This window comes from Schistocerca cancellata, chromosome 5, assembly GCF_023864275.1.
Source record: "Schistocerca cancellata isolate TAMUIC-IGC-003103 chromosome 5, iqSchCanc2.1, whole genome shotgun sequence".
Classification (NCBI taxonomy): Eukaryota; Metazoa; Arthropoda; class Insecta; order Orthoptera; family Acrididae; genus Schistocerca; species Schistocerca cancellata.
Window position 1 is genome coordinate 837,521,075 of NC_064630.1, and position 144,179 is coordinate 837,665,253.

The window sequence follows — 144,179 nt, forward strand, 5'->3', positions numbered from 1 at the left end:
TAATAATACCACCATTCATTTTTACATTTAGTATTTGAGCAAGATGGTCATTAAAAGCTGCATTGAAAATTTTTAGTGAAGTGTTATTTACACTTTTCTCAACTAGAAAGTGATCTAAAGTTGTCTCACAAGTTTCTGTTACTCAGCTAGCAGCTTTTATTTCGGTCATTGAATTGTAGGATGTTGCAAGGTTCAGAAGGTCCTCTATGTTTCTACTGTCCGTGAGGAAATCAATATTGAAGTCGCCACAGATTATCAACTCTCAATCCATTTTATTTACGTTATTTAGCAACGACTCCATTTTTTAAAAAAAAAGTTCAAAATTTTCAAGTGGTGATTGGTAAGCTGTCTAACTACATACAACAGAATGATGCAACGTGCTCAACAGTCTGGCATCCTTGTTTAAGTTCCACATGGCCACAACAATTATCAGGAGGTTCTGTGACTGTGACTCTGTGTGTGTGTGTGTGTGTGTGTGTGTGTGTGTGTGTGTGTGTGTGTGTGTGTGTGAGAGAGAGAGAGAGAGAGAGAGAGAGAGAGAGAGAGAGAGAGAGAAGGGGGGCATTAGTTTTGAGAGACATCAAAGTATCTCAAGACTATGCATCACAAAAGAAAAGGAATTTTTGTCATGTGCTACTGCAGTGACATAGTTGACAAGCCAAAATAAATGCTGAGAGGCTCATTTATTTCACTCAGTGTCCCTTCCTACTTAAAACGTAATTGTTCTCAATCACTGAACCTCACAGAACTGTACAAATTAACTGAAATTACCAGTCAGTCACGCAAAATGTCATTACTACATATTTGCAATAATAGCAATAGCACCAATATTTACTTAAAATAACAGGAATAAGAGGATTTTGGTTAGGGATGGGTTATGTACCGATTCCGATTCCACAATTCCAAGAATCGTGGGGTTCTCTAGGCATTCTTAGTATCAGAATAAAACTATTCCAATGTCTCAGGCATCAGTTCTTTGTGTGTGTGTTTTTACAGCAAGTTAGAATGTTAGTACAAGAGAAACAGGCTTCTCTCGTTTCCTATCATTCTTAGAAACAGAACAAGTGTAAAAATTTATGAACTTTTAATACCAGTAGTACATTGCAGAAGCAAAAACTTTTTAAGAGTACTTTTTTTTATAAATGCCCAGATTTTGGGCATTTAAAACTACTTTGGGCAAATTCCCAACAATTGCCCATTTATAAATGTCATGCTCAACTCACATCATTAGCGAAGACTGAGGCTAGGAGGATCACACCCTCCAATTGTGCTGCCTTTTTCTGTCCTCTTCCCCACACCCACCTCCACCCCAATCTACACTCATTCTGCATTCATTCTTCCTTCTACTCAATCTCCCTCTCCCAATCCACTCTTCTATGCCACTGTGTACTGCACACATCTGACACTGCCTTTGACCAGAACAAGCTCACTGCTTCTAGGCACTTACCCCATGTGCCTGCTAGTGCCCCCCCCCCCCCCTCCCCAGCTGTTATCGATCTTTCCCTAACCCTCCCTTACTCTTACTCTCCTCACCACCTTTCCCCTTCACCTACTCCACCAGATACAATCCCACATCTTAGCCAAGCTGCAGAGCTGTTACAATGTAATGAGTTGGGACAATGTATGCGAGTGTCATGTGCTCTATAGCTCTGAAGGACGATTAGTTGAAAAGCTTGCAATATTCTCAGTATTGTTAATGTGGTTACCGGTGACTCGGCACCTGAACTGTTCAGCGAGTTGTTACCTTTGCTTCCTAAATTATGAAGTTAAGTACTGTCAGACAAACAGGTAAAAATCCAATCTGCAAGGGTAAACAGTCTCGCCGACTTCATTTTCACAGTATGCTCAGTGTAACAAACACAGCCGTGTACCGCAAGTCTCTAGAGGAACAGAAGGTTCCAAATGATTGGAAAAGAGCACAGGTAGTCCCAGTCTTCAAGAAGGGTCGTCGAGCAGATGCGCAAAACTATAGACCTATCTCTCTGACGTCGATCTGTTGTAGAATTTTAGAACATGTCTTTTGCTCGAGTATCATGTCGTTTTTGGAAACTCAGAATCTACTATGTAGGAATCAACATGGATTCCGGAAACAGCGATCGTGTGAAACCCAACTCGCATTATTTGTTCATGAAACCCAGAAAATATTAGATACAGGCTCCCAGGTAGATGCCATTTTCCTTGACTTCCGGAAGGCGTTCGATACAGTTCCGCACTGTCGTCTGATAAACAAAGTAAGAGCCTACGGAATATCAGACCAGCTGTGTGGCTGGATTGAAGAGTTTTTAGCAAACAGAACACAGCATGTTGTTCTCAATGGAGAGACATCTACAGACGTTAAAGTAACCTCTGGCGTGCCACAGGGGAGTGTTATGGGACCATTGCTTTTCACAATATATATAAATGACCTAGTAGATAGTGTCGGAAGTTCCATGCGGCTTTTCGCGGATGATGCTGTAGTATACAGAGAAGTTGCAGCATTAGAAAATTGTAGCGAAATGCAGGAAGATCTGCAGCGGATAGGCACTTGGTGCAGGGAGTGGCAACTGACCCTTAACATAGACAAATGTAATGTATTGCGAATACATAGAAAGAAGGATCCTTTATTGTATGATTATATGATAGCGGAACAAACACTGGTAGCAGTTACTTCTGTAAAATATCTGGGAGTATGCGTGCGGAACGATTTGAAGTGGAATGATCATATAAAATTAATTGTTGGTAAGGCGGGTACCAGGTTGAGATTCATTGGGAGAGTCCTTAGAAAATGTAGTCCATCAACAAAGGAGGTGGCTTACAAAACACTCGTTCGACCTATACTTGAGTATTGCTCATCAGTGTGGGATCCGTACCAGATCGGGTTGACGGAGGAGATAGAGAAGATCCAAAGAAGAGCGGCGCGTTTCGTCACAGGGTTATTTGGTAACCGTTATAGCGTTACGGAGATGTTTAACAAACTCAAGTGGCAGACTCTGCAAGAGAGGCGCTCTGCATCGCGGTGTAGCTTGCTCGCCAGGTTTCGAGAGGGTGCGTTTCTGGATGAGGTATCGAATATATTGCTTCCCCCTACTTATACCTCCCGAGGAGATCACGAATGTAAAATTAGAGAGATTAGAGCGCGCACAGAGGCTTTCAGACAGTCGTTCTTCCCGCGAACCATACGCGACTGGAACAGGAAAGGGAGATAATGACAGTGGCACGTAAAGTGCCCTCCGCCACACACCGTGGGTGGCTTGCGGAGTATAAATGTAGATGTAGATGTAGATGAAGATCAGAGATTAAGTGTTCTTTTGACATAAAAAGTAAGCCATATGACAATGTAATAAAAGTAAGAAATAAAAGGATAATAATTAATGTCATCTTCAACTTTTGTAGTCCTGTCTTCCTCAGTTGCGTGTAATATCACGGTATATTGATAATTTTTACTTATGGACCGTCTGACAGCACTAAAATAGTGCTTTATTCAGTTGCTGTCAGACAGTCCATAAGTAAAAATTATCAATATACTGCGATAATTAATGTCTCTTAAGCTACTACAGAGCTGCAATCAGATGTGACCGTCGACAACAAAAAGTTTAGTTTACTCTTCATGAAAAACTTAAGCAGCTAAAAAATACTGCCGCATCTTCAACAACTGTAAAACAAATCACAAATATTTCAACTGTGTGCAATCAATGGGGCTTGATAATGTATCATAAAATAAAATTTTCCTTTTTAGCAAATTATTAACTTTATTTTGGTGCCTGTGTACAATGTGTATTAACAGTGACATTCTTACTATACAAATACTGATTACCTAGTGTGTTACAAGTCACATAATGTAACAAGTCTCCTACTCTCGGGCACTTCTCGGCAGTTCACCACAAATATCATTTCCAACAGATCTTGCTTTATTCTTTGCTTCATCAGCAGTCAACGCCTCTTCAGGACTTGGCTCTAGAGGGTTTCCGGAGGAGTCCAATTTTCCATTTTTGAAGTCCTCTACTATTTTCCTGCGATACACTGCATCAAATAGGTCACGGGCTGTGAACTCCGACTGTATGACATCCGGAGCAGCATAAGACACGTAAGGTTTTAACTGTGAAAAACTGAATCGAGTTATCTTTCAACTTTCTTTGTAATGTTTTTTAAATTATACTAGTTTTTGGAGTTTAGTAGCTACTGTAGCATAGCTTTATAAAGTTGACTCATTGTTTTCACACATCAATAAATCGTCAGCTCCAACAGTTAATAATGTAAAACAGGTCTTACTTAGCTAAATGGTGAGAGTTGTAAAAAATTAAATAATGTTTAAAAAAATTTATGCTAAAACTCCATCACTAACATTTAGCATACTTTACGGACTACAAGATGCACTTTTTTCTTTGAAAAATTGCCTCCAAAATTGAGATGTGTGTTAGGCTCGGAATGAATGTAAAAATTTCCGGTGTTTGGTTTAAAATTCCCACCAGCCTTAAAAATGGCCATATGTTTGATGTTGCGGAAAACTCATCTCTATCTGGCAACATTGTATCCAACAGCAGTGCACTGATGTGATGAACATGAGTTTTGAGGATTCACAAGCTTGCTAACAATGCCTCCCTCCCACCTCGCCATCACAAACCGTGAACACAGTCTAGCCGATGACGTGTCACTGCAGCAAATGGAGCTAGTGAACTTTAATTGAAAGTCAAGATTTTAAACATGGCTGCAACAGCAACTCTTGAAATTCTTCACGATAAAGGATGACGGCCAAATCAGTTGCAGGATAAAAATTTATTAAAATTCTTGACCAAGGTTTCGATATATATAAATATAGCTTCATCAGAAGTAAAAAATCCTGAACAGGAAGACACTTTCATTAGAAAAACCTTAGCATCGGAAGTGAGAAACACAAAATCTTAAGTAACAGTGAAATTACCAGAGTAATACAGGCACAAAATCTTTTAGTTACTTACTAAAATTACATCATGCAATGGAGATTAATAAAACACCTACGCTTAGAAGTCAGTTTAAGGTACACAAAAGTTAACACCCAATTCGTCCCATCGTTAACGGAATAAAGAGTCGACATCATAAATTATCGAGATTCTTACACACTAAAATTAAAGAAGCCTTTGTTTTTGGAAACAATTATTCTGTTAAAAATAGTGCTGAGGTAATAAACAAGCCAAAATCGATAGAGATCACTTCTTCCTCTCGTTTGGTTTCTTTTGACGTCGTAAGTTTATACACTAATGTTCCAGTGGATATCACTCTTAGGATTATCGAAGATAACATTCGACAACATAGAACTTAAGTGAGTTGCAATTGTCAGAACTTATGTCACTACTGCAGGTTGTACTAGATTACAATTACTTTCAGTTTAATGGCAAAATGTATGAGCAACAATTCGGCTTAGTCATGGGTTGCTCGTTAGCTGGTATCTTAGCTGACATCTTTGTGAATGCGTTAGAAGAAAATTTCTTCAAAAGTAATCCTGCGTTGGGTAATATGATTCCTTTCTATGCTCGATATGTTGATGATATACTCATAATATTTCAAGGGAGTGACCAAGATCTACAACAACTGTTTCATGTTTCTAACAGTTTTCACGAGAAAATGAAATTCACAAAAGAGATACAAAATAATGAGAGAGAACTCCATTTCCTTGACTTGAAAGTTAAGTTATCTGGTAACACTATCAGCTTCGACATTTTTTGTAAAGAAACTTTTTGTGATAATATTATCCCAGTAGATTCTTGTCATCCTCAAACTCACAAAATCGCCTTTTTTCATTCTGCAGTTCATCGTGCTGTGAGCACACCTTTAGGACAGAATTCTTTAGAAAAAGAAATATCTTTATTAAAATTAATGACTACTAACAATGGATACAATCCTAAATTAATTGACCAAATTGTTAAGAAAAAAACAGCTGTAAAATATTCAACTTTAGGAGATAACAGGACGGAAAAGAATGAGTGTAGTAACTTTATTTCTATTCCATTTTTGGGGAACGTTTCATATAAGATAAGAAGACTTTTACAGAAACAATACAGTTACAGAGTTGCCTTTTCCGTAAATAACAGCCTGAAACAAAGAGTAATTCATACTATTGGAGCACGGGAAGAACTCGGCACTAAATCTGGTGTATACAAAATTACTTGTAATGACTGCCCAAACTATTACATTGGACAGACAGGTAGACTCATTAAAGTAAGGTATAAAGAGCAGATGCTAGGTAAAAATGGGGAAAACGTACATAATTCCATGATTGCCGAACATCTATGGCTCTTACAGCATACGCCACACGAACTGGACGATGTAGAGTTGCTTCATGAAGCGAATAAGGGTTACAAACTGGACTTGCTCGAAGAATTAAGATTTTCAAGCATCTGTCTCTAAAAGATGGTTTTGTTCTTAATGAACAGGTGCAGCTTAGAAACAAAAAATTTTTTCAGACAGTTTCAAACCACTCCTTGCCTTAATGTAATATAGTCTGGCTGACTAGAAGTTAGTTTTCTTGCTTGTTGATGCCAGTGAAATGTGCTTTTCGTTTCTTGTTGGGATTTTACGTATTTTTAATGTTTGCTGTTTGTGATTTTCAATGTGTATGTGTGGTTAATTGACTAGTGTGTTTTTATTCACAACGACAGATTGTTTCGTTTTATTGTAACATTTTGGTTCTTTTCGCTAGTATGTATTTCACCGCCTACGTTACGTGAGATTCTCGCGCATTACACTAGTGCCCTCTCTCGTTAGATGTGCTCCATAGCGCAAGCTTCATCTGTTTGACACTAGGACACAGGTAAATTGGTTCCATATTTTCTATTTTACATAAATGTTTTTAAATGGTCTGATAAATAAGTAGGTATGCATGGATTTTAATATGAGCGAGTGTCTGGCACATACCACAAGTGCCCTCTCTCGGCGAAACCATCTGCCCTAGTGCTTTCACAGTCTTGTCTCGATAGTTCATAGGCGAAGTACTGGTGCTAAACTGTTCTCATTGACCCTGTGCACATAGTCATGTTGTACAAATGGAGAAGATGTCTTAATTATTGACAACGCCTTTGGCACAATTGTTTTATTAATCTCCATTGCATGATGTAATTTTAGTAAGTAACTAAAAGGTGGTGGTGGTTAGTGTTTAACGTCCCGTCGACAACGAGGTCATTAGAGACGGAGCGCAAGCTCGGGTTAGGGAAGGAAATCGGCCGTGCCCTTTCAAAGGAACCATCCCGGCATTTGCCTGAAACGATTTAGGGAAATCACGGAAAACCTAAATCAGGATGGCCGGAGACGGGATTGAACCGTCGTCCTCCCGAATGCGAAAGGTAACTAAAAGATTTTGTGCCTGGTAATTTCACTGTTACTTAAGATTTTGTGTTTCTCACTTCCGATGCTAAGGTTTTTCTAATGAAAGTGTTTTCCTGTAAAGGATTTTTTACTTCTGATGAAGGTATATTTATATATACCGAAACCTTGGTCAAGAATTTTAATAAATTTTTATCTTGCAACTGATTTGGCTGTCGTCCTTTATCGTGATTGATTGAAAGTGATTTGTGTTATCAGTAACAATATCTTTGTTAGTAGCTAGTTTTTGTAATGGAAAAAAAATAAAAGGTATTCATACCCTGTGGGCTATTAATTGAAAGTAAGAGCACATGCAGAAGAACAGGGAAACAGAGCATCTCAGTAGCATTGAAATGCTAAGAGCACATGCAGAACAGGGAAACAGAGCATCTCAGTAGCATTTCAGGCCTCTACCAACAGGGGGAAAAAATTGTAATTGGTGAGTTGGTACAGACTGAGAAAAATGAGGAAGACTATATGTGCATATAGAGGAGTGAATGCAAAATGATCATAACAAGGAGATGACGTACTGAAATGGATTCAAGAACACCGTCAAAACGGCACTGGAATTAATACAAAAATGATTCAAATACATGCTCATAGGCTAGCGCTACAGTGGAACATCACAGATTTTATGGGTGGAGTTGGTTCGTGCTACAGTTTTACAAAGCATCATGGACTTACCATGCGAACCAAAATATCTCACAAAATACCACAAGAGTATGAAGAGAAAATATTTTCTTCACATCGCCATATTATTCCACATTGGGGAGGGGTGGGGGCGAACAGTGTGGAACTAAGCCAAAGCGAAAATGGGTGAAACTCCTCTGACATCCAATGTGCCACGTAACACAACTGTTGCTATGAAAGGTGCTAACTAGAACTACAAAAACAAGTGGTCATGAAAAAATGCACTACACTGTTGGCCTTTCATGTTGTGCCGATAGTACTAAACTTAATGCAATGATTTTTTCAAGTGCAAAACAATACTAAAACCATCTGAAATACTGCCAGATGGTGGTGTTCACAAACATAACAAGAGTTGGATGGACAAGGCTAGTATGATATTACAGATTAACAGAGGGTGGGAGAGAAGGAATTGCGCTTTACTAAAGAAGAGTTCTGTCCTTGTTCTAGATCATTTAAGTAGTCACTTGAAAAATTCTGTGAAAGAGAAACTGAGACAGGGAAATACAAAGATCGCTGTTATTCTGGGAGAACTTACTTTACAACTGCAACCTCTTGATGTCTTGATAAATAAACCACTTGAAGTGTATATGAGAGAGGAATGGAACAAATGGATGATAAATGAAACCGAACATGAATTATTCCAAAAGGATCCTTAAAAAGACCTACAATCAAGTTTTTAGTGGACAAAACAGTCATTGTTTAGAGTGAGAGAAGACATTACTGTTAAATCACTCAAAAAGAGCAGCATGACGGCAGTGAAGGTCATCTTATATGGAAAGGACAAGGATGGCAATGAAGAAGAAGAAGAAGAAGAAGAAGAAGAAGAAGGTCAGATTATTTTCAGGGATTTTAAAAGTCAGTTCAGTTTTATGAACTGAGAATTTTTTTAGTCTGGCTTTGCAATCTAATAGTAAAAATAGAAAAAAATGTTATATTCTACAAAAGGAGTCCCTAATTTCTTATAGTCTGTAAAATATGGAATTTCAGAAACTGTCTTTCACATTATGCACATTAACACAGTTCCAGGGGGAGGGGGATCAGCCTTGACAGCAAATGCAAAGCAAGGGGCTAAAAATATATGATATTAGTACATAATGATGGGCACCTACCCTACCTAAAGAATGTCTTGGTATTTAATGTAACAGTGTAACAATATAGAACATGTAAAATGTGCACTTTCATGGCCGGAAATTCACAATTAATAAAATGCTCCAGGCTATTATACTGTGGTCAAGTAGATTTCACCTTAAAATGCAATGTTTCGTCCTCACTTATGACATTTTCAATGGGTATCGAAGGTCCAATTCACAGCATGGCCTCGCTACTGACTACAGCAAAATTCCACTTCCGCATGCTTCCGCGCAGTCGCGTAATGTCATGTTTCGAACATGCAAGTGCTCCTGGCCGTTGTTCACAGCCATCATCATCCTCTGCAGCTATCACCCCATAGTGGAAGACATACACATCTTCCTCAGCACAAGGATCCAGATGTCATTCAATTTCATGCCCTCTTTCCTATTGAAATTCCTGGAGCTCTCGAAACCGAACAGGAAACCAAATATTTGATTCCAGTACGCGGATGATTGTTTTGTGGTGGCATGGCAGGGAGGAACTGGATCATTTTCACAAACATCTGACGGGGATCAATCCAAAGATCAAGTTTACCATGGAGGAGGAGGCAGGCAGAAGATTGAACTTTCCTGATGTGCTGACTTCAAAGAAAGAAGCTTGGGCCACACGGTTTGCCAAAAACCAACGCACACAGAACATTACCTACACCGGGATTTGAACCACCATTAACAATAAAATTGAGGCATCATAAAAACATTGGCGGATAGAGCAAGGAAAATCTGCGAACCAGAGCCACTTGATGCTGAATTAAAACATCTCACCAATGTATTGCTCAAGAATGGTTCTTCTTCCACTGAGGTGAAAAGAGCATTAAGACCAGCACATAGAAATCATAGCAATGCTAAAGTTCCAGTGAAGAAAGTTACTGACCACACAGGAAAAAACTTGAAAAAGCGGAACATCACCATAATCTACAAACCCACCTGGAAGATACAAGAACACCTAAAATCAGTCAAGGATTCTTGTCAACCACTGGGAAAAGCAGGAATTTATAGGATTCCATGTAGCTGTGAGGAGGCATACATGGGGATTACAAAAAGAACAGTAAAAAAAACAACTAGACCAGCACATGGGCAATTGCAGAAGAGGGGAGACTGACAGATCAGCTGTTGTGGAACATGTTCTGCAGCCAGGAGACAACCACATTCAAAATGTGATGTCACACCACTGTGCGGAAGTGGAATTTTGCTGTAATCAGTAGTGAGTCAGGGTGTGAATCGGACATTCAAAGAAGCTACTATCTCCCTTGAAAATGCCCTCCGGGGACAAAATGTTGGATTTTAAGGTGCAATCCATTCGAACGTGGAATAACAGCCTGGAACATATTAGTAACGCAGAACATAAAATCAACAGAGGCAGTACGTATTGATACCCCAATAATATTTCATGTATACAGAATCTCTTAAATAAATAATACAAGCTTGTAACATGAAAATTCCTGGCAGATTAACTCTGTGCCGGACCGAGACTCGAACTCGGGACCTTTGTGTCCGCAAGAGGCACTCTACCAACTGAGATATTCAAGGTAGGAGATGAGGTACTGACAGAAGTAAAGCTGCGAGGATGGCTTGTGAGTCACAACTCAGTTGGTAGAGCACTTGCCCATGAAAGCAAAGGTCTTGTGTCTGAGTCTCGATCCAGCACACAGTTTTAATCTGCAAGAAAGTTTCATACCAGTGCACATGCTGCAGCTTAAAACAAGTTACGCAGAATAAATTTTCTTATTAGCACACACAGCATTTAATTACTTACTGTTCAGAATGTTTAAGCACATTCACAAATAACTGTCACAATAGGGCACAGAGAGAGAATAAGAAATGTGTTTTCTGTCTCTCATGTTTATCAGTTGCAACAGATTTATTTTTTATATTTTATCTATAATTTACATAAGTCATTGATACATTTATGAAACAGCTGACTCCCTATTGATAGTCTGTTTATGATAGTACAGGAGAGGAAATAGGATCCCAACATTAAAGAGTTACTTGCCACAGTTGCTCAAATAATTCCACTGCAAAACTTGTAAGAACCAGCCTACGAAGAAAATGAGACAAGAAGAGAAGAGATCTGTCACTGTATTTCAGCACTTTTACATTTACTATGAAACTGGACTGCATCATTTGATTTGTTCAAGCCCAGAAATCATATATTTTGTTTCCACATAGACGGGGGATCATAAACGATACATAATAACTACAAATATTTTGATACATATAAGTAATTTAAACACACAACATAAACTTAGATAGTGTAACAATAATGGAAATTCCTTAATGGAATAATATGTAAAAAGGCAACCACTCAACAGAGTACAGCACTACACTAGCTTTCAAGTTCTTTAGCATATGCACCCTCTATCTCTACCTCTACACCCACTCCCCCCCCCCCCCCTCTCTCTCTCTCTCTCTCTCTCTCACACACACACACACACACACACACACACACACACACACACACAAACCACCACCACCACCACCACCACCACCACCACCAGCTGTTGAGTGTTTTCATGCACCACACATCACTCAACCGTAGATGAGTGGTCGCCTTTATTTTATGTATTAAACTTAGACAGCACATAATAAATAAATATGTAGCACTGTAACATATTTCCATGTATTCCCTCACAGAGTAAATACAACTATAGGGATTGTACAAATGACTGTGTCCTGAATAGCTAAACCTATATGGAATAGACCATTCTGATTCACTCTGATATTTGTATGAAAGTCGAGTTTGGTTTTATGGTCATGGACATCACTGATCGTCTTAAATGCTGTGAAGCCAAGTTTATGTGACTCCCTTATTTCACTTCCAATTATTATTCTAATCGTCTTCTTTCGGATTTTGAACGTACTTAATACTGCTGGTTTCACAGCTCTTACGACATAACAACCTTGACTTAACTTCCCGTTAACATAAGCTGTGTATCTAACATGACTGACCCACAGACATGTCATGTCATGTCAAAATTATGGGCAATTTAAGAAGGAAGATGAAGGTTTAATTGTTCCAGTGAAGCTGACTTCATAAGTGAAGCTGACTTCATAAGTGTCAGAACACATGCTCTGAGAAACAAAACCAGAACCACACCCAGCATTTGAATTAAGCCATTTAGGAAAATCACTGGAAACCCAAATCCGTATAGGTCAACAAATCTGAATGCTGCTTCTTTTGAAACAGGAATCCAGGAACCTAAAGATTCTGCCACAAGGGTAAGTCTAGCCTGTCAAAAAGAATTTACAAGTCATGGAGGATAATTGGACAGTATGAAGAATTGATAAGCTACGAACAAAAACTGCAGACAGAGAGGGTCAACACCCCGCAAACCGAAGGTGAAAAATTGGAATGTAAAGCTTGTACAGCAGAATACTTTATATCTGCAGAAGGACCGATAAACATGTCTGTTATAGAACCAGTGGGAGTCACTCTATTCATGTATCCAAGTGAAATCAGCAAAGCTATACAAAATACGATGTAAAAACAAAATCAAAAGTAGGAACGACAAATGGAAGACTTAAAATCTGACAGGGAAGCTCTGGAAAAGTTGAGTTTCAGTGTAAAAGACACAATATGCAAAATGCTAGTGTGACTGAATCTAGAGTTTGGATTCCTTATCAAGTAGGATGGTCTGCACATATGTTTCAAATTCAGATGTACACAAGTGGAATCCTAGCATGTCAGTACAGCCCATACAAAGTAATACAGGTGCTCAAAGAACTTAAATGAAATCTTAGAAAAAATTTAGGGAACTCATGTTAGCTGAAGTGAGAGCAACAATTCCACTGCTTGCTTAGAGATAAGAAGAATAATTAATTAACTTATTGATTGATTGATTAACTGAGAGAGTATGGGACCAAATGGTAAGGTCATCAGCCCTGCAATTACAAAGTGGGTTACAGAAGAATGAGGGTCTGCTAAAAGTGGCCGGATTCAGTCAGAGTAATCAAACTATAAAAGAATGAACATCAAACACACACAGTAAAAGCATAAAAGGTGAGACCAAATCTAAAAACTGGAAAAAAGGAGGGTAGTCATGGGCTCACAGACCGTGAAGACTGCAAAAGGAGTCCCAACCACAACCAACCCACCCCTGCTCCAAGACTAAAGGAGAACCTGGAAATAAAAACCACTTTCACGGAGGAAACCGAGGACCAGGTCAATCATCTGTGGATTGTCTGCTAATATTAAATTTAAGAAAGCAGGAAGACCATACTTAGCATGAAGGGTCGAAAGAAGGGGACATTCCACCAATATGTGAGATATCGTCAGTCTGGCGCCACAACCACATTGTGGGGGTGGATCGTTACGTAGGAGGAAACATTGGGTGAGCCGGGTGCCGGGTGTGGCTAACGCGTAAGCGGCATAAAACAGTGGACTCCTTCCGAGGGGGGCAGAAATAAGTGCCCCAAGTTGCAGTAGACTCCTTGATTGTGCAGAGTTTATTACTAGGACCAGTAGCACTCCAGATGGCATTCAACTATTTGGCAAAAAGAGATTTGATATAGATCCACATATCTGCAGCTTGAATCGTCAAAGGAAATGAGGTAAGTATCTATTTCTCTACCCAAACGGTTAGCCAATTCATTGCCTGGGATTCCCACATGGCTTGGGAACCAGAGAAAGATGACTGAACAGGCGGCACACTCAAGGGCAGAGAACAAGGGGTGACGAGAGTAGCATCGATCAATAGCCTGCAAGCTGCTCATTGAATCATAACAAATTAAAACACTATGGAGGGAGGCCTGAGAAACAAAAACGAGGGGCCTGTGAATGGCTAGAAGCTCTGCTGTAAATACCCTACATGATCCAGGCAACAAGGTGCTCGAAGCCGGTAGGAGACGTGTAAGCGTATTCCATCGTATCAGTAGTCTTAGAACCATCAGTGTAAAAGATGGTGGCACCCCGGAACTCTGCAAGGATGGCACAGACAGGATGCCGGTAAACCATTGGAGCAACAGGGACCTTGGAAGAGATCGGCCATAATCGGTGGTCAAGGCGCCGACCAAGGCGGGATATGGAAAAAAAGACACAGGGGTTGGTTGGTTGGCTGGTTTGAAGAGAGAGAATGAACCAAACTACTGGGTCATCAGTCCCTTGTTCATAATAAAACAATGCCACAAGGGTGAGAGTAAGATGGACGAAACACATAACACAAAACGAAAAGAAAGGATAAGCCGCAAGAATGAAGGGAAGGCAACGAATAATAAAAGGAACAAAAGAGGACAAGAAAACAAGAGAGGCACTAGAAACAGAAGGGAGTAAAACATGAAAGCAGATTAAAATGGCTGGCCACTCACGAGAATAAAAAGGGAAAGCCAGCCACGCTGCAACACATTAAAACCTCCACCCTAAAAGCACTACAGTGGAGGATACAGAGGGACAAAGGACATGCGCTAAAACATACATAGAAGTATAAAACCCACTCTCATGGACAAAACGTAAAACTGAAGCTGCTGTGGAGGCATTGTCACCCAACACCGAAAGCAGGGTGTCGGGAAAGTTAAAAGTCTGTCGCAGTCCGGCAAGAGGTGGACGACTGTCATTTGGGAGCCACAGCGACACTGAGGTGGGTCCTCGCGACAGAGTAGGTAACCACGTGTTAGCCACGTATGGCCAATGCGGAGCCGGCAGAGGACAACTGAACCCCTACAAGAGACCTGCATGGAAGACTTCTACACATTCATAGTCTCCTTAATGACACGCAGTTTGTTGTGTGTGCTGTTATGCCATTCCATCTCCCAAAGCTAGAAAACCCTGCAGTGTAAGAAAGAATGCAGGTCAGCTTTGGAGATGCCTATCTCCAGAATCAGTTTCTGCGTCGCCTGTTTGGCCAGCCTGTTGGCAAGTTCGCTGCCGGGCATTCAGGTATGTCCTGGGGTCCACACAAACACCACGGAATGGCTGGACTGTTCCAGGGCACAGATGGACGCTACCAGAGGGTGGCGAGGGTAGCACTGGTCGACAGCTTGCAGGCTGCTCAATGAGTCAGTACACAGGAGAAATGACTCGCCAGGGCATGAGCAGACGTACTCAAGAGCACGAGATATAGCCGCCAGCTCTGCAGTGAAAACACTGTAGCCAACTAGCAAGGAGTGCTGTTCAACATGTCCTCCATGAACATATGTGAAGCCTACATGACCATCAGCCTTTGAGCTGTCGCTGTAAACCACTTCAGAGCCCCAGAACACGTCAAGAATTGAGAGGAAGTAACAGCGGAAAGTGGTGGGGTTAACGGAGTCCTTAGGGCCATGCGAAAGGTCTAGATGAAGCTGCAGCCAAGGCGTACACTATGGAGGTGCATGTAAACGGACTACAAGTAGAAGTGATAAAGGGAAGGACTCCAGATCGGAGAGAAGAGTCTGCACACGAACTGCAATCATTAGCCCTGATCTGGGCCGCCGATGGGGGAGATGTGCAGTCGGGAAAAGGAGATGGTAATTCGGATGCTCAGGGGAACTATGAATGTGTGCTGTGTAACTGGCGAGCAGTTGCGCACATCTGATCTGCAGTGGAGGGACACCAGCCTCCACCAGTATGCTAGTCACCGGACTCATCCTAAAAGCTCCTATCACTAATCGAACCCCACAGTGGTGCACAGGGTCAAGTAAATGCAATGCTGAAGGCGCTGCCGAACCATAAACCACACGCCTAGTCAACTTGGGATTGGACAAGCCCCTGGCAGAATCCACCCTGACATGGAGCCAGCAAGCAACGTTGGTTGGTTGTTTGAGGTTTAAGGAACCAAACAGCAAGGTCGTCAGTCTCTTGTTTCAAATAGGCTCCATTCCACTAATGGGACATCTCAGGAAAGTCAGAACAATAAAAGGGAAGAAGGTAAAAACGTAAAAAGGCAGTCATGTTGTCATTGGTAGAAAACAAAATGAGGGAAGTCGGCAAGAGAACGAACCCAACACTATGCTGAAGCAGCATAGGCAAGACCACCTGTGACGTAAAAGGTACAACTGCTAGAATGTAGAAAGTACATATGGGAAGAGAAAGACTAACCAAGCCTTTAAAAAAAAGGGTAAAAACAGAGTAAAAGGGGAAGAAAAGAGGATTTCGGTCAGGGAGGGGAATCGGGAATATCCGAACACTGCTTACAGTGGGAGACACCCAAACACTCACCGCCCTGCCCCAACACCAGAGAGAGATTAAAAACCTTAAAACTGAGAATAAAAACCACTTTTCCGGAGGAAACCGAGAACCAGAGAGACCATCCGGGAATCGTCAGCCAACATCAAAGGTAAAGTGCGGGGGAGTCCGTACTTAGCATGCAGAGCCAAAAGAAGGGGGCATTCAAACAAAATGTGGGCTACTGACTGGAAGGCTCCACAACCACATAGTGGGGGTGGCTCATCACGCAAAAGAAAACCATGGGTCAGCCTGGTATGCGGAGACGACACAATGTGGTCGAGTCCTTTCGGGAGAGGCGAAAGGAAGAACTTCACGGGCCTGGTGTCACCTTAATTGCACGAAGTTTATTAGACAGGGGAGTAGCCTCCCAAGAATTGGCCCATGACTGTGCGAAGCGGGATTTGATGTGAAGCCATAAATCCGCTGCAGGAGGGATTACAGAAAATGGGGGGTAAGTGACTGCTCCCCCAGCCAAACGATCAGCGAACTCATTACCAGGGATACCCACATGGCCAGGGACCCAAAGGAAGTCAATGGAACAAGCAGCACGGTGAATATCAGCGAGATGGTCATGGATGGCAGAGACCAAGGGATGGTGCGAAAAACACCGGTCAATAGCAAGACTCATCGAGTCCGTACATAACAAAACGTGGTTGTGTTGGGACTGTTTAATAAAGGTAAGGGCCTGGGAAATTGCCATCAATTCCACAGTAAACACCCCACATGTAGGTGGCAGCAGATGATTTTCCATTCCGACAGAGGACGTGAAGGCATACCCCACATGATCAGCAGATTTAGAGCCATCAGTGTAGGAAACAACAGCATCCCGAAACTCCCATAAAATTTGGCGGAAAAAGGAACGGAACACCACCGGGGGGATGGAATCTTTCAGACCTCGCCGGAGAGCCATCCAAATTCGAGGCCGAGGAACTAACCAAGGAGGGGTAGAGGGGAGGGAGCGAGGAAGACAGGACAAAGAAGGAAGCTGAAAATCACGGCAAAGAGACGCAAGGCGCAGCCCAACTGGTAAACCCGCCCGAGGGCGGGAGTCGGGTGGGCGACGTCCATGGTCTGGGAACAGGATAGAATAGGTAGGAAGGATGAGTGGGAGAGGAACGGATACTGAGTGCATAAGACACCAGAAGCTGGGACCGCCGAACAGAAAGGGGGGGGAGGGGGGATCCCAGCTTCAACCAGGAGACTATCAACAGGGCTAGTAGGGAAGGCACCGGTGGCCAAATGGATACCACGATGGTGGACTGGATCCAGCACGTGCAGTGTGGAAGGAGCAGCTGAACCATAAACTTGACAACTATAGTCCAAGCGAGACAGAACTAGAGCACGATAAAGACGGAGGAGGAGGGAACGGTCCACACCCCAAGAGGAGTGGGCAAGGAAGCGAAGGACATTGAGTTTACGGAAACATCCTACCTTCAGGAGTCTGATATGGGGCAGCCAAGTGAGCTTGTTGTCGAAAAGAAGATCCAGGAAACGAAACTGTGGGACCACAGGCAATCTTTGTGCAGCGAGATAGAGCTCTGGATCAGGGTGGATCGTAGTACGGCGACAGAAGTGGACCACTCGCGATTTTAAAGGAGAGAATTGAAACCTGTGTGAGAGGGTCCATGCAGAGGCACGCCGTATAGCTACCTGGAGCTGCCGTTCTGCAGATGCCATCGAGGAGGAACTAACCCAAATGCAGAAATAATCCACATACAGGGCAGGGGCGACCAAGGGACCGACAGAGGCCACAAGTCCATCGATAGCAATGAGGAAAAGAAGGACACTTAAGACAGAACCCTGTGGGATGCTCGTCTCCTGGGTCTGTGGAGAACTAAAAGCAGTACCAACTCGGACTCTGAATGACCGATGGATCAGGAACTGGCGGATAAAAATCGGGAGTGGGCCCCGAAGACCCCACTGATGAAGGGTAAGTAAGATGTGATGGCGCCAGGCCGTGTCATAGGCCTTGCGAAGGTCAAAAAACACTGCAACCAAATGGCGGCGCTGGGAAAAAGCCTGCCGGACTGCGGATTCCAAGCAGAGTAAATGATCGATTGGAGACCGTCCCTCTCGAAAGCCACACTGGTAAGGGGACAATAGATCCCGAGATTCGAGGACCCAATTGAGCCGATGGGCTACCATCCGTTCAAGTAACTTACAAACAACATTGGTCAAACGAATTGGCCGATAGCTGTCAACAGATAGGGGGTTCTTACCAGACTTAAGGACAGGAACCACAATGCTATCCCTCCACTGAGAAGGGAGGTCACCCTGGAGCCAGATACGGTTAAACATCCGAAGAAGATGTTGCCGTTGTGGAGTACTGAGATGTTGAAGCAGTTGGTTATGAATGGAGTCTGGGCCAGGGGCCGTATCATGAGAAGAAGATAGAGCAGAAAGAAATTCCCATTCAGTAAAAGGTTCGTTGTAAGATTCTGACTCACAAGGGGTGAAACATAAGGTGGAAGCTTCAGCCCACTGCTTTTGATGAAGGAAAGCAGCTGGATAGGAGGCTGACGCTGATGCCACTGCAAAATGGTTCGCTAGATGTTCTGCAAGAACTAATGGGTCCGTACAAATGCCATCTGGGAGGTGAAGGCCTGCGAGGGTGGACTGCCGATGGCAACCTTTGAGAGAGCGAAGAGTAGCCCATACCCGTGACAGAGGGACAGTAGAACCAAGGGAAGAAACGAATCGTTCCCAACATATCCGCTTGCTCTGTTTGATTAAATAACGGGCTTTAGCGCAAAGGCGTTTAAAGGTAGTAAAGCTGGCTACGGATGGGTGCCTCTTGAAGTGTTGCAAAGCTCGACGGCGATCACGGATGGCAGTGGCAATAGCCGTACTCCACCACGGGACTTGCCGGCGACAAAACAGTCCAGATGAGCGCGGGACAGCAAGGCTAGCAGCGCGAACAATCGCGTCAGACACGTCACGTAGGACGTCATCAATACAACCCGACAAAGAGGGAGAAAACGCGACCTGTGCAGTGTATAGAGGCCAATCGGCGTGTTGGAAAGACCAACGAGGCAAACTGTCCATCGGGGAGCGGGAAGGGAGCGTGATAATCAACGGGAAATGGTCACTATCACAAAGGTCGTCGTGTGGCGACCAGTGTAATGAAGGGAGGAGAGAGGGAGAAGAAAGAGAAAGATCAATGGCAGAAAAGGTACCATGACCGGCACTGAAATGAGTAGGGGAGCCATCATTAAGAAGGCACAGGACGTGGTCTGCAATAAATTGGTCAATAAGAAGACCTCGTCTAGATGGAAAGGCACTGCCCCACAAAGGATGATGAGCATTAAAATCCCCGAGGAGGAGGAAGGGAGGAGGAAGTTGCTGAAGAAGGGCGGTTAAGGTAGCAGGTGTAAGAGTCCTGTCAGGAGGGAGATAAAGATTGCAAACTGTGATTGCAGAGTCGAAGTGGACCCTAACAGCAACCGCTTCCAGTGAAGTTTGAAGAGGAATCCACATGCTAGCAATGTCTGTGCGGACCAATGTACAAACGCCACCAGAAGCCCGCAGGGGTCCAACCCGATTTCGACAGAAAACACGGAAACCACGGAGGGTCGGTGAGTGAGCATCAGTAAAATGAGATTCCTGGAGAACCACACAAGCTGCCGAGTAGGACGAAAGAAGGGATTTCAATTCCGGAAGGTGGCGATAGTATCCATTACAATTCCATTGGAGAACCACAGAACGATGGTTTAAATAGGGGCTGAACACTTTAAATCCAGTCACACCGCCGGGTCCCCACCCGTCACCGACAAGGAGGGGGTGACATCCATGAACGACAGGTCAGAATCCAGTTGTGAAGTTGGGGAAGGGACCTCCGGTGACACCAGAGGCTCTTTGTCCCGGGACTTATGTTTCTTCTTCCCTTCAAGCTGAGATCGAGGAGGGCTGTGTGGCATGAAGGAGCCAGCTGCAGCAAGATCAGGAACAGAAAGAGACCGGGCGATCTGGGGGCCGACAGACCGCGGCTCTCGCGGTCGTCGCGCGGCAGCAGACCTTTGGCCTGGTAGGTGCCGGGAAGGGGCATCCCGGGAGAGGCGCCCTTGACCGGCAGACGCCGAAGGAGTGGGACACTTCTCCGGCTGGGGAGGGGGAGCAGCACCCAGAGGAGAAGGCGTGGGAGCCGCAGGGGAGGGGGGGAGGAGAGGGGTCTGGGATGGAGGTAAGGAAGGGGGAGGAAGGGGGAGGAAGGGGTGAAGATGTAACCAAGGCGTAACTAGATGTCATGGACACAGGGTGGAGTCGTGCATATTTCTTACGGGCCTCTGTGTAGGTTAAACGATCGAGTGACTTATACTCCTGCATCTTTTTTCCTTCTTATATACTGGGCAATCTGGTGAACGTGGAGAATGACTACCATGACAATTTACACAGACAGGAGGGGGAACACAGGGTCTCCCCTCATGGAGTGGATGTCCACAGTCACCACAGAGAGGGGCCTGTGAACAGTGGGAAGACGTGTCCAAAACGCAAGCACTTAAAACACCTCATAGGAGGTGGGATGTACGGCTTCACGTCACAGCAATAGACCATAATCTTAACTTTCTCAGGGAGGGTATCCCCTTCAAAGGCCAGGATAAAGGCACCAGTATCAATATGATTGTCCTTAGGACCCTTCTGAACACACCGAACAAAGTGAACACCCCGCCGTTCGAGATTGTCCCGAAGTTCCTCATCAGTTTGAAGGATGATGTCCCTGTGAAAAATCACACCTTGTACCATATTTAGAGACTGGTGGGGGGTAATGGACACAGGTATTGTGCCGAGATGGGTACAGGCACGAAGGGCCGCAGATTGGGCAGCGGAAGCAGTTTTTATCAGCAACGAACCTGACCGCATCTTGCTCAGGGAGTCCACTTCGCCAAACTTGTCTTCAATGTGTTCCACAAAGAATAAAGGTTTGGTATTGGTGAAAGTATCTCCATCAGTCCTGGTGCAAACTAGGTAACGGGGGAAAGGTTTTGCCCCTAGCCGACGGGCCTGACCCTCTTCCCAGGGGGTAGCCACGGAAGGGAAGGCCGAAGGGGCAAGAGAAGCAGCACTTGAGGAATCAGTTCCACGCAGAGAGACGGCCGCAGAAGAACAGCCAGAGTTCTGGACCCATATGCGGTTCATTTGCATAGTGTCTGCCCTGATACCACCCACTCCGATCAGGGGCTCTCCTCATGGGCGCCACCCAGCCACAGCGAGGGCCGTCTGGCACGGCGGCCATTGCCGGGAGTTCCGATGCGCCAGGATGACGAGCAACCACTCCGAGGCATGCATGAGGAGGTCACAGCTCAGGTATCAGAAGTGTGGTCCCTGTGTGTGCAGGGGGCTCAACCAAAAGGGTACATAGCGACCCCACCACACGGGCTGGCTACCGTGCTGGCTATGCACCCTAGCATCAGACAACGACGTGAAAGAAAAGATGGAATGTACTTGGAGGGCGCACGTCGGAGACACTAGGTAAGGTGCTCTTCCCCAAATGGCTCACACTACGGAGGAGAAATTTTGTAATGGAGGTCAAACCCCAGAGGGGGACCAAGGAATGCCGAAAGGAGGAGATGATTATGCAACAAAGCCGAATTAGAAAACCAACAGAACCAGGAGGATAGCGGGGCCAACATAAGCAAGGACACCAAGAGAGGGAGAGGAGAGGGCGAGGGGAAAGGAGCAAGGAAGGGAAAGGAGGGGAAGGGAAAGGAAATGCAGCCCTGGAGAGAAAGAAGGCTGCAATGGCTCAGGGCCCCGTGCTCGCCACGCACGTATCCACAAAAGAGTTGTGGACCCCCTGGGGGGAGCAAGCAACGTGACTCCAGGACCCAACCCAACCGTCGACATACCATACGTTCCAGCAGCTTACAAAGAACGTTGGTGAGGCTGATTGGCCAATAGCTATCCACATCAAGCGGGTTTTTACCAGGTTTGAGCACCGGAATGATGATGCTCTCCTGCCATATAATGAAAAGACGCCATCACACCAGACCCGGTTGAAGATGACGAGAAGATGTCGCTTGTAGTCAGATTAGAGATGTTTAACCATCTGGCTGTGGATGCGATAGGGCCCAGGAGCTGTGTCGGGGCAATGTGCAAGGGCACTGAGGAGCTCCCACTCGGTAAATGGGGCGTTATAGGATTCACTGCAGCGTGTAGTGAATCGGAGGATGTCCCCTTCCAGCCGCTGTTTGAGTGTGCAAAAGGCTGGGGGTAATTCTCTGACACAGAGGCTCAAGCAAAGTGCTCGGCAATAGCGTTTGCGTCGGTACATATCTCGCCATTTATGCTAACACCGGACAGTTGTGGGGGCCTGGTACCCGAAAAGACATTTGATCTTTGCCCAGACTTGGGAAGGTGATGTTAGGAACCCAATGGTGGAGACATATCTCTCCCAACACTCCTTCTTCCATTGGTTGATAAGGTAGCGAACAAGGGCACGGAGCTGTTTAAAAGCTATGAGGTGTTCCAGAGAAGGGTGCCGCTTATGCCGCTGTAGAGCTCGCCGACACTCCTTAATTGCTTCAACGACTCCCAGTGGCCACCAAGGATCTGCCTTACGCCTTGCGCACTCGACAGAGTGAGGGATCGTGTTTTCTGCCACAGAAACAATTGTGCTAGTCACCTGCTCAACCATCACATCGATGTTACAGTGTGGGGGAGATTCGGCAGTGACAGCAGAGGTGAAAGTTCCCCAGTCCGCCTTGTTCAAAGCCCATCTAGGCAGGAGTCCACGTGCCTGACGCTGGGGCCGTGACACGACGATGGGGCAGTGGTCACTAGCACACAGGTCATCATGTGCTATCCAGTGGATAGATGGGAGAAGTCCTGGGCTGCAAATTGATAAATCAATGGCCGAGTAACTACCATGTGCCACACTGAAATGTCTGGCGGCCCCAGTATTTAAGAGGCACAGGTCGAATTGCGTCAGTGAAGTTTCGACATCTCTGCCTCGGCCAGTAAGCATGGTACCACCCCACAAGGGGGTATGGGCATTAAAATCTCCCAGAAGTAGGAAAGGTTTAGGGAGTTGATCAATCAGTGCAGCTAATACATTCAGGGGTACTGCACCATCTGGAGGAAGATACACATTGCAGACAGTTATTTCCAGCATTGTCCTTATTCTGACAGCCACAGCTTCAAGTGGGGTTTGAAGGGGCACATGTTCACGACAGACCAAGTTTAGGACATAAACGCAAACTCCATCTGACACTTGATTATAGTCGCTACGGTTCCTGTAATGTCCCTTATACCCGCAGAGTGCAGGGGTCTACATTGCTGTGAACTAGGTTTCCTGGAGGGCAATGCAGATAGCAGGTGTAAAGCTTAATAGTTGCCGTAGCTCAGCCAAGCAGTGGATAAAACCGCCGCAATTCCACTGGAGGATGACATCGTGAGACTGGGAAGGCATGGAACAGTCAATGAGGCAGTTTACGCCTCAGAGTCACCTGTTGCCACTGATTTATTGCCTGAGCAGTCTATATCCATTGTGTCTGAGGGTCTGGCGAGATCTAGGTCCTTAGCAGACGCCAAAATCTGAACCCCATCCTCAGCCGCAGAGCTTGTAGGTAGTGGTGGTGTGGGTGCCACCACGATATCCTTGGTCTTAGGGATTTTCTTTTTGGATTTCTCTCACTGCTCCTTGTGTTTCCCTGGCTGGGAAGACTTCACTGGCTCAGTCTACGGGACTGAGGATGAGTATGAAGCCACACGACCAGCTGCTTTTGGGATCTTCAGCCACTAGTGGGTGTCATCTCTCCCACTAGAAGAAACCTGGGAAGGGAGTGACCCAAGGAACACCTTCCCAGAGAGAGAAGCTGAAGACAACTTATGCTTCTCCAGCTTAGAAGTGGGGACGGACGTCCCCGATGGTTGGGAGGGGGGCTTGCTCCTGAAGTAGGTGGTGCAGGAGCAACAGGGAGGGAAATGCCCCCCACCATCAATGAGGCAGGTGTAGTCTTCCGGCTCTGAGGGGTGACCTGGGTTGGCGGAGCTGATGGTGCCAGAATTGTTGTAGTGGCGGCGTAAGACGATGTCATACGCACAGGGTGCAGGCGATCGAATTTTCTCTTAGCCTTGGTGTAGGTCAGTCTGTCCACGGTATTGTACTCCATGATTTTCCTTTCTTTCTGGAGAGTCCTACAGTCAAGCGAGCAAGGCGAATGGTGCTCTCCGCAGCTGACACAGATGGGAGGTGGGGCACATGGAGTATTGGGATGTGATGGGCATCCGCAATCTCGGCATGTGACGCTGGAAGTACAGTGGGAAGACGTGGCCGGACTTCCAGCACTTAAGGCACTGCATCAGGGGAGGGATATAGGGCTTTACATCACACTGGTACACCATCACCTTGACCTTCTCGGGTCATGTATCACCCTCAAAGGCCAAGATGAAGGCACCGGTGGCAACCTGATTATCCTTCGGACCCCGGTGGACACACCGGACGAAACGTACAACTCGCCATTCTAAATTGGTGCGCAGCTCATCGTCAGACTGCAAAAGAAGGTCTCTGTGAAATATGATACCCTGGACCATGTTTAAGTGATGGTTACAGAAATATCCCCCAGTTTGAGCTATTTTGATCAAGACTGACCCAGATCTCATTTTGGACAAGCCCTCCACCTCCCCGAACTTGTCCTCTAAATGCTCAACAAAAAACTGAGGCTTTATCATCATGAAACATTCCCCATCAGCTCTCAAACATACAAGGTACCGGGGCGAATATGATCTGCTGCAATCCTTAGCCTGATGTTCCTCCTCCCACAGTGTGGGCAGGGAGGGGAATGATTTGGGGTTGTACTTCTGTGCGTTGAATTGAGCTCGTTCTCACTTAGATACTGCTGGTGTTTCACCACCAGCAAGAGATGATGGACTACACTTCATTGCATGTCATCTGCCCTGATGCCACCCACTCTGACCAGGGGCCCTCCCCATGGGTGTCACCCAGCCGCAGCAAGAGCCACCTGGCAGGATGGCCGTTGCTGGGAGTCCTGATGCCCCAGGGGGATGGGCATCTACCCCTTGGCATACATGGGGAGTTAACAGCACAGGCATCAACAGAGCGATCCCTGTGTGGTCAGGGGGCTACAACCAACAGGGTACATAGCAGCCCCACCACAACAGACTGGCTACCATGCTGGATATCAGGTGCAAAGAAGTCCATGGTCATAGTCGACGTAGAAATCAGCACTGCATAGTGCATGGTGGAAAACGCACCCACGAGATGGAGAATGGGCAGGACTGCAATGTGATGATGAGAAAGTGGGCTAAAGATCTCAATGCACGATTAACACAATGCGTCTTGAAAGGTGCCCTTCCCCAATTGGCTTGCTGTTAGGTAAAATTTCGAAGAATGGAGGTCAGACCCTACAAGGGACCGTCACATACAGGCTGAAACGTGCGAAACTCCTTTTAGTCACCTCATACGACAGGCAGGAATACATCAGGCCTATTCTAACCCCCGGACCCACAGGGGGGGAGACACGGGGCACAGTCCCGGGAGTGCAGATGGAGATCCCAGCAGAGGGTAGTGAGATGCATGCCAACCGGCAATCCCACCTGTGGGCGGGTGTTAGGAGGCAGACATCCCTCAATGGCAAGGAGCACAGGGTACAGTGGATGCTCAGGGAATTGGTGAATGGCGACTGCATAAAAAACAAGGAGTTGGCTCTGTCGGATGTGCAGAGGGGGAATCCCTGCTTCTGTGAGGAGACTGTCAACAGGACTAGTGCAAAAGGCACCAATAGCCAGACGCATCCGACAATGATGGACAGGGTCAAACAGTTTCAAAGTGGAAGGAGCTGCTGAGCCATAAACCTGACTATCATAATCGAGTCTGGACAAGACCAGAGCACGGTAAAAATAAAGAAGAGTGGAACGGTCTGCACCCCAAGATGTGTGGGCCAGGAGGCGGAGGGCATTAAGCTTCTGCATGCATGTGGTCTTTAGGTGGCGAATGTGGGGAAGCCATGTCAGTTGTTATCTAAAAATAAGGACCAAGAAATGGGACCGTGCTACAACATCGAGCAGCTGGTTGCCTAAATAAAGTTCTGGGTCAGGGTGTACTGCGGGTCAACAACAAAAATACATACCCCACATTTTGGAGGGGGAAAACTGGAAGCCATGGGCAGTGGCCCATGCAGAGGGCTGTCGGATGATGCCTTGGAGCGGGCTCTCGGCAGACGCCACAGAGTGGGAGCTGCATCACACGCAAAAATCGAAAAATCGTCAACATACAATGCCGGGGTAACCAGAGGCCCAACAGAGGTCACAAGCCCATTTGTGGCAATGAGGAAGAGTGTGACACTTAGCAAAGAACCCTGTGAGATACCATTCTCCTGAATCTGAGGGGTGCTGAGTGAAGTGCCAACTCAAACCCGGAAGAGCTGGTTAGATAATAACTTGCGGATAAAAATCAGAAGGGGACCACAGAAGCCCCAGTCATGGTAGGTAACTAAAGTATGATGGTGCCAAGCCATGTCATACATCTTATGTAGGTCAAAGAAAACTGCAACGGGGTGCCGGCAGTAAGTAAAAGCCTTTTGGATGGCCGATTCCAATTGGAGTAAGTGGTCAGTTGGAGATCGCCCTGCCTGGAAGCCACACTGATACGGTGACAAAAGGCCCCGAGATTCAAGTACCCAACATAATCTGAAGTTGACCATCCATTTGAGCAGTTTACAAAGCACATTTGTCAGACTAATGGGGCAGTAGCTGTCTAGAGACATTGGGTTTTTCCCGGCCTTAAGGACGGGGATAACTATACTGTCTTGCCAATGTGACGGAAAAGCACCCGTGAGCCAGATGAAATCGAAGACTCTGAGGAGCTGTTGCCTCTGGGGAACATCGAAGTGTTGAATCATCTGATTGTTAAATGGAGTCTGGCCTTGTGGTTGTGTCTCGTGAAGAGCTAAGATCCTGCGCCAATTCCCGTTCAGTGAAAGGGCTTAACGTGGTGCAGGATGAAATGGAGGGGGGGGGGGGGGGGTGTCTGTTCTGCTGGAGAAAGGTAGGAGGATAGGAAGCAGACAATGATGCCATCACAAAGAGTGTCGCAAGGTGTTCCACGAGGACCAATGGATCAGTACACAGAGGTCCCTGGACGTTAAGACCCTGGACAGGTGTCTGTTACTGGTGGCCCAGAACGCTACAGAGCTTTGACCAAACCTGCAATAAAGAGGCATATGTCCCCAGGGAGGAAACATAGCGCTCCCAGCATTAGTTTTTACTCCGCTCAAAAAGGGAACGAGCCTTAGCACGAAGACGCTTAAAAGTGAGAAGGTTGATCTGGGCAGGGTGTCACTTAAATCGTTGCAGCGCCTGTCAGCGGTCCTGGACAGTGACTGCGGGTCCTTGGTCCAGCACGGTACTGGCCCATGATGAGGGGGCCTTGTGGATGGGGAGACAGCAGTGCCAGCAGCATGAAGAAGAGTGGCAGTGATGCCTTGCATGACTATATCAATGGAATTCAAGAGGGAGGTGTCAAAGTGGACTGCAGATATGTATAAAGGCCAATTTGCCCTGCAGAATGTCCAACATGGGGCTTGTCTGCCTGGCGGCAGCAGGGGAACGATGCTGTCATTGGAAAGTGGTCACTGTTACAAAGGTCATCATGGGATGACCAATTTAGGGAAGCCACGAGGGCAGGGGATGAGATTGTGAGATCGATAGCAGAGAAGGTGCCATGAGCGGCACTGTAGTGGGTAGGGGAACCATCGTTGAGGAGACACAAATCGAAGTCCGTGATAAGTTGATCGGTTAGGATACCCCGACCTGTTGATGTGACACCCACCCACAGTGGATAGTGGGCATTGAAATCCCCAAGGAGGAGAAACGGGGGCAGGAGTTGCTGGATTAAGGGATATAGTGCAACATAAGCAAGTTGCCTACCTGGAAGGAGGTAGACATTGCAAATGGTGATTGCCTGAGTCGTTTGCACTCTAACTGTTATCACTTCCAAGGTGGTACGTAGGGGATCCAGTCACTAAGGACATCGGAGTGAACCAAAGTGCAGACCCCACCAGATGTTATCCCAGGGCCAGCACAGTTCCGACAGAATTCTCAATAACCACATAAAGTTGGAGAGTGGTCATCACGGAAATGCGTTTCTTGGAAAAAGAGACAGAACGCAGAATAAGAGGAGAGAAGATGTTGCATTTCAGGTAGGTGATGATAGTATCTGTTGCAGTTCCACTGGATGAGAGTGTGGCATGAGTCCAAGGTAGGCATGAAGGAGCCGAGGAGGTCAGGTCACCGACAATGATGGGATGACATCCATACATAAGATGTCAGACTCAGGTTGTGAGGGGGGGAGTTGGATTTATGTTTCTTCTTCTTCTCTTTCCGATGTGGAGGACGGCAGGACACGGGGAGTACAGGCATCTCCAAGATCAGGAACCGAAAGAGAGTGGGCGACCTTGGGGATGCACAGATGGTACACCTTGAGGCCGAGTGGTGGTGAGAATCTTCTGGCCTGAGAAACACCACGTAGAGGTTTCCTGAGAGGGAGCCCGATCACCGGCAGATGCCGAAGAAGGGGGTTATTTGGCCAGGGAGGGGAGGCGAGGTCATGGGAACTGCAAGGGAGGTGGAGGGGTGAGAGGAGCGGGGCTGGGGCGAGGACGAGGGGGGGGGGGGAGGAGGAGGAGGAGGAGGAGGAGGAGGAGGAGGAAAGGAAGTAACAGAGGCAAAAGTTGGAGTCTCTCATACTTTTGGCGAGCCTCAGCATAAGACAAGCTATCCAGGGACTTGTATTCTTGTATCTTCTTTTCTCTCTTGTAAGCCAGGAAATCCAGCAATCAAGGGGAGAGGCGGTCAGCACAAGTGACACACACAGGTGGCGGAACACAAGGGCTTCCATCATGGACGGGGTGGCCACAGTCAGCACACACAGAGTCTGCCATAGAGCAGGAGAGTCTGCCATAGAGCAGGAAGACATATGCCCAAAATGCAAGCACTGCATAGGTGGAGGTTCAAAAGGTTCAAATGGCTCTGAGCACTATGGGACTTAACATCTGAGGTCATCAGTCCCCTAGAACTTAGAACTACTGAAACCTAACTAACCTAAGGACATCACACACATCCATGCCCGAGGCAGGATTCGAACCTGTGACCGTGGCGGTCGCACAGTTCCAGAATGAAGCGCCTAGAACCTCTCGGCCACAACGGCCGGCATACGTGGAGGGATGTATGGCTTTACATCACATCTGTAGCACATAGCCTTGGCCTTCTCTGGGAGTATATCCCTCTCAAAAGCCACAATGAAGGCACCAGTATTGGTGCGCTTGTCTCTGCGACCCTTCTGCACATGCCGAACAAAATGAACACCACGCCGCTCCAGATTAGCCCAGAGTTCCTCATCAGTTTGCAGGATGAGGTCCCTCTGAACAATGACTCCCTGGACTACATTCAGAGATTGGTGAGGAGTGATACACTGGGGCATTGCCAAGACAATCATAGGCACGAAGAGCTGCGGATTGGGTGGCAGAAGAAGCTTTGATCAACAGGGAGCCCGACCGCATCTTACTAATAGACTCCATTCCCCAAACTTGTCCTCGATATTTTCCGCGAAAAACAATGGCTTTGTGGTGGTGAATGCGTCCCCATCCGTCCTAGAACAGACGAGGTAACAGTGAAAGGGTTTCAGCCCAAGACAGCAAGCCTGACCGTCCTCCCATGGTGTAGCCAGGGAAGAGAAGCCTGCCAGGTCATACGAGGCAGCATTTAAGTATCCTTCACCATTTTGACAAGACGTCTGTGCGAGAACGGCCAGATTTTTGCAGCTTGATATTCTTCATGTGCCAAGCATCCGCCGATACCACCCACTCCGACCAGGGGCTCTCCCCATGGGCACCACCCAGTCACAGCAAGGGCCGTCTGGCACAGCGGCCGTTGCCGGGAGTTCCAATGCTCCAAGAAGGCAAGCAACCACACACTAGCATACACGGGGAGAGAACAGCTCAGGTATCAGTAGTGTGATCCCTGTGTTGTCAGGTGGCTCAGCCATATGAGTACATAACAGCCCCACCACACAGACTGGCTACACATGCTGGTGACCTAGCAGGGTGGAAGGGGGCTACAGTGGGGAAGGGAGAGGGGAGAGGAACCCACACCGTAAATGCTAGGGAGGGAGTTCTTCACCATATGGCTCACACTAAAAACAGGAAATTTTGAAGTGGAGGTCAAACCTTAAGTGGGGACCAAAACGCCAAAAGGGTGAAAGAACAGAGAAAAGGAACAAAATTCCAACCAATACAGGAAACCAGCGGAATAGCCAGGTTGACATAAATCAGAACACCAAGAGAGGGGAAGGAGCAGGGATATGGAGGGAGGGGGCAGGGAGAAGGAAATGCAGCTAGGGAAGGAAGAATGAGCTGCAATAGCTCGGGGCCCCGTGTGCGCCACACACAAACTCACGAAAGAACCATGAGCCCCTGAGGGAATCTGAAGAATATACTACAATTAGGAAGATCATGATACAAGCCAAAGAACACAGTCGTTATTCCTCATTCCAAATGCCTCCAACTCCATCACAACATATACACTAAACTTTTCATAAACTGCTTTCTTGGTTGTTTGAAAACTTATTCTTTTATTAATTTTTTAGGTCACCCATCTAGCAAGTGTCTTGTAGTATCATTTTAAAAATGTTAACTGGCCTGTTCTGCAACCTGTACACAGACAGTGCAGTTTTTTTGTACCTACTTAAGCATTTCAATGTTTTACATGGAACTATTTTAGAGACTGATTTTTAGCTGCACAGATCTATTTAACACAAAGAAAAAGACCGTGTGAGATCCAGGATTACAGTTTTCAGCAACTGACACAAACATTTTATGCGCATATAAAAAATGGATGATCATTGTAAAATTACACTATAATTACTTTGTTGCTCCCCTCATTTTGAACAACGTTACCTTGAAGTTGGTTAAATCTGGAACTATAAGTTCTGGAATCATTTCGGGCACCATAATAAATCTGTCGTCTTTCTTATATCCAATGGGGCGTACACCATAATCTGGAGGGGGAAAAAAAAAGAAAGATGGAATCATCACTTCAAAACAGCAAGTGAAACTAAGTAAAAGGTACACAGGAAAACAGTTTTCCACTCTGTTGGACAATGAGAACTTTATGAGATATTGTCAGGATAACCCAGAAAATTCTGGGGATCATTTCTTATTTGTATTTTAAAAGAGGACACAAAACCACTAGACTAAAAAGGTATGAAAGTCTTCATTCATGATTATAAACAGCAACCAACAAAAATTTTACATTAATGCAGACAATGTTTTGTTTACTATGAACTCTGTAAATCTCAACACACACACACACACACACACACACACACACACACACACACACACACACACACACACACCTAAAAAAGTATGTTTTACAAAACAGTATAGTCCACTATCCCTGAATTAATAAAGACAAAGAAAAGATTTTAATTTCAATTTCTTTCAGTCTATTACAAGCAATATTTTGAAGAGATTTAGTTGTGAGGTCAGTAAGTTGTTCCCGAGTTTGAGAGTATTGTGTGCTGAACCAGCTATAATTTAATTCATCCCAACCTTACCAATTAAACTCACTCAACCAAAGACCAATGTTGAACTCTGTCTGACTCAGTTCACTCCTCCATCCAACTGTGATACACCCCCACTGCCCCCAAATCACCCCGTTAACTTTCCAGAATTTCTGGACCTCGAATCTTGCCTCGCCATCATTCCCAAAATCCGCCAACATGCAAATTAACTCTACATCTGCTGAAAGAACTGCATTCCACCGCCTAAAAACTGATCCCAACCTTATAATCCTACCAGCTGACTAAGATTCCACCTGTCAGATACATCCACCAACAAACCCTGCCACTCCATTCCAGAAATCCAGCAGGATCTCCTGAAATGCTTCGGCACATAACAGAACTCTCTCCCTGGAGCCTCTCTCTCCAATCAACTCTAAACCCCCCCCCCCCCCCCCACACACACACACAAACACACACACTCCTACCTTCTACAGGCTTCCTAAAGTCCTTACCGTGCCTCCATAGACAGAATCTCTGCTCTCATAGACCAACACCTTCAGTCAGTTACCTGCAACCTACTCTACTATATAAAAGATACCAACCATTTTCTCCATCCACACTCTACAGCTCCTGTTCCTTTACCACATGATGCACTACTTGTCACTATTGATGCCACTTCCCTTTACACTAACATCCCAAATGCCCATAGCATTACCACTATTGAACATTACATCTACATCTTCATGGGTACTCTGCAAATCCCATTTAAGTGCCTGGCAGAGGGTTCATTGAACCACCTTCACAATTCTCTATTATTCCAATCTCGTGTAGTGCGTGAGAAGAATGAACACCTATATCTTTCCATATGAGCTCTGATTTCCTTTATTTTATCTTGGTGATCATTCCTCCCTATGTAAGTCGGTGTCAACAAAATATTTTCGCATTCAGAGGAGAAAGTTGGTGATTGGAATTTCGTGAGAATATTCCGTCGCAACAAAAAATGCCTTTCTTCTAATGATGTCCATCCCAAATTCTGTATCATTTCTGACACACTCTCTCCCATATTTCGCGATAATACAAAACGTGCTGCCTTTCTTTGAACTTTTTCGATGTACTCAGTCAGTCCTATCTGGTAAGGATCCCACACCACACAACAGTATTCTGAAAGTGGACGGACAAGCGTAGTGTAGGCAGTCTCCTTAGTAGGTCTGTTACATTTTCTAAGCGTCCTGCCAATAAAATGCAGTCTTCGGTTAGCCTTCCCCACAAGATTTTGTGTGTGTTCCTTTCAATTCAAATTGTTCGTAACTGTAATACCTAGGTATTTAGTTGAATTTACGGATATTAGATTAAACTGATTTATCGTGAAACTGAAGTTTAATGCGCTCCTTTTAGCACTCATGTGGATGACCTCACACTTTTCGTTATTTAAGGTCAACTGCCACTTTTCACACCATTCCAATATTTCTTCTAAATCGTTCTTCTGATGACTTTATTAGTCAATAAACGACAGCGTCATCTGCAAACAATCGAAGACGGCTGCTCAGATTGTCTTCCAAATCGTTTATACAGATAAGAAACAGCAAAGGGCCTATAACACTACCTTGGGGAACGCCAGAAATCACTTCTGTTTTACTCTATGACTTTCCGTCAATTACAACGAACTGAGACCTCTCTGACAGGAAATCACCTTTCCCAACACCTGATGGATTCCAGGCCTACAACCTCCTCCTTAGTCACCAGGACCAATTATATCCTCACCCACAATTAGTTCTTTTTAGAAGGCATTACCTACACACAAATGTAGGATATGGCTATGGGCACCTGCATAGCACCATCCTATGCCAACTTATTCATGGGTCCTCTGCAGGATCCTTCCTCAACACCCAAAATCGTGTTTCAGGTTGATGATGTCTTTGTGATCTAGATCGAGGATGAGGACACCCTATCCACACTCCTCCAGAACCTCAGCATCTTCTCCAATAGTTTCACCTGATCCTATTCAACTCAAGAAACCACCTTCCTTGTTGACCTCCACCTCAAAAATGGCTACATCAGTACCTCCATCCATATCAAAGCTACCAACCACCAGTTGCCACCAGCTGACACCCATCCCAGACCATGAAGTCCCTTCCATACAGCCTCGTCACCTGAGGCCTTCACATTTGTAGTGATGAGCGGTCCCTCTTGAAATATACCAAGTGTCTCACTGAGGCCTTCACAGACTATGATTACTGTCCTAACCTAGCACAAAAACAAATCTCATGTGCCTTATATGTCCAGTCACCCACCTCCTCCTCCTCCTAAATGCCCACCATTTCGCCACAGAGGACCATTTCCCTCATGAATCAATACCACCCAGGACTCAAGCAACTGAATCACATTCTCCATCAGGGTTTCAACTATCTCTCATCGTGCCCTCCCACAGTGCTATTCCACTGCCCAATATCCTTGTCCATCTGTACACAACCCCTTGCCTCATATCCCTGTAATAGACCTCGATGCAAGACCTATACCACACAGCCTCCCACCACCACCTACTTCAATCCAGTCACAAGTGTCACCTATCCCATCAAAGCAGGTCTACCTGTAAAACCAGTCACATTATCTTCGAGCTACGCTGCAACCACTCTGGGGCACGACAACCAACAAGCTGACTGTCCACATGAATGGCCACTGACAAATTGTGAGCAAGGAACAGCTGGACCACCCAGCTGCTGAGCACACTGGCCAACATGATATTCTTCATTTCAATCACTTCTTCACCGCTTGTGCCATATGGATCCTTCCCACAAATACCAGCTTTTTTGAATTGCGTAGGTGGGAAATCTCCTTGCAATATCTATTACGTTCCCGTAACCCCTCTTCGTCAGTCATTGTCCTTATCCATCTAGCCGCTTCCCTGTTCCCATTCCAGCTCTACACAGCCCTCTATTCCATCAATGCACACACAGTCTTTTTACTTCTCTCCTTTTCCACTAACTCCTGCCCCCCACCCCACCCTTGCCCTCCCCCTAACCTCCGGACAGCAACTAGCTGCCCTACCCTCTCTCGTCCCTGTATGTGCCCACAAACAGACAATCTACTGCCCCTCACCCCTACCCTCCTATCCTTTCCCCTCCACACCCCAGCCCCCTCCTTAACCTCGCCACCCAGTGGTCCTTTTGATTTCAAGTTCAAGATACATTGTTGGTTCTTTGTCAACTGTAATATCAAAGTTTTTCTTCAGTTTTTGCTGGAAATTTTTCATTTGATAGATGTCTTCTCCAAATAGAATCCTAGCCTCAATATGTACAATTTTCTTCTCAGTTTCCGATTTCAGTTGGCTGAATTGTTCATTCTTAAGAAACTCATTCAGTTTCTTGTTCCATTAAAAAGTAGCTCATTTCACACCATACAGTGCTTTTTTGAGCATGCAAATTTTCCCATGTGCCTTATATCCCTATGGAACTTCCACAAAAGTTTTTTTTTTCTTTTGGATCACCATTAAGATACGCTGTTTTGACATTAAATGTCATAATTATCGAATCATCTTGTGCAGGAAGTGCAAACAGGAATCTCAAGGAATTAGTTTGTACAAAAGAACTACACATGTCTTTAAAATACAGTTTTGATTTACTCTGTTGACATCCTCTTGCAGTTAGCCTAGATTTGTAGTTCATTTTCCTGTAATAATTTATTTCCCATGAGCAATTTCTTTATCCTTCAGAGTCCATGTCTCATTTGTCTTTGACGAGTCTCTCTCTCTTCATTACAATCTTTATCCAGTTTTCTTGTCTTCAACTTCAATGCAGTTCTTGTAAGTGAGCATCATGATCATCATATCTCTTTGGCAAATGTATTTAACATTTTTTTTTATATATTTTTTTATCTGCTTCTGGAGTTTCTCTTTTTCTTCTCCTGGATCTACTCTTCTTTACTCTTCTTCTTCAAAAATTTGGTCTTCTGCAGTTTCTGCAGATAGACTAAAAAAGAGGAAACCAAAGAAGAAATAATTCTTCTTTGGCTTCCTCTTTTTTGGTTTTCATACCGATGAGTAAACTCAACATCTTTTATTTTAGAAAATTTCCCAGTCTTAGGATGCCATATGACATAACCAATGTCTGTATATCTTACAAGAACATCTCTTTCACTCAATTTTTTTTTAAAAAAACTCAAGTTCTTTGAGAACAGCACAGCACCAAAAATAACTAATCTCGACAAATTTGGTCTTCTACTACAACACATTTACCCTGGAGTCACATCCTCTGCTGTAGTAGGACTTACGTTCATGTGAGAAGCTGCACCAAAACAGCATACCTTCACATTTTGTTTCCAATTTTTTAATCAAACAACATGGTTCTTACTTTGTTCATGGAAGTAAGATTTATTCTTTCTGTTTTACCATTAAGTTAAGGTAACTCTTTAATACTGCACTCAATCACTATACCTTTCTTTTTTGGGCCATTCTTTGAAGTTAGTACTTCTGTACCCTTCTCCAGCATTTTTTTGTCTTAAAACAAATAAGCTTCACTTTCACTTACATATTCCTTGATATGGTCTTTTGTTTCTTCTTTTGTGTGCAGAAGATAACCTTGACGAAATGTGTATAATCATCAAGACACATTAAAGAAAGTGAAACATACAAAACAGGAGGAGGAAGCTAGAAAAACTTTAAATGTTGGATGCAAGCACTGGGAAGGGTGTCATAAAGCCTCTCTTGAGGTGAGCTGGCCAATAACTGGTGTAACTGGCACTGCATATTGGCACTAGCACAGAGTTGATGTCTGATCTGGCCCCACAAGTTATATGAGGGGCAGATCAGGGGGATCTTGTTGGACACACACGTGCTGGGCGTAGACGAGCTCTACAATACTGGCGAATTAGAGATAGCACATGAGGATGCCAAATGTGCACGATTATCATTTTGCTATCAGATTTCACTTAATGATTACCAGCCATGACCTGAAGTTATAGCCGGTGGCTCCCCATGCCTTGACGTTAAGAGTAACATTACTGTGCCTCTCCAAAAAATTAGAGTCCTCCCCAGGTTGCCACCATATTCACCAATGGTCTTCTGAGGTAATGTAAAACTGCAATTCATCACTAACATAACACACTGTCATTCATCAGCGGTCAATGCTTCCCAGACACAGCATCACTCCAAACACAGCTGTTTTTGTGGTAAAGAGTCCATAGAGTATAACATAAGCTACAACTTTTTTTTTCCTTTTTTCTTTTTTTGAAACATCAATGTAATTTTTTTTGCGCATCATTTATTGATTCTTGGACAACATTTTTCACTTTTTTTTTAAAAAGAAATTCAATCATTAAGCCCCACCATTTGAGAAGTTTGAAGTTGCTATGTCCCAAATGAGGTGTTTCCATGACGGAAATCCAGCAGTCTGCAAATGTTATCTGAAATAAAAAAGCAATCAACTTTCTTAACCTATATAATATGGCCCATGGAGCAATAACACAGTTTTTTGAAATCTGAATAAATAATGTAATGGCTGACATTTGAAACAAGGATTCTGTTCTGTCATGTCCTTTGGTCACTTTTTTCAGTAATAAAATTTGCCCATTACTCCTTGTGGACATGCCCCATGAGTAATTCAGCCAAATTGAAGAAACATATCTTCATTAGTGTGCATGAAGTTCATACCATAAGTTTGAAATATGCTGTATCTCAAGTGGACAGAATAAATTGTGGACACACTAATGCACACTTCTTTCTGAAATTCAGCTGCATTACTCCTCATGCAGGTCCACAAGAAGTAATGGGATACCTTTTTATTTTAATTTATTTATTAGTTAGTGCAAAAAGAGAGACCAAAAACACATGACAAAACTATATCTTTGTTTCAAAGTCAGCCACTGTATTATTTTTTCAGAATTCAAAAAACTGTTTAATTATTCTGTGTGCAATACCCTATAGATTAAGAAAATAGTTTGTTTTTTGATTTCAGATAAGATTTACAGACTGCAGCATTTCCATAATGGACACACCTCATTTTGGACAAAGAAATTTTAACTCATCAGACTGAGGGGAGGAGGCTTAATGTTGAATGAGTGTCCACCTGATTAGCTGGGTGGTAACGTGCTCGCCTCCCGTGCAAGTGGGCCAGGGTTCAATTCCAGGACAGGTTGGAGATTTTCTCCGCTTGTGGACTGGGTGTCATGTTGTCCTATCATCATTTAATCCTCATCACCAGCACACAAGTTGCCCAATGTGAAGTCGACTGAAATAAGACTTGCAGTCGGCGCCTGAACTTCCCCAGATGGGGCCTCACGGCCAATGATGCCATATGCTCATTTTCATTGTTTTTTTCTTAAAAACATTGACCAAGAACCTATCAATAATACATAGCGGGTGCAAGTGTGAAGGAGCTAAAACGTGCTTGATGCAATATAAGACAATCGTCCCTTGTGGTGGTCAGAACCTTGACAATGAGTATGCCTGCCACCGTGATCCCATCTTTGGATCACTATTACATCAGAATACCCTATACTCTGGATATTGCACAATTCTATCAACCAACCAAATAGAGAACAATGAGGTCAATTTTAGACTGTCAGATGCTGATAACACTGTCTTGTTTGAGTATGTGGCATTTCCATGACATTCACAGAGATACTCAATGTCTGATGCTGTCCACACCTCTTGAACACCCCACCAGATCTGGTAAAAACAAACATAACCAACATTAATGCACTCTTATTGCCACTCTACTTGTCACAGAGAATTGCAACTTTAAATCATTTATATGCCCGCTGATGGTGTGTATGTGTACAAAATTATACCAATATTGAACCGTGTCTTCTGGGTGTTTCAATATTTTGGTCAGGCAGTGTATCATGCAAATATGGATCACATCCTTACCACCATCAGTGAGTGTGACCAGTTTTGATTTCGCTGCTGTATAATTGCTTGTACTATTCAGTGATGCAACTAATTTCACAGCATCTGTAAGTCATATCGTAAGTTCAACCAGGGTCATGTACTATTGAGGATACATACTGTCAACATCATACCTCTGTAAATATGTGGTATGATGTAATCAATACTTGATTCATCAGGCCTGTTGTCTTGCATAAGCAATGTGAGACTTCCTGCAAAATGAGAGTTGGGGTCTCCCAGCACTTTGAGATGCCAGTGGCAGATCATGTGAACCTTTATGTGTGTGAGAGCTTAATCTACTTTTAAATGTGTGTGTGCCATTCAGCACACAACCTCTGTGATGAATAACAATGTATCGTAATTCATACTGTCATTATTCCTTATTGGGTTAACAGACTTAACTAAGCACAAGATTTTAATGATCTTGCCTTTGCTTAGTTATATTAGTAGCAAGAGTCCATATAATTACATTTTAAAAAATCTAAATGTGATGTAACACTGATGCAACGCTAAGATTGATGGGTTGGTTGGTTTGGGGTAGATAGGGGCCAAACTACAGAGTCATCAGTCCCTTTCTCCTGATGCACGCAAGGCTCAAGGTAAAAACACCCAAAGCATATTTGAGAAAGTAAAATGGGGAAAAGGAATGGGGAACCACACCTAAAAAGAAAACAAAGAGAATGAACAAAAAACAGGGAAAACATACACCACAATGAAAAGCACAGGAAGGTATTAAAATCATAGAGCAGTTGGGTTGGGCTGGCTGATCATATGAATAAAAGAGGATGAGCCGGCCACTCTGCAATCCACTAAAATGTCTACCCCAAAAAGACAAGGCAAGATGAACACATGTAGGGAAAAGACTAACACCAAGACAAACAAATGCAAAGAAAAGGTGATGGAGAGTTAAAATGGGGGGGGGGGGGGGGTGTAGGCCTTTGAGAGAAGTCCAAATGCCCACCCTTAGATGGTAAAATAAAGAAACTTCACTAATTAAACGTTAAACTAGATCTGCTGTTGATGCACTGTCTCCCAACACCAAAGGTAGGGTGCTGGGAAGGTTAAAAGTTCACCGCAGAGCGGCTGTGACAGAGGAGGTAACCATGTGTTAGCTGTTAGCCACATATGGCCAATGCGGAGCCAGCAGAGAACCACAGAGTCCCTGCGCAAGGCCCGCACGGGTTCTTCCACACATTCATATTCTCCTTAATGACACGCAGTTTGTTGTGCGTACAGTTCTGCCATTCCTTCCCCCAAAGCTGAAAAACCTTTGCAGCGTAAATAATGAACGAAGGTCAATTCAGGAATGCTGATCTCCATAAGTGGTTTCTGTGAACCCTGTTTTGGCCAGCCTGTCAGCAAGGTCCAGACATACACCACTGAATGACTGGACCGTACCAGGGCATACATGGACTCCTGGATGGCTGCTACCAAAGAGTGGTGAGGGTAGAGTTGGACGATAGTGTGTAGGCTGCTCAAGGAGTCAGTACAGAGAAGACACAACTTGCCAGGGCACGAGCGGATGTGCTCGAGAGCACGAGATATGGCCACCAGCTCTGCAGTGGAAACACTGCAGCCATCTGGCAAGGAGTGCTGTTCAATATGTCCTCTGTGAACAAATGCAAAGCCAACTACATGACCATCAGCCATCGAGCCGTTGGTGTAAACAATTTCAGAGCCCCGGAACATGGCAAGAATCGAGAGGAGGTGACACCAGAGAGCCACAGGAGTGAGTCCTTAGGACCATGCGAAAGGTCAGGACAAAGCCGCAGCCTAGGTATACACCATGGAGGAATATGCAGATGAACACGGAGGGGAGGTGGTAAAGGAGAGGATTCCAGTTCAGACAGAAAGGACTGGACGCAAACTACAATTGTACGCCTAATGTGGGTCGCCAATGTGGGAGGTGAACTGCCATGGTTGGGGAAAGGAGACGATAATTCAGATGCTCAGGAGAACTATGAATGTGTGCAACGTAGCTGGAAAGCAGTTGTGCACATCTAACCTTCAATAGGGGGACTCTGGCCTCCACGAGGATGGTAGTCACCGGTCTCATCCTAAAAGCTCCTGTCACTAGTCTAACACCACAGTGGTGTACCGGGTTGAGTAAACGCAATGCTGAGGGCACTGCCGAACCATAAACCAGACTGCCATAGTCAAGACGGGATTGAGTTGCAGCAGCCTAGAGCGATCTGCACCCCACTGGTGTAGCTCAGGCAGCGGGGGGTATTGAGGTGCTGCCAGCACTTCTCCTTAAGCTGACAAAGGTGAGGAAGCCAAGTCAAACCAGTCAAAAACCAGTCCTAAGAATGAATATGTCTCCACTACAGTGAGTGGATCGCCATTAAGGTAAAGTTCTAGTTCCAGATGAATGGTACAACACCGACAGAAGTGCAGGACTAAAAACTGGAAGCCGTGTCTACAGCCCATGACTGCGCCTTGTGGATGGTTCTCTGTAGGCGCAGCCCAGCAACATCAACACTGGAGGAGCAGTACGAAATGCAGAAGTCGTCTGCGTACAGAGAAGGTGAGACAGACAGTCCTACAGCTGCTGATAGACCGTTAATGCCACTAAAAATAGAGATACACTCAATACAGAGCCCTGTAGGACCCCATTCTCTTGGATATTTGGATATGGGGGGGGGGGGGGAGGGAGGGGAGGAGGGGAGGGGACTACGGGAAGCGCCAACTTCGACAGGGAAAGTACGGAGCAACAGGAAATTTTGGATAAAAATCTGGAGCAGGCCCCAGAGACCCCACTCATATAACGTGGCAAGGATACGATGTCACCAGGTCACGTCGCAAGTTTTTCATAAATGAAAAAAGACAGCAACCAGGTGTTGGCATCTGGAAAAGGCTGTTCAGATGGCAGATTTGAGGAACACAAGATTATCAGTGGTAGACCAACCCTGGTGGAAACTGCCCTGGCATGGAGCCAGTAGGCCACGTGACTCCAGGACCCGAAACAACCGCCGACTCATCATACATTCTAGCAGCTTACAAAGAACGTTAGTGAAGCTGATGGGCTGCTTGAAGATGATGAGGAGATATCACTCGTAGTCAGATGAGAGATGTTTAATCAACTGACTGTGGATCCGATCTGGCCCAGGAGCTGTGTCGGGGCAATGTGCAAGGGCAATGAGGAGCTCCACTCTGTAAATGGGGCGTTATAGGGTTCCTGTGGTGTGTAGTTAAGGAGAGGACTTCGCCGGGGGCACTCTTAGGAACAAGGATCGTGTTTTCTGCCACAGAAACAATTGTTCTGGTGACTCACTCAACCACCACATCGATGTTACCGTGTGTGGGGGGGGGGGGGGGGGGGGGGGGGGTTCAACGGTGACAGCAGAGGTGAAAACTTCCCCATCTGCCTTGTTTAAAGCCCATCTGGTTAGGCGTCTGTGGGTATGACACCAGGGGACTGACAGGAAGGTGGGGAAGTAGTCACTGTAACACAAGCCATTGTGGGCTCTCCAGTGGACAGACAGGAGAAGTCCTGGGCTGTAAAATGATAAATCAATGGCCAAGTAAGTACCATGAGCCACACTGAAATGTGTGGGGCCCCAGTATTTAAGAGGCAGAGGTCGAGTTGAGACAGTAAATTTTCAACATCTCTACCTAGGTTAGTAAGCATGGTGCCACCCCACAAAGGGTTATGGAAGTTAAACTCTCCCTAAAGTAGGAAAGGTTTAGGGAGTAGTTGAATCATTTCAGCCAAACGATTCAAGGGTACTGCACTGTCTGGAGGAATATATACGTTACAGTTGGTTATTTCCTGTGTCGTCCTTATCCTGACAGCGACGGCTTCAAGAAGAGTTTGAAGGGGCACAGGTTCACTGCACACTGAGTTCACGACATAGAAGCAAACTCCACTTGACACTATTATATTCTCTATGGTTCTTGTAATATCCCCTATAGCTACGGAGGGCAGGGGTCTGCATTTCCGGGAACCAGGTTTCCTGTAAGGCAATGCAGAAAGCACGTGTAAAGCTTAACAGTTGCCACAGCTCATCCAGGTGGTGGAAAAAACCGCAGCAATTCCACTGAAGGATGACATTATCATGAGGCTGGGAAGGCATAAAGCACGCAAGGAGGCAGATTACGCTCAGGGTCACCTGCTACCACCGATTGAGTATGTATATCCATTCCTATTGCGGATGAGGCACCAGTGAGATCCAGGTTCTCAGGGGACACTAAGATCTCCACCTTATCCTCACACACAGAGCTGGTAGGGAGTGGCGGTGTTGGGGCCACTGGAGGGTCCTGTTTATGTTTAGCTGCTTGGTAAGTCAACCGGTCCACCATGATTTTCTGCTCCTTTTGGAGTACTGTGCTGTCTGGTGAGCAGGGAGAATGGTACTCTCCACAGTTTATGCAAGTGGGAGGAGGCGCAAATGGAGTATCTGGATGCAGTGGACGTCCACAATCTTGACATGTGGCACTGGAAGTGCAGCAGGAAGACATGTGCCCAAAGTTCCAGCACTTAAGCACTGCATAGAGGGAGTGATGTATAGTTTAATGTCACAGTGGTAAACCATCACCTTGACCTTTTCAGGCAATGAATCATCCTAAAGGGCCAAGATGAAGGCACCAGTAGCAACCGTGTTGTCTTTGGGTCCCCTGTAAACGTGCAGGATGAAATGAACACCCTGCCGTTCTAAATTAGTGCGGAGCTCGTCGTCAGACTGCAAGAGGAGGTCGCGATGGAAAATAATCCCCTGGGACATGTTGAGGCTTTTATGGTGAGTGATAAAACAGGAATATCACCAAGCTGGACACAGGCGAGTAACACCCGGGATTGGGCTGGGGATGCTGTCTGAAGCAAGATGGATTGGTTTTATTAAAAGAGGTGGAAAGGGACCAAACTATGAGGTTCTCAGTCCCTTGTTCCGAATAAAACAATGCCGCAAGTGTGAGAATAAAACAAACGAGACTGACAACTCAAAATGGAATGAAAGAAAAATCAAGAATGATGAAGGACAACAAACAAATAAATGGACAAAAGCAGACAAGAAAACCACAGAAATGCAAGAAACGAGATGAAGAGATTAAAACAACAAACATAACCATGGCTGGCTGAGCATGAGAATAAGAAAAAAAGGAGAAGCCAGCCACTCTGCAACACATTAAAACCTCCACCCTAGAAGCGCTATGGTGGAGGCACAGAGGGACAAAGGACATGCGCTAAAACTTAGATCAAATGATAAAACCCACGCTCACAAATAAAATTTAAAACTAAATCATCCGATGAGGCGTTGTCAGATAAAATTAGTGGCAATGAGTCTGGTAACCCAAGATTTCGTCGCTGGGCAGTCAAAGTGGGACAGTGCACCAGAATATGGGCCACTGTCAACCGGGCGCCACACTGACACTCAGGCGCGTCTTTATGGTGCAGGAGGTAACCGTGGGTCACACAAGCGTGGCCAATGTGGAGCCGGCAGAGGGCAACTGAGGCCCGCACAGAAGACTTCCACACATTCACAGTCTCCTTAATGACACGCAGTTTGTTGTGTGTACTGTTATGCCATTCCGCCTCCCAAAGCCAAAAAACCCTATAGCGTCAGTCAGAACTCAGATCAGGTTCAGAGATGCCCATCTCCAGAAGTGGTTTCCACGTAGCCTGTTTGGTCACCGTGTCGGAAAGTTCATTGCCTCGGATGCCGTCATGTCCAGGGGTCCACACAAACACCACTGAACGACGGGACCGGTCTGGGGTATAGATGGACTCCTGCGTGGACACTACCAAAGGATGGAGAGGGTAGCACCGGTTGATAGCTTGTAGGCTGCTCAAGGAGTCAGTATGCAGAAGAAACGATTCCCCGGGGCAGGAGTAACTGAGTCCTTAAGGTCATGTGAAAAGTCCAGACGAATCTGCAGCCTAGGTGTATACCGTGGAGGTGTATACAGATGGACCTGGATGGGAGGTGGTAAAGGGAAGGACTCCAGTTCAGACAGAAGGGATCGCACAGGAACCGCAATCGTTAGCCCTGATTTGGGCTGCCAATGCGGGAGACGAACTGCCGCAGGTGGAAAAAGGAGACTGTAATTTGGATGCTCAGGAGAACTACGTATGTGTGCAACGTAACTGGCAAGCAGTTGTGCACATCGGATCTGCAATGGAGGGACTCCAGCCTCCCCAAGGACAGTGGTCACTGCACTCATTCTAAAAGCATCCACTGCTAGGCAAACACCACAGTGGTGCACTGGGTCTAATACTCTGTAAGATGAGGAAATAGTGATTGGTTGGTTGGTTTGGGGGGGATTAAAGGGACCAGACTGCGACGGTCATCGGTCCCTTTTTCCAAAAAAAAGTAAAACCACCCAAAGAGAATAAAAAACGAACAACAGGAAAGACGTCAGACGACACAGGACAAGAAATACCCCTACAGAGATCAGACGAAACAAATTAAAATCACACAGAGTGTGACAGTGGTTAGCCGACCATAGAGATAAAAAGGAAAAGCCAACCACCGAGAACACATTAAAAACTCAGCGTAAAATCGTAGGCCAATGGCCAGAATCAACACAAAAGAAGAGAACAAACACTCAGAGTAAATAATAAAAACCCCCTGCCCGAATAAAACGGAAAACTAAGTCAGCCATACCACGGTCATCACATAAGAGGGCAGGGAGCGTATCAGGCAGCGCAAATGTCTGCCTGACCACAGCTAAAAGGGGGCAGGCCAACAAAATGTGGGCCACTGTCAAAGCCGCCCCGCAGCGACATACAGGAGGGTCCTCCCGGCGCAGTAAATAACTGTGTATCAGGTGGGAGTGGCCAATGCGGAGCCGACAAAGGACGACAGAGTCCCTGCGGTTGGCTCGCAGGGATGACCGCCACACAGTCGTCGTCTCCTTGATGGCACGGAGTTTATTGGGCATGATCCGATTGCGCCATTCAGCGTCCCAAAGCGCAAAAACTTTTCGGCGGAGGACTGCCCGCAAATCAGTCTCTGGGAGGCCAACGTCCAGAGACTGTTTACTCGTGGCCTCTTTCGCCAGGCGGTCAACATGTTCATTGCCCGGGATACCGACATGACCGGGGGTCCACACAAAGACCACAGAGCGGCCGCAACGCGCAAGAGTATGCAGGGACTCATGGAGAGCCATCACCAGACGAGAACGAGGAAAACACTGGTCGAGAGCTCGTAAACCGCTCAGGGAATCGCTACAGATAACGAAGGACTCACCTGAGCAGGAGCGGATATACTCTAGGGCACGAAAGATGGCGACTAGCTCAGCAGTGTAAACGCTGCAGCCAGCCGCCAAGGACCGTTGTTCGGAATGGTCCCCTAGACTTAGCGCATACCCGACACGACCAGCAACCATCGAACCGTCGGTGTAAACAATTCCAGAGCCCTGATACGTGGCCAGGATGGAATAAAAGCGGCGGCGGAAGGCCTCTGGAGGGACCGAGTCCTTCGAGCCCTGTGCCAAGTCGAGCCGAAGGCAAGGGCGAGGAACACACCACGGGGGTGTACGCAGAGGCGCCCGGAAAGGAGGTGGAACTGGGAAAAACCCAAGCCCGCAGAGAAGCTCCTTGATGCGTACGGCGATCGGACAACCCGACCGGGGCCGACGGTCTGGCAGATGGACGACTGACTGCGGGAACAGGACACGATAATTTGGATGCCCGGGCAAGCTAAAAACATGGGCAGCATAAGCGGCCAGCAAACGTTGGCATCGGAACCGCAGTGGAGGTACACCTGCCTCCACTAGGACGCTGTCCACAGGGCTGGTGCGGAAAGCACCAGTGGCAAGGCGTATCCCGCTGTGGAGAATTGGGTCCAGCACCCGCAACGCAGATGGGGATGCTGAGCCATAAGCTAGGCACCCATAATCCAGGCGAGACTGGATTAACGCCTGGTAGAGCCGCAACAGGGTAGATCGGTCGGCGCCCCAGCGGGTGTGGCTCAAACAACGCAGGGCGTTGAGATGCCGCCAACACGCTTGTTTAAGCTGCCGGATATGAGGCAGCCAAGTCAACCGGGCATCAAAAAGGACACCCAAAAACCTGTGGGTCTCCACCACAGCAAGAAGTTCGTCTGCAAGATAAAGCCGCGGCTCAGGATGGACCGTTCGGCGCCGGCAGAAATGCATAACGCGGGTCTTGGCAGCCGAAAACTGAAAACCACGCGCTACAGCCCAAGACTGCGCCTTGCGGATTGCGCCCTGTAGCTGACGTTCAGCTGCTGCAATGCTAATAGAACTATAGTAAAGACAGAAGTCGTCAGCATACAGGGAAGTGGAGACAGAATTTCCTACTGCCGCAGCGAGACCGTTTATTGCAATTAAAAACAGGCAGACACTGAGGACAGAGCCCTGGGGTACCCCGTTCTCCTGGACGAGGGAGGAACTATACGAGGCCGCGACTTGCACGCGGAAGGTACGATACGACAGAAAATTTCTGATAAAGATCGGCAGAGGGCCCCGAAGACCCCATCCATGAAGCGTAGAAAGGATGTGATGACGCCATGTCGTATCGTACGCCTTCCGCATGTCGAAAAAGACAGCGACCAGGTGCTGACGGCGGGCCAAGGCTGTACGGATGGCCGACTCAAGGCTCACCAGATTGTCGGTGGCGGAGCAGCCTTTACGGAACCCACCCTGAGACGGAGCCAGAAGGCCCCGAACTCCAGCACCCAATTTAAGCGCCGGCTCACCATCCGTTCAAGCAACTTGCAAAGAACGTTGGTGAGACTAATGGGACGGTAGCTGTCCACCTCCAGAGGGTTCTTTCCAGGTTTCAAAATGGGGATGACAATACTTTCCTGCCATTGCGACGGAAACTCACCCTCGACCCAGAGACGGTTGTAAAGGTCGAGGAGGCGTCGCTTGCAGTCCACTGAAAGGTGTTTCAGCATCTGACAGTGGATGCGATCTGGCCCGGGAGCGGTATCAGGGCAAGCGGCAAGGGCACTCTGAAATTCCCACTCACTGAATGGAGCGTTGTAGGGTTCAGAAGCGTTGGTGCGAAAAGAAAGGCTCCGATGTTCCATCCGCTCTTTAATGGAGCGGAAGGCCTGGGGGTAATTCGCAGAAGCGGAACTCATAGCAAAATGCTCTGCTAAGCGGTTTTCAATGACGTCGGAGTCAGTACAAACTGCTCCATTCAGTGAGAGCGCAGGGACGCTGGCAGGGGTCCGATAGCCGAAGACCCGTCGAATCTTGGCCCAGACCTGCGATGGAGTGACATGAAGTCCAATGGTGGACACATACCGCTCCCAGCACTCCTCCTTGCCTTGGCGGATAAGGAGGCGGGCCCGCGCACGCAGCCGTTTGAAGGCGATAAGGTGGTCCATGGAGGGATGTCGCTTGTGACGCTGGAGCGCCCGCCGGCGATCCTTAATCGCTTCAGCGATCTCAGGCGACCACCAAGGCACAGCCCTCCGCCGAGGGGACCCAGAAGAACGGGGAATGGCAGACTCGGCGGCAGTGACGATGCCGGCGGTGACCGATGTAACCACCACATCAATGGCATCAGTTGAGAGAGGCTCAATAGCGGCAGTGGAGGAGAACAAGTCCCAGTCAGCCTTATTCATAGCCCATCTGCTAGGGCGCCCAGAAGAGTGACGCTGTGGTAGTGACAGAAAAATCGGAAAGTGGTCACTACCACACAGGTCGTCATGCACACTCCAGTGGACAGATGGTAAGAGGCTAGGGCTACAGATTGAAAGGTCAATGGCGGAGTAGGTGCCATGCGCCACACTGAAGTGTGTGGAGGCACCATCATTCAAAATCGAGAGATCGAGCTGCGACAATAAATGCTCAACGGTGGCGCCTCAACCTGTTGCCACTGACCCACCCCACAGAGGGTTATGGGCATTAAAGTCGCCCAGTAATAAGAAAGGTGGCGGCAATTGGGCTATCAGCGCAGCCAGGACATGCTGAGCGACATCACCCTCCGGTGGAAGGTAAAGACTGCAGACGGTAAGAGCCTGCGGCGTCCACACCCTAACAGCAACAGCCTCTAAAGCTGTTTGGAGAGGGACAGACTCGCTGTGAAGAGAGTTACGGACATAGATGCAGACGCCAACAGACACCCTTTCATAAGCTGCTCGGTTCTTATAATAACCCCGATAGCCACGGAGGGCGGGGGTGCGCATTGCTGGAAACCAAGTTTCCTGCAGAGCAATGCAGAGGAAAGGGTGAAGGCTGATAAGTTGGCGGAGCTCAGCTAGATGGTGGAAGAAACCGCTGCAGTTCCACTGGAGGATGGTTTTGTCCATGGCTGAGAAAGGCGTGCCGGGACTGGGACGGCAGATTACGCTGCTGGGTCACCTGCTGCCTCCGATTGAGCACCCGTGCTAGTGCTATTGCTATTCACGGCGTCTGAGGGACCGGCGAGATCGAGGTCCTCAGCGGACGCCAGAATCTCCACCTCGTCCTCAGACACAAAGCTAGAAGGTAGCGATGGGGTGGCTACCACCGCGCGTTCCTTGGGCTTAGAGCTGCTCTTCTTTGATTTCTCACGCTGCTCCTTGGGTTTAACTGGCTGGGAGGGCTTCACCGATTCAGTCTCCGGGACTGAGGAGGATCGGGAAGCCCTTCGACCTGCAGATTGTGGGCACTTACGCCACTGTCGATCGTCAGCCTTCCCGCCGGTGGAAACCTGGGAAGGGAGGGACCCAAGGGACCCCTTGCGAGCGTGAGAAGCCGAAGAAGTTGGACACTTCTCCGGCTTAGAAGCGGGGACCGACGTCCCCGATGGGGGGGATGGTGTTGCTCCTGAGGTAGGTGGCACAGGAGCAATCGGGTGGGTAGAGCCCCCCACTGGCAAGGGGGCAGGAGGAGTTGTACCACTCGTCGATCCGGCCGAAAGGCGCGAAACTGATGGGGCTAGCACAGGTGTTGTAGCAGCGGCGTAGGAAGTTGTCATTCTCACTGGATGTAATCGGTCGTATTTCCGTTTGGCCTCAGTATAAGTCAGTCGGTCCAGGGTCTTATATTCCATGATTTTGCACTCTTTCTGGAATATTCTGCAGTCTGGCGAGCAAGGTGAATGGTGCTCCCCGCAGTTGACGCAGATGGGAGGCGGGGCACATGGAGTATCGGGATGAGATGGGCGTCCGCAATCTCGACATGTGAGGCTGGAAGTGCAGCGGGAAGACATATGGCCGAACTTCCAGCACTTGAAGCACCGCATCGGGGGAGGGATATAGGGCTTGACGTCACATCGGTAGACCATCACCTTGACCTTTTCCGGTAACGTATCACCCTCGAAGGCCAAGATGAAGGCACCGGTAGCAACCTGATTGTCCCTCGGACCCCGATGAACGCGCCGGACGAAATGAACACCTCTACATTCTAAGTTGGCGCGCAGCTCGTCATCAGACTGCAAAAGGAGGTCCCTATGGAAAATAACACCCTGGACCATATTTAAACTCTTATGTGGAGTAATAGTAACGTTAACATCCCCCAACTTGTCACAAGCAAGTAACCTGCGTGACTGGGCGGAGGATGCCGTTTGTATCAGTACTGAGCCAGAGCGCATTTTAGACAAGCCCTCCACCTCCCCAAACTTGTCCTCTAAATGCTCGACGAAGAACTGAGGCTTTGTGGAGAGAAAAGACTCCCCATCAGCTCTCGTGCAAACTAAGAATCGGGGCGAATAACTGTTACCTCCATCCTGGGACTTACGCTCTTCCCACGGCGTGGCCAGGGAGGGGAACGTTTTCGGATCGTACTTCTGAGCATTAAATTGAGCCCGAGAACGCTTAGAGACTGCTGGCGGCTGGCCGCCAGCGAGAGATGATGTACCACGCTTCATTGCGGGTCATCCGCCCTGATGCCACCTACTCCGACCAAGGGCCCTCCCCACGGGCGCCACCCAGCCACAGCAAAGGCCACCTGGCAGGATGGCCGTTGCCGGGAGTCCTGATACCCCAGGAGGATAGGCATCTACTCCTTGGCATACGTGGGGAGTTAACGGCGCAGGCATCAGTAGAGCGATCCCTGTGTTGTCAGGGGGCTACAACCAAGAGGGTACATGGCGGCCCCACCACAACGGACTGGCTACCGTGCTGGATCTTAGGTGCAAAACTGTCCAAGGTCGTCGTCGCAGTTAAAAGAAACACTGCAGAGGGCAGCGTGGTAATCACACCCAGGGACATATCCCCGCCCTAAAGATCGAAAACGAGCGGGACACCATTGCAACGACGTGAAAGCCGGCTAAAGGTCTAATTGCACGACGGATACAGTGCACCATGTAAGGCGCCCTTCCCCAATTGGCTCGCTCTTCGGAATAATTTAGAAAGATGGAGGTCAAACCCGAGAGGGGACCATCACATAAGGCCAAAACATGTGAGACTCCTTTTAGTCGCCTCTTACGACAGGCAGGAATACCGCGGGCCTATTCTAACCCCCGAACCCGCAGGGGGTGGAAATAGTGAGCTAATTTCGGTTCGAACATATCGTGACTGGACTTACCAACATTTTAATGAATGTGTGGTGGTTCTAAATTAAATAGTTTGAGAGATATGAGCAGGTGAACTTTCTGGTCATAGTAACAACGCCATGTAGCGTGTTTCGTGCTCTGTTCGGAATACTTTGGTGAGCGTTTCTTACGAAGAAGACCACTGACCACAAACGACCAAATGTTTAACTCACGAATAGTTATGGGTCTGTGACTGGTAGAACTTGAAAATTAGTTGGGTCGGACTTGCTAAAATTCTGGTTGCTTTTCGAGTGAAAATTTGTTGTGTAGACAGTGATCTTCCAAGGATAATGTTTCACGTATTAAATACAGACTTGGAAGCCATCTGACATTCAACTAGAGTTATGCGGCCGCTGTATGGTAGGTATTAGGTGGTGGTTTCATCAACGCTGCTTTACACTGCCTAGCACATATCTGCTACCACAGAGTGAAGGGACATCGACAAGAATCCTATCGAGGTAGGTGAACTGAACGATAGCATTAACAAAAACGCTTCAAAAATTTCCCCAATCATTTGATAGATGCTCACTTCTTGTTCCTCACTAATACTTGATTTGGTCCGCATGTGGCCTCCGGGCTGTTGATTAAACAGACTGATGTTTGAGATCACATACCACTTACTGAGCTATGAACTGTGAAAGAGAGATTGGCAGCGTAGTTTTAGCTCTTTAGTGCAAGCACAACAGAATTGCCACAATATTTCTGGTATTAAGTCCTTCAGATAAGTGCAAGAACTATTTATATTCCAACATACCACAGGAAGGACTAAGCACATAATTAACCTTTTTTTACCTTTTTCAATGAAGCACGGAACCTACAATGCAAAGTGGAGCAAATGATGAATTCAGTTGAATTCAACTTGCATAAGAGAGTCATCACCTGGAGAAGTCACACACCATTTTACCCAAAGGTCTGGCACTTGATTTTCTCTTGCGCTTTCCCTGCAGGCATAACTCTGGTCGATGCCGTGATAAAACAGTGGGCACACACTGCTTTCATCTACCTGATGAGGATCTGGTTCATTCCCAACTACGTACAAATGATACCAGGATGTTAGAATTTTTTAAAAATATACAACCATCAAATGCCAGAAGATACTTTGGACTAAGCTTGACAGTCAGACATTTGACAAGTTAAAGCTAATGGAGCACAGTAAGATTGTGAAATTTGTTATCCTTTATTGAACAAAATGACCTTCAGTAGAGAATTGCTTTTCTTTACATTAAAATGATCATGAGGTGTGGTGAGGAAATTGAGAAGACTCTATTGTGGCATTATCCATCTCTGTAACACTGCTGTGTGTTGATGTAAGAACTCTGGGAGTTAAGATGGTAGGGGACTACTCCATGTTACAGTTGCACAACATATTACATGTCGTGGTTTGACAGAAGAGAAAGAAAAGTGTGACTGGAATGAGAAACTTGACACAGCAGTCTTTATTCACAAATATGATTCAACCACACTGCCACAGAATGTCTACATTTACATCCAATTCATTCTCGAAAATCACTATGTCGTGTGTTCCTAATGCTATGCTAATAATATTTGCCTTTTCCCCACTCATTTTTCTGTTCTAAGTAGGGAGGATGTACTTTTCTGTACGAGTGGTAAAATAATTACGACTTATTAGGTTTTTTACCCCAGTCACATATGTTGCTGTGGATAGACTTTAACAGTAGTGAATGAAACCTGTGACATTCAATTGCTAAAATGTATCTCACAGAGTAGTGCAACAACCATCAGATACAACATTACTGCGGTTTGATAGCCACCACAGCAAGAACAACTCAGTTTAGTGTTGTTGCGCCGCTCTACTTTATTATTTACTGAACTCTAAGAGAGATGTGTATCAACCAGTCATCTGTCAGTAACCATATGATTACCGCTGTACAACACTGTTAACATACAACTAATGCAAAGTCAGAACAGCAGTCCTGAATCCAAATTTCAAGATAACCTGCAAAGCAGGGTTTACTGTCGTCAATGACACGTACCACGAGTCAGTGGAATGAACTTGTTTCCAAATAACACTCATAGCATCTTCTGTCAACATTGGCACTGTTGTGCAGATATTTTCAAGGTAATAAGAGATACAAAGATAATGAGGGTAAGAAATGAAATGAAATGCAATTACTCTGTGATGAGCTGTCAAACACCACAAATTCTCAATTAGCTTTAGATCCAGGAAGTGTGGTAGCCAGGGGAGAATGGTAAACTCATTTTGGTGCTCTCCGAACCACACCTGTACACTGCGACTTGTGTGACACATTGAACTATCCTGCCGGTAGATGGCATCATGCCAAGGAAAACAAAGTGGTGGACATGGTCCCAAGGATAGATGCATACTTGGATTGATCCATTGTGCCTTCCAGAATGATGTCACCCAGGGAATGCCATGAAAACATACCACAGACCATAATGCTTCCTTCACCGGTCTGGACCCATCTGATGATTGTTGCAGCTTTCAGACGTTCCACCCTGAGAAGACATAAAATGTGAATTATCTGAAAAAGCCAACTGTTGCCACTCAGTGGCGGTGCAGTAGCAGTGTTGGCATGCAAATCCCAGCCTTCATCAATGATAAACAGCAGTCAGCGTGGGTGCCTGAACCAGGCACCTGCTGGCCCATGGTGCACCACAGTTACCTTGGCACTGGTTTTGGATAGTGCCATTTTGACATATATGGCAGTATGTGAACAGTTTACAGAATTAGCTGCTTTGGAAATGCTTCTAACCTTGTTCTGGAAACCAGTGATTATGTGCTTTTGGATGTCATGTAAATCGCTCCATTTTCCCATTATGGCAAGGATTGCACTGCTTTCCACATCCCCCAGACACACTTTACATACCCTTGAATGCTAGTGCTGCTGTACGTGGATGGTTATCACACGTTGATGCCACATTAATGTAACTGGACTGTGTTGAAAATATCCCTGAAGATATGAAATTTCGTTGTTCAGGTTTTCCATATACATATCATAGTCTGAATCTTGTTTTTGTTCTGTAGCATCAGTTTGATTGTCTCATTCTGTACTGCTTTGAGAATGGTGAAGATCGATATTGAACAGCATTATTGACTACCGTCATCTATTGCCGCTGAACTTAAGTGAAACAGGTGACTTATGTTCGTGTTTACACTGCTTTGCATTTGTTTATGTTCAGGCATAGCCGCCTGCCCTGTTCTTCAAAACATTCACCTTTGTCACTGTAGTTTCCAAGAGAGGCTCTCTGTAAATGACTACATCATGAGAGAGCAATTTAGAGAACCACAGATATTATCAAGTTTGTTATTTTTATGGTTTACTGTATTCAGTGAAGAAATTTTGTAGTTTAAAGTCACATCTAAAAACATTAAAAGACGTTAGTACTATACATTGTTCTATGTTTTTAGAAAGATCAGTTAATGAAATTTCCGTATGTATTAATAAATGGTTCCTAGCCAATTCCTTGTCACTTACTCTAGAAAAGACACTCTGTAAGCAGTTCAGAATTTCAAAGGTTGTCCCCCAGTATATGTCTAAACTAGGACAAATCGATAGAAGAAATGGACAATGTTAAATTCTTGGGGTTATGGATTGATGATAAATTCATCTGGAGGAACATATCACAGAACTACTGAAGCACCTGAACAAATCTTTATTTGCAATAGAGATGTCGTCACATATAGGTGATATAAAAAGAAAAATGCTAACATACTTCACTCTGAGTCCAAAAGTATGTAATATGAATAATTTGTGGTGTGTCTGTTCACAGAACTGGGAATACTGAATATTTTTTCCAGTTGTCTGTATTCTTTAATGGAATTTTTCGTCAATAATGTATCTTGCTTTTCAAATCAAATACTCAATTCATGGTCTCAATGTGAGAAATAAGAATACTCTTCAAACACATTTAAAGATATTTACTTTTTCTCAGAAAGGTGTCCATTATTCAGGAACACACATTTTCAATAACATGCTAACAACCATGAAAAGTTTAGTTGTTTAAGAAAAGCCAAAAGGCGCGCACACGCCCACGCGCACGCACAACTGTAATCTCTAGCAGCTGAAGCCACACTGCGAGGAGGAGCAGGAGCAGCAGCAGTGCGTGATGAGAGTGGCAACTGGGTGGGGGTAAGGAGGAGGCTGGGATAGGGAGGGGGAGGGATAGTAGGGTGGGTACGGGTGGAGGACAGTGAAGTGCTGCTGGGGAATGCGCAGGGATGAGGTGGAGAGGGAGTATGGCAGATACGTGTAGCTGGGAGGTCAGACTGAGGGCTGGGAAGAGATGGTTGGTGCAGTGTGGGACGAGGGGGGGTGGGGGGGGGGGGCAGCGGAAAAGGAGAGAAGTAAAAAAGACTGTGTGCATCTGTGGAATGAGGACTGTGTAGTGCTGGAATAGGAACAGGGAAAGGGCTAGGTGGGTGAGGACAATGACTAACGAAGGCTTAGGCCAGGAGGATTACAGGAATGTAGAATATATCGCAGAGAAAATTCCCACCTGCGCGCTCGTGTGTGCATGTGTTTTATTTTTTCATGACATGTTCTACATACTGCATTGTTAGGTGATCCCAGGAGGAATGAATGAATGGATAAATAAATACATAAATAAATCCTTTAGGATTTCTTCAGTATGTGAACAAATAAATAAATTCTGTAGGATTTCCTCACTGTGGACCGACAGAAAAAATGTACATCATCTCTTACCTCCGTACATCTGGCAAAAAGGTCAGTAGCTCTTTGATGTATACTGTTATAAAGATGTGTAAAAATGCACTAGAACTAAAAATTAAATGGTCTTTGCCACATTGCTACGACGGATAAAAAGTCAAGCACGGTTGACAGCCCACGCATTGTTTGCTAAAATGGCCGATAACTCACGACAGTAAATCCGAGAGGTAAAGTAAACGGTTAAAAAAATGTCCATTCCATAAGGAAATGGTGGCTATGAACAAATTGGTGGGGGAGCACCACTTAACAAATGGCGATGGCTAAAAAGGCAATACCCCATACACAACCTAGTTAAAATAACCACCTCGTGGCGGGAGTGCCGAGAGGTGGCTGTCCAAGCCACTGGGAGAGGTTTAATAACCTTGAGCTTGTTCCCATGAAGGAAGGACAGTAGCGATGCCAAATGACACCACCTCCCAACAGGCAGCAACACAGAGATCATTGGAGAGAGTGTAAGAACTAGTGGGCTGAGGTACAAAGATGGCAGCCTTGGCAGGAGCACCAGCAGTCTCGTTTCCGGTCAGACCAACGTGACCAGGAACCCACGTAAACATAACAGTGGCTCCATTAAGAGTGAGCAAGTGACAGCTAGCCTGGACCCATTGTACTAAGGGATGGGCGGTGTAAAGCACACAGAAGCTTTGAAGGGCGCTGATAGAGTCCGAGCAGATGACAGAAATGAAAAGCCTGTGTCACCGGATGTACTCCATGGCCAGATATAGGGCAAGGAGCTCTGCTGTACATACTGAGCAGTGTGCTGGAAGCCAATACCGAAAAAAAGTCAGCGCCAATGACGAAGGCACACCCTACACCACAGTCAGTCTGAGAGCCATTAGTGTATACAAAGGTACTATTGCGAAGCTCCATGTGAAGGTCGTGAAACTGAAGGGCAAGGGGAACACGGGCCACCGCACAAAGTCAAGGTGGTGAAGGGTTCACACCCACCAGAAAAGTTGAAGGCTGCAAGAAGTTAAGCCGTCTGAGCAAGAGCTAAAAGTGAACTGCAGGAGGTAACAGAAGAGGGACGAGCCCTATACTGGTGATCAAAGGATTCATCGAAGGAGGCGGCATAGTATGAGTGGCCACACATGGTGGACAAACGGCATGCATACCTGCTGAGGAGAATATCACATCAGTTGGACAGTGATAGTTCAGCAGCTTACAGACTCTGAAGGGAGCTAGTGTAAAAGGTGCCAGTTGCTGCATGGATGCCTCGAAGGTGAATAGTATTGAGACAGTGTAAGAGGGGTGGACATGTAGATATATATACAAAACACCCTTAGTCTAGTTTCGAATGGACAAGGGACCGGTACAAATGGAGGAGGATGGTTTGATCTGTTACCCAGGAAATGCCATTGAGGACACGTAGGATACTGAGGGACTGCGTACAGCGGGCTACCAGGTAAAACAAGTGGAAGGACCAAGAAAGTTTCCCATCGAGCACGAGCCCCACGAATTTCGTAGTTTCAATGAACGGAAGAGCAACACACCCAAGATGTAAAGATGGTGGGAGAAACCTATTGCGCTGCCAGAAATTCATAGAAACGGTTTTACCAGTGGGAAAACAAAAGCCATTGTCCATGCTCAATGAGTGAAGATGATCGAGACATTGCTGCAGGTGATCGCTCAATGAGACAGGTTTGTGGGCAACTGCAATAGACGGCAAAATCGTCATCAAAAAGGGAGCCGGAGATGCCTGGGAGACAGGCCATTATAGGGTTAATGGTGATAGTAAATAGGATGACACTCTCAGGATGGAACCCTGAGGCACATTGTTTTCCTGGATAAAGGTGTCTGACAAGGCAGAACCGACATGTACAATAAAAACTCAGTCTTTCAAAAATTCTTCAAGGAAACAGGGCAGGCGACCACAGAAGGCTCACGTGTAGAGTGTATGGAGGATACCAGTCCTCCAGCAGGTATCACAGGGTTTCTCCAAATCGAAAACTGTGGCCACAGTCTGGGATTTCCGCAGAAAGCCATTCATGACATGGATGGACAAAGTGGTCAACTGCAGAATGCCACACTCTAAATCCACACTGTGCAGTGGTTAGTAAATTGCGAGAGTTGAGCCACCGTACCAGCCAGGCATGAATCATACGTTCCATCACCTTGCAAACACAGTTGGTGAGAGGGACGGAGCAGTAGCTACAAGGAATGTGTTTGTCCTCACTGGGCTTAGGTATGGGTATGACAGTGGCTTCACACCAGCGTACGGAAACGTGCCTCAGCCGAGATGTGGTTGTACATATTAAGCAGAAAGTGCTTGCCTGCAAGAGAATGGTGCTGCAACATCTTAATGTGAACAGCATCTGGTCCTGGGACAGAGAATTGGGATGGAGTGAGAGCGTGATCTAGCTCCCTAATACTAAAGGTGGCATTGTGACACTATTTCAGATGGAGGAAGGCAGGGTGATAGTCAAAGGAGCTCAAAATTTCCGCACAACGGCGGCCCAAGATGGTGGAGATAGCAATAGGGTCCACGATGACATCGACTGCTACTGTCAGGTTGGAAATTGGTGAATGGAACTTGGTCCCAGAGAGCAGTCGGAGGTTGGCCCACACGACAGAGGAGGGAGTTGAACTGTTAAAAGAACTAGTAAATGAAATCCAGCTACCATTTTTGGTATGCTGAAGGATGCAATGACACTGTGCATGGACTGCTTATAAAGAATGCAGTTTGTCATCATAGGACAACGGTTGAAAACATGGAGAGCACGTCTCCGCATGTGAATCGTATCACGGCACACCCCAAGTCCACCAAGGGACAGATACACGGAGAGGTAAAGAGGAAGTGTGACGAATGATCTGTTCTGCAGCAGTAAGGATAATGTTTATAAGATATTCTACCTTGCCATCACAACTGGAGAAACATTGTTCGTCAAAGGTCACCAGTCGGCCTTAGTAAGCTGCCATTTGGGTGTGCAAGAGGTGGGGTAGGAATCAGCAAACAAATAGCACACGGGAAACAGTTGCTCGAGCAGGTGTCACAAAGAACGGAGCACTGGAGAGGATGGGCAAGCTGGGCAGTGCAGAAGGATAGGTCCAAATTGGAATAGGTGTGTGTGAGGAGTCAGAAAGGAGTGTGGGTGCTCCTGTGTTAAGGCAGAAAAGGTTAAGCAAATTAACAAGGTCAGCGAAGAGGGCACCTTTCTGACAGGTTTTGGCAGAACCCCAAAGGGGATGGTGCACATTAAACTCACCGAGCAGTGGGGATGGGTGAAGTAGCAGCCCAATAAGCTGGAGGAAGCCTGCCCTGTTGACATCTAATGACAGAGGGATATAAATGGTACAAAGGGAAAAGGTAAGGTGAGGAAGGAAAAGGTGAACTGCAACAGCTTGAAGATGGGGGTAGTCAGGGAGATGGGTTGAGTATGAACATCATCCCATATGAGCAGCACGACTCCCCCACGAGATGGAATGCCTACCTCGGGAGGAAGGTCAAAACGGAATGGGAAGAAACGTGAAAGCTCAAAGCAGTCATGAGGATGCAATTTTGTTTCCTAAAGGCAGAGTACAAGTGGATGCTGTGATTCTAAAAGCAGGCCTAAGTCCTCTTTGTCGGATCGAAGGGCCACGAACGTTCCATTAGAGAAGAATCACAATGAGGAAAAAATGAATGCTCCACGAGGTCCACAGTAGGGTTGGCTTTCTTGTGCTGTCCGCATGTGGACTCCAATGCAGAAAAACAGTCAGTAGTGCGCACCAGCGACACGGAAGCCGGATGGGCGAGGGTATCACGTGGCAACACCATCAAAAAGGATCTTCAAGTCAGCAAAGGAGAAGACCGTTTTCCTTTGTTGGGCTTCTTTGAGCCTTTCATGCTTGTAGAAGAAGATTCAGGTGTCTGTTGGCTGGAGGGACGTAGGAAGTCTTCACGGGAGTATTCCTTCTGTCCTTTCTGGCCTGCTGGTTGTGTAGCTGTGGCACAGCTGGATGAGGGGCTGGTGACACTACCTTGACACTGGGTGATTTCATAACCTCAGAGCTGAATTTGAGGTTGCATGTCTGTGGGGCCACGTCCTCCATGGAGCGAGATGTAGCAAGAACAGTACTATAAGTGCCAGACGGTAGAACACAGGGTTTGAGACTAGCCAATAATTTGCGAGCGACCGGGTAATTAAGTTTTTCCTTTACCCAGATTTCCTGGGCAGCCCACTCATTGAGATACACGGGACAATCTCAAGAGACGGCGGCACTGTCGCCATTGCGGTCGACTCAGCACGGAGGAGGTGGACAATCGCCCTAGTGCATATTGGCCAGGTGTCAACAAGACATTCGAGTGTTGTTGAAACGACGACACTGGTAGCAGCACAGAATGTACAGTTGGACTCTGATAACTTCATAGCCTGCTTTGATCTTGGATGGAAGCACCACACTATCAAAGGTGAGAAAAAATGTGTGTGGGCACTAAGGAGGCATCTATGTTTTTCATCACTTGATGGACAGCAATGACACCTCGATCAGAGAGGTACGTTTGGATTTTGGCCTCTGTCAGACCATCAAGCAGCCTAGTGTAAATAACACCACGGGAAGAATTACGAGTTCTATAGGCCTCGACATGAACCAGAATATCCGTGGAGAAGCAAAGCAGCAAGCAGTTGTTGTGCTCGAGAATCAGAAATAGTCTCCAAAAGCAAAGTGCCATTCGATAAATGAGAGCAGGATTTCACTGGGCCAGCAACTGCATCAACGCTTTTCTGAATAATAAACGGATTTACTGTTGAGAAGGACTGACAGTCTTCATTATGTGAAACCATGAGGAACCACGGTGCAGTTGGAAGGATTTTTGAATTGATAGCCTCATTCCTTTTATGTTTTGTAGACGCCGATTGTGAAGATAATTCGCTCATTGCGAGAAAATCCCCTACGATTGCCTGCGTCTCCAATGGCATGCTCCTTCCAACTGAGGCCCCTTTCACAAGTGGGTAGACCCGCCTTACGTGATTGTTCACACCTCAGATCCCACCAACTGATCACCTTACAGAGGGACCAATCGTCAATTTGGGGAGGTAAGCAGCTCGGGCAGTCACCTCTCCCTGGTCCTCGCCTGTGTCAGTGGGTATATGTGAACCGTACCTGTTGACCCAGGGCTGGGAATTACGTGTTACCCAGTTACCGGTTACGCGTCTGACACAAGGGCCGGCCTTCAGGAGCGCACAGGAAGGAAGAACAAAAACAGGAGGGAGGATAGGAGAAGGTGGACAAAGAAAGGAAAAGGGAACAAATAACACCGGTAATACTGTTCTTTTATCAGCTATGGACAGTGAGGAACATTCCCGTAAACATCCCAGACACACTTCCCCAAGGGAGGGGAAAAGGAATACCAAGAGGATAGACATGCAGCACGGAAGGGAAAAGATGCTGCAAAAGCTGGCACCTCATGTTAGCCAAGCATGAGCCCACCAAAGAGTGGAGAGCACCCTGGGGGCACTTAGTGTCACGGTAAGCCTATCCTAACTGGATTTCACAAGCGAGCCCAAGACAATTCGATAGTTGTTTCACCTCAACGTCTGAGCAACAATTCACGTCAAGAATGAAGTTGTTCTCTCTTTAATAAATACATTTTGCACTGCCCTGGTAACTTGCTTTATTTTTATTATTTTTTTTTTAATCAGAAACACCTTTCTCAATATTACTTTGAATACAGGAAATCACTAGGTATGGCCACCTGCGTAACAGAGGTAAAAGTAGACCTGTATTCTCCAAGCAGCTCAGCTGAGAGCACTGTCTCTCCAATCATGAACAAAAGAGGGATGCCACAGTCTATGTACACTAATCAGTCTGTTAACACATTTACATGAGTTACTTCAAACTTCCATTGCCCAAACATTTTCACTTTATGGTAAAAACAGTTGTCAGCATGAAGACTTGTCCACTGAATCAGTACATAACAAAATGATGCCATCTGAATCTTCAGCTACTATTGTGTGACACAAAACATTCAAGATCTGCAACGTAATGGTCACCTGCACTCAACAAAACCAACTAATGACCACTCCTAAAACTACAACTCGCAGGTAACCCAAAGAGACTGCAACAGAAACTATGCACTGTTTCTTTGGAGGCAGGCTGTGTCAACCAACACAGTATACAGCCACCCCCCCCCCCCCAAAAAAAAAAAAAAAATCATCAATCTGGTCTTTAGGCATCCACTAAGAACAACACAACAAACCATCCCAACACTATGGTGCATGTAGGTGGGCAAGGGAACACACAATGGAACACAAATGACATTAAGTTCTCTTCACTGACAAGTGCAGGATTTGTCTAGTGTCTTGAGCTCAGTCCGACAGGTTCAGCAGGGAGATGGGTCAGCCACATTTATGGCTGGGATCTCATACAGATGCCTCTCACCACTACTGAGGGTACCTTAATGACTGTAGTATCGAGGAAAGGATTGCCAAATGACCATTTGGTCCTTCCGGCAACATTTGGGTGATAGGTTCATCTTGTACGGCAATAGCGCATGTGCACGCCTCAAACTTGTTCCTCCGCGAGGCAACAGGAATTGAACTGCAGTGTCTGCTAACACAAACCTGACTACGTTTGCTTGGGGCCAGGTGAAATGGGCAGTGCGTCATCATGGGAACCCTCTTCAAAACGTGGATGGCCCTGGGAGGACTATCATTCATTTAAGGGTGGGCAGGGGTATTCAGATGCACAGGACGCAGCTACGTGACAGTGAATTTTATTCAGCACTAGTTCGGTTTTCATAAATGTGCAAATTATGCGCCCTTCCAAATCAACTGCTTTCTTTTAGATTATTGTTTAGTTTTACAGACAACTGCTTCTTTTTTAGTTTTGCAGAATCAATTATTTCATTCCTTGGTAGTCCAAATATACAGGGTGTATCAAAAAGAATCATGATTTTAAAAAACCTTAACAATTATGTTACTTGATTTTACGAACAACGTACTCGAGTTTTACACAGTTCCCGCTAGGCAGCAGCAGCAGTGTGCGCCCACTTCAGTTCTAGTAAAAATGGTGTCAGGGCACCAGAAAGCATTTTGTGTTCTACATTTTGCGCAGTGCAAGTCAGTAATAAATGTTCAGCATGACTTTCATACTAGGTACGATATGGATCCTCTTACAGCACAGAGCGTTAGACGATGGCACGAACAACTCTGAGAAACAGTTTGATTGTGTAAAGACAAATCGCTGGACTGTCCCCGAGTATCTGGCACAGACATCAAATGCATCCGCCATAGTTTCACAATCCATTCTGCCATGCAGCTCAACACATCATCATGTCACCGATGCCTGTTTGGCATGTTTTCATTGACATTTACACATGAAACCATACAAAATTCAGATACTGCAAGTTGTTAAGGTGACAAACAGCAACGTATGGAGTTCTGTAATTTCATTCTTTGCAAAATGGAGGATGACAGTTTTCTTCCACGCTTAATGTTTAATGACAAGGCAACATTCCATTTAAATGGAAAGGTGAACCATCATAATGTGAGAATATGGGGTATGAACAAGCACATGAAGTCGTACTCTCCAAAATTTAATGTGTTTTGTGCAGTTTCACAGTAAAAGGTGCACGGTCCAATTTCCTCTGCCAAGAACACTGTTGCAGGAAGCACGTATCTTGATATGCTTGAGAATTTTCTTTTCCCACCATTGGAGACTTATTCTAATGACTTCATTTACCAACAGGATGGGGCACTGCCACACTGGAACCTGGAAGTGCGGGAATTTTTAAATCAAAGGAACACTGAACGATGGATCGGTCACACTGGACCAAATGATTCAGCCTCACATTACTGGCCTCCAAGGTCATTGGACCTGACTGCATGTGATTATTTCTTGTGGAGGTTTATAAGAGACTGTTTATGTGGCTCCATTACCAACAACAATGAATGGACTGAGACATCGCATAACAGTAGCTATGGAAGCTGTAACTCAAGATATGCTTGCTGCAGCATGGGAACAATTTCAATACCCCAATGACATATGCTGTGCATCTCAAGGGTGGCATATTGAGTTTCCCGTTCATCAAAAAACAAAATTCACTGTATACGTTTATTAGTTTCAGAAATATAGACATGACAAATTGTATGACCCTTTTTGATACACTCTCTGTATTACCAAATATTAATGTGGTGTGAACGTTCTTTTAGAGTGGTTTACACACAAATTTCTCTGATTGGCAGCAAAACTGAGATGGAAACTAAGTAAAAAGATTGGGCTCTAATATGGTAATGTTAACAAAGCTAGTAAACACACAGCAAAAATTGGTTTCAGTAGCACATGGATAGTGAATGAAATTGGCCACATCAAACAAATTTTAGAAGCCTTGTCATACAAACATGGAAGATACATCACTGATCCGTGTAACTACTGTAACATCTGGTGGGGAAGCTGTGTGCCACAAGGCATATTCATGAAAGGAGCCTTCAGGGATGTGGAACGTGTCAAGTTATACAGGGTGTTTATAAATTACCTTTACAACTTTAGACTTCAACAACTCTAAAACTATACTAGACTGGATCTTCCTGGCAGATTAAAACTGTGTGCTGGACCGAGACTCGAACTCGGGACCTTGCCTTTCATGGACAAGTGCTTTACCAACTGAGCTAACCGAGCACGACTCACGTCCCGCCCTCACAGCTTTTACTTCTGCCAGTACCTCGTCTCCTACCTTCCAAACTTTACAGAGGCTCTCCTGTGAACCTTAGAGTCTCAGTCCGGCACACAGTTTTAATCTGCCAGGAAGTTTCACATCAGTGCACACTCTGCTGCAGAGTGAAATCTCATTCTGAATAACAACTGGATTTAAACATGTGACAAGATAACTCTCAGCTTTTATTCCCCCTCACCGCCATCCTCCCAGGTGCCACAGATTTGATGAAATATGTTGCTGCTGCCTCAGGAGAACATTCAATGTGTGAGTCTGGATCATAGAGACTACATCTGATTTCCAAGTGCAATGAAAGTTTCTGACACAATATGGAAGGCAAGTCCGTGGAGAACTGCAATAGATGGCAAAATAATCAATAAAAAGGGAGCCGTAGATGCCCAGCGGGAGACAGGCCATTATAGGGTTAATGGCGATAGCAAAGACAATGACACACGGAACAGAACCCTGAGGCACATCGTTTTCCCAGATAAATGTGGCTCACACGACAGAACCCTCATGTACTTGGAAGACCCGGTCTTTTAAAAATTCCTCAAGGAAATGGGGCATGTGGCCACGGAAGCCCCACATGTAGAGAGTACAGAGGCCACTAGTCCTCCAGCAGGTGTCCCAGGCTTTCTCCAAATTGAAAAACACAGCCACAAATTGCTGCAGAAAACCATTTGTGACATGGGTGGACAAAGTGATGAGATGGTCAATTGCAGAATGCCGCACTCTAAATCCACATTGTGCAGTGGTTAGTAAATTGCGAGACTCAAGCCACCTTACTAGCCGGGCATGAATCATACATTCCACCACCTTGCAAACACAGCTGGTGAGGGAAGTGGGGCGATAACTAGAAGGAAGGAGTTTGTCCTTACTGTGCATAGATATGGCTATGACAGTGGCTTCATCTGGGAAATGTGCCCTCTGCCTAGGTGCAGTTGTACGTATGAAGGAGGACGTGCTCGCCCGCAAGAGAAAGGCGCTGCAACATCTGAATGTGGACACCATCTGGCTCTGGGGCAGAGGATAGGAATGAAGTGAGAGCATGATCTAGCTTCCTCATAACAAAGGCAGTATTGTAGCACTGACTATTCTGAGAAGTGAAGGGTATCGCCCAAGCTTCCTCTGCTCGTCTCCGATGGAGGAAGGCATGGTAATAGTGGGACGAGCTCTCGAAATCTCCACAAAATTGTGGCCCTAGGGGCTGGAGATAGCAACAGGCCAGGGAGGAGTAAAACCTCCAGTTGGCCTTAGAAAGCTGCCATTTCAGTGTGCAGGAAGCTGGGGTAGGAGTTAGCAAACAGATACCACACCAGAAATGGTCACTTGAGTATGTCAGAGACAATGGACCACTCGAGACGATGGGCAAGCTAGGTAGTGCAGGAGGAGAGATCCATATGGAAACAGGTGTGAGTGGAGTCTGAAAGGAACATGAGTGTTCCCATGTTTAGGGGATCTGGAAAGGCTCAAAATCATGAAAAGTTCAATTTTTACTTTTTTGCGTTTTCTGAATCTGCAGACTATTACCTTTTAATAGATATATAATTTATTCAATTCCGAAGACTACAACTATTTTTAAATTATTTTTGAAATGTGTTCTACATGGGCGTGACCCACTGTGGCGCTGTTAAACTGCTGTCAAATGGTGTTATTATTAACGTCCGTGTTCATCAGGTACATTTTAGTGATGTGAGATAAAGTATGTGTTGTGGCTACCCTGTGATGGTTCAATATATATCGCTGGTGTGATTGTCGATTGTTTCATGTTTATTTACTCTGTCTTTATCTCGAAAATATTCGTAATTAATTCTGTTTCTTGAGTCTCTGTTTTGTTGAAGTATAATAATGAGTAAAAGTAAAGTTATTAGAAATCCTCTGAAGGCTTTTAAGAAAAGAAGAAATGTTGGAAAGCCAAAGGTATGTGTTATTACTGTAAACAATAAAGACGATAACCAAGTGAGTGAACCTAACCTCTCAAGTACACCTGCCCATAGCAGTCAAAGTGGGAAAGAAAATACTTCACAGAAGAAGCTTGGTTCAATGAGTGAAAACTATGAATGTTTTATGGGCGAATCGGATGTGAATGAAATATTTGATATGTCGGTTCTCAAAGGAATTTTTTCAAACTGTGTAAGATGTATTCATTGTAGTGAAGTTGGTCTGGAACCCTCCATAATAAAGCACGTAGGACTTGCTAGTGAAATACAACTGAAATGTGATAAGTGTTCATACATGACCACCTTTTGGAACAGTGTTGCAGTAACTGCAACTGAAGAAAATGGTAGCAAAATCTACGAACACAACATTAGATTTGTTTATTCCTTGCGTTCAGTTGGTAAGGGTGCTACTGCAGGTGCAATTTTCTGTGGCATCATGAATCTTCCAAATCCCTCAACCAAGTTTACGACCTATAATAAATTAATAGGGTCTAAAGTAGATGATGTCTGTATAGAATCTATGAAGAACGCTGTGGAAGAGGCAGTAATGGAAAATAATGGTAACAGAGATTTGACTGCAGCGTTCGATGGTACCTGGCATAAACGGGGACACACATCTCTTCGTGGTGTAGTATCTGCCACCAGTATGTATACAGGGAAAGTTTTAGATGTAGCAGTAATATCAAAGTATTGTAGATGTCCACAAAAATATAAAGGTACACATGAAAATAATTGCAAAGCTAACTATAGTGGCAGTAGTGGAGGAATGGAAGTGGCTGGTATTGCCAGTATATTCCAGCATTCTGAGGCGTGTGATAAAGTGCGATATGTTAATTACCTTGGTGACGGTGATTCTAAAAGTTTCAAACATGTTCAAGGACTGAAGCCCTATGGTGGTGATGTTGTAGTGCAGAAATTTGAGTGTATTGGACACGTACAGAAGCGAATGGGAACAAGACTTCGGCGACTGAAAGCTTCGTACAAAAAACAAAAACTCAGAGATGGTAAAGGGTTGGATGGGAAGGGAAGGTTAACTGACAGTGTAATTGACAAAATACAGAACTATTATGGAATGGCTATTAGGCAAAATACACAAAGTGTCAACGAAATGAAGAAGGCTGTTTGGGCTCTTTTTTTTCATACTTCTTCAACCGATGAAAATCCCCAACATAGCTTGTGTCCCAAAGAAGACAGTTGGTGTAAATATAACAAAGGATTGCTAACTGGTGAAGTGTACACTCATAAGCATAGTCTGCCTCATGCAATAATGGAGGTGATAAAACCTATTTTCAGAGACTTAGCAGCACCTGAACTGTTGAAAAAGTGTATTCACGGAAAAACTCAAAACCCCAATGAAAGTGTAAATAGTGTTATATGGTCGAGAATCCCCAAGACTGTATTTGTTGGAATACAAACACTTCACTTTGGTGTGTATGATGCTGTTGCGACTTTCAATGATGGCAACATTGTAAGGTGCAAGGTATTTAGAAATATGGGAATGAAGATAGGTTCTAACATGGTACGAGCGATGCTTGCTTTAGACAAGGAACGCCTTCGGGCTGCAGACAGGGCTGTAAAGAGTCTAGAAATACAAGCAAGAGTAAACAGGAGGAGGAACAAGAGGAAGCTGGAGGAGGAGTTTGCGGAGGATGAAGATAATCCATCCTATGGACCTGGAATGCACTAAAAAGTTAATCCAATCTTTGTCGCTCGATTCCCAAAACTTTTATTTTCTCATACTAATTACATGTTTTCTAAGGATCTTCCAAACATATTTGTTTCAAACTTTCAGTAAATGTTACACAGTACCTTCTGCATAATTTAACACAGCCTTTTTCCAAAAAACTGTATATTTCTGAATATATAAATAAAAAATTGCAAAAAAAATGTTGTGAATTTTCATTACAATTGAAAAAAAATCATCTTTAATAACTGAACTAAAATTTTGTAAAATCCCGGTGTTAAGTTGTAGCCCATATTCCAATAAATAATCTGTAAAAAGTTCAACTTCCTACCTCAAATACTTTGTGAGGAAAGATGTAATTTATAAGCGTTATTTTAACATTGCAAGTATAGGGCATTCCGGAGCCCCTTAAGGCAGATGGGGTGATTGAGAAGGTCAGTCAAGACGGTACCTTTCTGACAGGTTCTGGGCAAGCCCCAAAGGGGGACAGTGCACACTGAAGTCACTGAGCAGCAGAAAGGGGTGAGGGAGTTGCACAATAAGCTGGAAGAAGTCTGCCTTAGTGATACCGAATGATAGAAGGATGTAAACGGTAAAAAGGGAAAAGTCAAGTGAGGAAGGAAAATGTGGACTATAACACCTAGAAGCCGGGGAGATATGTCGATTATGAACATCTTCCTGGATGAGCAACATGACTCCCCCATGATGGGATGCCATCCTCAGGAGGGGGAGGGGTCAAAGGGGACAGTGAAGAAATGCGAGAGCTCAAAATGGTTGTGAGTACGCAATTTTATTCTCTGGAGGCAGAGTACAAGAGGACACTGTAATTCTAAGCACAGCTGTAAGTCCTCTTTGTTGGATCGAAGGCCACAAACGTTCCATTGGAGGAAAGCCACGATGAGGAAAAAGGGGTGTAACCTTGGCGGCTGCCGAGTGCTAGCCTTCGAAAACTCACTGCTACAGGATGCGCAGAGGCTGGAGGATCCTGCGCAATGAAATCTACAGAGGCGTCAGCATTCTCCCTCTGTCAACCTGCGGAGTCTAGCACAGAAACACGGCCGATTGTGTGCACCGGCCACATGGAGGTTGGCCGAGTGAGGGTACCACATGGCAACACCACGTTCCAAGTCAGCAAAGGAGAAGACTGTTCACCTTTGACTTCTTGGAGCCTTTACAGTTTGCAGAGGAAGACTCAGATGTTTGTTGGCTGGAGGGACATAACAAGTCTTCGGTGGAGTGTTCCTTCCGTCCTTTCCGGTCTGCCAGTTGTTTAGCAGGTGATTTCGCCTCATGAGGTGAAAGTTTGGTCACTTGTGGTACAGCTGCAGGAGGGGATGGGGATGCTACCATCACTAGACAATTTCAAAACTGCTGAAATTGAGGTTGCATATCTGCGCAGCCATGTCCTTGATGGAGAGAGATGTAGCAAGAACAGTACTGCAGCTGCCAGATGGTACAAAGCAGAGTTTCCAAGCAGCCAACAACTTGCGAGTGACCGGGTAAGGTACTTTTTCCTTCACCCGGACCTCCTGGACAGTCCACTCATCAAGACACACAGGACAATTTCAGGAGGAGGAGGAGGAGGAGGAGGCGGCGGCGGCAACGTCACTTTTGCAATTGATACAGTGGGGAGGAGGCAGGCAATTGCCCTCATGAGCCCTAGGTTACACATTTGGCCAGGCGTTGACAGGACAATCGAGTGTGGTCGTAATGGTTAAGGTGGTAGCAGCGCATCAGTTGTGGAATGTACCGTCGGGCTGTGGCAACTTCCTAGTTTGCTTCAGCCTCCGACAGAAGCACCAATCTACCAAAAGTGAGACAAAGGGAGTGTATGGGCACTATGCATCTACCTTTTTTTTTTTCATCCGATGGATTGCAATGACACCTTGATCAGAGAGGTACATTTGGATTTCTGCCTCGGTCAGACCGTCAAGCAGCCTAGTGTAAATAACACCACAGGATGAATTCAACATTTGATGAGACTCAACACAAACAGGATAGCTGTGGAGGAAGGAAGCTGTAAGCAGTTGATGTGCTTGAGTATCAGAAATAGACTCCAAAACCAAAGTGCCATTTCTTAAACGACAGAAAGGTTTCACAGGGCCAGCAATTGCATCAACACCTTTCTGAATAATAAAAAGATTTACTGTATCAGAGGACTGATCATCTTCAATTCGGAACACCACAAGGAACCGTGGTGCAGCTGAGGAGGGTCTTTGAATTGTTAGCCTCATTCCCTTTACGTTTGGTAGACATTGACTGGGAAGATGATGACTGGCTCATTGCGAGAAAAAACAGGAACCTCAAACATGGAAGTGGAAGTAGGATAGGAGGAGGGCAATGAACACAGAAAATACAGTGGAGAGACTGTTCTGATGGTGGCTACTGAATATGCAGAACACTTTTCCGAAACATCCCAGACATGTTCCCCAAGGGAGGAGAGAATTGCACGAGGATATACAAGCAGCACAGAGGGGACATGATGCTGCAAAGGCTTGGGCCCCGCTGCAGCCAAGCATGAACCTGCAAAGAGCAGCAAGCCCCGTGGGGGTAGATAAGGTTCGATGTCGGCAAACCCAAAGTATTAGAGTAATCAGGCTTGAGCTCTTCTGAGACAAGACACATTCTCTTGGAAGATGTTTTTGATGACAATGGTTCCAATTCTGGGATTCATAGGCAAAGGATGTTCTAATATGACCTTCCAGAGACACACAACTGAATTTTGATGAAGTTCAGTAAAACAGTGAAGAAATATTAGAATATATTTCTAGTTCACAATCAGATTCAGAATTTCTAATATGCCTGTAATTACTGCACATCAGATGAAGTCTCTAAACAGTGTCAATATACTCAAACATTTTTTCTACCATTTGGTCCTAGAGTTCCTGGAAATTTGCATTTCCTCTACAATTTTTTTTAGTTTTTCTCTGAGGAATTTCTTGATAGCTTTTAGAACCAAGTAAATATACATCGCAGAGTGGAACATCTCTAAACATCACATCAGTTGAGCTGCAAGCTTTGTTACTGCTAATGAGTTTTCACAGCCTTCCTAGTGTTCATCGTTACTGGTCGCCAGATCGCAATCTTCACACTTCTAGAACTGCTGATGTGATGACTCTGGAAAGGTTTATGAAAATTCTAAAACACATCCATACAAATGACAACATTAACATGGAAAAAGAAATTAAACAAATGACAAATTATATAAAGTCAGATCTCTGCCAGTGCATTTGAACAGAGTTTTCACAGAATCCTCAATCCCAGTAAATACTTATTAACTGACGAAGTATTGTGGCTTTCAAGGGAAGAAGTTCTTTGAAGCAATACATAACCTACAAAGTGTGGTTCCAAGTATTTGTAATATGGTGTGTAGCTACAGGTTATATGTTGCACTTTCAAATTTATGAAGGAAAAACTAGGGATTACAGTGTTCCAATAGGAGAAACTTTTTCTTTCCCTTCCTATGCCTTTTCACAATGGAGGATACTATTTTTTATCATTTTTCTATCTAGTTTACCACTTGTCTGAACTACTAGAGAAAGGGCTTTACAGATGTGACACCATTTTAAGGCAAAGAACTCAATGTAAATGGCTTGCCTGGAGGTAAATAAAAGTTGCAAATGACGATCGCTGATGTCGTTGGCACCTGAACTGCTACTGCTTCCAATGATTTGTGTAGGGGAATCCACTCACTGACAATGTCTGCATGAACCAAGTACAGATCCTTGCTAATGCGCCCTCAGGACCAGCATGGTTCTGCAGAATGCACAATAACCACAGAGTGTTGGGGAATGGTCATCAACAAAGTTCATTTCTTGCAGAGCAACACAAACTGCAGAAGAGTAGGAAATAAGCTGGTGTAGTTCTAGAAGATCACTGTAAATGTTACTGGATACTGATAAGGTTATACCAGTTACAGTCCCACTAACTGATCACATTATGGCTCTCCAGGTTAGACTTCGGGCCCAGGAGAACCAATCACACCCAGGATCACTTCCTGCCAGCAATGGGGATAGAGCGACAGTCATGAGCATTGATTCAGATTCCAACTGTGTGGGAGGATTTGGCAAGACTGGGTTCAACACAGTAGCCTTGTCTCAGTTGTTCTCCTCCTCCTCTGCAGCCTTTGGTAGGCAAGATTGTTGCGAGGGCCTATCTGTGATGCACATGGGGATGGGTGAAGCACGGACAGCCCTCAGATCCAAAGACCACTGTTCCTTCAATGAGCAGCATCCCAAGAGGGAGGCCTGTCGCTGGTAGATGCTGGGGTGGAAGCTGCTTCTCCGAGTGGATGTGTGAAGTGTTTCCCAAAGACGGTGCTGCAGGAACCACAAGATAGAAACGAGGATTGATTTGGGAAAAGTTTAGATAGTGGGGATGATGGCTGTGCCTTTTGCATAATCGATTACATCAACATGATGTAGGTGTCCACATTTTTTTTCATACCTCAATATACAGCAGGCAGTCAATAAATTTATAGTCTTATATTTACTCTTCTTTCTCGAAGACTCGGCAAGCCAGTTAACGTGGAAGATGGTATTCTGTGCAACTGACATACAAAGGTGGTTGTTTACAGGGGCTACCTTCGTGGAGTGGTCCTTCAGTTGTCGCAGTTTAGATCCAATACGCATTGGGGTGAAATACGACCAAAGCGTAAGCATCGGAAGCACCATATGGGTGGTGGGATGTAAGATTTCATGTCACACCTGTAAACCGTGACTAAAGTTTTCTGTTGAGGTCATTCCCTTCAAAGGCTGAAATACAGATACCTGCATCTGTTTGATTATCCTTGGAACCTTGCTGGATATGTCGGAAAAACTGTATGCTTCAGATTACATCATAGCTACTAGTCTGTTTCAAGCATCAGATCTCTGTGGAAGATGATTCTTTGGACCATATTTAAAGTTTTGTATGGAGGCAATGATCACTGATATGCCACCTACAGGATCACATGCCTACTGGGCTGCAGGGGTGGGTTTAATCAATAGTCATCCATTGGGTACCTTTCCCAAAGACTCAGCTTCTCCAAATTTATCTTTAGTATGTTCAGCAAAAATTATGACTCTGTTGCAGTAAAATTATACCCATCACAGTTTGAGTACATACTAAGTATTGGATGAAATCTAGTTTCCAGACATCTGGCTTATCCCTCTCTCCATGGGTTAGCCAGGTTACAGAAGGCAGTACGATTATAAGTATCTGTACAATCAAAAATATTTTTGGCACGAACCATCCTATTATGAAACCTATTCCTTGCACTGAAACAGACATCCTTTGCCCATAGTTCATTTTGTCTCTCTGTTGAAACTTGACTTAAGAAAAGCAACAGACAGCCTCAAATTAAATTTAATGTTGCCTCATTTAGTTCGAACTTGACCAATAAATCTGAGCCTTCATGCTGATCTCAAAGAAGAACTAGATGCCTAGAGCAGAAAAATGTTTTAACATCTTAAACAACAGCTGGGGGGGGGGGGGGGGGGGGCACTGCTGGTTTTCATCAGCAAACCACGAAGCAGGATGTGTCGTGTGGTTATTTTACAGCAACACAGAACACACAACTTAAAGTAGAGTCATATCCCATACATAGATTCAATGAACTGTTCACACAGCTTTAATCTATATCTACATGCATTTTCCATAAGCATAGCATAGGAGCTCCACATGGAGCATAGCAAAGGATACCGTGTACCACTTGTGAGGTCACAATTCCATTTGTTCTCTTATTGATCGAGATGCAGTAAGAATAACCTCACACTGACAGTCATTCCCTTTCCTGTTCCACTCACGAAAAGAACGAAGGAAAAACTACTGCTGACATGATTTCTCTTATCTTGTCTTCATAGTCCCTATGCGAGGTGTATATAGGTGGCAGCAAGATAGTTATGCAGTTTGTCATAAACGCCAATTCTCTAAACTTTCTCAATTGTTTTTCTCGAAAAGATCATCAACTTGCCTCCAGCGATTCCCATTTGTGTTCACAGAAGATTTCCATATTACTTTTGTGTTCATCAAACCTGCCAGTAACACATCCAGCAGCAAGCCTATGAACTGTTTTGATGTCTCACATTAATTTGACGTGGTGGAGATCCGAAACAATCTAGCACTGCTTAAGGATAGGTCGCACAAGCATTCTTGTACGTGGTCTCCTCATTTTTCTACAATTTTCCCAGTAAACCAAAATCGACCATTCATCTTACCTACAATTGATCTTACATGCTCAGTCCTTTTCGTATAACTTTGCAACGTTACGTCAGGATATTTAATCGGCATGACTGTGTCAAGCAGTGCACCACAAACACTGTATTCAAATATAGGAATGTTTTTCCCACTCATTCACATTAATCTGCATTTGGAGCAAGTTGTCATTTGTGACGCAAAATATAACTTCTGTCCAAGTCATCCTGTATCTTCCTATAGTCAGTAAATGACAACACCTTCTATTACATTACAGCCTTATCAGCAAACAGTCATAAATGGTTGCTAAGATCATTTATGTATATGGCTGTTCCATGAGAACATGAACATAAATCAAAAAGTTCTCATTTCAATTCTAGTTACCAGTTTTATGGGCTGAAACATTAAATTTTTTAATTTGAAGCTCCATTTTTATGTTAAGAAGTGGTGGAACTGAACAAATGGTTTTATAACTTGGCTAAAATTTCAGCTTCTTGTTACCATTGAAAATTAATTTCTTGAAGTACTATAACAATGCATCATAAAGGCATATATTAATAGCTATATAAATATTTTAAGCCAGTTCAGTTCAATAGCTTTTATTGCATTTATTTAATTAGTGAGGTACCAAGGCTGGTTAGTTTTATTGCTATCTGTTGCCACTCAATTACTGAAATAAGCCTAAAAGTTGTTCTTCAGTACCAATGCAGTTTTGTGAAAGGTTGAAAGCAGGCAAAGAAATATAGATTTTCAGACAAATAGAAGTCTCACAGCAGGCAAAAAAGTATTTATTTTAACAATATTTTGCACTGGTAATGAAATTACAATTTTGTAATGGAGTGACTGACATTTCTTGAGATGTTGCACATCAAATACAATTTTAGTCAGTTGTATGTTGGCTATGCTGTTAGTAAAAAAATTGGAGTGAATGTGTCAGAAAAAGAAAGGAAGTGCCATAAACCAAGAAGTGATATATATAATAGAGGGAAACATTCCACGTGGGAAAAATATATCTAAAAACAAAGATAATGTAACTTACCAAACGAAAGCATTGGTATGTTGATAGAGACACTGACAAACACACACACACACACACACACACACACACACACACACACACACATCCATCCGCACATATACAGACACAAGCAGACATATGTCTGCTTGTCTCTGTATATGTGCGGATGGGTCGTGTGTGTGTGTGTGTGGGGGGGGGGGGGGGGGGGGGGGCGGCACGAGCGAGCGCGAGTGTATACCTGTCCCTTTTTTCCCCTAAGGTAAGTCTTTCCGCTCCCAGGATTGGAATGACTCCATACCCTCTCCCTTAAAACCCACATCCCTTCGTCTTTCCCTCTCCTTCCCTCTTTCCTGATGAAGCAACTGTGGGTTGCGAAAGCTTGAATTTTGTGTGTGTGTGTGTGTGTGTGTGTGTGTGTGTGTGTGTGTGTTTATTTGTGTGTCTATCAACATACCAACGGTTTCGTTTGGTAAGTTACATCATCTCTGAAGAGCAGCATGGTCAGTGAGCTAATAATCCGCTTTACTAAAAACTAATAGTGAAATGAGTAAATGTAAGCGTATTACATGAGGTGCATCATTTCAAATCTTTTTATGTCTAAAAAACCAAATTTTACAGGAGAAGCAAAAAACTGATTACACCTAATCTGACACTCTTTTCACAAATTTTAAAATGTCAAGTTGTTATGCGAGTTATACTTCTAGAAACATGAAAAAGTGAAATCAATTTGCATGTGTGTACTTCAAATTTAAGGAAAATGTGTTGGACTTAATATGCTTTGATCCAGTTTTGTGATTAAGGAGGAAGAAATAGCTGTTGGTGATAACGCAAGAGAAAGCTGAAAGAGGGAAAAGAAAACCAATTGTGTCCATCAATGTAAATCTGAGACAAGATATGTAAAAGTAGTTTCGAAATAAATACTGGGACTGTAAATCTCACAACAAACATTAATCCCACCCTGACAAAATTTTAATGAATTCTGAAATTCTGTGATTTAATACAGTACTAAGTTAACATTCAAGTTTATGATATTCTTTCACCCCCCCCCCTTTTTTTTTACTGTGATAAAGATCCTGACATGTCCATGTTCACACCACCATGCCAACACATTCCCTACTAAATGCCAAAAATAAAGTAAAAGTGTGTCAAGTTAGGAGTAATCAGTTTTTTGCTTCTCCTGTAAAATTTGGTTTTTCAGACACAAAAAGATTTGAAGTGATACACCTCATGTAGCATGTATCCTCATGTAGTATGCATCCACTAAAGAGAACAGGATCAAAGTGTTTCATTGCCGATTCATGTTTCTTCACCAATGAGACGCCACCTAGGAGCTAACACCAGGAAACCGACAGCAATGATCATTAGTATCACATTCCAGTAAATAAAGATTTGGAATCAGTACGTGAAATTTTTTTTTGCAAAGCTGTTTGAGTTTGGACAGAGTTGTGTAAATACTATTGGTAAATCAGTTATGGGTGATGAAGGATGTAAAGAACACTGAGGGGATGATCACAAGAAAGAGAAGTTTGCAGCAAAGAGAGAGAAGGTTATTAGTTTCATCTCAAGTCTAAAGGGTAGGGAGAACCATTATTCTAGGAAAAAGAGCCAATGATTGTATCTTTCTTCAGAAGTGAGCATCAGTAGGTTGCTCAAAATGTATAATGCAAGAGTATCAAAGGAATTAAAAGTAAAAAGATAGTTCTTTCAGAAAATATTCAACTCAAAATTTAACTTGGGTTTTGGAACACTTGTCTCAGATACTTGATGACTTAAAACGTCTCAGACTGGCTACAGCGCCCCAGAATGAAACATCACAAAATCTCACAGATTAAGGGAAAAAACTTATCAGTGTCTTGTGATGGAGAAACCCCCATAATTCAACCCTATGCTTTGCTATGTAACAGACAGAGCTGCTTCCGTGGCAAATACAGGTCCTTCCAAAACTATCAATCAATGAGGCATATTACTCATATAAACTACCACACTCTCTGTGTATCAGATATGGATAACAATAATCCACACTTCTATTTCAGAGGTTCTGTTGAGGTTGCTTCAGATCTCTGTCATTATCTTAAAGAGTTTGAGTTCCCTATTGAGAATGATAACTGGAGACTTTCTGCAGTGACAGTGAAGGTCAAAATAAGAATTCCAATGTGGTAAATGCTTTGACTTTCTTTCTACTTAAAAAGATCCTCAGCAGCTCAAGAACATAACACTGTTTTTTCCAGTAATAGGTCATTCATTTCTTCCTGCTGACTTTTGAAAAAATCTGAGATACTGACACCCAAAGATTACCATGATCTTTACAAAACTGTAGATTCAGTTCATGATTTAGGATGGTGGTTGTAGTATGAAGGACTACAAAGCATTCAGTGAACATTTTAAAAAGATGTTCGGTATCAGTAACGTGAAACTAATTGTATTACAGAAGTCAATCAAAGATGAAAATGTCATGGTCAAAATAAAAATGAAGCCAACTTAGCTGTAACAATCCCTCCAACATGTTCAGCCCCATTGTATAAACATGGAACACAATGTGCTTTGTTGCTGAATCACCAGCAATTTCACCATACAGTAGAGTGAGCGAAGCAAAGACGACTGATGTCAATAATATGCTTTGCAAATGTTTTGGAGATGTTTGGAAGAACATAGGAGATTTAGATTTCTATGCTGACAACATCGATGCAGTTCCTACTGCAATTGGCAGTGAGGTAGAAGCTTGTATGTCACTTTATGGTTGCTTGGAAGGAGGAGGACAGTACCAAATTTGAAGAGACACCAACAGGATGGTCCTTCTGAATACTCTACAAATCAACATTTTTATCAGAAAGACATTGTGAACTGTAAAATGGTTTTCAGCATCAGTTGGCAGCAAAAAGGATGCTGTGAGCATGCTATACATCTGAATTTTTTGTGAGAACCTTAATTTTGTATTAACAGGTAATGTTATTCTATAATAATTTTGGAGTAATTATTTTCGTGATTAACCATTTTTTATTTGCATATGAAAATGTATCGAACTGAATTCTGTCCACAGGTGTACATAATACAATCTGAAATGATGCTCCTCACAGGTAGAATGTGGTTATTTTGGTAAACAATCTTTCTTCTTCCATAGCCTACGCTAATTACATATTTTCAGTGGGCTATCATTCTCAACAGGGTACTCAAACTTTTCCAGATAATCATGGAAACCTGAAACAATATCACCTGAACTGCTGCCAACTTGATTCTTCTGTCCAGACACAGTTTTATTATCCATGTCTGTCACACAGAGAGAGTGATAGTTTATTTGACATGAATAATATGCCTCAATGACTGATAGTTTTGGTAGGACCAGTACCTGCTACATATCAAGGCATAGGGTTGTTGAATTCCTGCATAAGTTGATGAAAAGTTCTTGCCCTTAATCTGTTAGACAGAATTTGTGATTTTCCATTCTGGCTTCTGTAGCCATTGATGAGACATTTTAAGGCAGAAGCTACAAGTTATCTGAGGAAGGTGTTTTAAAACTTAAGTTAAACTTCGAGATGAATATTTTCTAAAAGAACCACTTTTTTTAGTTTTAATTCAGTCGTTATACTTGCATTATACCCTTTGAACAACCTGCTGAAGGACGGTACAATTATTGGCTAATGTATGATGGTGGAAGATTATGTGTGCTTTGCACATCTCTTTTTATAAATGCATGAGTTTTTACCAACTTTTACCTGTTTTTTTTTCTACCAAGAGTGCAATAATCAGTTTTCTCAGTGCTTTTCAAATGTTGTTATGAAACAACAGTGGGTCTTTTCCATCGGCTTACTCAGTACACACTTCTCCAGAGTGCAACTTACTACCAGTTTAAATTTTGCCCATTTCCTCCACTTCTGACATATTGGAACTAAATGACATCCATTCATTATCTAAGTCAAATAGTAACAACTGCTTAAGTGCTCTTTCCAGCACAGTAACTCTGCTAGCCTTCCTAGTAATCATCATGACCATGATAACTTTGTGAATGCTAATTCCCATCTCTATAATGAAACTGTCAATAAGGTCAGGTCCATTAGTAGCGCACAGTTTAAAATATTTCCATTTTATCACATTGTCACACCAATCTAATGATGGCAGATGTACTTACATCAGTACTCTGCAATTAGCATACACCATTTGTGGTGAACGTGCCTAGGAATATTAGTATCATTTTCTCCCCATTCAACTTGTGTGTGTGTGTGTGTGTGTGTGTGTGTGTGTGTGTGTGTGTGTGTGTGTGTGTGTGCGCGTGCGTGTGTGCAAGGAAGTACCATGCCATTAAACTTCCTTTGCAACAAACACTCATAGCCTTAAGAGTATGGCTTCCAAGCCACACAACATTTTTCTGTAGTGTCTCTCACTTGACATTATTGATGATTTTTGTATGGACAAAATTGCAAGCCATACACTTAAAAGTCTATGAGTGTATGTTACACAGGAAGTTTAACGGCATGGTACTTCTTTGCACACACTCTTGTGTAATGACTGTGACAGAAAACCTGGATAAATTTGAGCTTATATGGAGGTCTACTGACAATCACTATTCACGTTTGCCATCTGCCAAGTTGAATAGGGAGATGTGCAGATGAAACAAATGCATGGCATTCTTTACAATTATTATCTCTCTTTTGTTAATGCAGTTTAGTATAAGTCTCACTGTGAGAAATAATTCCCTGAATTAAGTCAAATGGCAAACAGTCTATACAATGTTCTAGAACATCCAGTGCCTGAGGCGCCTTTGTGAGGTATGTAAGAAAGAATGAACAGTAAATATCACTGAACGAGTAAACTGAATACGAGGCAATGCGTGTTTAGTAAACCCGTACATATTATGAATGTGAAAGTTTGTGTGCGAGTGTTTGTTACTCCTTTACGCTGAAACGGCTAGGCAGATAAGGAAGAAATTTTGAATGGAAGTAACTTACAATATCAATGAAAACACAGGTTACTTTTAAAAGTGTGTAGTGCAAGATATTTATTGATTTGAAGAATATAGTGCAAAATTTGGAACGATAATTACACTTAGAAAATGTTATTTACTCTTTGACTTTTGAACCGTAAGGTACTTGTGAAAGTGTTTTTACCATTTAGTATGTTCTATATAATATGATTCATCGTAATGAATACATGCTTATACAATCCTCAGAGTGTTTAACCCATACTTTCATAGACGCCCATTGTATTTTAGCCACTGAGTGTCAGGCATATCTTATAGCTTCTGAGGCAGTTTAAGATCATGAAGATGCTTTCATTTAAAAGTTGTACAACAGGGAGACATTATGGCTTTACACTTCTTTATACTTAGAATGTGGTTGGCTCCTAGTAATGTCAGATTTGATTATGATATGTGAGCGTATCCGCTGGTAACAGGCATGCATGTGAGAGCAGATGATGACACTGCCCGTACAAATATAAAATTTGCACTGCAAAAAACTAGAAACTGCTTATTTTGTTTCTTCAGTGAATTAGCAGCTGGATGGATTTGGATAACCATAGAATGGAGATAGCCTACATCCTGAATTAGCACATAGGCTACCGCTACCATGGGATGAGAAATGTGACTAAAAGACATTCATGAAAGTTAACTATTAAATGAAAGCATTAAGTTTAGTGTAGAGATTAGTTTTTAACTGTTTTGACAAATGAAATACATACATATATATGTCTACGGTTGCAGAAATATTCCTGTAGGATAAACTCATCACTAAATTCCATACCAATGTAATGTATGTACATTTGGCATTAACAGTTATTTACATAGAACTGTTTAACTGCTTTTAACAGCATGGGGCACAGCTAGTACTTTATATCAACAGGAATTGGGAAGCTTAATAAATCACACTGATAGGGCTACACTTTAAATATATTATGCTTATTAAGTTCTTTGTGTTTAGCAAAATTCCTGGTATGCAACATAAGACATAGCAATGCCTTTTAAAAATTGTCACTTGTAAAAAAATTATTGGAATCTACATATGAACTTCATAGAAAATATTTCATAAATATGCACAACTACTGTGCCCTCTTGATTCCCCCCCCCCCCCCCCCCTCTTAGTATTGATCTGTAAGAATTATTATGTAATCTAAGTAAATGGAAGTCTCTCATTACACCAGTAAATCGTATCTGTGCAGCATGTACTACATGTCAGTTAATGATTACTGCAGCCTACTCATTGAAAATCGTTTCAATAAAGACATGTTGCTGCTCAATAGTAAATCGTCTCGTGTGACAGTCTTTGCCATTCCACTTTCGCAACAACTTCGTTAGAAAGAAGCCTGCTGCCACATCTTTGGAACGGCATCCAACTTCACCACAGCAACCAGTGGTTCCACATGGTTCACTAACAGGCCTTGAGAGGGAAACCCATGTACTGCCAAAATGAAGTTCATTATCCTACATGTTTAAATATTTTTAACACTTCTTAATTGACAATAGCTGCTGAACAAGCTAAGTTTAGTGTGTGTTTATTTTCCTTTCTTGACAGTGTTATTTTAACTAAGACATTTTACATTGTTATTTGACCTATAACCCATTGGTTAGTAATGACACCATTCCATCAGAAGTAGGCGGAGCCTCCATTATATATAGAAAGATGTGAACTGGTCTCACCAGTTGTGATTTTACCACCAGAAGGAAGTTCTTACTCATTGGTAATTCATCGTTTTATAGCTTTATAACTTTATGTATTTTCTTTCATGTATGTAGCCCTCTAATTAAAGCTTTGTATACGACTTGAAGATGGAAGATGGCGACAGTAGTGGTCATAACTGGTCACCGTAATAAATAAATTGCGATCAAGGCCGTTTTTGATAGTAAATATTTGTAACACATTGATCACTGTTCACTCCCAAAATGTATTTAAAAGTAGTTAGTTAATTTCTTAACCGTGCTTTGCAAGTTGAGTGAATATTAGTCAAGCTGTTTCAAAGCTTTTGTGTGCTGCAAACTCCCTGGTGGCATCTTCCATTAAAAGAAAACAGGTTAACTTGTCCATAGAGCAAAAGTTTGGCCTTAAAGAGACTGGATAAGTGAGAAAATTATGATGTAGTGACTAAGGACTTGGGAGTCGGTAAAAGTATGACTAGAGACTGGAAGAAGATGACAAAAATCGAGTATTGGTGTGTTAAGCGAATTTGCACAGAAACACTGAAAGAAGGAAAAGAAGAAAATTGAGTTTAATGAGGTAAATGAAGCCCACTAAATTTAGTTTTGTCAGACAAGAGAGAAGGGCATGCCATTTAGTGGACAAATCTTGGAAGACAAGGCCTGAAAATTTTATGAAGAATTAAAACAGACTACTATGCAAAATTAGTTACATGGACTGGCCAACTTGATCACTGGAAAAAATACAATGAAGCCCGACAGCTTAGTATTTGTGAGGAAAACAAGTAGCTGGTGACACAAAGTGTGACTCAGTTTAAGGAAAGTTTCAGAAATTCATCAAGGTTGAAGGTTTGACTGAAGAGGAACTGTACAACTTTTATGAAACAGGGTTAAATTATAAACTGTTACAAACTACAAATCTTGCTTACAGGCAACAGTCAACGCTTAATTTTAAGAGGAGCAAGGAAAGGGTCTCAATTCTAGCATGCAGTAATGCAGGAGGAGACCAAAACTTGACCTCATTGGAAAATAAAAACATCCACATGCATTTAAAGTACACTGAAATGGATAAACTTTCAGTGTGGTACTGAAATCAGTTGGATCAATTAAGAGAGCTGTAGAGTTGGATTGGGTTGTTATTGAGAGAGAAGACCAGACAGTCAGGTAATCAGTCTCGTCGGATAAGGGAAGGACAGGGAAGAAAGTTAGCCGTGACCTTTCAAATGAACCATCTCGGCATTTGCCTGAAGCGATTTAGGGAAATCACGGAAAACCTAAATCAGGATGGGCGGATCCGGGATTGAACCATCGTCCTCCCGAATGTGAGTCCAGTGTTCTAGCCACTGCGCCACCTTGCTCAGTGAAACTAGTCAAATGTCTGGATGAGCAATGCAATTTTCGATGAATGGTTTCATGCAGTATTTGCCTCATGGGCATCAGCTGAGCAGGTTTTAAGATCTAAAAACTGCCGAGGAATTCTACTCTGATTTTGGACAACGCATCTTTTTATGGCAGCCCAAAGGCCAAGTTTTGGTTAGTCTCAACAAAAGATATAAGCACAAGCGGTTGTCCTCCTTTCTTTCTGCAAATGAGAATGGTCAAGGTATTATCCAGGCATTAAGGAAAATAGAACTACTGAATGTGACAGGCTCCAGGAATGAGTCACAGTCACTATTGCTTGTTCATTCCTGGAGAAAACTCCTTGATCACAAGGGAATGAGTTTATTGAACATCATGATGAAGAAGCTGATGAAAGAGAAGACGAAGAGTGGTTCCAGAATGATACTGAGCAAGACATTATGTCTGATGCAGAAATTACTGCTGCTGTCACCGATAATGAAAAAATTCATGAAAATGATGTTGAGGACTCCACCACACAAGACCTTAAATATCTCTCAGCAAAGGACTAAAGGCTGTCAAAATTGCCCTTCAGTATTAAGAACAACAAGGTGCATCAGTAAGACTTTCTGTTCCTTCGTCATCTTTGTGATGAAGTATCAAAAAGCACATTGTGGTGTGGAAAACACCAGGACATTATGCATTTAAAAAAAAAGTTATATTTTAAAAGTAGGCTAGTTAATTTTTATTAGAAAAAGGTTTACGCCTTCATAAGGTAATTTTCTGAAGTCTATCTTATCACGTAAAAAATTACTGTATTCATTAGTAAAGGCTATATATGCCTTTGTAAAGTAATTTTCCTCGATTTAAGGGTAAACTGAAATACATTTATACACAGTTCATATATTAGGTATTTTGTTACGTTTTATTTGGCCAGTTTGAGTATAGCACTCTTTGTAACTGTTTCATCTTCCAGCACAAATAAAAGTATTTTATGATGAAAAAATCATGTATTTGTTCTTTTTTTAACACCTTTCTCATTAACTTGGCATTTTCACATACTCTGCCACCCTTCCGTCTACAACAGACTGAATTTTCAGGACTCTACCTACTACAGGGCATTTAAGTGGAACAGAATACCTACTTTCATTTCAACATAATTTAAGTTCAGGAGGCAAAAACTTAGTTTTTGTTTGTAAAAAGAAGAATAACATTAGGTCTAATGATATTAATCTTTGTAAAATAAAGAAAAGACAACCACTCACCAATAGCTTCCTGATGTGCAGCACATAGAAACATGCAAAAGAACAGTATTTACGCTAGCTATCGAGCTCTTGCTCTTTCTGTACAAGAAGTAAACACATTCACGCACACAGACAAACACACACGCACATGGACATGGCAAGACTGACTTTACCACTTATACTGGTTCTTTCTTTCATAACCTCAATACCTACTCCAAATCTGCTTCATCTGGTCCTTCTAAATTCAACAAGCCATCTTGCTAGATGTCTATCGCCACCACTCAGGGCTCCATAAATATGTCCTTTCATGTCAAGTGCACCAACCACCACAGTATCTCCACTTTGGCAGTTGTCACATGTTCCATGTCAAAAAGTCCTACTTACACAAGTGGACACCACACTGACAGTCGAAAGCAGGAGTTGCTAAAATATACTGACAACCCTACTACAGTCTTTATTCACAGACAGTATTCTACACACTCCAGTGCCATCTACGCCTCAGACATCATTAAACCTGTTAACCAGCCGGAGCACTCCACTGATCATGGGTTATCACCCTTATTAGAAATCCAACCACATCCTTCACCAGGGGTTTTGATTACCTCTCGTTGTGCCCCGAAATCAGGCAAATTCAATACAAAATCCTACACACATCACACAAAGTTCTGTTCTATCGCTCATTCAACCTACAAATATTCTATTCTAATCCTGCTGCCAACGGTTCATTCCCTTGTGGTCGAACGAGGTACAAGATCTGTCACATACACCCATCCACAACATCTTACCGCAGCACAGTCAAAAGGGGTTTCCCACCCAATAAACAGCAGTGCCATGTGTAAAAGCAGTCAAATATCAGATATGCTGCAACTACTGTTCAGTATTCTATGTGGGCATGACAAGTAACCAACTGTCTATCCGCATGAATGGCCACCACCGAACTACAGCCATCCAGTTGCCAAACACACTGCACAACACAACATAACATAACCTTGACAATCCATCTGCCGAGCATACTGCACACCAGAACATAATGACTTCAACAGCTGCTTCACTAAATGAGCCATTTGGATACTACCTTCATGCACAAATTTCTTTGAACTATGTAGGTAGTAATTGTCCCTACAGCATATCCTGCAGGCTCTTAAGCTCCCTGGCATAAACTTCCACTAACTTGTTTCCCACTGTCTCACCTTACCTCTTCCCTTTCACTTCTCTCTCTCTTTCTCTCTGTCTCTCTCTCCCCCCCCCCCCCCCCCACCCTCATCCCTGTCTCCCTATTCATCTCCACCTTCCTCTCCTTACCTCTCTCCACTCCCTCGATCTCTTATATAATCTACCCTTTGAATTCCTTTCATAAATTTTGTGCACCAGCCGAGTCATCTATTGAAAGACCTGCGTCACACTATCTCATTAACAACTCCTCACTTTGTGCACCCTTTCCCCACCTCCATCTTTCCAGGCAACAGCTAATGATAATTAACAGTTAATCTTATAGTGACAACAGCTGTGTGCATTTGGGTGTCTGCTTGTGTGTGTGAATGTGTTTACTTCTACTAGGGAAGGAACAAAAGCTTGAAAGCTAGTATAAATACAGTTTCCTGTCGCACATTTCTATGCACCAGACATGTTAGCTAGAGGTGAGTGGTTGCCTTTCATTTATTAGGGACTAGGCCCCGTCTCCCTCACCCAATACTACTTTATGCTGCTACCCCCACTGTAGGAGCATATCAAGCTCCATTTTCTGAAGAGGTTGCATAATTAACTTCTGATGGGCTAGGATCTGTTTCATCATGCTTCCTACGATAAACAGTTTGAACACAGCACTGCAACAATAAGCGCCATATTGTGTACATTTAACTACATACTTCACAAGCCACTGTAAAGTGGCATCCCTAGTATTACTCACAAATACAGTGGGGGAAAAATGAATGACTTCAAGCCCCTGTATGAGCCCTGACCTCTCATAATTTCTCTTTATTGTCCTTGCGCAAGATGAACACTGGAGGCTGTCAAATTGTTCTGCTGCCAGTCTCGAACGCAGCTTCTCCAAACATCTTGACATAGCTGTTTGCAAAATAAAAAAATTAGTTTTCCCTCAAGGATTCCCATCAAAACTCATGGATCATTTCCGTAAACTCGTACTGACTGACCCATCTGGTAACACAGCCCTGAATTACTCTGACATCTTCCTTTAGTCAAACCTAATTGGTGTACCAGATACTAGTGCAGTATTCTTTTATCAATGTGGTACACATTATCAGAATTCTTCCAACACATCATAATTAGCTGTTCTCCATAATGTTCCATTCCACATTATTTCACAATGTTATGCTTAGATATTTACTCAATGTGACTGAAATTGCACACCGTTAGTACTGTATTTCAGTACACAGGACTTTTCCTTCTGCCCATCTGCATTAATTTAAACTGATCCACATTTGAAGCAAGCTGCCATTTGTTGTATTACATAGATATTTTTTCCAAGTTATTCTGAACCCCCCCTACAGTCATTCAGTGGCAATACAACAGCGTCAGCAGTCAAGTCTCGGACTGCTGCCCACATGGTCATACATGGAGGAAAGGGCAGCTCCGTCAAATTTCTTGGGACAGAACTCCTGAAGTGGTGAACATTTGTTATTTTACAATGTACTTAAGCTGTATCACTCAAAATGTCTTTAAATCATTCAAATATTGAAGAACCTATTCCACATGCCCAGGTCTTTTTTTTTTAACTGTCTAAGATACAGTATCAAACACTTCATGAAATCTAGCAATATAGCCTCTACCTGTTGGCCCACTTCCATGATTTGCACAATATATGTGAAACGTTAAAGGTGCATTTATTAAGTGTGATGCTCTCTAAAGCTATGCTAATTTATGTACAGAAGCTTTTATTTCTCCAAGAAACTCATCCTATTTGAATTGAAAAAATGCAAAAGGATCCTGCAGCAGACCTATGTTACAGTGGGTTATAATTTTCTCCAGCCGTTCTTTTTCCCTGCTTATACACCAGGAGTAATACATACTTTTTCCCAAGCATGAGGAAGAGGTCGCTGGGTGCTCTCTCTCTAGTATCAAACTAGAATTCTTCCAGGGCATATGTTTTATTGATTTTCCAACTGGTTCGGCTGCTTCCCAAGATCTGGAAAGCGTATTTCTGTGATGTTTGTCAGAGAGTTTGTGTGGTGGTTGAACAATGTACAGCTTCAAATTTTTTAAATGCAAGACTTTAAAACTTGGCATTCCTTTGACTGTTTTTCTTTCCACACTACAGCGGTTGACATGTGGCTGAAGAGTAGCTTTCAATCTACTCATTAATTTTACATGGGTCCAAAATAGTCTACAACTTGGAAAAATCTTTCATTAACATAGCACAGTGGAAAATGTCATCAAAGTTGAGAACCTAGGGGTCACAGCTCAACTCTCTTCGATTTTAACGAAATTTTTACAGAACACCCTTACGGGACCTGCATGAACTACTTCCAAGTTTCAGCTCCACCAGTAACCTGATGTGCATTGTAGAGCTGGTTCCAGTGAGATATTTTCTTCGGAAGTCGAAACCTGCAACAAATCCTCAAGTTTTGATGCAAGTTGTTTCTGACCCAGCTGATCAAGGGTGCTCCAACTTGCCACTCTCACAACTTTTTCCTTGTAATAGCCTACAGAAATAACATAACAAAAGGTCATTTTTCTACAAAATATGCTTGAAGCCTTATAGATTCATTGCTGTACAGAACAGTACTAAACAATGAGTTCAGTATCATGTTCCAAAACATGTTACTGCCCTGCAAGGATTTGAAACTTCTCACACTCCTATCGGCAGTGAATTTGTGGTACAGAGCAGCAAGATAATCAATTAAATCCACATAACTTTGAAAATGTTACCTAATCTGTATGCTGTTTAACTGTGCACACACTATGAAGGCCTAGAAAACAGTAATTAATTTTCTCTACAATTAAAACACATATATAACTGATTAAGCGATTTATGCCTAGATGAAGATGCCTGTATATTCTTTCACTCTGAAGCACTGTTCTCTCACATTTATGAGTAAATCATGTAGCAAAAATCTACAAAAACTTGTAAAAAAATCTTGCAGGCTTAGCTAAACATGATAGCCTACTAACATATAATTTAATATTTTTCAAAAGAATATGCCTTCATAGTCAGAAATATCTACAAACAACAATCAATACAAGGAATACATTCAGAAAAAAAAGCATCAGAATTATGACAGTGTATAAAAGGGTAAAAAGACAAAAACACAGTTGCACCAATAAAATTTTTGTGATCACTTGCCTGGTAGTAAGACCACCTTAAAATGTGGCCAATCAACATTTATACATCACCAAAGGTAAATCATTCCAGATAATAACAACACATGCTGTGTTGACATCTACACACTTTTCCTGGCAAAAGAGTAGCCATACAGACAAATTTATGCACAGAACCACACCATATATTCTCTCTCTCTATCTATCTCTGCATGCACTGTACTGATTTTCCTTTGCTGAAGTACACATTTGACAGGCCACATTTCAAGAGGACGACTTTGTTACCAAGGAATCTCTGAAAAAGACTGCTTTGAAACCAGACCTATAACAGTGCATCCTGCAGAAAACATCTTTCCACAACAGAACATTCCACAGGTGTTAATATGATCTCAATCAGATGAAGTTTAGAGCCCAGTATTCCTAACTAAATACAACTTCTGAGCTGTTGGAAAATAACCACTGAAATTTCAGAGAGCTAGTTCAAAAGAGAGAAAAGTTATACAAAGCAAATGGTGATCAGGTTAAAGATGCAATTAAGAAAATTACAATAGTTTGGCCAGGAGAGCACAAGTAAACCATATCTTGGTTGCTCAGATGACAACCAATTGATAAAAAACGCAAGATTTACGGTAATAAATAATAAAAAAATAATCGCATTCCGACCTTAAATTCTCAGAGATGGATCATAAAAAAAGGATGGATGGGAGTTGATTGGTAAGAAGGTATATTGGCACATTCAAAGCGCGGACAGGAAAGATATTTGTAGAAAACACACTGCAAAAGATTATGTAATGTGTTGAAGATGAAGAATTTTGGCACATTTTTAAACACACACACACACACACACACACACACTTCCATTTACACTACAATATTTAGTAAAAGTTACGTTGTGGACCCTCCTCCCTGTCCCTTTGCACTTTTCATTTATGTCACAACAGTCAAGATTTAAGAGACGAGTCCAATACGACACTCTAGCCTGGTCCTTCCAGAACACGTGCACCTACGTGAAACAATAATGCTAAACATACCTTCATTTCACAGAGGAGACATCAATCTGTGATTTGAATGACAAAATTAGGGTACGATTTCACTCTTTCAAGCTACAGCAGTTTCCGAATTAAATAATCCTAAAGAACGCACAGTAACAACCATCTTCACAGCACCATTCCACACCGACTTCTCGGGAAGCGCGAAGATTGACAGTGTCTATTTTATTGAGTATGATGCCTTCCGCTTTAACAGAACGTAAAAATCGGTACGACAAAATTGTATAGCCACGCCTATATTTTAACGAAAACATATTTTTTGTAACTGCCTACGACAGTACCCTACTTGCTACTCACCAAGCTTTTCCAAACTTTAAAAATTTAACAAAAACTATCGTTCAAGAGCCATTTTAATATTGTCACATTTCATCGACGAAACTTGCCGTAACAGCGGGCAAACAAATTATGGAAGCAGCAGACTATATTTAAAATTCCTCGATAAACTTACGGTAAATGGGAATGTCAGGATCTGGTTTTTCTGTTTGCGCTTTCTTGAATAATCTTGTGCCTCTTTTATTATGCAACAAAAACTTTCTGAAGTTTCTTTTACCATAACGCGTAGAAGACAAACTCAAAAACCTACATTGCATGCCAACACAATTCGACGCCATTTTCAAATTGACATGGCCAAACAGTAAACACTAGTGGTGGGCAGGAAATCGCGTATCTGTTAGAAATCACAGTGACTGAGAAGTCACAGATATCACAGTAGCAACTTTACAGAATCTAACTGCGATTTCAGTCACAGTTAGCAGTCGCAAGTAGTATTTCATATTCAAAGACGTGAGCCATCTATTGCTCGAATTTAGCACTGCTTTCTGCGATTTCAGTGACAAGTCGCAGCTAAGAGTCGCAAGTAGCAACTAAAAAGCGCGGTTAACAGTGGCATCTGTTGGCCAAAGTTCGTACTACGTCCATCTCTTCGATACGGTATCGGGTCTAACTGCGATTTCCGTGACAAATCGCAACTAAGAGTCGCAAGTAGCAACTAGAAAGCGCGGTTAACAGTGCCATCTTTTGGTCAAAGTTCGTACTACGTCCATCTCTGCTATGCGGTATCAAGTCTAACTGCGATTTCCGTGACAAGTCGCAACTAAGAGTCGCAAGTAGCAACTAAAAAGCGCAGTTAGCACTGCCATCTGTTGAGCAAAGTTCATACTACGCTATTCGCTACCGAGTCAAACTGCGATTTCTGTGACAAATCGCAACTAAGAGTCGCAAGTAGCAACTAAAAAGCGCAGTTAACATACTTTTCCTAGTGTCATCTGTTGACCGACGTACGTACTTCGTTATGAGAGCCTTGTGCCTCACGAGTTCGATGTGCTGTGTGTGCGTATGAAGGGCTTATTTCAATAGTGGTACAAGTCCATTTTTGTTCATTTTGAGGTACAGAGTCGTAAAGTTAAATGAGCGCTGACAAATCTGCATTTGAGATACCAGAAATATTCAAGCATATGGTTTCTTGCTAGAGATGAACCTTTATTTATGTTTGTTTGGATCACTAATTTCAGACGCATTATAGACAGGAAAGTGGAGGTGATGGACTTGTACCACTATTGAAATAAGCCCTTCATATTATATGACGACATGCACATTCAGCATCAGTTATGGTTGGTCAAATACTGCTGTGACTCTGAATGTATTATATTAATAAGAAACAACATTGCCTTTTTCTCCTGAAAATATCAAGTAACGTAACAAATGTGTTTGATTCTGCTTCCAATATGACAGTTTTGGTTAATACTCCACATGCCTACAGGACTTTGTAGTGTTAACACAGCAGAACTCAGACATCTGTATAAGTGTAGAGAAATGAAAACAGTCATATGAATGCCTCACTTTTGTTCCGAAACAGTTCAAGACTCGGGAGAAAAGTTTTACACCTGGTGTTCTACATGGCAACTTCACACACAAGAACTTTTTGCCGACACTACTACCACCTACATAAGTAAGCTTTTCCTGTGTTACTTTCAAGTAATGCACTTAAGCTATTCCTGATTTAACTGGAAGATCTGTACTTCCCACTTTCATATCAACAGCCTCAAAATGCATATTGTAGACTTCGGGATAAGTTACAGGTCAGTGTCACACCAAGATTATGGTGAAAGGGGGGGTGGGGGGGGGGGGGGCGGCATGTCACTTTCCAATAAGTAAGTGGCGGAAAATTATGGGTATAGGGCGGCTTAAACATGTGGAAAATGAGATTTGTATTATTCACTCACTGTATTTGACATTTATTATTCCTTTAAAATCGCACAACAACTTCAATAAAACACAGTTTAATCATTCACACACTTATTTCACAATTATTTCACTTTTAAACTGCAAATCCTCTAAGAACTGTCTTGAATCTTCACTAGTCTCTCTCAAAAACAGCCTTGATGTGGATAGATACGTACAGCAACCAGTAATCAGAGTCAGAACTGTGTCTGCAAAAACACAAGGATTATTAAACAATTTTTGCTGTCATTAATTACTAGCAATATAATTGACAGAGTAGATTGCTAATATTTGCTATAATGAATATCACATTTGCAAGAACGATCACACTGAAGTAATTAAGTCCATCGAAACGCTTAGAAACTAACCTCTCGTCTGACGAAAACGGTCTAAAGATGCAGTGGCAATTTCTTCAGATCTGTTGACAATGATATTTTGAGTTATCACTTTACTGAGTGACTGAAATGTAGTTCAGGTACCTGTGAACATAACAATATGTTACAATTCATTTTCTAAATACGAACTATTACGGTACTGTACGTCTACTTACATATTAATTACACTATTAATATTTTCACAGTTGTTTCTTTAATACAAAATTAAAGCCAACGGAAGAAAAAACGTAAAACATACTTGCCAAAGACAGGTTTGTTGAGATGCAATTTTCTGTGTTGACAGATGTAACTTTCTCATACGGTGGTAAGTCGCAGAAATCGCAGGAATCACAGAAATCGCAGAAGTAGCAGAAGTCACGGAAATCGCAGAAGTAGCAGAAGTCACGGAAATCGCAGAAGTAGCAGAAGTCACAGAAGTAGCAGAAGTCACAGAAATCGCAGAAATCGCGGAAGTAGCAGAAATCGCAGAAATAGCAGTGGCGGAGGGATACACGACCTATGTTCCTTAACTGCGACAAATCACAGTTAAGAATCACAGATACTCAAAAGTAGCATTCACAGAAATCACTGATATCGGAAAATCGCAGTTTAGCCCATCACTAGTAAACACCACCAACTGAAATGGTTTGCATCCGTTACACCACTGCCAACCTTACCCGAGTTGGTGTCTTAACAAATGGCAACACAGTGAAGACTATCAATACAGTAAATCTATTCAGGAAAACACGAACTGTGATCATTTTGACTTCAAAAGTTGTAAAATGTGCACATCTGGGTAAAATGTTTTGCCCAGAGTTCAAAGATCTTTGATCCGTTTTCTGAGGGGAGTTTTCCAATATAAATATTGGAAGATGGCCTGAGAATGTGAAGACACATACTAAATTGTATAGCTGAACTTGTTAGTAAAAAGTTCTGTGTTACTAATTAGTTGTTGTTGTGGTCTCCAGTCCAGAGACTGGTTTGATACAACTCTCCACGCTACTCTATCCTGTGCAAGTTTCATCTGCTTAGCGTACGTATCTCTTGGTCTCCCCCTACAATTTTTAACCTCCACACTGCCTCAGAATGTGTCCTACCAACCGATACCATCTTCTAGTCAAGTTGTGCCACAAATTTCTCGTCTTCCCAATTCTATTCAGCACCTCCTCATTAGTTATATGGCCTACCCATCTAATCTTCAGCATTCTTCTGTCGCTCCACATTTCTAAAATTTCTGTTCTCTTCTTGTCTAAACTATTTATCGTCCATGTTTCACTTCCATACATGGCTACACTCTATACAAATACTTTCAGAAGGGACTTAATGACACTTAAATCTCTACTCGATGTTAAAAAACTTCTCTTCTTCAGAATCGCGTTCCTTGCCATTGACAGTCTACATTTTATATCCTCTCTACTTCGACCATCATCAGTTATTTTGTCTCATTTCCTAATCTAATTCCCTCAGCATCACCCGACTTAATTCGACTATATTCCATTATCCTCGTTTTGTTTTTGTTGATGTTCATCTTATATCCTCTTTCCAAGACACTGTCTATTTCGTTCAACTACTCTTCCATGTCCTTTGCTGTCTCTGACAGAATTACAATGTCATCGGCAAACATCAAAGTTTTTATTTCTTCTCCACGGATTTTAAATCCTACTGCGAATTTTTCTTTTGTTTCCTTTACTGCTTGCTCAATATACGGATTGAATAGCATTGGGGAGAGGCTACAAACCTGTCTCACTCCCTTCACAACCACTGCTTCCCTCACATGCACCTGGACTCTTATAACTGCCATCTGGTTTCTTTACAAATTGTAAATAGCCTTTCGCTCCCTGTATCTGACTCCTGCCACCTCCAGAATTTGAAAGAGAGTATTGCAGTCAACATTGTCAAAAGCTTTCTCTAAGTCTACAAATGCTAGAAATGTAGTTTTGCCTTTCCTTAATCTATCTCCTAAGGTAAGTCGTTGGGTTAGTATGGCCTCATATGATCCAACATTTCTATGGAATCCAAACTGATCATCCCCGAGGTCATCTTCTACCAATTTTTTCATTCATCTGTAAAGAATTTGTGTTAGTATTTTGCAGCCATGACTTATTAAACTGATACTTCGGTAATTTTCACATCTGTCAACACCTGCTTTCTTTGGGATCGGAATTGTATATTTTTCTTGAAGTCTGAGGGTATTTCGCCTGTCTCATACATCTTGCTCACCAGATGGTAGAGTTTTGTCATGACAGGTTCTCTCAAGGCCGTCAGTAGTTCTAATGGAATGTTATCTACTCCCGGGGCCTTGTTTCGACTCAGGTCTTTCAGTGCTCTGTCAAACTCTTCAAGCAGTATCGTATCTTCCAATTCATCTTCATCTACATCCTCTTCCATTTCCATAATATTGTCCTCAAGTACATCGCCCTTGTATAGACCCTCTATATACTCCTTCCACCTTTCTGCTTTCCCCTCTTTGCTTAGAGCTGGGTTTCCATCTGAGCTCTTGATATTCATTCAAGTGGTTCTCTTTTCTCCAAAGGTCTCTTTAATTTTCCTGTAGGCAGTATCTATCTTACCCCTAGTGAGACAAGCCTCTACATCCTTACATTTGTCCTCTAGCCATCCCTGCTTAGCCATTTTGCATTTCCTGTCGATCTCATTTTTGAGACGTTTGTATTCCTTTTTGCCTGCTTCATTTACTGCATTTTTATATTTTCTCCTTTCATCAATTAAATTCAATATTTCTTCTGTTACCCTCGTCTTTGTACCTACTTGATCCTCTGCTGCCTTCAATACTTCATCCCTCAGAGCTACCCATTCTTCTTCTACTGTATTTCTTTCCCCCATTCCTGTCAATTGTTCCCTTATGCTCTCCCTGAAACTCTGTACAGCCTCTGGTTTAGTCAGTTTATCCACGCCCCATCTCCTTAAATTCCCACCTTTTTGCAGTTTCTGCAGCGTTAATCTACAGTTCATAACCAATAGATTGTTGTCAGGGGCCACATCTGCTCCTGGAAATATCTTACAATTTAAAACCTGGTTCCTAAATCTCTCTCTGTCTGAAACCTTCCAGTGTCTCTAGGCCTCTTCCATGTATACAATCTTCTTTCATGATTCTTGAACCCAGTTTTAGATATGATTAAGTTATGCTCTGTGCTAAATTGTACCAGGTGGCTTCCTCTTTCTTTCCTTGCCCCCATTCGGTATTTACCTACTAGTTTTCCTTCTCTTCCTTTTCGTACTATCGATTTCCAGTCACCCATGACTACTAAATTTTCGTCTCCCGTCACAATCTGAATAATTTCTTTTATCTCATCATACATTTCATCAATCTCTTCATCGTCTGTGGAGTTAGCTGGCATATAAACTTGTACTACTATGGTGGGAGTTGGCTTTGTGTCTATCTTTGCTGCAATAATGCGTTCACTACAGTGGTTTCGACTTAGGGGGGTACCCCCTCCCCCCAATAGTTAAAAATAGGGGCCTCGTCCCCCCCCCCCCCCCCAAATATTCAAACATGCATTTTTCACCACTCTGTCCCCCTTCCTTATTCTTTACTGGGAAATTTGTTAAAACTTGCACATACATTTTTGCATAATAGCCTGTAATGATTACGTAGGAAAAAATACCGATTTTACGAGCTATTGCGTATTCCTTTCTGCTACTCCTCCAACCTCTGCAGATGACGAACTGTCATGACAGGGTTTGTCCTCTGCATCTGTACTATTCGCACACTTTTACTGTACAGAGGTATGTTGGGAACGAAAGCTTACCATGAGCTCGCAGCCCCTTTGGCTTCTAGGACGAGCTCCACTTCCTTCCACAGCAGCCTGCTGGCAGTTTGCAAAAGAAACTAATGAGGAATAGTGACACCAAATTTAATGGCGATCGCAAGAAGGACTAGGAAACGTCAAAGGCTCTTCATTCATTTTTGTAAATTCTATTGACAATCAATAGGTAGAACACCACACAAATCAGCACCGGCTCCAGGGATTTTGCCACCCCGCGCGAACATGTCTAGTGCCCCCCCCCCCCCACCTCATCACCCACTTTTTCGACATAGTTAACTTTTCCCACAGCATATTTCATACATGATGCCTACTTTTGACATGTCACACTCATTCGTCTCTGTGAATATGTCTTTAAAATCAAACCAGCAGTCAGTGATACGTTTAGAGTGCAATACATTTTAAGCCATTTTTGTTGGAGGAAAAGTTACTTTCGTAAATCGGAGCACACTGTATCTGTACCACAGATAATTTTCAATAAGACGATTTTATGAATAATTGTGTTTTCCAATTTATTCTCACATTCCTTCGCTTACGGAAGATGGATTTGCCGCCCCCAAAAATCTGCCGCCCTGGGCGATGGCACCGCCCCTCCCCTCCTAGAGTCGGCCCTGACAATAATCAACACTATCGTTACATGGCTACTTCTTGTTAGGCGCACAATACTGTTATGCAGACCACAGCTAATGTTGCCAGCGAATATAAATATTCCATAGCCGGGCATCATCAGTGGTCAGTTAGTCTTACTGTGACTCGGTTCAGTTGTTAATCTTTCGTCCCATACTGTCCACTTTAAAATGGACAAGTTTATAATTAGGAAGAAATGTAACAATGCGGCAAGTGTTAGCGATGGTGAAGCTAGACTCAGTGTTAGTGGTGCTGTGTGTGGCAACAAAGACACAGATAGTGATGGAACTGTGGCGATGACAAAAAACACTGTTCACGGAAGAAAACAAAGCTGTTATCACCCCTTTGGAAACAGCAATTTGCAAGGATCGATTACAATAAGGTAAAAGATGTTATTTTTTGCAAAATTTGCAGACAAATGTTCGAAGAAAATCGTTTTCAGTTTTCTCACAAAATGGAAAAAACTTTCATGGAAACTGGTTTTTCGAACTGGAAGAAAGGGGTAGAAAAGTTGAAAGCGTATGAAGCATCAGGCTGCCACAGAAAAGCTGTACTGAAATTCAAATCTTTAAAATCGAATGTCAATGTATTTAGCCAGATTTCCAAAGAAAAACTGATACAAATTAAAGAAAACCGAGCTGGTTTACTAAAAGTCATATCTTCCCACCGTTATTTAGCAGTGCAGGGGCTTGCAATACGTGAGCATACTGGTGAAACAAGTAACTTTGACAATTTATTACGCCTTCGATGTGAAGATAGCCAGCTGCTTTTAATATGGCTACAGCGCGAAACTTACAAATGGACATCCCATGATGTGCAAAACGAAATTTTGGCCATTGTAAGTCATACACTTCTTAGAAAAGTATTGGAGGATGTCAAGAGTGCAGAGTATTTTGCAATAACAGCAGACGAAACAACAGACATAACCACCAAAGAGCAATTTAGTATCTGTATATGATTTGTTGATGCTTCGCTAGAGATAGAAGAATATTTTTTAGGGCTATACTCAATACAAAGTACCACAGCTAAGGCTCTGTTTGATATTATTATCGACATTTTAAGACGATTTGATTTGCCCACATCTAATTTTAGCGGCGAATGCTTTGACGGTTCAGCTAACATGGCCAGATTATATAATGGTGTCCAGGCAAAGTTTATGGAAATGGAGAAGAGAGCTATGTTTGTGCACTGCCTTGCACACTGTTTAAATCTAACACTACAATACACTGTGAAAGCAGTTCCAGAATGCAGAAATGCATTGAATGTTATGAAGGACTTAATACATTTTGTGAGAGATTCGCCTAAAACATTAGATCTTTTTGCTCACCTGAAGGCAGATGCCTCTACAAATTTGAAACTACTCTGTCCTACAAGGTGGGCCGTAAAATACTTGGCAATGTCTTCAGTTTTGTCCAACCATACAGAACTTCAAGAATTTTTTCTAAATGTTTCAAGAAATGACAATTAAGACACTTGGGCCAAAGCAAATGGCTTTTTGATTAATATGGAGACACATGATTTGTTTTTCATGTTATCACTTTTGGTAAAACTGTTTGGTCACATTGATACCGTAAACATAGCACTACAGAGGAAATCCCTACACTTAGAGGAGGCCAATAAGATGATTCCCACTCTTGTAACTTCTATTAAATTTATGAGAAAACAATTTTGAATCATTCTGGGGTCAGGTAACTTCAAAATGTCGAGATATGGATGTTGATTCCCCAAAATTACCCCGTAGAAGAAAAGTCCCTAAGAAATACAATGACTCCATCAATTCATCAGTAGAAACATTCACTGAAGTATATGACAAATATAGAAGATTGTATTATGAAACAATGGATACATCCATTAGATTCTTGCAATCACAGTTCAAAACTCAATCATTCATGTTTGTAAATAAAATTGAACAATTTCTTCTTGGTGATAGCAAACATTCGTTGGATATTTTATCTTTGTACGAATCAGATATAGACAAAGAACGCTTGCTTCTCCACTGAAGCATGTTTCATGAGATTATCCAAAGTAGTGATTCTGCGAATATTAGTTCGTTGGATGACATAGTGAAATACCTAAAACAGGAAAACCACCTGTTTGACCTATTGCCTGAACTAGTGAAATTCATACATGTAGTACTGACGATTCTGGTAACGTCCTGCACCGTTGAGCGATCGTTTTCTTGGCTGCGGAGGGTGAAAACATATCTTCGTTCTATAATGAGACTGGATCGTCTTAATGCCATCGTCCTTCTCAACGCCCATAGAGATGAATAGTTGGAACTCGACTTTGATGCCATATGTGACGAGTTCATATGCAGGAATGATGTGAGGAGGAGTACTTGCCATCAAAAATTAAGGTATGTTTCTTCAACTTTATTTATGTATTTGTTTTGTACGACTACTGACCTATACTCCGACTGAAATGACATTGTGATTGACGTTTCAGTGAGTCGAGGGGTAGGGGCTAGTCGTCAGCCAATCACAGTTTGCATGATTTTCAGCTGTTTGCATTTTTCATTATCCTCACAATCTTTTTTTGTTTCTTGAAAGTTGGTTGTTATGTTGTTAGGGGAATTTCCCAAGAATATGATGTCATAACCCAAAAGGGAAAATATATGTGCGTAATACACCTCTCTCCTTCAGCACTTGTGTTGTTCCATATAATTCTCATTGCATAGGTCATTTTAGATAGCTTAGAATTTAAGAATGTGATGTAGGAATTCCATTTCAGATTGTCTTGTAAGTAAACAAAGCCAGTTTTGTCAAATGTAGTACCTAATAAAATGATTCTTGCCACCCAAAAAATATTTTCAAGTCGGCGCCTCTGGTTCACTATGCTGTTTGTAGTAGCTTATCTACGCTCCTATTTTTTTATTCATTATGAAATCTACTCCTGCATTACTCCTGTTTGATTTTGTATTTATAACCCTGTATTCTCCTGACCAGAAGTCTCGTTCCTCCTGCCACCGAACTTCACTAATTCCCACTATATCTAGCTTTAACCTATTCATTTCCCTCTTTAAATTTTCTAACCTGCCTGCCCAATTGAGGGATATGACATTCCACTCTCCAAACCGTAGAACGCCAGTTTTCTTTCTCCTGATAACAACGCCTTCCCGAGTAGTCCCTGCCCGGAGATCCAAATGGGGGACTGTTTTACCTCTGAAATATTTTACCCAAGAGGACGCCATCATCATTTAACGATACAGTAAAGCTGCATGCCCTCGAGAAAAATTACAGCTGTAGTTTCCCCTTACTTCCAGCTGTTCACAGTATCAGCACAGCAAGGCTGTTTTGGCTAATGTTATGAGGCCAGATCAGTCAGTCATCCAGACTGTTGCTCCTGCAACTATTGAAAAAAACAGATACCCCTCCATTGTGGTTGCACCTACAGTACGGCGATCTGTATCTCTGAGGCTCACAAGCCTCCCCACCAACGGCAAGGTCCATAGTTCATGAGGGAAGGTTACTTGTAATAAATGGGTATTTTTACTAATTTATTTATTTTATTTATTTATTTATTTATTTGATTAGCCATCCGTAGACATTTTGCAATGTATGGATGTTGTCAGTTTGGATACAGTGATTTTTGCAGATACATTGACACTTTTATATGCATTTACAGAGTATACAAATACAATGACATTTATCACTTAAATTACATTCAAACAATTAAATATTCACTTATTGTTTAGAAACAGTGTTCCTGAAAATATAGTTTAAGGGTTTTTCTGTAACAGTACATGTTGTTAATTTCTTTGATGTCCTGTGCAGCTTGTTATACATTTACAGAATATACAATACAGTGTCATTATGTCACTTAAATTACATTCAAACATTTAAATATTCACTTACTGTGTAAAAACAGTGTTCCTGAAAATACAGTTTAAGAGTTTTTCTGAAACAGTACATGCTGTTAATTTCTTTGATTTCCTGTGGCAGCTTGTTATACAATTTTACACCCTGATACAAGAAACTTTTTTGGGTCTTATGCTTATTTCTCCTATCTAGATGAAGGCAGTGGCTTGTTCTTGTGCTATAGCTGTGTAAAATGCTGTTTGTACTATAATTCACTATATTTTTCTTTATATATACTATAGTGTGGAACATAAATAAACAGGGAACAGTTAGAATACCAAGTATTTTGAATAGTTCTCTGCAGTGAGCCCACTTACTGCTTTTAGTTATAATTCTCACTGCTCTCTTCTGCACTTTAAAAACTGTTTGTAGGTTGAGTACATTATTTCCCCAGAAAATTATCCCATAGCTTATGACTGAATGTACATAGCTAAAATATACAGTTCTTAGACATTCATCGCTGCATACTGAGGAGAGAACTCTAAGTGCGTAACACGTTATAGATATCTTCTTTGTGAGTTTTTTAACATGTTCACTCCACCTAAGCTGGCTGTCAATATGCAACCCTAGGAATTTTGTGGTGGGCACTTCGTCTACAGAGGTGTTATGTAGCTTTAACTTTAGGGGACTGTTTTTTTCTGTTTATTCTAAAGCGTATGCTATTTGTTTTCTTAATATTTATGGTCACTTTATTCTCTGTAGACCATTTGTAGACATCTTTCAGTGATTCATTACAATTTTCCAACATTTGTGCTGATGTCTCACTGGTGATTATAATATTGCTGTCATCGGCAAACAATATCTTCTCTCCATGTCGGATATATTGTGGAAAGTCATTTATATAAATCAAGAACAACACCGGACCCAGCACACTTCCCTGAGGGACCCCAATATTAATATGTTGTGGATCTGACAGGTGTTTTTCTATGAACTTTGATCTACTGGAGACATGCGAGATCTCTACCCACTGTACTCTATTTTTTAGGTATGAATGGAACCATTTGTTGATTACCCCTCTTACTCCTAGTGCTTCTAACTTAAGTAATAGATTCTGGTGGTCAACTGTATCAAAGGCCTTTGACAGGTCAAGGAATATGCCAGATACATAGTTGCCTTCATCCAGTGCTTCTAAAACCACTTTAGTGAAATGTGCTATTGCCATTTCTGTATCTTTGCCGGGTCTGAAACCAAATTGGTCATTTGAAAGAAGGTTGTATTTGTTTAGATAGCTCATAAGTCTGTTCTTCATTATGGACTCTATTATTTTGGAAAATGATGACAGTAGGGCAATTGGCCTGTAGTTCTCAATGTTTTCTACATCATCTTTTTTGTGTAGAGGTAAAATTTTTGCATGTTTCAGATAATCAGGGAAACAACCGGCTTTGAAAGATTCATTTATGATATTGGTTAGGGGGGCTTTGATACTATTTATGCATTTTTTCAGCACAGACATTGGAATTTCATCTAAACCTGCTGAATTTTTGCTCTTTAATTTCCTTACCACATTACATACTTCTTCCTCAGTAGTGGGTAGCAATACCATTGAATTTGATGTATATTCCCGTGTTCGTGGATTATGAGATTTTGAAAAATTTTCCTGTAACTTTGTAGCTATACTACTAAAGTAAGAATTAACAAAGTTTGCTAGTTCTTTTGGGGTACTTGTTAGGTTTTCTTTGTTCCTGATTTGGGTGTTTATTTGCCTTTGTGTTGCAGTTCCTGTCTCTTGTTTCACTATAGTCCATGTAGCTTTACTTTTATTTTTAGCTAGATTTATTAGTCTATCATTTGCCTTTTTTTTGCAACATTGAGAACCTTCCTATAGATTTTTTTGTAGTTTCTGTAGTAATGAAGAAAATCTGGATCACTGTTGTTGTTTTTTATAGAGTTTAGGTATTTAAAAGTTTGGGCAGATTTTCTAATTCCTGTGGTAATCCACTTATTTTTGGTGGATGTTCCAGTAGAACTTAGTGCTTTGGGGAAGGCTTCTTCGAATATTATCTTCAACTCCGACATGAATTTGGAGAATTTCTGATTCACATTATTTTCTGAATATACTTCTTCCCATCTTTCATGTCTTAATTGTAAGCAAAATTTTTGTGTTGCTGCGTCTGAGTAGACTCTTTTAAACATGTGGAGGTTTACTGGTTTTTCTACAGAAGCTTTTACTTTTATGATTTGGCATAAATGATCTGACAGTCCAAGATTTTTGACAGTTATGACACAGTTTTCCCCACCTATATCTGTAGCTACATGGTCAATGGTAGATGTTGAGTGTTTGGTTATTCTTGTTGCACAATAAACTAAAGAGGACGTGCCAAAACTATTCAGAATATTCAGAAAAGTGTTACTGGTTTCATCTGCCTTAGCTGTGTTAATGTTTAAGTCACCACACAAGACTATATTACTTTTCAGGGATGACACTTGTTCTAGGCTTTGCATAAGTTTTGAAAAGAATGTTTCTAAATCACCACTGGGAGAACGGTATACACATAGTACAATTAGTTTTTTGGGCATATCTACAGCTGGTATCTCTACTGCTGACACTTCAAAATGCTTGTCTACACTTAGTAGGATAATATCATTCCTAACTTTAAATGAAATACCACTCTTAACAAAAATACATGATCCTCCACCTTTCATTGAGTTTCTGCAATAAGAACAAGCTAGTACATATGAGGGCAAATTTATGTATTGAATTTCATTGACTTTGCACCAGTGCTCTGTGATGCAGATAACTGGACTGTCTAAGGATTGTAACTCAACTTCTAGCTGTTGCACTTTGTTTTTTACACTCTGAATGTTTTGGTGAAGCACTGTTAGAGATTTAATGTTACTTATCTTGGAGGTTTCTTTTTCATCATGCTTGTGACTAAAAAATCTTGCAGATGGGAGGGAGGCACTCTCTTCCGTCTGCTTGTTGCTCCATGTGAGGTTGTGTACTTTTCTGCCACTGCTGATGTTGGAACTGCTGCTGCTCCTGTTGTCTGTACTGCTTCTGTTGATTGTGCTGCTGCTGACGGTGCTGTGTCTGCAGTTTCTGGTACTGCTGCTTTTAGTGACACTGGTGGCAGTTGTGCTGGTGTTTCTGCATCTATTTTTGTTGATGTTACTCTTACTTCTACTAGTGTTGAGTTTTCATCGTTTTTGCTATTGGGATAGCCAGGGATGGCGGCTAATTCTGCTGTCACCTCCTTTGAATGTGTGTTTTGGTCATCATTGCTTTCTGCATGAAAGTCCAGTGGCATAACAGTTTCAGTTAAAAAGTCGTCTTGCATGTTGAGTTTGTCTAAAGTTTCACTGATTTTTTCACTGAGCAGTCTTTTGCCTCTTCTGTTTAGGTGTATTCCATGATTTGTGTAGCTGCACCTCTGAAGAAAATTCACACTGAGAAAATAGGCATTTGAGTAGGCTTTACAGATTTTCTGGAATTGCCTGTTTGCTTTTTTAATTTCTAAATTTACGCAAGAATTAGGTATGAGATCATGCCTATGAGGTATTCCTGTTACTATCACTGTGTCCTTTTCGGTAGCATGAAGAATTTTCTTTAGGTTGCGGACTGCAGTTGCCAGTTCGTTCCTATACACATCGTTTGCGCCCGCAATCAGTACAATGCGCCGATTTTTGTTTTGAAATCTGTCTTGCTCAATGTTTTTAGCTACTTCCTGTATAGGAGCCCCTGGTTTAACATATCCACACGCTATCACATTGTGTTCAGCACGCAATATTTCTGCAAGATTGCGTCCATGGCTATCACAGTAAACTGTTACTTTTGTACGTTTATAACACTTTTTCGTCTTCGTTCTTCCGATAATGCATTTATCAATTTTGAATTTGTTCACTTCACACGTTTCTTCCGCTAGGCCTACTGTGTTTACATCAGTCTGTACAGTTGTGTAACAGTCTTGTGTTTCATTGCACTCAGAAATTGTGTTTATGCACTTTTCTTGTGAATGTTTGTTTAGTTCACACGTTTCGCGGCCTATCGTGTTTGTGCCTGGATACAAGGCATCAAAACGATTCTGCAACGGTACTTTGTACACTGTTTCACCAGATTTGGAGCGGAACTTTTTAGGTATTTCAAAGTCACGGCTAGTTTCTGTTAGTATACCGTTACAATGAGAACTGCTTGAGATATACTTAAGCATGTTGAGAAGCACTGATGCGTATTTTTTGCTAAGTTCAAGATCACGCTGCAATGCACTCGCTACACAATCTTCAACACCAGAATATACCATTTCTGTTGCGGCTCGGCGTCCGTTACAAGTCACTACGCCGCAATTACAGTCCGAGTTTTCCAAATTTACTTCTGCAATACATTTCGTATGACACCAAATTTGTCTCACAGAACAAAGTCTGACACCTTTACGAACAATTTCGCTACAATATAAACAGCTAACTGTTACTTTTAAGTCAATTTCTGGAGAACGATTTATTATTACTTCCACACGTGACGCCATCTTGAAAATCATGTAACGTTTTTCAGATGCCGGTCAAACACGCTGAGCCAGGATGTGCAAACAGTTGTCACAGTGGCGATGAGAGTTAGCTACTCCACGGTATTCCTGTTCTCAACAAATAAGGACTCGCAAGGAGCAATTCGATGGAAAAGCTGGATAATTTTCAAGAGATCCTTGGTTTATGTGAAACGTTTTGAAGAAGATGAGATTTGTAGTAATTAATACTTCCCAAGATTTGCACATATTTGAGCAGAAGTACAGTACCCAAGCACTTGTTGAAAACTACGCAAAGGTGCAATTCCGAATTTTCTCGAATCTACCACATTATTTAAGTAAGCCAATTAATACTGAGTCTGGGGCATCTTTATTTATTTAGATAATAGTGAAAGAATACTGAAGTGAGAACAAGATCTTTGAAAAAGAAAGGAAGATTGCCCTGTAGAAAATGTGATTAAGAGCTCTACCAGCATATGTGAAAATATATATTGTAGGATATATATATATATTGTAGGAAGTGACAAGTTGTTCCATACTGTATTTATGTTTCTACAGGTTATCAGTGGAAGAATCTTCAAAACTACAAACAAGTGTCAAGATTGACAGTTGTAAAATTATCACTGCCTTAACACAGTCCAACTGAAAATTAGTCAGATAAACATAGATTGAAGTAATCTCATACCTTGTTGTCTTGTATCTGATTTTCATTTGTTATGTGAGGGGACATGTGTGTGGCTGGAAGTCAATCTGAGGGCACACAACAGTGTGTGAACTATAGTAATGAGTCAAGGTATCTAGTAGCCTTTGTTCCAATAGGTCATGAGTATGACACACCAAGTTCTATCAGAGAATCTCCTGTTTATGCGAAACTGAGAAGCACACAGGCCTACTCCAGTGTAAAGATCCAAGAGAGTTTAAGAAAGTATTACCATGTTTACGAACTATTCTCATGAGAAAATAGCCATACCCTCTGATTTTTTTAAAGAGTTTTACGTTTATTCTGCCCAAAGTTGGGCCAGAAAGATAAAAAATACAGTTCATTCCTATGTACATAGGTCGCGATGCAGCATTATGGGCAATGGTGACTGCTGAAGCATGCGATATACTCCAGCAGTTTGAAAGAGCATTTTTGTCAAAATTTTGGAGTTCTTATAACCGGAAAAGTCTTAGAAAAGAAGTATACAATCCTCAACAATATAGCCCAAGAAAGGGTAGTATGAGAAATTTTATAGAAAAGTGTTTTAATGAAAGGAGATACTGGTGTGAGCCAGTATCTATGAGAGATGTACCACATATTTTGAAAACAAGACTGCCCAGGTCAGTATGGGAACAGTTAACGAACGTACCTGAGGCAGACCTGGAACAATTTCTAACTACTCTGGATTAAATTGATATGATCCGTGAGGATAGTAAAAGAGATAGTGGGAATGACGGTAGCTCTACCAAAAAATCACAATAAAAGTAATGCAATTGGTCATTGCAACAGTAATCGCAAAATAAACGGTTTTCGCAACCATGACAACAATAATAGTTACATTATAATAGTTCCATAATAATAATAGTTGTATATTAATAATACAGCTTAGGCAGCAAAGATGACGACAGAAGATGTAGCAACAATTATAATAGTTACAGTTCACCAAATGTACCAAAGTGATGCAATAAACAGCCTGTGTCAGGGGTACCAACAACCCAAAGCTGAGAAGTTTAACTCCAACTGGTGGCAAAACATATCTGGAGGAACTCCGAATACTCAATGGAGGGCGACTGCAAACGGAAACAAGGATGATCAGAGGTACATATCTCGGCAAAACAGTCTCATAATAAACAAAGAGTATATTTAATAGAAATGCGTGATGAGAGCCCACTGGGCCCATCGAGCTCGGTAAAATAGATTTGACCACGCTGCGCCTTCCAGCACTGAGCGAAGGCATATTTGCCAAAGTTGTCATGTTATGGTACCTAGACAGACATGATATCTGTGATGAGTTGTGTCACGAGTCAGAAAAGTGTAAAAACACAGCAAAACAGACAGTACAGGCTGCTATTCGTGACAGGATAGGACAGTATCTAGTAACTGTTACTGTTGAGACCAGTGTACTTAACTTTAATTTTTTCAAAGAATTGTGTAAGGAACCCTCATTATCCATACCTACACTTTCTGTAAACGGATGCAAAGTCACGGGCGCCATTAGCGTCAAGGCACGAATTGTGAAGTACCAGGCTCAAGTGGACTTGCCAATAGGAAATGTTGTATTTCACTGCACATTACTTATAATTAAAAATTTATTGGTCACTTGCATGTTGGGATGGGACTTCTTCCAGGAGAGGCAAGCAAGAATTGACTTCTCTATGGGCAAGTACATTCTTGACAATTCAGACCATCAGGCTGAATCTATACATCTGAATATGAACATATCGATAGAGATGCGACATATTACTTGGGGAGTGACAGGAATGTGCCATACTATCTGCTGCAGCCACATGTAGTAAGCTGCGATATAGTAAGCGTTGCAGTGGAGAATGGCAAAACAGAGGCACGACGGCGACCGAGACGTCGCGAAGTAAGCACGGCACAGACAGTCTTACTGACAGCAGCAGTCTACCGACAAGCTGACGCAAGGACGCTCACACACCGAGCGCCGAGCGAAGCCTGGAGAGTGCTGACAAAGGGGAAGTGAGGCCAGCACGCCAAGTTACGCAGCAATATACTGCAGGAGTAATAACAAAAGGCTACCACCGAGGATAAAAAAACGTCCTCCTGCTGGATATAAATAGTGGAGCGCAGGCAGCAACGGACAGAAGGCGTTAGGAAGTAGTTCGGATCTGAGGACGGACGTGGTCCGTGTCCGAACGTTCAGTCTTCGTAGGTGACGATTCCAGAAGTCTGTTCCAGCTCGCAGGAGTCATCTGTTCGCCGCCAGACGTCAACTTCAGCTCTGGAGGTCGGTCCGAGTGCGGTCGGCGTCACGGCTAACTATAGCGAGAACTTCCAGTAGGGCCGGCCACAGCACGGTCTCGGTCACAGGCGCTGCCGGGGACTGACGCCCGGACTCCACGGCAAGCCGGCCCCACGGCGGACATCGCGACTGACGGCTTCGCAGCCGCCGGTGCAGCAGGCGCCGGCAGCTGACCTCGTGGCGACGAGTTCATCTCAACCACAGGACATCCTGGCTTCAGCGGAACACTGGTGGCCTGAGGCTCCCGAGAGCGATCAGCGGCGCGCGTTGTCGGAGAATCTACACAGCAGCAGCCAGGTGGAGGGATCTGCAGGGCTGGGCAGCGACGACGAGGGAGAAATTGTAAAGAAAGTTCAATAAATAGTTGTAAAACTCCACGCCGTCTCAGTCTTTGGCGCAGCCACTGTGCCTGCTGCTAACAAGTACTGCAGAAGGCATAACGAGTGGTGTCAGGCGCACCGACGCCACGACACTGACTAGCACCGTGCGGAGCAACCGAGAAACACCGAATAGGGTGAGTCCAGCAACTGCTTTCCGAGTGTCAGTTGAAAGGCCTAGCAACCCTGTAGACTTATCGCAGTTTCGTGGGAATGATAGTCACGTTAACTTAGTACCATCTAAATGTGTAGTGTGTGGATTAACAGGTCATGTCGCTCCTTGCGATAAATTTGTACCGAGCACTTGTCATGTGTGTGGCTTCTATGGTCATGTAACAGTGCAATGTGGTAAGTCTAGATGGCTTGCCATTAGACGTGGTAGGAATTAACTTGCTTCTGGGTAATACAATTTTATTTTTGTGAGGTGAGGTATACCGCACGGAAAATGCCAGAGACACGTGCAACCGGGACAAGTGACGCCGTAGTCGCATTGACAGAGCAAGTTAAGAAACTGATTGAAGAAAATAAGTTGCAAAAGCAGCACATGCAGAGGATGGAGCAACAATTGTTGCAAAATACTCAATCAGGCTCGGGAAGTGATAGTGTAGGATGCCGGTGTGGCAGATTGTCCAGCGGCTAATTTGATACCTTCCTTCTCGGGTAAAACATCAGAGGATGTGAATGTTTTCATTGGTGATGTACGTAGTACGGCTAGACTGAGTGGCTGCTCGGATGAAATGTGTTTGCAGATGGCGAGGTTACGGTTAGTAGGTGACGCAAAGACTTATGTGGCACACCACGAAGGGCTAAAGGATGCTACGACGTTCACAGAGTTGGCTGAGGGATTATTGCAAAGGTTTAGGAAGCAAAACAGTGCCAGATTTTTTAGAGAAAAATTGGGGAGGATGATGCAAAAAACGGGTGAAACGGTAGAAGAATTTTCTGACAGAATTAGGAGAACGAATGCACACACATATGAGTTAACGAGAGATGCGAGTGCAAATGAAGTTCTATTGAAAGAAGCAGAGAATAGAGCTTTAGACGCATTTTTGCGAGAGGTCTCGCCGGATTTTTCATGCCGGATACGGATGGAAAATCCAAGTGACTTAGCAGCAGCATTGCACACATTTGCAGGATGTGGATAGCGCCACTAGAAGTCGCAATGACAAGAAAATTTTTTCCTCTTCAAAAGAGTGTTACCGTTGTGGGAAGTAAGGTCATTTTAAGGGACAATGTCGGGAACCACAGTGTTTCAATAGTCAGAAAATAGCGCATAAGGCACGGCAGTGTAAAGCCAAGAAAGGGTTAATGATACAGCAGGTAAAAAACTGTTAAACGAAAAAGGGAGTGTTCCTGCCATCAGGAGGCATTCCCAGTAAAAAGAGGTACTCAGAGAGTGCACGAAGAGGCGGATTGTAGTTTGACGGTTTGGATAAAAGATAAGTGGCGACAAGTTTTAGTGGATACTGGAGCGCCTGTATCAGTTGTCAGTATGGACCTTGTGGGCAAGAAAGGATTGGAAGCTCCGACATACAGATTGTGCGCAGTAGGTGATAAAAAATTAGATGCACTAGGGACAGCACAGCTCAAGTTTAAGATAGGGAACGTGTGGTTCTGAGTCAAATGGAGGTGTTGTCAACTGTGGGACAGGGATTTTCGGCGATACGTGGGTTGGACTTTCTGATTAAACATCACGCCAAAATTGACCTTTCGCAACATACGCTGGAACTCGATGGGAACTTGTTCTCAATGGGTACAACCGTTGCAAATGTTTCAGAGTCGCAAGGTGCACCGATAGCTAAGGTGACACCAACTAAACTGCGTACAAGTGCATTAAAGGTGATTTCGTGTGACAAAGTACGAACAGGTACAGGGAAGTTGATCTGGGTACCGGTGGATGTCGTTGTGCCACAGCGGGGGTTATTCTTGGTAGAGCCACTACCGAGTAATGAGGTTTTAGACAAAAAGCATTGCTTTATTCGTAGGAGTGTATCACGGGTAACGGACATAAACAGGCAGTTTCTGGTTCCGGTGAGTTTAGATAACTTCGGGCGCGATGATGTCGATCTGCCGAAGGGATTAGTAATAGCCGCAGTATCGTTACTGGATGAAGGGAACGTCGATAGCTCGAGGCTAGACTATGATGTAAAGCAAAGTGTCAGCACGTTTGCACTTCGTGACTAGGTAAATCATTTGAGAGGGAATGATCGTTCGGGTTATGGAAACACTATTACTAAAGTATAAAGCATTGATTGAAGCACAGGGTACGTTACCTGCTGCACCAATAACACAGCATCGTATTCCGACAGGGAATCACGCTCCGGTGTATCGTAAGCCATACAGACTACTGAAACAATTACAACCAGTAGTAGAGCAATTAATGGACCAATAACTGGAAGATGGGATAATCCAGCACAGTAATAGTCCTTGGTCTAGTAGCGTGGTCCTAGTTCCGAAGAAGACACTGGACGGGTCGAAAAAATTTCGCTTTTGTTGCGATTACAGACATTTGTTCAAATGTGTGTGAAATCTTATGGGACTTAACTGCTAAGGTCATCAGTCCCTAAGCTTACACACTACTTAACCTAAATTATCCTAAGGACAAACACACACCCACGCCCGAGGGAGGACTCGAACCTCCGCCGGAACAAGCCGCACAGTCCACGACTGTAGTGCCTTTAGACCGCTCGGCTAATGCCTACAGACATTTGAATGAACGGACAGTGGCGGACGTATATCCGATTCGGAATATCACAGAAACGTTAGACAACCTAGGGCAGTGTAAATTGTTCTCCACTATGGATTTGCGAAGCGGTTATCAGCAGATTGAAGTATGTCTGGAGGACAGGCCCAAAACAGCATTTACGACGCATTGTGGTCACTTCGGGTATAAAAGAATGCCGTTTGGACTAAAAAACGCTCCAGCAGCATTTCAGAGGTCGTTGGATGGAGTCCTTCGCGGGTTGAAACCGAAAAAAATGCCTGGTGTATCTGGATGACGTTATAGTTTTTTCAAGAGATATAGAGCAGTATGTGGACCGGTTAGAGGAGGTGTTTAAAAGATTAGAGGCAGCACGGCTAGCATTAAGTTTGGACAAATGCCATTTTGCGCAAACACAAGTAAATTATCTCGGGCATGTTATCAGTCAGGACGGGATACGGGTAGATCCTCGTCTCACTTCTGCAATACGAGATTTTCCGGTTCCGCAAACGGTTAAACAACTGCAATCGTATATTGGTCTTGCGAGCCATTATCGAAAATCCGTACGGGGGTTCGCATAAATAGCGAGGCCACTTACTAAGTTGCTAAGAAAAGGTGTTACCTTCCAGTGGACGTCAGAGTGCGAGAAAGCATTTCAAGAGTTGAAACGGATACTGACATTAGATCCAGTTTTGAAGTTTCCAGGCTTTTCGAGGGAGTTTACACTACAATGTGACGCGTCTAATCACGCTCTTGGGGTTGTACTTGGGCAAGAAATTGATGGCAAAGAACATCCAATTGCGTTCGCGTTTCGTCAACTTAACAAGGCGGAACAAAATTATTCCACGCCGGAGAAGGAATTGTTAGCGGTAATATACGGGATTTCGTACTTTCGATGTTATTTGTACGGTAGAAGGTTTATGGTTGTGACGGACCATTCAGCTCTGAAATGGTTATTAGGTCTGAAAGACCCAGCGAGTAGGCTAGTGAGATGGGCACCGAAACTCTGTGAGTTGGATTATGAGGTAATACACAAGCCAGGTGTGAAACATGCCAATGCTGACGCATTGAGCAGGAGGCTCGGGGGGTTCAAATGGCTCTGAGCACTATGGGACTTAACATCTATGGTCATCAGTCCCCTAGAACTTAGAACTACTTAAACCTAACTAACCTAAGGACAGCACACAACACCCAGCCATCACGAGGCAGAGAAAATCCCTGACCCCGCTGGGAATCGAACCCGGGAACTCGGGTGTGGGAAGCGAGAACGCTACCGCACGACCACGAGATGCGGGCACATTGAGCAGGAAAGTGGCAGTATTACAAGTAACAGGGGTGACTGAAGATAAGTGGAAAAGGGCACAGGCCGTGGATAGTGATTGCCAATTGTTCAGAAAGCAACCACAGTTCCTAGTAAAGGGCGGGTTACTTTGCAGGTCGACGAAATGCGGCCCGCGCGTCGTCGTACCATCAGGGTTAAGATCTGAAGTTTTGCAACAGGCGCATGACCATTTTCTTTCAGGACATGGCGGGAGAAGAGCTACGGACAGGCGGACGAGTATGTCAGGAATTGTGTGCCATACACACAGCGTGCGGACTTGAGCCATCAAAAGATTAAACTTCAAATATTACCAGAGGCAGACAGACCTTTCCAACAAATCGGAATTGATGTATTAGGCCCATGTAATAGGAGTGCAGCGGGAAATAAGTATGTGCTAACAGTGATTGACCACATTTTTAGGTATTTAGTCATGGTCGCATTACCAGATCAGAAAGCAAGTACAATGGCACAAGCTTTAGTTAATAATTGGTTACTCAGGTATGGGATACCTCAGTCCTTAATCTCGGATCAAGGTACTAATTTCACGTCTGATCTAATGAAGCAATTGTGTAAGTTACTGAAGGTAAAGAAACTACGGACTAGACCATTCCATCCGCAAGCAAACGGACGAACGGAGAGAGTGCATCGCACGATCGCTAAGATGTTGAGTCACTATGTAAATAGCCAACACACCGACTGGGATGTGTACTTGCAACTCGTAACCAGTGCATATAATAGTAAGGTACATACGTCGACAGGATTGCCGCCGTACGAAGTGGCGTATGAGCGGAATATGCCATCACTTTTTGACATGCTTCGTCCAAGGCTGGGAGCGGAGGGCGAGCATGTAAGGCAATTTGTGAAAACCGTTAAGGAAGTATGGCAGAGAGTTAGACGAGCTAACACGATAGCATTGGAACGACAAGAACGGAAGGGAGGTACAACGAGGAAGTTGCCACAGTACAGAGTAGGTCAATGGGTGCTACTAGCTAATCCGTATGTGCTAAAAGGGAGAACCAAGAAGTTCACGAACAAGTTCCAGGGACCGTACCAGGTAGTGGAAATGACATCACCTGTCATGTAAAATTACAATTGCCTACGAAGACAACGGTGGTTCACTGGTTCACGTTAGTAGAGTTAAGCCGTTCCATGGGGTAGTAGATCCGTGTATATGTATTCTCCTTGTGGCAGAATGCGGAAAGAAGCGCCAGAAGCAAACAGTTCAAATGGCTCTGAGCACTATGGGACTTAACTTCTGAGGTCATCAGTCCCCTAGAACTTAGAACTATTTCAAACCTAACTAACCTAAGGCCATCACACACGTCCATGCCCGAGGCAGGATTCGAACTTGTGACCGTAGCGCCTAGAACCGCTCGGCCACCCCGGCCGGCGAAGCAGACAGTAAACTGGGTATTAAGTATAAGTTGCGTTCGAGGGATGTGTAGTTAGCAGTAATTATCATGTGTGTATTATTTTTGTGCACGGACTAGGGTACTTTATTGGTGTTAAGGGGTAGTGATGAGAGTTTCTTCCTTCTCTCTCCATTCTGTAGGTGACACAGGATGGGGTACAAGTAGATAGTATGGGGCGTAGTCCTCTGGCAGCTGACACAAGCTGGTCAGGTACAGGATATGCCGTTGGGCAGTGGGGTGTTGTTCGGGAAACAACCGGATGTGGTCCTCACGAGTCACGAGTGGACACTTCGGCTGGCACTCAATATCCTGCAGGTAAGGGAAGAGATACGGCAGCTACAGGAGGTGATATCGAATGTGGAAACGGTTGCATCTAAGATCGGACTATTACAGGACGTGCGAGAAGAGTACGAGGCTTTGTATAGGTCATGTAAGGAAATAAGGGAACAACTGTGCCATGATTCCAGGGAGGAGACAGGGAGTAAAGAGGAGTTGGTTGAATGCAGGTGGGAAGTTGCTGGAAACAACTTTTGGAATAGCGGATAGAGACGATACTAGGGTTTGAACAATTCTTTAACAGTTATTCGCGACAGGGAGGAAAGCATGGGGAAGTTAGTGAATATACACACAACAGAGATACGGGGATTAGGTACAGAGTTGTTGAATGTGACACGCATGGTGCATGGGATGGCTAAAGGGTTACGAGCATATATAGAACAAACACAGAAATTATTGAATACGGATCTGGAACAGGTACAAACGCGACTGGATATAGTGGGAAGAAAGCTGAAAATAGCTAAATTGCTGCAGGAACCGGTTAACAGCACTGGTGATGCACAAGTGAGGACGGAAGAATTGCAACGGGACATCACGCATTGCACGGGCAGGTGAGTGTGACGTTGATGTCACCAGAAAAATTCAGACGGAGTCTGAAGCAGGCAGAGGGAGAGTTTCCAGAGGGGGTAGAGCACGTAATGCCAATAATTGAAGCCAGTATGTCACTTTTTTATCATATGTCTAGGATTAAGGTAACAACAGATCTAGTTAAGATGTATATAGAGATTAGATTTCCAGTTAACTAGTGTGGGGAGACAGTATCACTGTTACACAGTGCATCCTTATCCAGTCAGATGGGAGCACATGGGGAAGGGCGTATAGTTCAGGACACAGGAGGTTTTATTAATTTCTAAGGAGTGGTACACTAATGCTACTATGTCGAGTTTAAAGTTGAGTAGATGTCTAACAGAGTCGGTATCCATTTGTCCATCACGGGTTGTTTTCACGGGCAAGGGGTCGTGTGAGATCCAGTTATTTAGGGCAGAAGCAGAAGCTTCGGAGTGTCAGAGAATAATAGTGAAGCCTACGCCACATTTTCAGCAAGTTGGGAGGCATTGGTTGTATTCAGTATTAGCTATGGAGAGGATATCAGCCAAGTGTTATGACAATGGCAATTGGACAGCAACCACGGAAATGGAATTACGAGACAGTGGTTTGCTAATCGACGGACAAATTGTGAAATAGTAGGGGATCGTTTCAGCTTACCAGCGACAGTCACGGGAGTCACCCAGGTTACAGATACTCGTCTGACGTTGTACTGGCCAGATGCGTCATTCAGCATCGCTCCAGGAGAAAATTTTACGTATATTAACAACACCTTGGAAGCTACACTATTGCAAACGATAGATAAACTAGTAGATTCAGAGAAAGGTCAAATTCAATGCAGCAATTATTAAGGCATGTGGAGGAGTATGATACCAGGCAGAAACGTAGCATAGTGACCATTGGTATTTCAACCAGTACTATTACGGTGTTAATTGTATTTATTGGTGTGGTATATGTCTTATTAAAACGGAGGATTCAGCACGTTAATGCAAGACCGCTCCATGAGATTCCCGTAGAATGGATTACCAGTAGGGCATAAGTCAGGGCAACCTGGATGTGTATAGGGAAGAAGTAGAATATAGGATAGAACTAGAGTTAACGTATAGGGTAAATTCGGGGACGAATTTAATTTTTAGGAGGAGGCAGTGTTCGGCCACATGTAGTAAGCGTTGCTTAACACAGTGGAGAATGGTAAAACCGAGGCACGCCGGCGACCAAGACGTTGTGAAGTAAGCACAGCACAGATAGCCTTACTGACAGCTGACGCAAGGACGCACACAGACCGAGTGCCGAGTGAAGCCTGGAGAGTGCTGAGTAAGAGGAAGTGAGGCAAGCGTGCTAAGTTATGCTGCAATATACTGCAGGAGTTATAACAAAAAGCTACCACCGATGGTAAAAAACGTCCTCCTGCTGGATATAAATAGTGGAGTGCAGGCAGCAACGGACACAAGCCATTAGGAAGCAGTGCGGATCTGAGGACGTGGTCTGTGTCCGAACGTTCAGTCTTCGTAGCTGACGATTCCAGAAGTCTGTTCCAGCTCGCAGGAGTCATCCGTTCGCCGCCAGACGTCAACTTCAGCTCTGGAGGTCGGCCCGAGTGCAGTCGGCATCGTGGCTGACTGACTACAGCGAGAACTTGCCGCAGGACCGGCCACAGCGCGGTCTCGGTCACAGGCGCCGCCGGGGACTGACGCCCGGACTCCACGGCAAGCCGGCCCCACGGCGGACATCGCGACTGACGGCTTCCCAGCCGTCGGTGCAGCCATCTACATCAAAAAGCATACCAGTTGTACAATTTGAACAAGGTGAATCATTATGTCAAATTATGATGTTTGATTAATTATTATTTGTGAATGGAATTTTACAATTTTTTATCAGAAAAATGTGTGGAAAGGTAATGATATGAAATTACAATTAATAACTAGTTGGTTAACATTTTTACCTCAAGATTTACAAAAAACAGATAGAGAATATCAAAGATCAAGTGGCGAAGTATTGTTATTTGATGCCAGTATAAATTTCCATTCGTAACTATTCTGCGACCGTGTAGGCTGCAGATTCCTCGACTTGCGCGAGGTGGCTGGGTTTCAGGTTCTGCTGAATAGGTCAGGTGTCCGCTATACGCAGGAGGTGGCTACACGGGTAGCAGGGGCTGTGTGGCGTGGACTGGGCGGTTTTTTAAGTTAGAGGGTCTCGGAAGAAAACACGAGAAGGGCACCAGTCACAAAGGGTGCAGGCTGAACACAGGAAGAACGTAGATACAGGAACCATTGGTATAACAGTTGTAAACTGTCGTAGCTGTGCTGGAAAATTACCAGAGCTCCAAGCGCTAATAGAAAGCACTGATGCTCAAATCGTTATAGGCACTGAAAGCTGGCTAAAGCCGGATATAAGCTCAGCCGAAATTTTGCGAAGAACCTAACGGTGTACCGAAAGGATAGGCTAAACACGGTTGGCAGTGGCGTGTTTGTTGCTGTCAGAAGTAGTTTAACTTGGCGCGAAATTGCAGTAGATACTTCCTGTGAGTTAGTATGGGCAAAGGTCATTGTTGGCAACCGGAATAAAACAATAATTGGATCCTTTTACCGACCTCCCAATTCAGATGATACAGTTGCTGAAAGGTTCAAAGAAAACTTGAGTTTGATTTCAAACACGCACCCGACTCATACAATAATAATTGGTGGTGACTTTAATTTACCCTCGATATGTTGGCGAAAATACATGTTTAATTCCGGAGATAAGCATAAAATATGATCCGAAATTGTCCTAAACGCATTCTCTGAAAATTATTTCGAACAGTTTGTTCATGAGCCCACGCGAATAGTAAAAGGTTGTGAAAACACTTTCACACTTTACCTCTTAACAACAAATAATCCTGAGTTAATAACGAGCATCAAAACCGATTCAGGGATTAGTGAACACAGGATTGCCGTAGTGAGATTGAATATTGTAATCCCCAAATTCTCGAAAAACAAGCGAAAAATATACCTATTCAAAAAAGCAGATAAAAATCCACTTGACGCCTTCCTGAGAGACAATCTCCACTCATTCCAAATTAATAATATAAGTGTAGACCAGATGTGGCTTGGATTCAAAGAAATAGTATCGGCAGCAATTGAGAGATTTATACCAAATAAATTAACAAACGACGGAGCTGATCCTCCTTGGTACACAAAATGGGTTAGAACACTGTTGCAGAACAACGAAACAAACATGCCAAATTTAAACAGACGCAAAATCCCCAAGATTGGCGATCTTTTACAGAAGTTCGAAATTTAGCGCTGACTTCAATGCGAGATGCTTATAGCAGTTTCCACAACGAAACTTTGTCTCGAAACCTGGTAGAAAATCCAAAGAGATTCTGGTCGTATGTGAAGTATGTTAGCGGCAAGAAACAATCAAGGTCTTCTCTGCGCAATAGCAATGGAGATACTATAGAAGAAAGTGCTGCCAAAGCAGGTTTACTAAACACAGCCTTCCGAAATGCCTTCATAAGAGAAGACGAAGTAAATATTCCAGAATTCGTAGAAGTAAATATCCTCAGAGTAGTGAAACAACTTAAATCACTTAATAAAAGCAAGTCTTCTGGTCCAGACTGTATAATAATTAGGTTCCTTTCGGAGTATGCTCATGCATTAGCTCCATACTTAACAGTCATATACAACCATTCGCTCGACGACAGATCCGTACCCAAAGACTGGAAAGTTGCACAGGTCACACCAATAGTCAAGAAAGGTAGTAGGAGTAATCCACTAAATTACAGGCCCATATCGTTAACGTCGATATGCAGCAGGATTTTGGAAAATACATTGTGTTCGAACATTATGAATTACCTCGAAGAAAACGGTCAATATGGGTTTAGAAAACATCGTTCCTGTGAAACACAACTAGCTCTTTGTTCACATGAAGTGTTGAGTGCTATTGACCGGGGATTTCAGGTCGATTCCGTATTTCGGGATTTCCGGAAGGCTTTTGACACTATACCACACAAGCGGCCCATGGTGAAATTGCGGGTTTATGGAATATCGTCTCCGTTATGTGACTGGATTTGTGATTTCCTGTCAGAGAGGTCACAGTTCGTAGTTATTGACAGAAAGTCATCGAGTAAAACAGAAGTGATTTCTGGCGTTCCCCAAGGTAGTGTTACGAGCCCTGTGCTGTTCCTTCCACCAAACGCTCTACAGCTCTGGTTCTCTCAACGAAGCCCTCTGCCGACTTCGTCCTATTCCACTGCCCCAGAGGGCTCATGCATAATTAGTTCACAATACAGCCTTCGAAAACCTCATCCTGCCACAACTGACGGAAAATTCATCTGGAATATCTTCTGGAACAACCATCACTCTAAATTATTGTGAGAAACCATCACCCGCCCTCCAAATTGTCATGAAACACATACCCCCCCCCTCCCCTTACTTTCAGATCATTACGCACAATGCTAACAACTGAAATCGAGCAAAACATCGAAAAGCTCACGAGATCGAGCATGCAGCGAACGCCAGGCTGCTGCGAGCAGCATCTGTCACATGGGGAGCGTGCGGAGGCATCACAACCGTGTGCACGTGGCGCCACACGTTTAACACTACTGTAAGTTAGCTACCGAGCGTCATGAAAAATGCCTCGACAATTCTTACATCTCTCCAAGCACTCTTGAAATATACACTTGTACTCAGAGCAAATATCAACTTGGGTAATGCTAAATGAGCTAGAATGAATCGGCAACCAGACCAAATATTGGATTTTCTGGCTACAAACACGCAGAAAAATCAAAATCAAAAGGCCTTAAAAATGGACCGTTTCAGGACCAGCTGATTAAAGAACTTGGCCCTTCAATCCGAGCATGCCATTTAAACATAGAAGGCATCAGCCGAGATAAAAGCAGATACCTGTCTAAACTCCTTGTAAATGTTGACGTAGTTCTAATACAGGAAACAGGGGCTCCAGCTATGGAAGAACTGCCTAAAAGAGGTAGGAGCCATGGCTACGATCTTATGGGTGCTACATATCACAGTGTGTACAGTGTTGCCCACTATGTAAGGAGCAATATCGAGCATACTCGCCTCATTTCGACAAACACAGAAAATGAGATCCATTGTGTCTCGGTAAAAGTGGAGGAGACCATTATAAATAATATTTACAAGCCTCCAAAAGTGCCATGGCCACTGGATGTTATGTCAGTTACTGCCCACCCATCGATTTATGCTGGAAATTTTAATAGTCACCATGGGCATTGGAACTATGCAAGTGACATTGAGTGTGGTATTGTGCTCAACGACAGGACTGAAAACGAAAATCTATATCTAGTTTATGAAGCCAAGGATTTGGGAAATTTGAGATCATCTGCTCGGCAGATTACCCGGATCTCTGCGTTTGTGTCCCAGGACTGCAGAGTGCACCCAGTGTCTAACTCAGAGAAGTCACCCCTAATTTCCCACACAGTCAGCACAGGCCAGTAATCCCTGATATGGGACTCTATGTCCGATTAGCGACGTCTGTACCGTGACCCAGATGGAATTTCCGCAGGGCTGATTGGTGGAGTTTTGCTGACCACCTAGATAACCTAGATAAATATATCTGCTTTATTCAACCAGAACCTAAAAACTACCCTCGATTTGTCGGGGCAGTTCTTACTGCTGCTAAGAAGTTTATTCCTCATGGGTAAAGGAAGGAATATATACCAGTGTGGAATGAACATCATGAACAATTTTATGAAGAATGTAGTGAAACTGGCGACAGTGATATTGCACACGACCTCCTCCAAAGTCTTGACGCTGATAGAAGAGTACGATGATGCAAGATAATTGAAAATGTAAACTTCAGAAATTCAAGTAGAAAGGCGTGGAGTCTTCTGTGTAAGCTTGGCGGAGCCTGCAATAAACCCAGGCAGAAGTCTACTATTTCAGGTACGTCATCCCTTGAAAACAACATACTTCCAAAATAAAACGAGAACTCGCCTCTCTAAAAGCTTGGTGCCGAAACGAATCTAATTTCTCTTCACCGTTTAAACTGACTGAATTCGATGAGGTCTTGAAACAAACTAAACATGGTAAACCACCTGGTCTGGATAATATACGCGGCTAATGGTGGAAAGAAATGGTTGGTCTGCTTCTTCTCCAACACCTTAGAAAGTAGATCACTGCCCAATGAGCTAAAGATAACAAAAATAGTGGCAATTTTGAAACCAGATAAACCAGCTGGCCAACCTGAAAGTTTCAGACCCAGTTCCCTTTTAAGCTCTTCTTATAAACTCTTTGACAGGCTCATTTATATCAGGATTAGCGGCTTCGTTCTGGAACGTATCCAGCTGAGCAAGCGGGTTTCAGGTCACAGAGAAGTTGCTAGCCCTAACAATTTCCATACAGGCCGGTTTCCAAGAAAACGTGAAGACATCTGTCACATTCATAGACTTAATCGCAGCGTATGACACGATCTGGAGAGAAGATATGACATACAAATTACTAAAACAATCCAATGACGAACATCTGTAATCTCATTAACACCATGATAAACAACAGATGAGAGTTCCAGATTTTCGTCATTGGACTGTTTTAGTAACTGTAACTGTAACTGTAACTGTAACTCTCACTAACACCATGATAAACAACAGATTTGTCCCTCCCCCCGCCCATGAACCATGGACCTTGCCGTTGGTGGGGAGGTTTGCGTGCCTCAGCGACACAGATAGCCGTACCGTAGGTGCAACCACAATGGAGGGGTATCTGTTGAGACGCCAGACAAACGTGTGGTTCCTGAAGAGGGGCAGCAGCCTTTTCAGTAGTTTCAGGGGCAACAGTCTGGATGATTGACTGATCTGGCCTTGTAACACTAACCAAAACGGCCTTTCTGTGCTGGTACTGCGAAGGCTGAAAGAAAAGGGAAACTACAGCTGTAATTTTTCTCGAGGGCATGCAGCTTTACTGTATGGTTAAATGATGATGGCGTCCTCTTGGGTAAAATGTTCCGGAGGTAAAACAGTTCCCCATTCGGATCTCCGGGCGGGGACTACTCAAGAGGACGTCGTTATCAGGAGAAAGAAAACTGGCGTTCTACGGATCGGAGTGTGGAATGTCAGATCCCTCAATCGGGCAGGTTGGTTAGAAAATTTAAAAAGGGAAATGGATAGGTTAAAGTTAGATATAGTGGGAATTAGTGAAGTTCGGTGGCAGGAGGAACAAGACTTCTGGTCAGGTGAATACAGGGTTATAAATACAAAATCAAATAGGGGTAATGCAGGAGTAGGTTTAATAATGAATAAAAAAGTGGGAGTGCGGGTATGCTACTACAAACAACATAGTGAAAGCATTATTGTGGCCCAGATAGACACGAAGCACACGCCTACTACAGTAGTACAAGTTTATATGCCAATTATCTCTGCAGATGACGAAGAAATTGATGAAATGTATGATGAAATAAAAGCAATTATTCAGATAGTGAAGGGAGACGAAAATTTAATAGTCATGGGTGACAGGAATTCGGTAGTAGGAAAAGGGAGAGAATGAAACGTAGTAGGTGAATATGGACTGGGGGGGAAGAAATGTAAGAGGAAGCCGCCTGGTAGAATTTTGCACAGAGCACAACTTAATCATAGCTAACACTTGATTCAAGTGTATACTTGGAAGAAGCCTGCAGAGACTAACGGGTTTCAGATATATTATATAATGGTAAGACAGAGATTTAGGAACCAGGTTTTAAATTGTAAGACATTTCCAGGGGCAGATGTGGACTCTGACCACAATTTATTGGTTATGAACAGTAGATTAAAACTGAAGAAACTGCAAAAGGTGGGAATTTAAGGAGATGGGACCTGGATAAACTGACTAAACCAGAGGTGGTACAGAGTTTCAGGGAGAGCATAAGGGAACAATTGACAGGAATGGGGGAAAGAAGTACAGTAGAAGAAGAATGGGTAGCTTTGAGAGATGAAGTAGTGAAGGCAGCAGAAGATCAAGTAGGTTAAAAGACGAGGGCTACTAGAAATCCTTGGGTAACTGAAGAAGTATTGAATTTAATTGATGAAAGGAGAAAATATAAAAATGCAGTAAATGAAGCAGGCAAAAAGGAATACAAACGTCTCAAAAATAAGATCGACAGGACGTGCAAATTGGCTAAGCAGGGATGGATAGAGGACAAATGTAAGGATGTAGAGGCTTATCTCGCCAGGGGTAAAATAGATATTGCCTACAGGAAAATTAAAGAGACCTTTGGAGAAAAGAGAACCACTTTTATGAATGTCAAGAGCTCAGATGGAAACCCAGTTCTAAGCAATGAAGGGAAAGCAGAAAGGTGGAAGGAGTATATAGAGGGTCTATACAAGGGCGATGTACTTGAGGACAATATTATGGAAATGGAAGAGGATGTAGATGAAGATGAAATGGGAGATATGATACTGCGTGAAGAGTTTGAGAGAGCACTGAAAGACCTGAGTCGAAACAAGGCCCTGGGAGTAGACAACATTCCATTAGAACTACTGACAGCCTTGGGAGAGCCAGTCATGACAAAACTGTACCATCTGGTGAGCAAGATATATGAGACAGGCGAAATACCCTCAGACTTCAAGAAGAATATAATAATTCCAATCCCAAAGAAAGCAGGTGTTGACAGATGTGAAAATTACCGAACAATCAGTTTAATAAGTCACAGCTGCAAAATACTAACGCGAATTCTTTACAGACGAATGGAAAAACTAGTAGAAGCCGATCTTGGGGAAGATCAGTTTGGATTCCGTAGAAATACTGGAACACGTGAGGCAATACTGACCTTACGAGTTATCTTAGAAGCTAGATTAAGGAAAGGCAAACCTACGTTTCTAGCATTTGTAGACTTAGAGAAAGCTTTTGACAATGTTGACTGGAATACTCTCTTTCAAATTCTGAAGGTGGCAGGAGTCAGATACAGGGAGTGAAAGGCTGTTTACAATTTGTACAGAAACCAGATGGCAGTTATAAGAGTCCAGGGGCACGTAAGGGAAGCAATGGTTGGAAAGGGAGTGAGACAGGGTTGTAGCCTCTCCCCGATGCTATTCAATCTGTATATTGAGCAAGCAGTAAAGGAAACAAAAGAAAAAATCGGAGTAGGAATTAAAATCCATGGAGAAGAAATAAAAACTTTGAGATTTTCCGATGACATTGTAATTCTGTCAGAGACAGCAAAGGACATGGAAGAGTAGTTGAACGGAATGGACAGTGTCTTGGAAAGAGGATATAAGATGAACATCAACAAAAACAAAACGAGGATAATGGAATATAGTCGAATTAAGTCAGGTGATGCTGAGGGAATTAGATTAGGAAATGAGACACTTATAGTAGTAGGAAGTTTTGCTATTTGGGGGACAAAATAACTGATGATGGTCAAAGTAGAGAGGATATAAAATGTAGACTGGCAATGGCAAGGAAAGCGTTTCTGAAGCAGAGAAATTTTGGTAAAATCGAGTATAGATTTAAGTGTCAGGAAGTCGTTTCTGAAAGTATTTGTATGGAGTGTAGCCATGTATGGAAGTGAAACATGGACGATAAATAGTTTGGACAAGAAGAGAATAGAAGCTTTTGAAATGTGGTGCTACAAAGAATGCTGAAGATTCGATGGGTAGATCACGTAACTTATGAGGAGGTATTGAATAGGATAGGGGAGAAGAGAGGCTTGTGGCACAACCTGACTAGAAGAAGGGATTGGTTGGTAGGACATGTTCTGAGGCATCAAGGGATCACCAATTTAGTATTGGAGGGCAGCGTGGAAAGTAAAAATCGTAGAGGGAGACCAAGAGATGAATACACTAAGCAGATTGCAGTAGTTACTGGGAGATGAAGAAGCTTGCACAGGATAGAGTAGCATGGAGAGCTGCATCAAATCAGTCTCAGGACTGAAGATCACAACAGTCCGCAGCTCATGGTCCTGCGGTAGCGTTCTCACTTCCCACACCCAGGTTCTCAGGTTCGATTCCCGGCGGGGTCAGGGATTTTCTCTTTCTCGTGATGACTGGGTGTTGTGTGATGTCCTTCGGTTAGTTAGGTTTAAGTAGTTCTAAGTTCTAGGGGACTGATGGCCATAGATGTTAAGTCACATAGTGCTCAGAGCCATTTGAACCATATTTTTGAAGACCACAACAACAAAAAAACAGATATTTCTGTCTTTACTTGGGAGAAAATGTGAGCAAGGAGACGAAACTATGTAATGGTCTACCACAGCCCTCGCATAATTCAACTACACATCTCTGATGTCAACAAACTTCTGCTATGCGGATGATATCGCTTTTGCTTGTAGAAACAGAAGATGCAGCCGTTATGAGCTCCTAATTAAGAAGGTGGTGACTTAAACCCAGTACAAGTAAAACTGAAATATGTACATCCCACCTGTACAACAAACAATCTAATTCAGAGCTCAGGGTCAAACTTAACTCTTTGCCACAACAAGTACCATAAGTACCTGCAGTCAGCCATGACTGAACCCTTTCATATAGAAAACATCTTGAAAATACTGCTCCCGAGATAAAAGCTGTCAACAATATTATTTAAAAATTGTGTGGAATGACATGGGGAGCTGCAGCAGATACCTTGTGCACATCATCCATTGCGCTGGTCTTCTCAGTAGCTGAGTAATGTACCCCGGTGTGGCTAAGCAGCTGCCACACCAACTTGATGATGATGACGATGATGTTAGTATTGGAGCAAGGGGGGGATCACCTAACTCTCCATTGATGCCAGGAGTATCCAAGATGGTGGCTATGACGTCATCCAAGATGGCGGCCTGTTGACTGGGCAACAGTGGATGATATCATCCAAGATGGTGACTGTGATGTCATCCAAGATGGCGTATTTTGGCAGGAATTTTGAATTTTGGCAGGAATAAGGTCAATTGCGCTACCTCCACTAATCTAATCCCCCTCCCCTCCCCTCCCACGGAAAGTTCAAATTCCAACAGGATAACGCATCACATAATGGTTACCTCTACTAACCCATGAAAACGGCGGGAAATTAGTTCAATTGGACTACCCTCACTAACCTAAGTCATCCAACTACCACTTCTTTCTAGGAACTGGCGCCGAGTTTGAATTTTGGTAGTAAGGAAAGGTCAATTGGGCTATCTCTACCAACCTAAGAAAATGACGGGAAAGGAAGGTCACCTCCACTAACCGAAGACACAGGACCACCACTATGGACTTTCTGGAAAAGGACTCGACCTGGGCTTGACAAGTCTTTATTATTTTGCATGCACTATTTTATTTAAACAATTAGAGGCACTACCACCATCCAGTGTGCTCACCAAGACTTAGTACACAGTACCACCACCAGAGGGGCTGTCATCCCTCCTGTGATGTAATCCAAGATGGTGGGGAAAATGGCAGGAAATAGTGTGGTCATAATGGGGTCCAGACTCCAACTGACCAAGTACACAGTGCTGCCACCAGAGGGTGCTGTCGTCCGTTCTGTCACAAAACCCAATATGGTAGGGGAAATGGAGGAAAACAGTGTGGTCGCCACCAGGTATGGATCTAGTACACAATAGTGTCAGCAGAGGGCGCTGTCATCTGTTCCGTGACATAACCCAAGACGACTGTCTGGAGGGGGAAATGACTTACACTGTGCTGGGCTGCAGGAGAGAGGACGGAGTATACTTTATTTATTTTGGAACTATTTATTTAGGGATGGAGTATATTTATCACACTGACACAAAACACTTACCCTGATGTGCTTGGGATCACAATATACAGTCTGCAGTCATGCAAACTACTCGTAAATAATGCAACAGACACGCTTGTTAATTGTAGACTGTCGAAATAATGCATTCCACAACCTACACACATGCAAACTGCTACACCGAAATAATTTCAGTACCGACTTACTAACTGCTCCTAAATAATGCAGCACTGCGATGTGTAGACACCCTCAGTACTCGCAAACTGTGCAAATAGCGCATAGCACAGGCTACAGAACTGCTCACAAAAGAATGCAACAGATACACAATAAATGCGCGCAACCACCCTCTGCCACCCCCTGTCCACTACACTGCACAGGAGGCTACAAGCAGCCCTGCAAAGTGAAGCGGCCATCAGCTGTCAAACCATGCACAGGTGCCCATTCGAGTCCCACAAGCATGAGGCGGCAACATCCCTTCCATACTCGGTACCTGTGAAAATCCTCTCAAAATACGTGTTCACCTTGCTGATGCGACCGGATGGGAGCAAAGACCTATTTGGAGAGCGTGCCGACGCCACCGTGTGCCACCACCGGACGCAAGCCACCTCGTCTGCCTATAGCAACCCAGTGAAAGTTTACTTCTATTTTCGAGTATACAGTCAGTGTTATACTGGCGCAACAGATCTCCAAGGTGCGCTCACACCAGTCTCATACCAGGGACGCCTCTGGGTAGTACATGTGTTTACCTTGATGACAGAATAGCACAGTTTTTATTGTTCCTAGCTGGACGTGCTAGCTGCATCTAACTGTGCTTAACTGCCCAGCATGTCTTATGCAATGCTGTGATGTGTGCGTACGTAGCTACAAACCATCGGAAGTGCATCTAACAAGGTTCTCAATCTTATACTGAAGTCTCATGGCTATGTAAAATCAGAATCGAGTCAACCTCTAGGAAAATGTATAGTGTCCCAGAAATAGTCAACACTCGCTTTCTTGACGTCTCAGCTTATATGCCCTAAGAGGACCTGTTTACGAAAATAGCGCAGAATAACATCGATTGCAGTCTTCCTCGCAGGACTAAAGTGGCACCCTGTCCATCAAATGTTACCCTTCCTGCTTTCAACACATATAAACGTTCCCTCCGCTATGTAGAGACTCCTATAGCCCAGCACAAAAGAATGTCTTGTGAATGAATCGAGCATTATGATTGGATCTTATCAAATTTAACGTATGAATTAATTATTCGACTTTTCTTTCTTTCTGTAGACGAGACTTTCAGCAGGACAAAACTATTTTACACAGATTGGCGTACTGCATCGACAATTAACCCCTGCAAAGTGCCCCAACATATTATCAAATATGGAAAGACTCTTACTCAATTACACTGCTCTCCTACTGAGGACAGGAGCTCGAATGTTAGAGCGTGAAATCGAACTCCAACCCAGCAATATATCACCGCATACCGTGTCGATGTAGTAAACATACAGAATCGCCCCTTTTACATCATTTGCACATATACCATGGAGACAGACAGCACAATACGTATACTTGTGGCACTGGGGCATCCATGCCTGATGGGTAGCCACAGTACCCTCAGCAGACCAAAGTCACTCTGAGAACTGTTCTAAAAATTCGGGGTCACTTCCTCTCGGCACAAAGGAGTTTCTGTTTCTGGTCTGGATCTGCTTGTTTGCTTGCTTTTTTCCACACACATCTCCAGAATCTGGGATTACAAGAACACTAGTATTTTCGCATGGTTTGCCATAATATTATACCATATTCGCGGCACTTCTCGATATCAAGCACACATCCTACCGAACGCTCACGCAACATAATTCCGAACATATAGACTGGAAATTATTTCTCTACAAACGCAAAACTTTAGCACGTATCCCGTCTATGAAGACCTTTACGTGAGAACTCGAACCAAATAGAGGAAAATGATATTTCCACTCGCGAATACCGATGTCGGTGAGGTAACAGATTCCAAATTATTCCTATAATTTACAAAGTCAAATAAGGTGTTTTTCATGTCTAGAGAAGAAGCAAACATCTCTTTCGCCTGCTAGATACACACGCCACAAGCGATCTTGGAGTTCTGTGACGTCAGTATAACACTGACTGTATACTCGAAAATATGTAGAAGCAACTTTCACTGGGTCGCTGTAGGCAGCAGCGGTGGCTTGCGTCCGGCGGTGACACGCGGTGGCGTCGGCGCACTCGGCAGATACAGAGTCCAATAAGTATTCGACTAGCTGCATATATTTCAGAGAACAAAGTCTGTGTAACATGAAAACAAATGTATACAAAATCTGAAGAGCCAGTCATGTAATAAGTACCTTGGTAAGTCATTTTTGTTGAAAAGCCAGGAAAAAAATACATCCAAGTCGACAGAGAGATTAACAAAATAGAAAATGTAATACAAGAGCTAGTTCATGAAGTATTCGTCCACCATCGGAACATGCCGAAATTCTGCGATCAGTGATTAAACTTTAACGCTGACACACGGCACACCCTAGAGTCGACCGTGCGCGGACCCACTCTACCGCCTGTTGTGGCTCTGAACGGCACCGATACAGCGCAATTAGCGCCACGGGCCGTAAGAGTAGTGAGACGACGCTGATCGAAAGGAAACTTATTCTGCACTTACGTAATGAGTGCAAATCTTCTTACGAGTTGGCTAAAGTTGTCGGTAGACCTAGATCGACGGTTCAGTCGATAATAAATCGATTTTGTGCAACAAAACCGTTAAGAAACCAACCACGTACTGGACGCCCTCACACTTTGACTGATGCTGGCATGAGATTTATCATGAGGGAAATGAAGAAGAAACGTAAAATCAGCGCTCCTAATTTGGCTGGGGAGTTAGAGTCTAGAGGAAAAAAGGTATGTGCCTACAGTCTAGGGGAAAAAAGGTATACACCAAGACAATCAGAAATACCTTCAAAACGTAAGGGTATCACAGCCGGGTAGCTCGTAAGAAATTTTGGGTCAGTGAACAGAATCGAGAGGAACGTCTTCATTTTGCAATTGAACATAGTTTCAAAAAGGAAGACTTCTGGAATAGAAAAATATTTTTTGATGAGAGTAAATACAACGTATTCGTGGCGGATGGCAGGCGACTGGTGTGGCGTAAGAAGAATGCGGAGCTGTTGCCACGCAATCTTGTGCCAATGGTTAAACATAGCCGTGGCTCCCTGATGGTGTGGGACTGTATGAGTGCTGCAGGTGTTGGAAAAATACATTTCGTAGAAGGTATAATGGACCACCATATGTATATCAGCATTTTAAAGGACAATCTGAATCCTATCGCCCAGGAATTAGGTCTGCAAGGAAATTACATTTTTCAACGAGATAACGACCTAAAGCATACGGCTTTAAATACAAGGCTGTCGCTCCTGTACAATACCCCAAAATAACTTAACACCCGTCGTCAGAGCCCACACATTAATCCTATTGAACACCTATGGAAAGCACTGGAAGATAGCGTCAGGAGAACACAACAAGAGAGACCTAAAAGAAGCACTTCAAGACGAATGGGACAAAATTCCACCCTCTCTGATGACAAACTTGGTCAAGTCGATACCCAGACGACTATAAACAGTAATAGCTGCAAAGAGAAACCCTACTAAATATTAATTTTTGTAACTTAAATCATATTTTCAGATTGTAAATTAAAAAAAAAATTTGAGTGGACGAATTTGAAGTAGCCCTTGAATAAATTCTCCATTTTGTCAAATTTGTTATCGCTATGGGTTTATTTATTTCGTTGTCCGTCAATAAAAATGACTTATCAAGATTCGTTTCATGTGACTGGATGTTCACATTTTATGTATCCTTCCTTTCACGTGACATTTACTTAGTTTTTTAAAAAAGTTACAAGTAGACGAATACTTTTTGGACTCACTGTAGGTCTTTGCTCCCGTCCAGTCGCGTCAGCAACGGTGTCTAGGTGAACACGTATTTAGAGAGGAATTTCTCAGGAAGCGAGTATGAAAGGGATGTCTCTGCCTCATGCTTGCAGGACCCGAACGGGCATATGTGCGTAGTTCGACAGCTGACAGCCGCGTCACTTTGCAGCCGCTGCCTGTAGCCTGCTGTGTGGTCTTGTGGACAGGGGGAGGTGGAGGGTGCTTGCATGCACTGATTGCGTGCCTGTTGCCTTATTTTGCGAGCAGGTCTGTAGGCTGTGCTATGCGCTATATGGACAGTTTATGAGTACTGAGCGTGTCTACACATCACTGTGCTGCATTATTTAGGTGCAGTTTGCAGGTCTGTACTGAAATAATTTCGGTGTAGTGTCTGTTGCATTATTTATGAGTAGTTTCCAGGACTGCAGACTGTGTATTGTGATCCCAAGCACATCAGGGCGGGTATTTTGTGTCAGTGTGATAAATATACTCCATCTCTAAATAATTTTTTCCAAAATAAATAAAGTAGACTAATTCCTCTTGTGGCAGTGCGGGGCTTGCTTTTGCTGTACAGCCTGCAATTTAAAAATTCACCTACCGTAGAACGGCGTCTGATCGATGTCCCTTCACTCAGCAACGTAGATGCTTACAAGATGATAAGAGAAACATTGATAAAAAATACAATCTAATATCTACAATTACTGAGGCTGCACAACTCTAGTAATGAAATAAAGTTCTGTAGAAAAACTGTCAATAAAAATTTTATCGGGCAGTAAGATAACAGATTGGCTTTTGGAAAATAATGTCCAAAATGTCCATACAAAAATGTTTATTCGTTCTTGTATCCAAAGAAACGGTACTACTCAGTCCACATTTAAACTGTTCGTTATTTTCGTCAAGTTCACAATTCATACCCTCATTTCTCATGCACAGCAGCCAGAAACCTGTCCAAATTCGACCTGAGTTAAACAACGTTTCCACTGTCATTAATTTTACCACTAACATGCTCAGTGGTTGAATACTGAAACATGCCATGGGATACTATGAACGCGAAATTTTCACAAGCGAATATGATTCCAACAAAACAGTTCTAAGACTTCCAAACTTCACAAAACTGCACATAACTACATCAGCGTTAGCCACGATACGTATCAAATGCGAGGAACTCAATATTCCTTCATTTTACACATTATTTTGACTCGCACTAGTAACTTTGCATTCAAAGCTGGTGAGAGACACCCCTCTTGTGGCCACACTCCCAGTATAACTATCATGTAAAGCAGGAACCTTCTCAATTCTGATTGGTTAAGCATACTCACTGCCCAATCAGAATGCTCGCTCATGATCATACTTGCACCAAAACTGGACTGCACCAATCCTTACGTCATTCTGGTATACAAATATTAAAGTAATCTTTAATAAACTAAAGTGAAAAGGCAATAAATCGAGAAATATCCTTTAGATACAGATAATACTCCAGCTGACATTCTGGCTGCTCTGTTACAAGACATACATCATCAGCAAAGAGGATAAATTCCCTATGAACATTTTCCCACTACAGGCTTGTGTAACACTTGCAGGTTACTTAAGAAAGTATATAATACAACATTAAACCTTGACAAATGTCCCACGTACACACTTTCATTCACTCACATACACTCCCACAACAATCTTAGACAAAATAATAATTTTGACTGATTTTTATATTATGAAAACAAAAAATAATTAAAGTTTTAATATGAAAATCTCAATTAATTAATTCTGTACCCTGCAAGATATGTTTATGTTTGTAGATAATACCAAGGGATAAACTATTATACTTCCTAATTGAATTGAGTTTCCTAAAGTATTGGAACAAAGCCTCTTCTGGTGGACTCTGCATTGTTGCCAGATGTATCCAAGATGGCGGCGATGACGTCATCCACGATGGCAATGTGTAGATTTGGCAACAGTGCATGACACCATCCAAGATGGCAGCCATGACATCATTCAAGATGCCGTATTTGGGTGGCAGTTTGAAATTTGGCGGCAGATAGGTCAATTAGGCTACCTCCACTAACCTAACCACCCGCCCCCCCTCCAAAAAATTGTGGGAAGTTCTAATTCCAACAGGATAATGCATCACACCACAGTTATCTCTACTAAGCAAAGAAAATCGCAGGAAGATAGGTCACTTGGGCTACCTCCGCTAACCTAAGTCACCTGATTGCCACTTCATCCTAGGAACTGGCGCCAAGTTTGAAATTTGGTGGGAAGATAATTCAGTTGGAGTTTCTCTACGAAGCTAAGAAAAAAGGTCACTTGGACTAACCTCAGTCACCTGACTGCCACCTCCTCCTAAGGATTGGTGGGAAAAGGACTCTACCAGTGCTGAACATAAGTCTTTATTTTGTATGCACCAGTCTTTTATTTAAACGATTTCATGCAGCAACGCCATCCAGTGTGTTCACCACGAGGTCCGGACTCCAACTGACTTAGTACACAGTACCACCACCAGAGGGCGCTCTGAGCTGTGATGTAATCCAAGATGGCAGGAAACAGTGTGTTCACCACGAGGCCTAGTACATATTGACACCACCAGAGAGCACTACCACAGACTTGGAATGAATTTTCGCGAGTGCCACACCCACCTGGACTTGGAAGGAAATAGTTAAATTCCCAACCCCGATCATCAACCGACTGCCACGTCCCCTTACCAACCCATGTTGTTGGGATAACATGCACTAACGTTCATAGAGCATTACATCATCCACGATGGCGGCCATGACGTCAGTTGATGATGCAAGTGCCACACACCCCTGGCTGGAAGTTTGAATTTTGGAGGAAGATAGATCAATTGTGCTACCTCCACTAACCTAACCCCTCCCTCCCCAGAAAATGGCGGGAAGTTCAAATTCCATCAGGATAATACATCTCACCTAACAAAATCGTAGGAAGATAGGCCACTTGGTCTACCTCAACTAATCTAAGTCACCTGACCGCCACTTCTTCCTAGGAACCGGCACAAAGTTTGAATTTTAATGGTAAACAAACGTCAATTCGCGTATCTCTACTGAGCTAAGAAAGTGGCACAAAAGAAAGAACACTTGAACTAACCTCAGTCACCTGAACGCCACCTCCTCCTAAGAATTGGTGGGAAAAGGACTCAGCCTGCGCTGGGCTGTTGGAGAGAGGAAGCAGTGTGTTTTATTTATTTCGGAACAATTTATTAAGGGATGGAGTATAAATATCACACTGACACAAAACGCTCGCCCTGATGTGCTTGGGGTCACAATACACAGTCTGAAAACATGCAAATTACTCGTAAATAACACAACAGACACACTTGGTAATTGTAGCCCACACACATGCAAACCACCAAGCCGATATAATTTCAGTACAGATCTGCAAACTCCTCCTAAGTAATGCAGCACAGTGGTGTGCAGGTACGAAATCGTGAACTGTCCAAATAACACATAGCAGAGATCACAGATCTGATTGCAAAACAATGAAACAGGCACGCAATCAATGCACCTTCTGCCACCCCCTGTCCAGTTGACTTCATGGGAGGTGAACGACAGCCCCCATGAAGTGACGCAGTCGTCAGCTGTCAAACCACACACAGACGCCCTTAAGGTCTGGCACACATGAAGTGGTGGCACCCCTTTCATACTTAACACCAGAAAAATTCCTGATGCAACCAGATGTGTGCGCCCTCACAGTAGTGAGCTGCTGCCGGACACAGGTGGAAGCTGCCTCAATTTTCGAGTATGCAGTCACTTTTATACTGATGTGTCAGAACTCCAAGGCGTGCTCACACAGCCCCCATATGTGAGACACCTCCGGGCAGCATGTGTCTTTACCCTTGATGACAGAGTAGCTACAAACCTTCGCAAACACATCTGACAATATTCTCAATCTCATACTCGTGTCACATGACTATGTTAAACTAAGAACTGAGTCGACCTCGCAGAAATTGTATAGTGTCTCAGAAATAGTTAACGCTCGCTTTCTTGAAAATTCTTGCCCTGACAGAACCTGTTTATGAAAATCACACAGAATAACGCCCAATGCAGTCTCCCTCGCAGATCTAATGTGGTACTCACTCCATCATGTGCTACACTTCCAGCTTTCAACACACACAAACAGACCCTCTTCACGTAGAGCCTCCAATATCTCAGCACAAAGGATGTGAATGAATCAAGCTTATAATTGGCTCTTATCGTATTTACCTGCCGAATTACTGATGCTGCCTGTATCAAAGCACCATCCACCTTCTCTTTCTTCCTGCAGATGGGACTTTGAGCAGTAAAATTATTTTGCACAGATTGATAAATTGTACTCACAGTTAAACCCGCAAAGTTGTCTACACATCATCCAATACATACGAGAGTCACAAGAACATTGCAAGCCAGGAACATATTTCGCAGTCTAACTATAATTAAATATTATTACGATTGCCGCAACAGTCTGACACAGATCGATGTACACGTAATTTCTGATCTTGACGATTGTGCTTCTGGAACGTATCTCAGTATCTATAACACACATAATTTTCCATGTAAAAAATCTCTTGCAGTTATTAATATGCTGAATCTATACGTCCCTCACGATAGGACACACACTCATCCTCTCTAGTCATGACACAACATAAAGAATAGTAACTTTACAATGCAATATATACACATTTTACACAACGTAAGCCACAGTAACTTTACAATACAATATATACACATTTTACTCAAACAGTGCACCCAAAAAAATTATCGTATACATACACTCACACTGGTTATATTTCAAGATGCTCCTCAGCCCTAGGGAAGCACCATCAACCTTTTCTTTCTTTCTACAGATGTGACAATCAGGGATAATAAACTATTTTACACTGATCACCATACTGCACCGCTAACTAAACCTCGCAAAATGCCATACATATCGTCAAATACGGTAAGACTCTTACTCAATTACACTGGGCTCCCACTGAAGACTGGAGCTTGGATAATAGAGTGAAAAACCGATCTCCATCCCAGCAAGATATCATTGGGTACCGTATCGATCTAGTAAACATACAATTCATATCCTCCACTGTACAAAATCATCCCTTCTACATCAGAGCACCCTCAGCAGACCGAAGTCGCACTCAGAACTGTTCTACAAATTCGGGATCGTCATCCCTCGGCACAAACACGTTACTGTTTCTGATCCTTGCTTGCTCGCTTTTTTACACACATCTCCAGACTCAGAGATAACAAGAACATGTGTATTTTCACATGGTTCTTCATAATATTATACCATTTTCGCGCTACTTTTTGATATCAAGCCCTAGGCAGCATCCTACCGATCGCTAGTACAACATCATTCCAAACTGGAAGTTGTTTCTCTACAAACCCAAATTTTAGTGAGGTGCATAGTGCTGTAAACACTGAGTAACTACAAACAAATAGATGAAAGCGATATTTCCACTCTCGAATAGCGATGTCGGTGATGTAACAGGTTCCAAATCATCCCTATAATTTTCAAGCCAACTAAGTCTTTCCCATATCTTGAAAACAGGCAAATGTGTCTTCCACATGCTAGATGCACACACCACAATCGATCTTCTCTCAACTAAATAAAGGCGCGCAATGTGCAAAAGCAGTCAACCAAACAATTTACATATGAAGGAATAATGGTCCAGTGTAAACGCACTTCCATACACAATCTTCTCAAAGTTCCACTTGATCATGAAAGCCGCTCAACTCGTACTAAGTATTAGTTCGCTATTCGATTGTCTAGATGACGGCAAAGTTAACTCAGATACATTCCTTCACTCCTCTTCAGTCCTCTGTATTTGTACGGCTGCTACTGTTAACGGGAAATGTGAATCATTCCCACCACAGACCATTCATACACGGAATCGTTCTAGGAAACCGATCATATATATGTTTTATGATTATACTTACAATGAAATGTTAGGAACAAGGTCTAAATTGAATGGCATTCGCCAATGAGCGAAATATCGGAAATGCATCCTGCTGAAGGCTGTGGCTTTGGAAATGGAAATATCTGTATCTTCCTTATGACTGGACATAGTCATCTCCTTTACACATATCAGAAGACAAACACATATTATAAGGCTGATGCTTATATGTGAACATATCACACACCCCCAATACTACTAAATATAGTAATATTTTACTAATAAATAATACTGACAGAGAATCAATAATGGGTGTGTATCTTAGGGAGTTGTGATGAGGGAAACACTTAGCATGGAAGGTCAAGGCCCCTACTAAGTCACTTCTTAACACAACAAATAGTGCTTTAATTAATAACAATTTATTCAAACAAGCCTTTATAAAACAAATTAGAGTCAATCAACACGTGGCCATTCTTAAGACAATATCAAAACGTGCAATAACAACAACTTACAGGAGATTCCAATACTTAAGAAACGAATTACAATCTGAAGGTGATTTTACAAGGTCGCACATATGTTCCCGACCCCCCCCCCCTTTTTTTAAAAAAGAAGGAAATAATCAACAATATGATAATGATTTACAAAGCCCACCAGTTCGTTATGAACCCAAATAACACAAGGAGCATAACAAGTTACTTAATGTAATTGATTCCCATGCAATTAAAAACCCTTTTTTTCATATATATAAAATAGGTTCAATAACTAAAATGGGCAGTGACGCCAGGCTGCCCTGGGCAAAAGGTGACTTAACTTAAAATGCCAGAAGCAGTAGACCAGCCGTCCTAAACGCCGGCGCCCAACCGTGGGTCCCTTCCCATTAGACGACATGTCACAGCTTCTGTGCACCAAATCAGAACGTGGCGCCACTCCCACATACCCCAACTTGCAGAAAAACTGGATCAAAAACAGACCGCAGAAAACACGGCAAACACCAAGCAAACATCAATTAATGTAAGTTAAGAACCAATAAATAAAACGTAATTAAAAAAAAACGATAACTGCTTTCGATAAAACGACTTAAATTTTGCAGAAATATCAATGCTGTAAGACATTTGAACTAAGATTTGTACACAAATGCAATGTTATAAAATAGTATCAGACATTTACACTCTCATAGTTAGGCAAAGAATATTTGCACATATCATTGAGGCTGATAATGTGTACAAAGATGAAATGGAAATAATTACGTTATTAAAATGCACAACTTCAGCACAAACTAGGTTTGGTGCACTTTAATTTCCCTGCATAGGTCTGCCATGTAACTGCCAATTGTGTAAGCTTGATATGCAGAAAGTTGCAACTTCTTCAATAGGTTACAGTTTCTTCATCTTTTAGGGACGTTGATTTCCTTAAAGGAAGTAGTGACTGCTGGTCTGCATGCAATCACACACCTTTCCGGCTGCTCTTACTTCAAAACACATACATTAGGGTAACAAGTGACAGTCACTACAACGCAAATGGTTCCACGAAACGAAGACATCAAAATCACTTACACCTCCGATGGAGAGTGTTGTTCGAAATGGTCTTGAGGAAGTCGGAGAAAACACGTACCAAAGCAAAGCGACGAGCAGCGCGCGGAGTTGACATCAGGCAGGTGCCTGACTGCCCTGTGAGGTGGACTGCCCACCACGCTGCTGGCCGAGCTCGCGTGTTGTGCTCCTTTGTCCCCTGAAGCACGTCCTAGCGCCTCGAAGCGAGTCCCACGACCAACTACCCGACTGCAAATACCCGCCGCCAGATCACAACAGCGGCAAAGATCGTAGTACAGCCGGGTAATCGATAGTCGTGTCAAAGAGCTGGTGTGCCGGAAAAGGTGCCCACGGCTCAGGGTCAAGGTCTCTTTGGTTTTTGATGCAAGTGCTCGCACTGTATCTTAGAAAGAGAGACGTTTTCGATCAGATTAAAAAAAAAAAAAAAACGGTCGAAACAACTACTGTATGTTACCGCCACAAGCGGTCTTGGTTCTACAGCTGCACGAACATATCCATGTTAAAAGCTTTACCCGCTTTACAAATTGAGGTACGACATTACCTCTGAATGAGGTGGGTTTTTCCGGACAAATACCATGACGGTGACCGTACGAATCTGTATTATCAGACCAACACACAGCCCACGAGGCAACTTCGTGATAAAATTAATGCAATTTGAAAGTGATTCAGCTAAGGAACGTGGTAAGTAATCGGTACTTGCGACTCCCTCACACTGCCCCAGCTAGGTATTTGTAGCACATTCTGTCTCGATACCATATCAGAGGTTCTGACATACATCCACTGAGTTGTAGGCGACGACTGATTGAGAAGGAACACAAACAGCTGTAGTAGATCATGTGCTGATTGAGGTCGTAAGAAAATGTACACTAGCTTCTCAGATCTCTAGTGTTACGCCATCCACTAGAAATGATGTCCACGATTTCGAATCAGGCCTTTCCATTGAAGCACATACCTGCATCGGATCGCACCCACAAGTGAATCATATTTTTGGCACTCTCGTATCTTGCAACGAGTCACCTTCCTCGATCCTGTCTGCTACAGGTTTTAGCCAGTCCCTACGCATCCTACAGCTGCATCCATTTCTACAGCTTCGCGCATGTGATCGTTCCATTTTAAGTCGGAACTGAGCAGAAGTCGTAGAAAACCATACCCACCACCTTCTGCAACCTGTGTAGAAGCAGAGTGACCTGATTTAGTGCGACAGGAGCATGTTTTGACCATTCGATGGAAATGCGCGCATTGTGGTGCATCCCCAAACTACATACAAGTACTACAGATCCGTGTCCATTCAAATCTATCACCCCCAACATGCTATCATCGTTATTCTCTACCCCCAAACAGGGAATAATTAAGAACTATACAAGTTCCACTGACTTCATCTGATACAGAACTCATCTAGGCACCATTGATCGTGGGATGACGCATAGCTATGCTGTGGCTCCAGTGCAGAGTGGGAGATTTCGAAATTCTTCCCCAGAATAGCGCAGCGTGCAGCCCTCCAAGCATTCCTAACGGTACACCCCGTCCCAGTCCCTCACAGAATTTACACCTCACACTGCTGCTGCCACTACAGCCTGTGTGGCACGGTCCTATTAAGTATACACGCACTGCAGAGGCCACATTAATGTTTGATCGCCTATACTCTAGGCCAATGATCGTATCGCACAGATTTTGCTAAATCTCATAAGACTGTCCCTCTGGTCCTGTTTAGTTGTTTGAAGCACTGTTTTCTGACACGCTTTTGTACAGTGCCAAACATTTCGTTTTTCTGCCACGATTTCAAGGCCTGTGACTGGTTCTAAACTGACATGAAGAAATTCTGATCCACGACATTTCGCAGGAAACTAGACGCTACACGGCGTAAATCATGTTCTTATGGCAGATAGTAGAACACACCACACATCGGCTGATATTAAATAAAATATAGTTACAACGTAAGAAAACCGGAAGAGTTTTACGGTGTTGTCGTCTGCTTCCAAACTACAGTCCGAAGCTGAATCACGAGCTCAACATTTAGAGTCGCCTCTCACTCCGACGGAACAGGTGATGGCTGTGTGTTCCCTTTCGACTGACTCCCCGTGTTGCACTAATGTGCGTGATCAATGTTTCAGTGCTATCCATCCAGCAAAAATCTTTCCTCAACTCAAACATGTGATATCAGTCAATCATTATGTGGTAACCAACAGCGTGCCAGTGCACGGATGGGTTGTAAAAGACACCATCGGTGTACTCTAATAATAAGCATCACAGTTAGTAGCGTGAACAATTTTAGCAATTTTACAGTAACTTCAACACAGGCCAATGATGTAATAGCATGTTTCCCCAATTTCAGTATCATATCTAGCCTTCTCCACTCTGCGAGTATCACTGCGATCATGGATAGATGACTGTGCAGTATGTCCATTCCGAGTCCTCACCCATCACGCGATGCGCCCATGTCGAGGAGCTTAGCACTCCTTATCGATGTATAGTAACAGATTTCAAAGTGTCGCGATGTTATAGCGGACGTTTAAGAAGAACAAGAAACGAATGATTTTTATGAGTGATAGAGCTCCAAATGGATGGTGTTCGACGCATTTTTACGTAAATCAACCGAGCTATCAACTCAAGGATTGGTGCCTGGAAGGTACTGGCATGAGAGAACGTAAACACAAGCACTCCTAAGGCTACAACGTTCTGCACTATAAACGGACTATAATGTTAGAACACCTGCGTTTCCGACCTATCAGCCGTATGGAATGTAGCGTTGTTAATATTTCGTTGTGAGAAATATATTTCAAGCGTATGACATACATCCTTCTTCCTGGCTTATGATAAACTATGTTATCGAACCGTAAAACGAAAAAACTACTTCCGTAAAACATTTGCTCTGTGTGATACGAGCACAATATAGCTTTCTGGAGACGTATAGTGTCCACCATTCACATCTGATCACGGTTCAGAAATCGTACGATTCCTGCATCAGGGCTACATAAAATGATCGTTAGTAGCAGGGGATACCTCCTACAAGGAAGCAGATAAAAGCAGAGCAGCAGCGTCCGACACGTGAAAATTACAAGTCATTCCATCACTAACTCTGTAAACAGCACATCTGTCAGGCAAATGTGTTCACAGGGATTGCAGCGCCTCACAATCACCTATCGCTAACTTAGTTACGACGCTGAAGTCTCGATTTTACACCCAAGATGCGACAGGGGGGAGGTGGGGGGGGGGGGGGGGAATGGAGTACATCGCATAAATCAAAGTTTTTTTAGAGAAATGTGTCATCAAAAATGAGATGGAAGTCCTCTGATGACCGACAGGTCTACCATTAACGATCGCAAGTAGACAGTGCTTTAAGCCACATACAGAACACGTGGTTGTATATGAGCAGAACGCAGGCTATGCCACGCAACTGATGCACCCGGACAGAATAGTGGAAAAATTGACCAGCAGCAACTTCTCCTTCTCTAAAATGCATCAGTCAACCACTAAATCGTACCTCGTTACAGCTCCATCTCAATCGATCACCCAGGCGACACTCTGTTAGGTGCAAGTAAGTTTAGAGGTGAATGGTTCTCCGTCTTCCTGAAAAGCATCAAATACAGTAGTGAACTCGCGTGTATTACTGGTACATCGATAGACATACAGTATAATGCTGCCTTGACGGAAAAAAATTGAATGCCTCCCTGATTCCTTTCGTTTCGATGTTGACGTTTTCCCGGATTCTTCTTGTTGGCGTATACTTGTTATCATGTACAAATTGTTCAGGGGGAACGAGAAGATACGCAATTACTTCCTCAATTTCCATGCATTTCGGTGTATATTCCGTCAATTGATACATATTCCCTCGTCATTTTTCGCAATTCTATCGATTTTATGTCAGATCTATCCATAAGATCTCGTTCTGTGTTCAAAAATTGCTTGTAAATGTAGCACAGCTGCCAACAGCTAGTCCAAATGCAATGATCGGGAGGTGTAATATAGCACTGTACTCGACTGCATCCAGTCGCCTCCACGTTTGAAGAGCGTTTACTCTGTTTTCTATATGTCACACTGTAAAACTCTTCTGGTTTCCTTACGTTGTAACTATCTTGTATTTAATATCAGCCGATGTGTGGCGTGTTACGCTATCTGCTGTAAGAACATGATTTACGCCATGCAGCGTCTAGTTTCCTGCAAAATGCCGTGGATCAGAATTTCTTCATGTCGGTTTAGAACCAGTCACAGGCCTTGAAATCGTGGCAGAAAAACGAAATGTTTGGCACTGTACAAAAGCGTGTCAGAAAACAGTGCTTCAAACAACTAAACAGGACCAGAGGGACAGTCTTATGAGATTTAGCAAAATCTGTGCGATACGATCATTGGCCTAGAGTATAGGCGATCAAACATTAATGTGGCCTCTGCAGTGCGTGTATACTTAATAGGACCGTGCCACACAGGCTGTAGTGGCAGCAGCAGTTTAAGGTGTAAATTCTGTGAGGGACTGGGACGGGGTGTACCGTTAGGAATGCTTGGAAGGCTGCACGCTGCGCTATTCTGGGGAAGAATTTCGAAATCTCCCACTCTGCACTGGAGCCACAGCATAGCTATGCGTCATCCCACGATCAATGGTGCCTAGATGAGTTCTGTATCAGATGAAGTCAGTGGAACTTGTATAGTTCTTAATTATTCCCTGTTTGGGGGTAGAGAATAACGATGATAGCATGTTGGGGGTGATAGATTTGAATGGACACGGATCTGTAGTACTTGTATGTAGTTTGGGGATGCACCACAATGCGCGCATTTCCATCGAATGGTCAAAACATGCTCCTGTCGCACTAAATCAGGTCACTCTATTTCTACACAGGTTGCAGAAGGTGGTGGGTATGATTTTCTACGACTTCTGCTCAGTTCCGACTTAAAATGGAACGATCACATGCGCGAAGCTGTAGAAATGGATGCAGCTGTAGGATGCGTAGGGACTGGCTAAAACCTGTAGCAGACAGGTTCGAGGAAGGTGACTCGTTGCAAGATACGAGAGTGCCAAAAATGATTCACTTGTGGGTGCGATCCGATGCAGGTATGTGCTTCAATGGAAAGACCTGATTCGAAATCGTGGACATCATTTCTAGTGGATGGCGTAACACTAGAGATCTGAGAAGCTAGTGTACATTTTCTTACGACCTCAATCAGCACATGATCTACTACAGCTGTTTGTGTTCCTTCTCAATCAGTCGTCGCCTACAACTCAGTGGATGTATCTCAGAACCTCTGATATGGTATCGATACAGAATGTGCTACAAATTGCATTAATTTTATCACGAGGTTGCCTCGTGGGCTGTGTGTTGGTCTGATAATACAGATTCGTACGGTCACCGTCACGGTATTTGTCCGAAAAAAACCACCTCATTCAGAGGTAATGTCGTACCTCAATTTGTAAAGCGGGTAAAGCTTTTAACATGGATACGTTCGTGCAGCTGTAGAACCAAGACCGATTGTGGCGATAACCTACACTAGTTGTTGTGATTGTTTTATTTTAACATCTGAGCGATAGTGTCTCTCTTTCTAAGACACACTGGTAGCTCTCGCAAGAAAAACCTAAGAGACATGCTCACCCATCGTTGATTTTATGTCAGTATTATTTTGCATCATGTGGAATCATTTATTGGTCATGTGTTATTATACTTAGTAGTAGAGGGGTGTGTGTGATATGTTTGCATTTGAGCATGAGGCTTATAATGTATGTGTTTGTGTTCTGATAGGTGTAAAGGAGATGACTATGTCCAGTCGTAAGGAAGATACAGATATTTCCATTTCCAGAGCCGCAGCCTTCAGCAGGGTGTATTTCCGATACCTCGCTCATTGTCGAATGCCATTGAATTGAGACCGCGATCGTAACATTTAATTGTAAGTATAATCATAAAACATACACTCCTGGAAATAGAAAAAAGAACACATTGACACCGGTGTGTCAGAACCACTATACTTGCTCCGGACACTGCGAGAGGGCTGTACAAGCAATGATCACACGCACGGCACAGCGGACACACCAGGAACCGCGGTGTTGGCCGTCGAATGGCGCTAGCTGCGCAGCATTTGTGCACCATCGCCGTCAGTGTCAGCCAGTTTGCCGTGGCATACGGAGCTCCATCGCAGTCTTTAACACTGGTAGCATGCCGCGACAGCGTGGACGTGAACCGTATGTGCAGTTGACGGACTTTGAGCGAGGGCGTATAGTGGGCATGCGGGAGGCCGGGTGGACGTACCGCCGAATTGCTCAACACGTGGGATGTGAGGTCTCCACAGTACATCGATGTTGTCGCCAGTGGTCGGCGGAAGGTGCACGTGCCCGTCGACCTGGGACCGGACCGCAGCGACGCACGGATGCACGCCAAGACTGTAGGATCCTACGCAGTGCCGTAGGGAACCGCACCGCCACTTCCCAGCAAATTAGGGACACTGTTGCTCCTGGGGTATCGGCGAGGACCATTCGCAACCGTCTCC

The 144,179-nt window shown here is 43.4% G+C and overlaps 1 protein-coding gene and 1 long non-coding RNA gene across 4 annotated transcripts; both read right to left on the minus strand.

The window, feature by feature from the left end:
• Window positions 1-3,710: 3,710 nt before the first annotated feature.
• Window positions 3,711-90,414, minus strand: LOC126187520 (39S ribosomal protein L41, mitochondrial). Of its 3 annotated transcripts, none has more exons than XM_049928656.1 (3): window positions 90,227-90,414; window positions 31,147-31,279; window positions 3,711-4,085 (listed from the first exon to the last, which is right to left on the minus strand). In XM_049928656.1, the coding sequence occupies exons 1-3, from the start codon at window positions 90,387-90,389 to the stop codon at window positions 3,830-3,832; spliced, it is 552 nt and encodes a 183-aa protein (XP_049784613.1). In that variant the 5' UTR covers window positions 90,390-90,414; the 3' UTR covers window positions 3,711-3,829. The 3 variants fall into 3 exon arrangements, with proteins under 3 accessions (XP_049784613.1, XP_049784615.1, XP_049784614.1); XM_049928658.1 differs by having other exon boundaries at window positions 3,712-4,033; window positions 31,179-31,279; XM_049928657.1 differs by having other exon boundaries at window positions 3,716-4,075; window positions 31,179-31,279.
• A 1,587-nt stretch (window positions 90,415-92,001) lies between these two features.
• LOC126187522 (uncharacterized) lies at window positions 92,002-92,760 on the minus strand. The gene is made up of 3 exons (XR_007537752.1): window positions 92,632-92,760; window positions 92,367-92,477; window positions 92,002-92,207 (listed from the first exon to the last, which is right to left on the minus strand). It is a non-coding gene; the product is annotated as an uncharacterized LOC126187522 (long non-coding RNA).
• Between the last annotated feature and the right edge of the window lie 51,419 nt (window positions 92,761-144,179).

What these genes read in the sequence shown, in the direction of transcription:
- LOC126187520 (XM_049928656.1), bottom strand. Translation starts at nt 90,389, where the DNA reads ATGGCGTCGAATTGTGTTGGCATGCAATGTAGGTTTTTGAGTTTGTCT. An exon ending in TCCTGACATTCCCATTTACC is followed by an intron (nt 31,280 to 90,226) that starts GTAAGTTTATCG and finishes TTCCCCCTCCAG; the next exon opens with ATTATGGTGTACGCCCCATT. An exon ending in AAAATGAGGGGAGCAACAAA is followed by an intron (nt 4,086 to 31,146) that starts GTAATTATAGTG and finishes AACTCGATTCAG; the next exon opens with TTTTTCACAGTTAAAACCTT.